The sequence below is a fragment of the Oncorhynchus mykiss genome, unplaced genomic scaffold (assembly GCF_057628025.1).
Source record: "Oncorhynchus mykiss isolate SJ-2025 unplaced genomic scaffold, ASM5762802v1 scaffold103, whole genome shotgun sequence".
Taxonomy (NCBI): Eukaryota; Metazoa; Chordata; class Actinopteri; order Salmoniformes; family Salmonidae; genus Oncorhynchus; species Oncorhynchus mykiss.
In genome coordinates, this window is record NW_028322102.1 from 2,545,573 (window position 1) to 2,663,693 (window position 118,121).

At 46.2% G+C, this 118,121-nt stretch overlaps 2 protein-coding genes across 7 annotated transcripts; one reads left to right on the forward strand and one right to left on the reverse strand.

The window, feature by feature from the left end:
• Positions 1-4,957: 4,957 nt before the first annotated feature.
• On the reverse strand, positions 4,958-63,014 carry LOC110506972 (ubiquitin thioesterase ZRANB1). Of its 3 annotated transcripts, none has more exons than XM_036972616.2 (10): positions 61,594-63,014; positions 60,360-61,398; positions 28,787-28,974; positions 26,553-26,706; positions 24,743-24,814; positions 21,079-21,277; positions 17,679-17,799; positions 16,745-16,874; positions 10,566-10,795; positions 4,958-6,500 (listed from the first exon to the last, which is right to left on the reverse strand). In XM_036972616.2, exons 2-10 carry the CDS (start codon positions 61,333-61,335, stop codon positions 6,279-6,281), a joined length of 2,292 nt encoding a protein of 763 aa, XP_036828511.1. In that variant the 5' UTR covers positions 61,336-61,398; positions 61,594-63,014; the 3' UTR covers positions 4,958-6,278. The 3 variants fall into 3 exon arrangements, with proteins under 3 accessions (XP_036828511.1, XP_090085034.1, XP_036828510.1); XM_090228908.1 differs by having other exon boundaries at positions 62,634-62,942; XM_036972615.2 differs by having other exon boundaries at positions 62,197-62,559.
• Positions 63,015-63,456: 442 nt separating this feature from the next.
• On the forward strand, positions 63,457-114,648 carry LOC118947673 (4-hydroxyphenylpyruvate dioxygenase-like protein). 4 transcript variants are annotated; one of them, XM_090228912.1, is made up of 5 exons: positions 63,457-63,776; positions 104,961-105,127; positions 111,691-111,842; positions 113,131-113,267; positions 114,189-114,648. In XM_090228912.1, exons 1-5 carry the CDS (start codon positions 63,679-63,681, stop codon positions 114,379-114,381), a joined length of 747 nt encoding a protein of 248 aa, XP_090085038.1. In that variant the 5' UTR covers positions 63,457-63,678; the 3' UTR covers positions 114,382-114,648. The 4 variants fall into 4 exon arrangements, with proteins under 4 accessions (XP_090085038.1, XP_090085037.1, XP_090085036.1 ...); XM_090228911.1 differs by lacking the exon at positions 114,189-114,648 and adding an exon at positions 113,649-114,051 and having other exon boundaries at positions 63,580-63,776; XM_090228910.1 differs by lacking the exon at positions 63,457-63,776 and adding an exon at positions 103,442-104,553.
• Positions 114,649-118,121: the final 3,473 nt, after the last annotated feature.

Genomic DNA, 118,121 nt, shown 5'->3' on the forward strand with positions numbered 1-118,121 from the left:
ATCCTCTATGAGGCTGTGGAGGGATTCTAATTCTATAAGTATCTAGATCCTCTATGAGGCTGTGGAGGGATTCTAATTCTATAAGTATCTAGATCCTCTATGAGGCTGTGGAGGGATTCTAATTGTGGTTTTAAAAGAAAACATGAATCATCAGCGTACAATGACACCTTTGTTTTTAACCCCCGGATTTCTAATCCCTTAATAGTGTTGTTGGATCTGATTTTAACAGCTAACATTTCGATGGCCATAATAAATAGATATGCTGATAGTGGACAACCTGGACAACCTTGTTTTACTCCTCTTGACAGTTTAAAACTTTGAGAAGTAGCCATTATTTGTTATTTTACACCGAGGTGTTACTATACGTAACTTTTATAACCATTTTATAAGAGATTCTCCAAAATTGAAATTTTCCAGGCATTTATATATAAACTCCAGTCATACTTTATCAAAAGTCTTTTCAAAGTCAGCCAGGCCAAAAGTCAGCCAAGTTTCCCCGATATTTCATAGTATTCTATTGTTTCCAGTTCTTGTCTTATATCATCTCCAATGTATCGTCCATGTAAAAAAAAAACTTGTCTGATTAGGATGAATACTATCTGACAAAACCTTTTTAATTTTATGCGCCAAGCATTTTAGCATCACAACACTGAAGTGTAAGAGTCCTCCAATTTTTTTTAAACGGACTAGAGTTTACAATTGACTCATTCATCCCCCTCCTTTCCCCTGTAACTATTCCCCAGGTCGTTGCTGTAAATGAGAACGCGTTCTCTGTCAACTTACCTGGTAAAATAACGGATAAATAAATAAAAGGATCTTTATATATACACCACTTGGATCCCGGTTCAGTAATAATGAAATCGGACCTTGTGTCCGATAATCTACCATTCATATAGGAGTGGTTAAAACATGCTAATAACGGACCTCCTCAGTATATCATATAGGAGTGGTTAAAACATGCTAATAACGGACCTCCTCAGTATATCATATAGGAGTGGTTAAAACATGCTAATAACGGACCTCCTCAGTATATCATATAGGAGTGGTTAAAACATGCTAATAACGGACCTCCTCAGTATATCATATAGGAGTGGTTAAAACATGCTAATAACGGACCTCCTCAGTATATCATATAGGAGTGGTTAAAACATGCTAATAACAGACCTCCTCAGTATATCAAAAACAGTGTGGTATACCTCCACTGGTATGACATCCAGCCCTGGAGTTTGGTATACCTCCACTGGTATGTCATCCAGCCCTGGAGTGTGGTATACCTCCACTGGTATGTCATCCAGCCCTGGAGTTTGGTATTCCTCCACTGGTATGTCATCCAGCCCTGGAGTTTGGTATACCTCCACTGGTATGACATCCAGCCCTGGAGTTTGGTATACCTCCACTGGTATGACATCCAGCCCTGGAGTTTGGTATACCTCTACTGGTATGACATCCAGCCCTGGAGTTTGGTATACTTCCACTGGTATGTCATCCAGCCCTGGAGTTTGGTATACCTCCACTGGTATGACATCCAGCCCTGGAGTTTGGTATACCTCCACTGGTATGACATCCAGCCCTGGAGTTTGGTATACTTCCACTGGTATGTCATCCAGCCCTGGAGTTTGGTATACCTCCACTGGTATGTCATCCAGCCCTGGAGTTTGGTATACCTCCACTGGTATGTCATCCAGCCCTGGAGTTTGGTATAACTCCACTGGTATGTCATCCAGCCCTGGAGTTTGGTATACCTCCACTGGTATGTCATCCAGCCCTGGAGTTTGGTATACCTCCACTGGTATGTCATCTAGCCATGGAGTTTGGTATACCTCCACTGGTATGTCATCCAGGCCTGGAGTTTGGTATACCTCCACTGGTATGTCATCCAGGCCTGGAGTTTGGTATACCTCCACTGGTATGTCATCCAGGCCTGGAGTTTGGTATACCTCCACTGGTATGTCATCCAGGCCTGGAGTTTGGTATACTTCCACTGGTATGTCATCCAGCCCTGGAGTTTGGTATACCTCCACTGGTATGTCATCCAGCCCTGGAGTTTGGTATACCTCCACTGGTATGTCATCCAGCCCTGGAGTTTGGTATAACTCCACTGGTATGTCATCCAGCCCTGGAGTTTGGTATACCTCCACTGGTATGTCATCCAGCCCTGGAGTTTGGTATACCTCCACTGGTATGTCATCCAGGCCTGGAGTTTGGTATACTTCCACTGGTATGACATCCAGCCCTGGAGTTTGGTATACCTCCACTGGTATGTCATCCAGCCCTGGAGTTTTCCCAGACTGAAAGGCTTTAATTGCATCAAGAAGTTCCTCAGTAATTTGGCTTCACATGAGTCTTTCTGTACAGATGTTAATTTCACATTATTAATAGTAAAAAATCCATACAATTAACTTCGATTAGTGGAGATGGAGGAAACTAAAACGAAAACATATTCTTAAAGTACTTTACTTCCTCTTTCAAAATATCGTTTGGTGAATCACGGGCAATTACATCATTTGTAGTTTCAGTAAATTATTTTTGGTAGCATTTCTATGTTGAAGATTAAAAAAGGAATTTGGTGCATTTTTTGCCCCATATTCCATTCAGTTCGCTTTATTTTTAATAATATATTACACTGGATCTTTCTTCAATAAGTTCCTCCGTTTCTTTGACTGTTTCCCAATGCTGACGTTTTAGCATTTGTGGCACACATCTCATTCGAGTCATGGTACCGATGTTAGCATTACGGCATGTGCCTATCATCTAGCAGAAGAGAAGAGGTAAAAACGAGAGGGTTTTACTTCGCCCCGAAATCTCTCAATAAGTGTCGGAATTGTAAAACTAAAAGAAAAGTGAACTGCTAATTTGCTACGTGAGGTTTATATGCAGACTAGGGCGTGAACCATCCGCCCGCTTGTTGATTTGGTACATCCACACCAGACGCAAATCTGGACTCGTAGGTTGAAATACCAAAACAAACTCTGAACCAACTAACACAGTAATGTACATTTGACTAGCTAGCTCACTGTTGCTAGCTAATTTGTCCTGGGATATAAACATTGGGTTGTTATTTTACCTGAAATGCACAAGCACCTTTTTTTTCCCCCCTGGATCTTTCTAGAATTTTGACCCATTTTGAGTCACGCTACATCGTGCGTTCTCTACTCGGACAATTAATCCACAGATAAAAGGGGAAACCGAGTTGGTTTATAGTGTTCATTATCTTCTTCTTCTGTGGACTTTATATGGCGGTTGGTAACCAACTTTAAGGTGCATTACCACCACCAACTGGACTGGAGTGTGGACTTCAGTTCATCTTTCAATCATGGGTATATGCTCCTAAAAAAACAATGAGTAGATGGGAGTGGCGGGACTTGCAGCACGTCATCTAAACCACTCGCGCACATCAACGAGCGTCTGTTTGGCTACTTGGCTCTATTTCCAAACTGCCAACGCGCATCTGCATCGGTCTAGTCAGCATGTGAGGTATGTTACAAATGCACTGTTATGGATGGACGCCGTGGCAACTGTGAAAAAAAAAAAAAACTTTATATGAGAGTTGTGCCTGTTGTTTACACGCATATCTGCCCTCTCATTGGCTAGAATGGTCCCACTCAATTATCTTGTCAATATAATAGAACATCTTTGCTGTAAAGTGACTTTGTTGAGCTTCACAATCCATTTGAGATACTTTCCAGATGATTTGGACACGATGCCGGAAAATGCTAATAACGTGAATGGGATTTGTGCCAAAAAAATGCTAATAACGTGAATGGGATTTGTGCCAAAAAAATGCTAATAACGTGAACGGGATTTGTGCCAAAAAAATGCTAACAACGTGAATGGGATTTGTGCCAAAAAAATGCTAACAACGTGAATGGGATTTGTGCCAAAAAAATGCTAACAACGTGAATGGGATTTGTGCCAAAAAAATGCTAAAACAGTGTCAGGAAATTAAAACCAAATCATGGATTGCCGTCATACCGTTTTCCATTAGACTGCTTACAGGGTAAAGCAAATCAATTGTGTGATTTTGTAATTTGGGTGAACTGTCCCTTTTAATGGACTCCTGTTAGAAAATCAGCTGAGTTATTTAAGGCCCATCTCTTCTCCCACCATGATATCGATCCTCCGCTGGAACATCAATGACTTAATACATCACACTAACAAATGGCACCCAACAGGTTTTCTCCTCACAGAATGATGGAAATAATCAAACAAAAACACAGGAAAAACCAAGAGCAGAATAAAGTATAAAACTGCCCTCTCTCTGCCCCCCCCCTCGCCCTCTCTCTGCCCCCCCACGCCCTCTCTCTGGCCCCCCGCCCTCTCTCTGCCCCCCCAGCCCTCTCGCTGCCTCTCTCTCGTTAAAAAATAAATAGTTTTACCATCCAACTTCTCTCGCTCTCCCTGTGCCCCTCTCTCTCTCTCTCGCTCTCCCTGAGCCCCTCTCTCTCTCGCTCTCCCTGAGCCCCTCTCTCTCTCGCTCTCCCTGTGCCCCTCTCTCTCTCTCGCTCTCCTTGTGCCCCTCTCTCGCTCTCCCTGTGCCCCTCTCTCTCTCTCTCGCTCTCCCTGTGCCCCTCTCTCTCTCTCTCTCTCTCTCTCGCTCGCTCTCCCTGTGCCCCTCTCTTTCGCTCTCCATGTGCCCCCCTCTCTCTCTCCCTGTGCCCCTCTCTCTCGCTCTCCCTGTGCCCCTCTCTCTCGCTCTCCCTGTGCCCCTCTCTCTCTATCCCTGTGCCTCTCTCGCTCTCTCCCTGTGCCCCCCTCTCTCTCTCACTCTCCCTGTGCCCCTCTCTCCCTCTCTCCCTGTGCCTCTCTCTCTCTCCCCCGCTCTCCCTGTGCCCCTCTCTCTCCCTCGCTCTCCTAAACACAGTTTTAACCATCCAACTTTTTTAAAGGATTTTTTTGCAGAAGGGATAAACGATCCAGAAAAAAACTGATGCTCTTCCCGGTTAACCTTGTAGACACATTTGTGGGATGAGAAGTCTCTTTAATAGCTCTGCTTTAGCTTTAAGCTAAATTCTGTTCGCATTTACAATCTTCTAAATAGAACAGTTTAATTTCATGAGTGCGTCGTCCTTTTAAGTTTCTTTAAATATAACTACGGCTTCCTAAATATAGCGCTTACTTCTCTCCGGTGGATTGAAAACAGGCAAGTATTCTCAATAACAAAATAGTAAGTAATGTGGTTTCGTAGGTAGATGTCCGTAGTAGTGATAGTCAATGAGGATTCCTGTCTTCCACTTTGATGCTGGTAAGTTACTTTGTTTCCTAGTACATCATTTATACAACTCGTGCATTATTAACAATGATGGATAAATAATTACACTGGGGGAAATGGGGAGAACTCAAACTCAAACTAAATATTTTAAAAGACGATTAACATTTCACAAACTATAGTTCTTTATTTGAAATAATATGGGTGGCTACTTGGTGGTAGTTGTTTGTCCTTGGGTGCGTTCGTAAAGTCCCTCTGGCTGTCTACTCCCATTTCAGAACAGAATGTCGTCCGTGTGAGAGAATAACTGATTCATTTATAAACGCGCAACACACCCGTTGAATATGACCGGTGTCAGTAAACCTCTGTAAAAAGAAAAACGTAATTCAATTGTTGCCAGCAGCACAGTTACAGTCACCAACGCTCTGGATAACATGCAAACAGCCTAACCAGCTCTGCTTGGGGGAGTAAAATGGTCAGTGAGTGAGGTGTTCTCTCATTATGTGTCTGGAAGTAGCTAGCAAGCTTTATTTACGAACTGACAACGCACTCCAGAGTGAATTTACGAACTGACAACACACTCCAGAGTGAATTTCCGAACTGACAACGCACTCCAGAGTGAATTTACGAACTGACAACGCACTCCAGAGTGAATTTACGAACTGACAACGCACTCCAGAGTGAATTTACGAACGCACCCATTGTTGTTGCCATGGTTTGTTGAGGAGATTCTAGAATGTGTTCCAAGAGTTCTTTCAGAACCAGAGCAGGTCTCCTCTCTTCAGTGCTTCTGAGACGGCAGAGTGAAAGACCATTGATCGCTCCGCCCGCGTTCCAAATGTCAACCTATTCTCCTATATAGTGCGCACTACTTTTTTGACCAGAACCCTATGTGCTTTGGGATACAGCCTCAGACGGCAGCGCAGAAGACCGTGGATCCTCTCTCTCTTGAGGTGAGGAGGCGTATGGTACCGTACGAAGGATGCTAGTGGTCTCGAGTCCCATCCAGTGACGCCACATCCTCCTCTTGGTCACCCTCTCCTGTGTCTGTGTCACTGTGTCCTTCCCTCCTTCACTCATCTTCCTCCTCCTCCTCCTCCTCCTCCCCGTCGGAGAGAGAGGCGCAGGGACAGATCTGTCGGTATCCATCCAGCCAGTTCTCCACCATTTGTGTGACCAGTGGGTGGTTGCGTCGCCGGGACGACTTCTGCATTGCGGCCAACATGCCTCCCTCCGTTACACAGCAGTCCAGCCACTCCCTCAACAACTTCTCCTGCTGCTCCTCGTTACCCATCTAGACAGACAGAGAGAGAGAGAGAGAGAGAGAGAGAGAGAGAGAGAGAGAGACACACATTGGAAAGAATTACAATCTTTGTCTTGCCCATAAACCCTCTGAATGTCACACATACACAATCCACGTCTCAAGGTCTAACAATCCTTCTTTAACCCCGTCTCCTCCCCTTCATCTACACTGATTGAAGTGGATTCAACAAGTGACATCAATAAGGGATCATAGCTTTCACCTGGATCCACCTGGTTAGTCTGTGTCATGGAAAGATCAGGTGTTCCTAATGTTTAATACATTTAGTGGATTTTTACCTTGTGATCGCTGGAGACCAATAAGAAACCAGCCACATGGCAGCGAACTGAAGCACATCACCTTTTCCACAGGGACGTTTATGAAATGCCTTTATAACCTTGCAGGAATGAAATGTGGAGAGCCAAGCTGTAGGCTTCTGGAGCCATGCCCAAATGACAGTACAGCACCAAACCTACCGAGTTGATTTGTGATTTCTAGAATGTTCTCATTATATGTCCGGACTTCACTGTAACTCATTTTTTAATAATTTATATCGTGTTAAATATGATCCACTATCGGTAGCCACCGTCAGTAATACCCACATACATTAATAACTGTCTCTTTACTGTCAGTTATACCCACATACATTAATAACTGTCACTTTACTGTCAGTTATACCCACATACATTAATAACTGTCACTTTACTGTCAGTTATACCCACATACATTAATAACTGTCACTTTACTGTCAGTTATACCCACATACATTAATAACTGTCACTTTACTGTCAGTTATACCCACATACATTAATAACTGTCACTTTACTGTCAGTTATACCCACATACATTAATAACTGTCAGTTATACCCACATACATTAATAACTGTCTCTTTACTATCAGTTATACCCACATACATTAATAACTGTCACTTTACTGTCAGTTATACCCACATACATTAATAACTGTCTCTTTACTGTCAGTTATACCCACATACATTAATAACTGTCACTTTACTGTCAGTTATACCCACATACATTAATAACTGTCAGTTATACCCACATACATTAATAACTGTCACTTTACTGTCAGTTATACCCACATACATTAATAACTGTCACTTTACTGTCAGTTATACCCACATACATTAATATCTGTCAGTTATACCCATATACATTAATAACTGTCACTTTACTGTCAGTTATACCCACATACATTAATAACTGTCAGTTATACCCACATACATTAATAACTGTCTCTTTACTGTCAGTTATACCCACATACATTAATAACTGTCAGTTATACCCACATACATTAATAACTGTCACTTTACTGTCAGTTATACCCACATACATTAATAACTGTCACTTTACTGTCAGTTATACCCACATACATCAATAACTGTCACTTTACTGTCAGTTATACCCACATACATTAATAACTGTCTCTTTACTGTCAGTTATACCCACATACATTAATAACTGTCAGTTATACCCACATACATTAATAACTGTCACTTTACTGTCAGTTATACCCACATACATTAATATCTGTCAGTTATACCCACATACATTAATAACTGTCACTTTACTGTCAGTTATACCCACATACATTAATATCTGTCAGTTATACCCACATACATTAATAACTGTCACTTTACTGTCAGTTATACCCACATACATTAATAACTGTCAGTTATACCCACATACATTAATAACTGTCTCTTTACTGTCAGTTATACCCACATACATTAATAACTGTCAGTTATACCCACATACATTAATAACTGTCACTTTACTGTCAGTTATACCCACATACATTAATAACTGTCAGTTATACCCACATACATTAATAACTGTCAGTTATACCCACATACATTAATAACTGTCACTTTACTGTCAGTTATACCCACATACATTAATATCTGTCAGTTATACCCACATACATTAATAACTGTCACTTTACTGTCAGTTATACCCACATACATTAATAACTGTCAGTTATACCCACATACATTAATAACTGTCTCTTTACTGTCAGTTATACCCACATACATTAATAACTGTCAGTTATACCCACATACATTAATAACTGTCACTTTACTGTCAGTTATACCCACATACATTAATAACTGTCACTTTACTGTCAGTTATACCCACATACATCAATAACTGTCACTTTACTGTCAGTTATACCCACATACATTAATAACTGTCTCTTTACTGTCAGTTATACCCACATACATTAATAACTGTCTCTTTACTGTCAGTTATACCCACATACATTAATAACTCTCTTTACTGTCAGTTATACCCACATACATTAATAACTGTCACTTTACTGTCAGTTATACCCACATACATTAATATCTGTCATTTATACCCACATATATTAATAACTGTCTCTTTACTGTCAGTTATACCCACATACATTAATAACTGTCACTTTACTGTCAGTTATACCCACATACATTAATATCTGTCAGTTATACCCACATACATTAATAACTGTCACTTTACTGTCAGTTATACCCACATACATTAATATCTGTCAGTTATGCCCACATACATTAATAACTGTCAGTTATACCCACATACATTAATAACTGTCACTTTACTGTCAGTTATACCCACATACATTAATATCTGTCAGTTATGCCCACATACATTAATATCTGTCAGTTATACCCACATACATTAATAACTGTCACTTTACTGTCAGTTATACCCACATACATTAATAACTGTCCGTTATACCCACATACATTAATAACTGTCTCTTTACTATCAGTTATACCCACATACATTAATAACTCAGTTATACCCACATACATTAATAACTGTCTCTTTACTGTCAGTTATACCCACATACATTAATAACTGTCACTTTACTGTCAGTTATACCCACATACATTAATAACTGTCACTTTACTGTCAGTTATACCCACATACATTAATAACTGTCAGTTATACCCACATACATTAATAACTGTCAGTTATACCCACATACATTAATAACTGTCTCTTTACTGTCAGTTATACCCACATACATTAATAACTGTCACTTTACTGTCAGTTATACCCACATACATTAATAACTGTCACTTTACTGTCAGTTATACCCACATACATTAATAACTGTCACTTTACTGTCAGTTATACCCACATACATTAATAACTGTCTCTTTACTGTCAGTTATACCCACATACATTAATAACTGTCAGTTATACCCACATATATTAATAACTGTCACTTTACTGTCAGTTATACCCACATACATTAATAACTGTCAGTTATACCCACATACATTAATAACTGTCAGTTATACCCACATACATTAATAACTGTCAGTTATACCCACATACATTAATAACTGTCTCTTTACTGTCAGTTATACCCACATACATTAATAACTGTCACTTTACTGTCAGTTATACCCACATACATTAATAACTGTCAGTTATACCCACATATATTAATAACTGTCAGTTATACCCACATACATTAATAACTGTCACTTTACTGTCAGTTATACCCACATACATTAATATCTGTCAGTTATACCCACATTTATAACTGTCACTTTACTGTCAGTTTCCTTCCATTCTGCATCATTCCATTACATAGTTAGTTCCCCATGGTGTTGGTGAGAGTCTCAGCTGTCCACAGAGGGGTTATACTAGTGTGTAGCCCAAACCGGTCGGACGTTACAGACGGAAGAGGCTGTACCGACTTCAGACGAGTCTAGTGGGCGTCCCAACGGAGAACGCCATGGTGTTGGTGAGAGTGATCTTAATACATATCTAGGCCAACCCGTTCAGACGCTACAGATGTTCTTCGTGAGAAGACAGATTTTCAGGATGTCTCCTGGTCTGACAAACGGTGCTCTAGCTCTCCCACTTTTCACTGTAGACGCGGAAGGGCGATATCGGCGGGTTGAGACGCCCCCCCAAAAAGTTTAAACAGATGGATTTTAATATTTATGTAATTAGATTTACTCTGGGGGGGCATGGAAAATGTAGGCTAAGAGTTCATGTTAATGTGATAAGAATTAATGTTACCTCTTGTGCAGACAGGAAATGTACGTGCAGCAGTTTTCTCTCGCTGTCCACCAGCGGCAGGAAGGTTACGGTGACGTCATCGTCAGTGTTGAGGTTGGCGCCCGCGCCGCGATTGTCGTAGCCGTCGTTCTCCATGGCGACCAGGGCAGAGAAGTGTCCGCGTGTGTAACCCAGGGCGATGGGACTCTTCCAACAGAAGCTCTGCTCCCACAACAGGGGCAGGTACACACCTGTACAGGTAGAGAGACAGGTCAGTGTCAGACAGGTACACACTTGTACAGGTAGAGAGACAGGTCAGTGTCTCTATCAGTTAATCAAATGGCTACCCGGACTTTATGCCTTTCTCTCCAACTATGTACATCGTACTAAAAATATATCACCTAACCAAACCTACACGTACATATTACCTCAATCAATCTCCCAACTACCTTGTACCCCACTACGCCGACTCACTGCTACCTCGTACCCCAGTACGCCGACTCACTGCTACCTCGTACCCCAGTACGCCGACTCACTGCTACCTCGTACCCCAGTACGCCGACTCACTGCTACCTCGTACCCCAGTACACCGACTCACTGCTACCTCGTACCCCAGTACGCCGACTCACTACTACCTCGTACCCCAGTACGCCGACTCACTGCTACCTCGTACCCCAGTACGCCGACTCACTGCTACCTCGTACCCCAGTACGCCGACTCACTGCTACCTCGTACCCCAGTACGCCAACTCACTACTACCTCGTATCCCAGTACCCCGACTCACTACTACCTCGTACCCCAGTACCCCGACTCACTACTACCTCGTACCCCAGTACGCCGACTCACTACTACCTCGTACCCCAGTACCCCGACTCACTACTACCTCGTACCCCAGTACCCCGACTCACTACTACCTCGTACCCCAGTACGCCGACTCACTACTACTTCGTACCCCAGTACGCCGACTCACTACTACCTCGTACCCCAGTACCCCGACTCACTGCTACCTCGTACCCCAGTACCCCGACTCACTACTACGTCGTAGCCCAGTACCCTGACTCACTACTACCTCGTACCCCAGTACACCGACGCACTACTACCTTGTACCCCAGTACCCCGACTCACTACTACCTCGTACCCCAGTACGCCGACTCACTACTACCTCGTACCCCAGTACCCCAAGTCACCAACACCATGGCGTTCTCCGTTGTGACGCCCACTAGACTCATCTGAAGTCGGTACAGCCTCTTCCGTCTGTAACGTCCGATCGGTTTGGGCTACACACTAGTATAACCCCTCTGTGGACAGCTGAGACTCTCACCAACACCATGGGGAACTAACTATGGAATGGAATGATGCAGAATGGAAGGAAACTGACAGTAAAGTGACAGTTATAAATGTGGGTATAACTGATAGTAAAGAGACAGTTATTAATGTATGTGGGTATAACTGACAGTAAAGAGACAGTTATTAATGTATGTGGGTATAACTGATAGTAAAGAGACAGTTATTAATGTATGTGGGTATAACTGATAGTAAAGAGACAGTTATTAATGTATGTGGGTATAACTGACAGTAAAGAGACAGTTATTAATGTATGTGGGTATAACTGATAGTAAAGAGACAGTTATTAATGTATGTGGGTATAACTGATAGTAAAGAGACAGTTATTAATGTATGTGAGTATAACTGACAGTAAAGTGACAGTTATATATGTGGGTATAACTGATAGTAAAGAGACAGTTATTAATGTATGTGGGTATAACTGACAGTAAAGTGACAGTTATTAATGTATGTGGGTATAACTGACAGTAAAGAGACAGTTATTAATGTATGTGGGTATAACTGATAGTAAAGAGACAGTTATTAATGTATGTGGGTTTTCTTACTTTTTAACTGCAATGTTGGGAGAGAACTCATAAGTAAGCTTTCCACGGTGAAGTCTACATATAAAATTAGATTTTATTAAGATTTTATTAGATCCAAAAATAATAACAAATGAAAACACTTATTCCCCCAACGAGGTCCTTGAGTGGTCCTTTCATGATCTAGTGTTGCCTGCATTGGTTGCTAGGGCCTTTCTATTAACTGTAGTCTATTTTGAACATGAAAGGAAAGGATTTACATGGAGAGCTATGTTGTTTTAATGTTACCCAGCAACCATGCATGGCAACCCCACTCCTGGGCCCCTCGCGCCCACAACGCACATACAACTCTGCTATGGGCTAATATGTTGTTCCTATAAGGTTTCATATGTAGGCTCAGTTTAGACAGAGACAGAGACACACACACACCTCATGATACAGCTTCCTCTGGTCTAATAACAACACAGTCTCTATCTACAGCTTCCTCTGGTCTGATAACAACACACACAGTCTCTATCTACAGCTTCCTCTGGTCTAATAACACACAGTCTCTATCTACAGCTTCCTCTGGTCTGATAACAACACACACAGTCTCTATCTACAGCTTCCTCTGGTCTAATAACACACAGTCTCTATCTACAGCTTCCTCTGGTCTGATAACAACACACAGTCTCTATCTACAGCTTCCTCTGGTCTAATAACAACACAGTCTCTATCTACAGCTTCCTCTGGTCTGATAACAACACACACAGTCTCTATCTACAGCTTCCTCTGGTCTAATAACACACAGTCTCTATCTACAGCTTCCTCTGGTCTGATAACAACACACACAGTCTCTATCTACAGCTTCCTCTGGTCTAATAACACACAGTCTCTATCTACAGCTTCCTCTGGTCTAATAACACAATGTCTCTATCTACAGCTTCCTCTGGTCTAATAACAACACACACAGTCTCTATCTACAGCTTCCTCTGGTCTAATAACAACACACACAGTCTCTATCTACAGCTTCCTCTGGTCTAATAACAATACACAGTCTCTATCTACAGCTTCCTCTGGTCTAATAACAACACACACAGTCTCTATCTACAGCTTCCTCCGGTCTAATAACACACAGTCTCTATCTACAGCTTCCTCCGGTCTGATAACACACAGTCTCTATCTACAGCTTCCTCTGGTCTAATAACACACAGTCTCTATCTACAGCTTCCTCCGGTCTAATAACACACAGTCTCTATCTACAGCTTCCTCTGGTCTAATAACACACAGTCTCTATCTACAGCTTCCTCCGGTCTAATAACACACAGTCTCTATCTACAGCTTCCTCCGGTCTGATAACACACAGTCTCTATCTATAGCTTCCTCTGGTCTAATAACACACAGTCTCTATCTACAGCTTCCTCTGGTCTAATAACACACAGTCTCTATCTACAGCTTCCTCCGGTCTGATAACACACAGTCTCTATCTATAGCTTCCTCTGGTCTAATAACACACAGTCTCTATCTACAGCTTCCTCTGGTCTAATAACACACAGTCTCTATCTACAGCTTCCTCTGGTCTGATAACAGAGTCTCTATCTACAGCTTCCTCTGGTCTAATAACACACAGTCTCTATCTACAGCTTCCTCCGGTCTAATAACACACAGTCTCTATCTACAGCTTCCTCTGGTCTAATAACACACAGTCTCTATCTACAGCTTCCTCTGGTCTGATAACAACACACAGTCTCTATCTACAGCTTCTTCTGGTCTAATAACAACACACAGTCTCTATCTACAGCTTCCTCTGGTCTAATAACACACAGTCTCTATCTACAGCTTCCTCTGGTCTAATAACACACAGTCTCTATCTACAGCTTCCTCTGGTCTAATAACACACAGTCTCTATCTACAGCTTCCTCCGGTCTAATAACACACAGTCTCTATCTACAGCTTCCTCTGGTCTAATAACACACAGTCTCTATCTACAGCTTCCTCTGGTCTAATAACAACACACACAGTCTCTATCTACAGCTTCCTCCGGTCTAATAACACACAGTCTCTATCTACAGCTTCCTCCGGTCTGATAACACACAGTCTCTATCTACAGCTTCCTCTGGTCTGATAACAACACACAGTCTCTATCTACAGCTTCTTCTGGTCTAATAACAACACACAGTCTCTATCTACAGCTTCCTCTGGTCTAATAACACACAGTCTCTATCTACAGCTTCCTCTGGTCTAATAACACACAGTCTCTATCTACAGCTTCCTCTGGTCTAATAACACACAGTCTCTATCTACAGCCTCCTCTGGTCTGATAACACACAGTCTCTATCTACAGCTTCCTCTGGTCTAATAACACACAGTCTCTATCTACAGCTTCCTCTGGTCTAATAACACACAGTCTCTATCTACAGCTTCCTCTGGTCTAATAACACACAGTCTCTATCTACAGCTTCCTCTGGTCTAATAACACACAGTCTCTATCTACAGCTTCCTCTGGTCTAATAACACACAGTCTCTATCTACAGCTTCCTCTGGTCTAATAACACACAGTCTCTAACTACAGCTTCCTCTGGTCTAATAACACACAGTCTCTATCTACAGCTTCCTCTGGTCTAATAACAACACACTATTTCACATGCAGGGTCCAGGTTGTTAAAATCCTGCCACCCACTCGATAATGACATGAAGTGTGTGTCTCTATCGCTCTATCTCTACAGGTCTGGGGTCAGACTGACTGGTCTACTTATATAGATGTGAGTTATAGATGGAACCCGTTACGCAGCTGCCCATTAGTCTCTCTCTCTCTCTCTACAGGTCTGGGGTCAGACTGACTGGTCTACTTATATAGATGTGAGTTATAGCTAGAACCGTTACCTAGCTGCCCATTAGTCTCTATCTCTCTCTCTACAGGTCTGGGGTCAGACTGACTGGTCTACTTACATAGATGTGAGTTATAGCTAGAACCGTTACCTAGCTGCCCATTAGTCTCTATCTCTCTCTCTACAGGTCTGGGGTCAGACTGACTGGTCTACTTATATAGATGTGAGTTATAGCTAGAACCGTTACCTAGCTGCCCATTAGTCTCTATCTCTCTCTCTACAGGTCTGGGGTCAGACTGACTGGTCTACTTATATAGATGTGAGTTATAGCTAGAACCCGTTACGCAGCTGCCCATTATGTTTGGAAGACTAAAGTGTTTGGGTCCTCGTTAAACCTGCCTATTATCACAATAGACTCCCGAGATAATAATTCTGCCGTTCCACTCACCTTGGAAACGAGTGTAGCCTAACGTTTTCTCCACTCACCTTGGAAACGAGTGTAGCCTAACGTCTCTCCACTCACCTTGGAAACGAGTGTAGCCTAACGTCTCTCCACTCACCTTGGAAACGAGTGTAGCCTAACGTTTTCTCCACTCACCTTGGAAACGAGTGTAGCCTAACGTCTCTCCACTCACCTTGGAAACGAGTGTAGCCTAACGTTTCTCCACTCACCTTGGAAACGAGTGTAGCCTAACGTTTATACACTCACCTTGGAAACGAGTGTAGCCTAACGTCTCTCCACTCACCTTGGAAACGAGTGTAGCCTAACGTTTATACACTCACCTTGGAAACGAGCGTAGCCTAACGTCTCTCCACTCACCTTGGAAACGAGTGTAGCCTAACGTTTATACACTCACCTTGGAAACGAGTGTAGCCTAACGTTTATACACTCACCTTGGAAACGAGCGTAGCCTAACGTCTCTCCACTCACCTTGGAAACGAGTGTAGCCTAACGTCTCTCCACTCACCTTGGAAACGAGTGTAGCCTAACGTCTCTCCACTCACCTTGGAAACGAGTGTAGCCTAACGTTTATACACTCACCTTGGAAACGAGTGTAGCCTAACGTCTCTCCACTCACCTTGGAAACGAGTGTAGCCTAACGTTTTCTCCACTCACCTTGGAAACGAGTGTAGCCTAACGTTTCTCCACTCACCTTGGAAACGAGTGTAGCCTAACGTTTTCTCCACTCACCTTGGAAACGAGCGTAGCCTAACGTCTCTCCACTCACCTTGGAAACGAGTGTAGCCTAACGTCTCTCCACTCACCTTGGAAACGAGTGTAGCCTAACGTTTTCTCCACTCACCTTGGAAACGAGTGTAGCCTAACGTCTCTCCACTCACCTTGGAAACGAGTGTAGCCTAACGTGTCTCCACTCACCTTGGAAACGAGTGTAGCCTAACGTTTTCTCCACTCACCTTGGAAACGAGTGTAGCCTAACGTCTCTCCACTCACCTTGGAAACGAGTGTAGCCTAACGTTTTCTCCACTCACCTTGGAAACGAGTGTAGCCTAACGTCTCTCCACTCACCTTGGAAACGAGTGTAGCCTAACGTCTCTCCACGGAAACTCTTGTAATACTTCACTCCGTACACGATGATTGGTCGACGAAGAATGTGTGCTAGAACAAAGATGTGAGTCTGTTCCAGGCTGGCACCAGGCTGTGGGGAAGACAGCCAGACAGGAAAACAGGCAGGCAGACAGACAGGCAGGCAGACAAACAGACAGACAGGCAGGCAGACAGACAGACAGACAGACAGACAGACAGACAGACAGACAGACAGGTAGACAGGTAGACAGAAAAACAGACAGGAAAACAGGCAGACAGGCAGGCAGACAGGTAGACAGGCAGGCAGACAGACAGGCAGGCAGAGACAGACAGGCAAACAGGCAGACAGGCATGAGATTGGCGATTAGGAGATATTCAATGTACTACAGTACTACAGTCTCCTCACAATGGAAGGCTTAAAGGGATAGTCTACCCAAATTACACTGGTTTCCTCATCCTGTCAGCAGTCCATGGACAAGGTACGACAGCAATCCGTGCTGCGCTTTAGTTTCCATGGCACTTTTCACACATGCTAATGTTTTTAGCATTGGTGGCACAAATCCCATTCAAGTCACTGGACTGCCATTAGCATTTCAATCCATTTGAGGTGCTTTCACGTGATTTGGTCATGATAGTGACAGCTGCATATTGTATAACTCTGATCAGATAAACCAAGTACCTCCAATAATAATATTGCATTTTATAACACAGGGGATAGAAAGGCTGGTCTGTGTGTGTGTGTGTGTGTGTGTGTGTGTGTGTGTGAGTGTGAGTGTGTGTGAGTGTGAGTGTGTGTGAGTGTGTGTGTGTGTGAGTCTGTCTGTCTGTCTGTCTATGAGTCAGTCTGTGTCTGTCTGTCTGTCTGTCTGTCTGTCTGTGTGTGTGTTAGTTAGTTAGTTGTTAGTTAGTTAGTTACCTGGCTGGCCAGAGAGAGTATGAAGGCCCAGTCCTCCTGCCACTGTTCTTCTCGGAGGGAGAAGTGGAGACCAAAGCTCTGAGAATACCACGACTCCCACTCCTTCCACCGTGTGTAGAACCTGGAACACAGACCAAACATCTCAATACCACGACTCCCACCGTGTGTAGAACCTGGAACACAGAACAAACATCTCAATACCACGACTCCCACTCCTTCCACCGTGTGTAGAACCTGGAACACAGACCAAACATCTCAATACCACGACTCCCACCGTGTGTAGAACCTGGAACACAGAACAAACATCTCAATACCACGACTCCCACTCCTTCCACCGTGTGTAGAACCTGGAACACAGAACAAACACCTCAATACCACGACTCCCACTCCTTCCACCGTGTGTAGAACCTGGAACACAGAACAAACATCTCAATACCACGACTCCCACCGTGTGTAGAACCTGGAACACAGAACAAACATCTCAATACCACGACTCCCACTCCTTCCACCGTGTGTAGAACCTGGAACACAGAACAAACATCTCAATACCACGACTCCCACTCCTTCCACCATGTGTAGAACCTGGAACACAGAACAAACATCTCAATACCACGACTCCCACTCCTTCCACCGTGTGTAGAACCTGGAACACAGAACAAACATCTCAATACCACGACTCCCACTCCTTCCACCGTGTGTAGAACCTGGAACACAGAACAAACATCTCAATACCACGACTCCCACTCCTTCCACCATGTGTAGAACCTGGAACACAGAACAAACATCTCAATACCACGACTCCCACCGTGTGTAGAACCTGGAACACAGAACAAACACCTCAATACCACTCCTTCCACCGTGTGTAGAACCTGGAACACAGAACAAACACCTCAATACCACTCCTTCCACCGTGTGTAGAACCTGGAACACAGAACAAACACCTCAATACCACGACTCCCACTCCTTCCACCATGTGTAGAACCTGGAACACAGAACAAACATCTCAATACCACGACTCCCACTCCTTCCACCGTGTGTAGAACCTGGAACACAGAACAAACATCTCAATACCACGACTCCCACCGTGTGTAGAACCTGGAACACAGAACAAACATCTCAATACCACGACTCCCACTCCTTCCACCGTGTGTAGAACCTGGAACACAGAACAAACACCTCAATACCACGACTCCCACCGTGTGTAGAACCTGGAACACAGAACAAACACCTCAATACCACGACTCCCACTCCTTCCACCGTGTGTAGAACCTGGAACACAGAACAAACATCTCAATACCACGACTCCCACTCCTTCCACCGTGTGTAGAACCTGGAACACAGAACAAACATCTCAATACCACGACTCCCACTCCTTCCACCATGTGTAGAACCTGGAACACAGAACAAACATCTCAATACCACGACTCCCACTCCTTCCACCGTGTGTAGAACCTGGAACACAGAACAAACATCTCAATACCACGACTCCCACTCCTTCCACCGTGTGTAGAACCTGGAACACAGAACAAACATCTCAATACCACGACTCCCACTCCTTCCACCATGTGTAGAACCTGGAACACAGAACAAACATCTCAATACCACGACTCCCACTCCTTCCACCGTGTGTAGAACCTGGAACACAGAACAAACATCTCAATACCACGACTCCCACTCCTTCCACCGTGTGTAGAACCTGGAACACAGAACAAACATCTCAATACCACGACTCCCACCGTGTGTAGAACCTGGAACACAGAACAAACACCTCAATACCACTCCTTCCACCGTGTGTAGAACCTGGAACACAGAACAAACACCTCAATACCACTCCTTCCACCGTGTGTAGAACCTGGAACACAGAACAAACACCTCAATACCACGACTCCCACTCCTTCCACCATGTGTAGAACCTGGAACACAGAACAAACATCTCAATACCACGACTCCCACTCCTTCCACCGTGTGTAGAACCTGGAACACAGAACAAACATCTCAATACCACGACTCCCACCGTGTGTAGAACCTGGAACACAGAACAAACATCTCAATACCACGACTCCCACTCCTTCCACCGTGTGTAGAACCTGGAACACAGAACAAACATCTCAATACCACGACTCCCACCGTGTGTAGAACCTGGAACACAGAACAAACATCTCAATACCACGACTCCCACTCCTTCCACCGTGTGTAGAACCTGGAACACAGAACAAACACCTCAATACCACGACTCCCACTCCTTCCACCGTGTGTAGAACCTGGAACACAGAACAAACACCTCAATACCACGACTCCCACCGTGTGTAGAACCTGGAACACAGAACAAACATCTCATTAGCTTTGCCTGCCAGGGATCCAATACAACCCAAAGAACCACAGCGATACAGCAGTAGCCATCATCTCATCTCCTACGGATGTAACAGCCTACCAGGGATCCAATACAACCCAAAGAACCAGCGATACAGCAGTAGCCATCATCTCATCTCCTACAGATGTAACTGCCTACCAGGGATCCAATACAACCCAATGTAACAACCTACCAGGGATCCAATACAACCCAATGTAACAGCCTACCAGGGATCCAATACAACCCAATGTAACAGCCTACCAGGGATCCAATACAGCAGTAGCCATCATCTCATCTCCTACAGATGTAACAGCCTACCAGGGATCCAATACAACCCAATGTAACAGCCTACCAGGGATCCAATACAACCCAATGTAACAGCCTACCAGGGATCCAATACAACCCAAAGAACCAGCTAAATTCCAGACATGTTTCCATCTGTAGCTTGTTTTCCATCTTCGTTTAGAATAGTGAGCCAACGTGCTTTCAGCTCTTTAACTTCCCTGACTGATCAGAACTCATGTTCTCCTGCTCCCTGTCTCTCTGTAGTAGACATGTAGCGAGCCGTATGTTTGGAACTTCGAATCGAAATATTGAGGGGGGGGGGGGGGTCACTGTAACATATGAACAATAAAGGTATATTGTATTGGCCACAGTGTGTGGAGACGGGGGCCAGAGCCCAGCCACAGTGTGTGGATAGGGGGCCAGAGCCCAGCCAGTGTGTGGATATGGGGCCAGAGCCCAGCCACAGTGTGTGGAGACGGGGCCAGAGCCCAGCCACAGTGTGTGGATAGGGGGGGCCAGAGCCCAGCCACAGTGTGTGGATGGGGGGGGCCAGAGCCGGCCACAGTGTGTGGATAGGGGGCCAGAGCCCAGCCACAGTGTGTGGATAGGGGGGGCCAGAGCTGGCCACAGTGTGTGTGATTCTCAACAGGGAGCGCAGTCGTGCAGTCTGTCCTGTAAATCTTTGCAGGGGACAGTGTGTGTGTGTGTGTGTGTGTGTGTGTGTGTGTGTGTGTGTTTGTGTGTGTGTGTGTGTGTGTTTCTTACCAGTGAGAGCAGTCATGCAGGCTGTCATGGAGGGTCTTGCGGAGGACTGAGTCCTTGTCATATATCCCCCAGGTAGCCTGCAGTACTGAGTCTAACAGGCAGTCTCCCTGTGTACGGTTCCACAGGGCATACAGTCTGCTGTCCAGCCTGGTACCCAGCTCCAAGGACCAGTTGATGATGGGAGACTCCTCCTCTAGCTCTGTAGAGACACACACACACACACACACACACACACACACACACACACACACACACACACACACACACACACACACACACACACACACACACACACACACACACACACACACACACACACACACACACACACACACACAGACAGAGAGAAAGGACACACACACACACACAAAGAGAGAGAGAGAAAAGACACACACAGACACACACACACACACTCACAAAGGGAGAGAGAGAAAAGACACACACAGACACACACACACACACACACACACAAAGAGAGAGAGAGAAAAGACACACACAGACACACACACACACACACACAAAGAGAGAGAGAGAAAGGACACACACAGACACAGAGAGGACACATACATTGTTAGCCATTTAGAGAGAGAGGACACAGCAACTCAATTACGTAATTCTTCCCTCGTCTCCCCTTGGCCCTGCAACAACCAACTGGAGCATCCTATTTCTCCCATGTAACCCAATTACACTACTAGCTGAAATAGGTCACAAGACACCTCCGAGACCTAGACACACCTGGGAGAATCATTGGAGTAAGTGAACACTCAATAAGGATGTAGAGCTGAAACGTCTGTGTAGTTAACCCTGATGGTAACTAGCTAGCTGGGGAGAGGAGAGGGAGGTGAGGTAACTAGCTAGCTGGGGAGAGGAGAGGGCGGTGAGGTAACTAGCTAGCTGGGGAGAGGAGAGGGCGGTGAGGTAACTAGCTAGCTGCTGAGAGGAGAGGGAGGTGAGGTAACTAGCTAGCTGAGGAGAGGGCGGTGAGGTAACTAGCTAGCTGGTGAGAGGAGAGGGAGGTGAGGTAACTAGCTAGCTGAGGAGAGGAGAGGGCGGTGAGGTAACTAGCTAGCTGGTGAGAGGAGGGAGTGGTGAGGTAACTAGCTAGCTGGTGAGAGGGCGGTGAGGTAACTAGCTAGCTGGGGAGAGGGCGGTGAGGTAACTAGCTAGCTGAGGAGAGGAGAGGGCGGTGAGGTAACTAGCTAGCTGGTGAGAGGAGAGGGAGGTGAGGTAACTAGCTAGCTGAGGAGAGGAGAGGGCGGTGAGGTAACTAGCTAGCTGGTGAGAGGAGGGAGTGGTGAGGTAACTAGCTAGCTGGTGAGAGGGCGGTGAGGTAACTAGCTAGCTGGGGAGAGGGCGGTGAGGTAACTAGCTAGCTGAGGAGAGGAGAGGGCGGTGAGGTAACTAGCTAGCTGGGGAGAGGAGGGAGTGGTGAGGTAACTAGCTAGCTGGTGAGAGGGCGGTGAGGTAACTAGCTAGCTGGGGAGAGGGCGGTGAGGTAACTAGCTAGCTGAGGAGAGGAGAGGGCGGTGAGGTAACTAGCTAGCTGGTGAGAGGAGGGAGTGGTGAGGTAACTAGCTAGCTGGTGAGAGGGCGGTGAGGTAACTAGCTAGCTGGTGAGAGGAGAGGGAGGTGAGGTAACTAGCTAGCTGAGGAGAGGAGAGGGCGGTGAGGTAACTAGCTAGCTGGTGAGAGGAGGGAGTGGTGAGGTAACTAGCTAGCTGGTGAGAGGGCGGTGAGGTAACTAGCTAGCTGGGGAGAGGGCGGTGAGGTAACTAGCTAGCTGAGGAGAGGAGAGGGCGGTGAGGTAACTAGCTAGCTGGTGAGAGGAGAGGGAGGTGAGGTAACTAGCTAGCTGAGGAGAGGAGAGGGCGGTGAGGTAACTAGCTAGCTGGTGAGAGGAGGGAGTGGTGAGGTAACTAGCTAGCTGGTGAGAGGGCGGTGAGGTAACTAGCTAGCTGGGGAGAGGGCGGTGAGGTAACTAGCTAGCTGAGGAGAGGAGAGGGCGGTGAGGTAACTAGCTAGCTGGGGAGAGGAGGGAGTGGTGAGGTAACTAGCTAGCTGGTGAGAGGGCGGTGAGGTAACTAGCTAGCTGGGGAGAGGGCGGTGAGGTAACTAGCTAGCTGAGGAGAGGAGAGGGCGGTGAGGTAACTAGCTAGCTGGTGAGAGGAGGGAGTGGTGAGGTAACTAGCTAGCTGGTGAGAGGGCGGTGAGGTAACTAGCTAGCTGGGGAGAGGGCGGTGAGGTAACTAGCTAGCTGAGGAGAGGAGAGGACGGTGAGGTAACTAGCTAGCTGAGGAGAGGGCGGTGAGGTAACTAGCTAGCTGAGGAGAGGGCGGTGAGGTAACTAGCTAGCTGAGGAGAGGGCGGTGAGATAACTAGCTAGCTGAGGAGAGGTAAATAGCTAGCTGAGGAGAGGAGCAGATTGGGCTCCTAAAAGGAGGACTCTTCGCTTTTCTACCTGCTCATCTGAAAGACTGACTGACGCAGAATTACCACCCACAAAATTCACCCCTAACATACACTGAGTGCACAAAACTTTAGGAACACCTGCTCTTTCAATAACAGACTGACCAGGTGAATCCAGGTGAACGCTATGATCCCTTATTGATGTCACTTGTTAAATCCACTTCAATCAGTGTAGATGAAGGAGTGGATTTAAATTGAATTGAAGTGGATTTAACAAGTGACATCAATAAGGGATCATAGCTTTCACCTGGATCCACCTGGTCAGAGACAGGTTAAAGAAGGATTTATAAGACTGGAGACAATTGAGGCATGGATTGTGTATGTGAGTCCTTCAGAGGGTGAATGAGCAAGACTAAAGATTTAAGTGCCTTTGAACAGGGTATGGTAGTAGGGTCCAGGGGCACCGGTTTGTGTCAAGAACTGCAACGCTGCTGGGTTTTTCCACACTCAACAGTTTCCTGTGTGAATCAAGAACGGTCCACCACCCAAAGGACATCCAGCCAACATGAGGACATCCAGCCAACGTGAGGACATCCAGCCAACATGAGGACATCCAGCCAACGTGAGGACATCCAGCCAACATGAGGACATCCAGCCAACATGAGGACATCCAGCCAATGTGAGGACATCCAGCCAACGTGAGGACATCCAGCCAACGTGAGGACATCCAGCCAACATGAGGACATCCAGCCAACGTGAGGACATCCAGCCAACGTGACACAACAGTGGGACGCATTAGAGTCAACATCCTCCAGCAGCCCTGTGGAACGCTTTCAATACTTTGTGTCGAGTCCGTGACCCAATGAATTGAGGCTGTTCTGAGGGGCGCAACTCAATATTGGGAAGGTGTTCCTAATGTTCTGTACACTCAGTGTATATTTGGCACAGAGTTGACTGTCATGGAACAGCGTGTGCTCTTAAAGGAGCTTCTCTCTTTCATCACTTTACAACTGGTCATCTGAGACGGACGCAAAAGGATCAAACCACACACACACACACACACACACACACAGACACACAGACACACACACACACACACACACACACACACACTGACAGACACACACACACACGCACACACACACACTTGATTCTAATGGTAAATATTCAACATGCAGTTCGCATCCCTGACATGGGGTGGATGGGAGGTATTGAGAAAATATCCAGAGATATCAAGAATCCTCTGAGATCGTTTTACCTTTCTGTACATCTCGATCTAACACCTCGTCAAACAGCTTCTCCTGGACTGCAGTGGGCAGGTCTTCGATGTCTGCAGAAACACACAACGAGAGAGAGAGCGGGAGAGAGAGAGAGAGAGAGAGAGAGAGAGAGAGAGAGAGAGAGAGAGAGAGAGAGAGAGAGAGAGAGAGCGAGAGAGAGAGAGAGAGAGGGAGTGGAATTAGGTGACTTAAAAATTAAAAAAAAGCTAATATTATTATCAGCTAGATTACAAAATTCCCCCTGTTCACATTTACCTATATTGACTGCCTAACACCCCCCCCCCTCCCCCCCACACCCCCCCACAAATCAAAACGGTCATAGTGAACACAGAAAACAACACTGAGAAAAGATGCTTGTAAAAAACCTTCATAAAATTATCTACATTTTGCCAATTGGTGACTGAACAGTAAACATGCTGTTCTTGCCCGGTAGCTCAGTTTGGTCAGACAGCTCTAGGCAGAGTGTGGGTAGTTCAATATGTTTTCCATTTCCCAATGATGGAAACTTTCAAGACTCTAGTAATTGTTTTATACCCTTCCCCAGATATAGGCCTCGTCACATATCTCGGGGATCTACGGAGAGTTCCTTGGACTTCCCGGTATAGGTTCTACACGAACATGCGCTGTCACCTGTGGGACCCTATATAGACAGGTGTGTTTCTTCCTAAATCATGTCCAAACCATTTAAAATTGGCCACAGGTGGACTCCAAATAAAGGTGCAGTGACGTCAAGAACGACGAAAGGAAATTGGAAGAACCCGAGCTCGATTTGGAGTGTTATAGCAAAGGGGTGTGAATCCATTCTGAATTCAGGCTGTAACAACAACAGGTGTAATAAATCAAGGGGGTGTGAATACATTCTGAAGGCACAGTAGCTGCACGGCTAACGGCATACACAGAAGAGAACACTGGTGACCATTCTCTGGCTCAATAGTGAATACACTGGGGGGGGAGGGGGGGGGGAGACAGAGAGAGAGAGAGAGAGAGAGAGAGAGAGAGAGACACAGAGAGAGAGAGAGAGAGACACAGAGAGAGAGAGAGAGAGAGAGAGAGAGAGAGAGAGAGAGAGAGAGACCGAGAGAGAGAGAGAGACAGAGAGAGAGAGAGCGAGAGAGAGCGAGAGAGAGCGAGAGAGAGAGAGAGACCTCTCACTGTAATGGCCTGAAGCCAAGCTCTGCCTGCACAGAAATACTAGCCTGTTCTGTGTGTACAGTTAAGTGCACATCTCTGAAATCTCAATGACGATATTATGCAGGCGGGAAAAGACTGGATACAGTCTCTCTCTCCCTCACTAAGACTAGCTACTGTTCTACAAGACTGGATACAGTCTCTCTCTCCCTCACTAAGACTAGCTACTGTACTACAAGACTGGATACAGTCTCTCTCTCCCTCACTAAGACTAGATACTGTTCTACAAGACTGGATACAGTCTCTCCCTCACCAAGACTAGCTACTGTTCTACAAGACTGGATACAGTCTCTCCCTCACCAAGACTAGCTACTGTTCTACAAGGATGGATGCAGTCTCTCTCACCCTCACTAAGACTAGCTACTGTACTACAAGGATAACCTACATTGTTAATTCATACACTTAAACATACTTCCTAAATGTATTTTATATACAGAACAACTTGAAATTGGATGAAACATTTCAGTCATTTTGCTAATTTTAATCACGATGAACAAATCTCCCTCGGACATTTAGCTTGTTACCCATCAATTCATCATCCCTGAGGGACACTGAGGACAAACAGCAAGATGTACAGTAAGGACAGGGAAGGTCGGTCACCTGCGGGCAGTGTGAAGGTCACCAGGTCAGAGAGGAAGTAACAGTTGAAGTCTCCTTTACGTTGGTGCAGAGAGGCAGCGATCTCCCTGCGGATCTGTTCCGTCAGCTCACCACACACCATGGCAGGGATACACTTAGCCGCCTGCTGGGACACCTGCACGGGGATGGAGGGAGGACAGACTCATTACGACAAGACAGCTTTTCATTTCAGTCATTTCAGTCGCTGTAGTGGCTGAAGTGTATAGTGTTGAGTCATTACTCAAAGCCAGTGGCATGTCATTAGTAAAGATTGAAAAAGGTAAGGGGCCTAGACAGCTGCCCTGGGGAATTCCTGATTCTACCTGGATTATGTTGAGAGGCTTCCATTAAAGAACACCCCCACTGTACACACACTTACACAAGGGTTTTGTGTTGTAGATATGCGGTAGTAGGGTAGGGGCTTGAGGGCACACACTTACACAAGGGTTTTGTGTTGTAGATATGCGGTAGTAGAGTAGGGGCTTGAGGGCACACACTTACACAAGGGTTTTGTGTTGTAGATATGCGGTAGTAGAGTAGGGGCTTGAGGGCACACACTTACACAAGGGTTTTGTGTTGTAGATATGCGGTAGTAGAGTAGGGGCTTGAGGGCACACACTTACACAAGGGTTTTGTGTTGTTGATATGCGGTAGTAGGGTAGGGGCTTGAGGGCACACACTTACACAAGGGTTTTGTGTTGTAGATATGCGGTAGTAGAGTAGGGGCTTGAGGGCACACACTTACACAAGGGTTTTGTGTTGTAGATATGCGGTAGTAGAGTAGGGGCTTGAGGGCACACACTTACACAAGGGTTTTGTGTTGTAGATATGCGGTAGTAGAGTAGGGGCTTGAGGGCACACACTTACACAAGGGTTTTGTGTTGTAGATATGTGGTAGTGGAGTAGGGGCTTGAGGGCAAACACTTAATGCGTTTAGAAATATGTTGTGAATGTATTGTAATGTTTTTAAAATTGTATAACCGCATTAATTTTGCTACACCCCAGGATGAGTAGCTGCTGCTTTTGGCAGGAACTAATGGGGATCCATAATAAACCCCAGGAAGAGTAGCTGCTGCCTTGGCAGGAACTAATGGGGATCCATAATAAACCCCAGGATGAGTAGCTGCGGGGGATCCATAATGAGTAGCTATGGGGATGAGTAGTGGGGATGAGTAGCTATGGGGATCCATAATAAACCCCAGGAAGAGTAGCTGCTGCCTTGGCAGGAACTAATGGGGATCCATGATAAACCCCAGGAAGAGTAGCTGCTGCCTTGGCAGGAACTAATGGGGATCCATAATAAACCCCAGGAAGAGTAGCTGCTGCCTTGGCAGGAACTAATGGGGATCCATAATAAACCCCAGGAAGAATAGCTGCTGCCTTGGCAGGAAGTAATGGGGATCCATAATAAACCCCAGGAAGAGTAGCTGCTGCCTTGACAGGAACTAATGGGGATCCATAATAAACCCCAGGAAGAGTAGCTGCTGCCTTGACAGGAACTAATGGGGATCCATAATAAACCCTAGGAAGAGTAGCTGCTGCCTTGGCAGGAACTAATGGAGATCCATAATAAATACAAACCAAAATGTTTCTCATATTCTAAGCTAGTTGTACCCATGCTAGCATCTTCAGATCTCCCCTTCCTTAATTTCTAACAGATATTTTGATCTCTGTCACATGAAACCGCTCACACATGCGGTGCGCTTTTGAGAACAATGTTTCCCCGCTAAATGCAATTTGAAAGATTTGGGCCACGTGCGTATTGTTGAGCTTATAATATGAATAAATAAAACTCGATCAACATTTTAAGCTAAACGATCTGATATGTTGCATCAGCATCATTGCTTTAAAAAAAAATATATATATATAAGAGTACTTGGATTAGTAAAAAATAATAATAAATCTGTCCTACTTGCAAAAACGTTTCAGGAAACTTGTGTTGGATTTCAAGATGTCTGATTCGGGAAACGAATGAGTACAGTTGCTTGCTTATATGTGAATTACAGTTGTGATAAGTCTGACTGTGAGTCAGACGCCATTTTGTGTTTTTCCCCCTTCTGGATTCTTTGTCTCCCTGACTCGAACTTTACGTTCGAGCCATTCTGATAATTGGTACTGTTCCAAATAGCTAGTCGGTCCATGCGAGGGACAAAATTGATTCGAATCTGGACATTCACCCTGACTCTTATGTATTTCAAAAACAAATGTAACTTTACCTCAGTGAGAAGGATAGCCAACATGTCTTGTCTCTGGAAGCGGATGGCCAGGTGAACTAGCGTAAAGCCATCGTTGAAGGCAGTGGCACGGTTCAGGAGACGGACCTCGTCTGAAGTCAGCTGACGGGCGATGTCACCGCCGGACTCCTTGTAGGCCTCGACAGCAGCCATGTTCCCCTCCACCACACCTGCAGCACACACATTTAGTGTTTTACCATTTAGGCTACATTTTTTAAATCATAAGCTGACACCTAGGCTACATTTAGACAGAATTCTGATTTAAAATATATATATATATATACAGTGGGGCAAAAACATATTTTTTTGCAAATAAATTCATAAAAAATCCTACAATGTGATTTTCTGGATTTTTTTCTTCTCATTTTGTCTGTCATATTTGAAGTGTACCTATGATAAAAAAATGACAAGCCTCTCTCATCTTTTTAAGTGGGAGAACTTGCACAATTGGTGGCTGACTAAATACTTTTTTTGCCCCACTGTATGTTTTGCTTTGAAAAGAGCTGACGTGATTGGTCAAAAGAAGATCAGAATTGGGCTGCCTGTCTAAAGGTAGCCAGATAGACAGGGACAGGGAAAGTGGAGGGAGGAACTCATTACTGGGGATGACCCCGGAACAAGTTATATTAAATTGAAACTTTACTTGTCTCTGCAGAGAAATTTATTGTGCAGCCAGGAGAAGGCTACACAAAACAACAAATAGTACTAAAGTTTACACGTTTAAAACAAAAACAAAAAACATAAAAACAAATCCACTGACTTCACTGAACACAACACACTGTGTATCTGCCACTGTGAGACTGTCAAGATAAATAAAGATTCTGTACAGACATTGTGTTCCTCCCTCGCTTCTACAAACACTGTTCTACTGTCAGATCCTGACTGTCATCTCTCCCTACTCTTGTCATCCACAGAAAGGGAAATATTAGAGCTGGCAGTGAACAGTCAAGCTGTCAGGCTGGTCATTGTTAAGAGATATACCGTAGGTCGAGGCCTGTAGAGCTGGCAGTGAACAGTCAGGCTGGTCATTGTTAGGAGATATACCGTAGGTCGAGGCCTGTAGAGCTGGCAGTGGACAGTCAGGCTGGTCATTGTTCAGAGATATACCGTAGGTCGAGGCCTGTAGAGCTGGCAGTGGACAGTCAGGCTGGTCATTGTTCAGAGATATACCGTAGGTCGAGGCCTGTAGAGCTGGCAGTGGACAGTCAGGCTGGTCATTGTTCAGAGATATACCGTAGGTCGAGGCCTGTAGAGCTGGCAATGGACAGTCAGGCTGGTCATTGTTCAGAGATATACTGTAGGTCGAGGCCTGTATGCTTGCTTCGCTTTGTGTAGGTAGGCCTTTAGCCTAGATAACGTCCCTCAATGTACTTTGACGTACATCCGACCCGTGAACCAAGTTTCTATCAACAACATTCACGTCATTGCAGACAGATACATGAGCTTTCCATTTTAAATATGATGTCTAACGTGACCATTAAAAGAACCGATATTATACATGGACATTGTCAAGAGGTATAGTCCTACTACCTTGCTTTGTGTGTAGCCTAGGTAATAAAAAATATATATATATATCCCTTGATGTTGAAATACCGTCTGTAAGGAAAGTTTAAAATCGTCAAACATTCATATCATTGCAGACAGATGTCGAAGCGTTCCCATTTGAAATATCATATCCCAAATGTCCTGCTTCTGCAACCGTATCTGAATGGATTAAAGCTCGGATCGGCTCCAGAGGTGCGTCCCCATACAGACAGCTGGTTATAAAACGCTAGACGTAATTGGCCGGCTGTGGTGTTCATTAATAAATGACCTCCACATCATTATCCATCACATACTGAATGGGCTCCATGCTGTTCCTAGTCACTGCCAATTCATCTACAGCCCCCACGGGGCTTTGGGTAGGTTAGTATGCATTATGAAGCCTTTATGTAGGTTATAAGGCATTATGAAGACATTATGTAGGTTTGTATGTATTATGAAACCTTTACGTAGGTTAGTATGCATTATGAAGTCATTAAGTAGGTTATAAGGCATTATGAAGTCATTATGTAGGTTTGTATGTATTATGAAACCTTTACGTAGGTTAGTATGCATTATGAAGTCATTAAGTAGGCTATAAGGCATTATGAAGACATTATGTAGGTTTGTATGTATTATGAAACCTTTACGTAGGTTAGTATGCATTATGAAGTCATTAAGTAGGCTATAAGGCATTATGAAGCCATTATGTAGGTTAGTATGCATTATGAAGTCATTAAGTAGGTTATAAGGCATTATGAAGCCATTATGTAGGTTAGTAGGCATTATGAAGACATTATGTAGGTTAGTAGGCATTATGAAGCCATTATGTAGGTTAGTATGCATTATGAAGTCATTATGTAGGTTAGTAGGCATTATGAAGCCATTATGTAGGTTAGTATGCATTATGAAGCCATTATGTAGGTTAGTATGCATTATGAAGTCATTAAGTAGGTTAGTGTTCCTAGTCCCCCGTGGGGCTTTTGTCGTAAGTCATTATGTAGTTTAGTAGGCTTTATGAAGCCATTATGTAGGTTACTGTTCCTAGTCCCCCCCATAGGGCTTTGGTCAAGAGTAGTGCACTATATAGGGAGTCGTTTGGGAGGTATCCTTAATCTCATTTGAGTAAGGAGGAAGAGGAGGAGGAGGAGGAAGATAACTCTGATATGACAGCAGGGGTGGAAAAGGAACTCAATCGTCATACTTGAGTAAAATTAAAAAGAGACCTTAATAGAAAATGACTCAAGTAAAAATGAAAGTCACCCAGTAAAACACTACTTAAGTAAAAGTCTAAAAAGTATTTGGTTTAAAATATACTTAAGGGGCCACACTCCAACACTCAGACATAATTTACAAACAAAGCATTGGTGTTTAGTGAGTCCTCCAGATCAGAGGCAGTAGAGATGACCAGGGATGTTCTCTGTTTAGTGAGTCCTCCAGATCAGAGGCAGTAGGGATGGACCAGGGATGTTCTCTGTTTAGTGAGTCCTCCAGATCAGAGGCAGTAGGGATGGACCAGGGATGTTCTCTGTTTAGTGAGTCCTCCAGATCAGAGGCAGTAGGGATGACCAGGGATGTTCTCTGTTTAGTGAGTCCTCCAGATCAGAGGCAGTAGGGATGGACCAGGGATGTTCTCTGTTTAGTGAGTCCTCCAGATCAGAGGCAGTAGGGATGGACCAGGGATGTTCTCTGTTTAGTGAGTCCTCCAGATCAGAGGCAGTAGGGATGGACCAGGGATGTTCTCTGTTTAGTGAGTCCTCCAGATCAGAGGCAGTAGGGATGACCAGGGATGTTCTCTGTTTAGTGAGTCCTCCAGATCAGAGGCAGTAGGGACGACCAGGGATGTTCTCTGTTTAGTGAGTCCTCCAGATCAGAGGCAGTAGGGATGACCAGGGATGTTCTCCGTTTAGTGAGTCCTCCAGATCAGAGGCAGTAGGGATGGACCAGGGATGTTCTCTGTTTAGTGAGTCCTCCAGATCAGAGGCAGTAGGGATGACCAGGGATGTTCTCTGTTTAGTGAGTCCTCCAGATCAGAGGCAGTAGGGATGACCAGGGATGTTCTCTGTTTAGTGAGTCCTCCAGATCAGAGGCAGTAGGGACGACCAGGGATGTTCTCTGTTTAGTGAGTCCTCCAGATCAGAGGCAGTAGGGACGACCAGGGATGTTCTCTGTTTAGTGAGTCCTCCAGATCAGAGGCAGTAGAGATGACCAGGGATGTTCTCTGTTTAGTGAGTCCTCCAGATCAGAGGCTGTAGGGATGACCAGGGATGTTCTCTGTTTAGTGAGTCCTCCAGATCAGAGGCAGTAGGGATGACGAGGGATGTTCTCTGTTTAGTGAGTCCTCCAGATCAGAGGCAGTAGGGATGACCAGGGATGTTATCTGTTTAGTGAGTCCTCCAGATCAGAGGTAGTAGGGATGACCAGGGATGTTCTTTTGATAAGTGTGTGAATTGGACCATTTTCATGTCGAAATGTCAAGAAAGGCCGTTGTGAGGTCAGGACGCTCAGATCAACCCTACTCCTCGGCCAAAGCGTCCAGTGTGCACTCTGAATGCCCCGATCAGACAACGCCCTGAATTTAAGAACGCCCAGAGCGCACTCTGGCACTCCAAATTGAATCTACAAACACACCCGAAGTCTAGCTAGAAATGTTTTATGCTAACAAGTTAGCGAGAGGTTGCATAGCAACAGCATCAACTTCCGGTAGACAGGCGAAGCGCCAGTACGCTCAGCTGAAAGGATAGCGTTCGTTTACAGTCCACAAAAAGTAACTAATAGTATATACTCATTAAGTAAGTGGTATACAGTATGTTAATGTGGGGTATTCAAACACAGCTAATGTGTTTTTAGGTGTGGATGTAGTTTGTTGATTAGAACGACGTTGAAGTATGTAAAAAAAAATCAACCAAGCATATCCCAAATGTTTATAGAACGATAAAAAAAATGTTTTTAAATAAACTACAGCCGTTGTCAGGTTATGAGTAAAATAGGTGATTTAACATGGGAGTAAAGGGTGTACCCTACTCGGGGGTGTGGTCACGTTAAGCCACGCCTCACCGTGTACATCCCATCGGTTCAGTATGAATAAATGTATCACGCTCAGTGCCATGGTGAATCCTATTTCCCCCATCCTCTCTATTCAGTTGACAAACAGGCTAATAGCATTGTCATTGGTTATACCCTCTCTATTCAGTTGACAAACAGGCTAATAGTATTGTCATTGGTTACACCCTCTCTATTCAGTTGACAAACAGGCTAATAGTATTGTCATTGGTTATACCCTCTCTATTCAGTTGACAAACAGGCTAATAGTATTGTCATTGGTTACACCCTCTCTATTCAGTTGACAAACAGGCTAATAGTATTGTCATTGGTTACACCCTCTCTATTCAGTTGACAAACAGGCTAATAGTATTGTCATTGGTTATACCCTCTCTATTCAGTTGACAAACAGGCTAATAGTATTGTCATTGGTTACACCCTCTCTATTCAGTTGACAAACAGGCTAATAGTATTGTCATTGGTTACACCCTCTCTATTCAGTTGACAAACAGGCTAATAGTATTGTCATTGGTTACACCCTCTCTATTCAGTTGACAAACAGGCTAATAGTATTGTCATTGGTTACACCCTCTCTATTCAGTTGACAAACAGGCTAATAGTATTGTCATTGGTTATACCCTCTCTATTCAGTTGACAAACAGGCTAATAGTATTGTCATTGGTTACACCCTCTCTATTCAGTTGACAAACAGGCTAATAGTATTGTCATTGGTTACACCCTCTCTATTCAGTTGACAAACAGGCTAATAGTATTGTCATTGGTTATACCCTCTCTATTCAGTTGACAAACAGGCTAATAGCATTGTCATTGGTTACACCCTCTCTATTCAGTTGACAAACAGGCTAATAGTATTGTCATTGGTTATACCCTCTCTATTCAGTTGACAAACAGGCTAATAGTATTGTCATTGGTTACACCCTCTCTAGTCAGTTGACAAACAGGCTAATAGTATTGTCATTGGTTACACCCTCTCTATTCAGTTGACAAACAGGCTAATAGTATTGTCATTGGTTACACCCTCTCTATTCAGTTGACAAACAGGCTAATAGTATTGTCATTGGTTACACCCTCTCTATTCAGTTGACAAACAGGCTAATAGTATTGTCATTGGTTACACCCTCTCTATTCAGTTGACAAACAGGCTAATAGTATTGTCATTGGTTACACCCTCTCTATTCAGTTGACAAACAGGCTAATAGTATTGTCATTGGTTATACCCTCTCTATTCAGTTGACAAACAGGCTAATAGTATTGTCATTGGTTACACCCTCTCTATTCAGTTGACAAACAGGCTAATAGTATTGTCATTGGTTACACCCTCTCTATTCAGTTGACAAACAGGCTAATAGTATTGTCATTGGTTACACCCTCTCTATTCAGTTGACAAACAGGCTAATAGTATTGTCATTGGTTATACCCTCTCTATTCAGTTGACAAACAGGCTAATAGTATTGTCATTGGTTACACCCTCTCTATTCAGTTGACAAACAGGCTAATAGTATTGTCATTGGTTACACCCTCTCTATTCAGTTGACAAACAGGATAATAGCATTGTCATTGGTTATACCCTCTCTATTCAGTTGACAAACAGGCTAATAGTATTGTCATTGGTTACACCCTCTCTATTCAGTTGACAAACAGGCTAATAGTATTGTCATTGGTTATACCCTCTCTATTCAGTTGACAAACAGGCTAATAGTATTGTCATTGGTTACACCCTCTCTATTCAGTTGACAAACAGGATAATAGCATTGTCATTGGTTATACCCTCTCTATTCAGTTGACAAACAGGCTAATAGTATTGTCATTGGTTACACCCTCTCTATTCAGTTGACAAACAGGCTAATAGTATTGTCATTGGTTACACCCTCTCTATTCAGTTGACAAACAGGCTAATAGTATTGTCATTGGTTATACCCTCTCTATTCAGTTGACAAACAGGCTAATAGTATTGTCATTGGTTACACCCTCTCTATTCAGTTGACAAACAGGCTAATAGTATTGTCATTGGTTACACCCTCTCTATTCAGTTGACAAACAGGATAATAGCATTGTCATTGGTTATACCCTCTCTATTCAGTTGACAAACAGGCTAATAGTATTGTCATTGGTTATACCCTCTCTATTCAGTTGACAAACAGGCTAATAGCATTTTGTCACAACACTGCATTGTATATCATTGTTTTCCCAACTTCACTCAATTCAACACATCAACGTGTTAAAACGTAATGACTCGACACAACGGACTCGTTCTTTCCAACAGGAAAACATGAACAAACGTTACTGTCGTTGGCTTGACTGAAACGGAGCAATATTACATATTATATTATATCACACATAGCTTCCTGCTATGGAAAACCAATGAGATCCTCCGATCAGCTTCCTTCAGAATAACCAGTACTGAAACTAAAACCAATGAGATCCTCCGATCAGCTTCCTTCAGAATAACCAGTACTGAAACTAAAACCAATGAGATCCTCCGATCAGCTTCCTTCAGAATAACCAGTACTGAAACTAAAACCAATGAGATCCTCCGATCAGCTTCCTTCAGAACAACCAGTACTGAAACTAAAACCAATGAGATTCTCCGATCAGCTTTCTTCAGAATAACCAGTACTGAAACTAAAACCAATGAGATCCTCCGATCAGCTTCCTTCAGAATAACCAGTACTGAAACTAAAACCAATGAGATCCTCCGATCAGCTTCCTTCAGAATAACCAGTACTGAAACTAAAACCAATGAGATCCTCCGATCAGCTTCCTTCAGAATAACCAGTACTGAAACTAAAACCAATGAGATCCTCCGATCAGCTTCCTTCAGAATAACCAGTACTGAAACTAAAACCAATGACATCATCTGATCAGAGTTCTCCTTCAGAATAACCAATGAGATCATCTGATCAGAGTTCTCCTTCAGAATAACGAATGAGATCATCTGATCAGAGTTTTCCTTCAGAATAACCAGTACTGAAACTGAAACCAATGAGATCATCTGATCATAGTTTTTCTTCAGAATAACCAATGACATCATCTGATCAGAGTTCTCCTTCAGAATAACCAGTACTGAAACTAAAACCAATGAGATCCTCCGATCAGCTTCCTTCAGAATAACCAGTACTGAAACTAAAACCAATGACATCATCTGATCAGAGTTTTTCTTCAGAATAACCAATGACATCATCTGATCAGAGTTCTCCTTCAGAATAACCAATGACATCATCTGATCAGAGTTCTCCTTCAGAATAACCAATGATATCATCTGATCAGAGTTCTCCTTCAGAATAACCAATGACATCATCTGATCAGAGTTCTTCTTCAGAATAACCAATGATATCATCTGATCAGAGTTCTCCTTCAGAACAACCAATGACATCATCTGATCAGAGTTCTCCTTCAGAATAACCAATGACATCATCTGATCAGAGTTCTCCTTCAGAATAACCAATGACATCATCTGATCAGAGTTCTTCTTCAGAATAACCAATGATATCATCTGATCAGAGTTCTCCTTCAGAACAACCAATGACATCATCTGATCAGAGTTCTCCTTCAGAATAACCAATGACATCATCTGATCAGAGTTCTCCTTCAGAATAACCAATGACATCATCTGATCAGAGTTCTCCTTCAGAATAACCAATGACATCATCTGATCAGAGTTCTCCTTCAGAATAACCAATGACATCATCTGATCAGAGTTTTCCTTCAGAATAACCAGTACTGAAACTAAAACCAATGAAATCATCTGATCAGCTTCCTTCAGAATAACCAATGAGATCATCTGATCAGAGTTCTCCTTCAGAATAACCAATGAGATCATCTGATCAGAGTTCTCCTTCAGAATAACCAGTACTGAAACTAAAACCAATGAGATCCTCCGATCAGCTTCCTTCAGAATAACCAGTACTGAAACTAAAACCAATGACATCATCTGATCAGAGTTTTTCTTCAGAATAACCAATGACATCATCTGATCAGAGTTCTCCTTCAGAATAACCAATGACATCATCTGATCAGAGTTCTCCTTCAGAATAACCAATGATATCATCTGATCAGAGTTCTCCTTCAGAATAACCAATGACATCATCTGATCAGAGTTCTTCTTCAGAATAACCAATGATATCATCTGATCAGAGTTCTCCTTCAGAACAACCAATGACATCATCTGATCAGAGTTCTCCTTCAGAATAACCAATGACATCATCTGATCAGAGTTCTCCTTCAGAATAACCAATGACATCATCTGATCAGAGTTCTCCTTCAGAATAACCAATGACATCATCTGATCAGAGTTCTCCTTCAGAATAACCAATGACATCATCTGATCAGAGTTTTCCTTCAGAATAACCAATGAGATCATTGGAATCAGAGTTTTTCTTCAACCTGTGCTCTAATATTAGTCACTAAGTCAGATAATAAACTGTAAGGTGATGTCTGGTGTCTGGTTGGCCTCATTTGCACCTGAGAGGCGCAGAGGTCTAAGACACTACATCTCAGTGCAGGACTCGTCACTGCAGTACCTGGTTCGAATCCAGGCTGCATCACACCCGGCCGTAGTTGGGAGTCCCCGCACAAACGGCTCAGGTTTGGGTAGGCCGTCATCGTAAAAAAATAATTTGTTCTTAACTGACTTGCCTAGTTTAGTAAATACAAAAAAGAAAGCCTAACCTAATAACCCAGACAATATCACATTCATTGGTCAATATGCATGTCCCAAGACAATATTGTGTCTCAACACACTCTCTAGCCAGACTTATTGTATCTCAACAACAAACTCTCTAGCCAGACTTATGACAGTATTGTATCTCAACAAACTCTCTAGCCAGACTTATGACAGTATTGTATCTCAACAACAGACTCCCTGGCCAGACATTATGTAGGCTATTATGAAGTCATTATGTAGGTTAGTAGGTGTTATGAAGTCATTATGTAGGTTAGTAGGTGGTATGAAGTCATTTTGTAGGTTAGTAGGTGGTATGAAGTCATTATGTAGGTTAGTAGGTGGTATGAAGTCATTATGTAGGTTAGTAGGTGGTATGAAGTCATTATGTAGGTTAGTAGGTGGTATGAAGTCATTATGTAGGTTAGTAGGTGGTATGAAGTCATTATGTAGGTTAGTAGGTGGTATGAAGTCATTATGTAGGTTAGTAGGTGGTATGAAGTCATAATGTAGGTTAGTAGGTGGTATGAAGTCATTATGTAGGTTAGTAGGTGTTATGAAGTCATTATGTAGGTTAGTAGGTGGTATGAAGTCATTATGTAGGTTAGTAGGTGTTATGAAGTCATTATGTAGGTTAGTAGGTGGTATGAAGTCATTATGTAGGTTAGTAGGCGGTATGAAGTCATTATGTAGGTTAGTAGGTGGTATGAAGTCATTATGTAGGTTAGTAGGTGGTATGAAGTCATTATGTAGGTTAGTAGGTGGTATGAAGTCATTATGTAGGTTAGTAGGTGGTATGAAGTCATTATGTAGGTTAGTAGGTGGTATGAAGTCATTATGTAGGTTAGTAGGTGGTATGAAGTCATTATGTAGGTTAGTAGGTGGTATGAAGTCATAATGTAGGTTAGTAGGTGGTATGAAGTCATTATGTAGGTTAGTAGGTGGTATGAAGTCATTATGTAGGTTAGTAGGTGGTATGAAGTCATTATGTAGGTTAGTAGGTGGTATGAAGTCATTATGTAGGTTAGTAGGTGGTATGAAGTCATTATGTAGGTTAGTAGGTGGTATGAAGTCATTATGTAGGTTAGTAGGTGGTATGAAGTCATTATGTAGGTTAGTAGGTGGTATGAAGCCATTATGTAGGTTAGTAGGTGGTATGAAGTCATTATGTAGGTTAGTAGGTGGTATGAAGTCATTATGTAGGTTAGTAGGTGGTATGAAGTCATTATGTAGGTTAGTAGGTGGTATGAAGTCATTATGTAGGTTAGTAGGTGGTATGAAGTCATTATGTAGGTTAGTAGGTGTTATGAAGTCATTATGTAGGTTAGTAGGTGGTATGAAGTCATTATGTAGGTTAGTAGGTGGTATGAAGTCATTATGTAGGTTAGTAGGTGGTATGAAGTCATTATGTAGGTTAGTAGGTGGTATGAAGTCATTATGTAGGTTAGTAGGTGGTATGAAGTCATTATGTAGGTTAGTAGGTGGTATGAAGTCATTATGTAGGTTAGTAGGTGGTATGAAGTCATTATGTAGGTTAGTAGGTGGTATGAAGTCATTATGTAGGTTAGTAGGTGGTATGATAGGGCAGTCAAATGATTGTGGTCACCATAATAGCTGTTCGAATAGCATTTTATTGTATAAAAAAAATGTTTTTTTGACGTACATTTTCTCCAATCCTACGCCTCCTCTCATTTTATTGACGTACATTTTCTCCAATCCCCCGCCTCCTCTCATTTTATTGATGCACATTTTCTCCAATCCCCCGCCTCCTCTCATTTTATTGATGTCCATTTTCTCCAATCCCCCGCCTCCTCTCATTTTATTGATGCACATTTTCTCCAATCCCCCGCCTCCTCTCATTTTATTGATGTCCATTTTCTCCAATCCCCCGCCTCTGACTGCATGTGCTGCCATAGAAATATAATGAATAGAATGGGAATCCTCATTCAGGAGCAAAAAGCAGGAAGTAAAATACGAGCCATGTGATTTGTTGATTCAACTCAACTGACATTACCAAAAAAACTCCATAAGGGTGGTATGAGGGCCCGACGTCCACAGGTGGGGGTTGTGACAACACTGTGCAGGACGTTTGGCATTTGCCAGAGAACACCAAGATTGGCAAATTCACCACTGGCGCCCTGTGCTCTTCACAGATGAAAGCAGGTTCACACTGAGCACATGTGACAGACGTGACAGAGTCTGGAGACGCCGTGGAGAACGTTCTGCTGCCTGCAACATCCTCCAGCATGACCGGTTTGGCGGAGGGTCAGTTATGGTGTGGGGTGGCATTTCTTTGGGGGGCCGCACAGCCCTCCATGTGCTTGCCAGAGGTTGCCTGACTGCCATTAGGTACCGAGATGAGATCCTCAGACGCCTTGTGAGACCATATGCTGGTGCGGTTGGCCCTGGGTTCCTCCTAATGCAAGACAATGGTAGACCTCATGTGGCTGGAGTGTGTCAGCAGTTCCTGCAAGAGGAAGTTAGTAGGTAATAGTACCAGCCCCTGGTCATGAAGTCATTAGGTCAGTTAGTAGGTAATTGTATAGGTCAGTTAGTAGGTAATTGAACCCCTAGTCATGAAGTCATTAGGTCAGTTAGTAGGTAATAGTACCAGCCCCTGGTCATGAAGTCATTAGGTCAGTTAGTAGGTAATTGTATAGGTCAGTTAGTAGGTAATTGAACCAGCCCCTAGTCATGAAGTCATTAGGTCAGTTAGTAGGTAATTGTACCAGCCCCTAGTCATGAAGTCATTAGGTCAGTTAGTAGGTAATTGTACCAGCCCCTAGTCATGAAGTCATTAGGTCAGTTAGTAGGTAACTGTACCAGCCCCTAGTCATTAGGTCAGTTAGTAGGTAATAGTACCAGCCCCTGGTCATGAAGTCATTAGGTCAGTTAGTAGGTAATTGTATAGGTCAGTTAGTAGGTAATTGAACCCCTAGTCATGAAGTCATTAGGTCAGTTAGTAGGTAATTGTATAGGTCAGTTAGTAGGTAATTGAACCAGCCCCTAGTCATGAAGTCATTAGGTCAGTTAGTAGGTAATTGTACCAGCCCCTAGTCATGAAGTCATTAGGTCAGTTAGTAGGTAATTGTACCAGCCCCTAGTCATGAAGTCATTAGGTCAGTTAGTAGGTAACTGTACCAGCCCCTAGTCATTAGGTCAGTTAGTAGGTAATTGAACCAGCCCCTAGTCATGAAGTCATTAGGTCAGTTAGTAGGTAATAGTACCAGCCCCTAGTCATGAAGTCATTAGGTCAGTTAGTAGGTAATTGTACCAGCCCCTGGTCATGAAGTCATTAGGTCAGTTAGTAGGTAATTGTACCAGCCCCTAGTCATGAAGTCATTAGGTCAGTTAGTAGGTAATTGTACCAGCCCCTAGTCATGAAGTCATTAGGTCAGTTAGTAGGTAATTGTACCAGCCCCTAGTCATGAAGTCATTAGGTCAGTTAGTAGGTAATAGAACCAGCCCCTAGTCATGAAGTCATTAGGTCAGTTAGTAGGTAATTGTACCAGCCCCTAGTCATGAAGTCATTAGGTCAGTTAGTAGGTAATTGTACCAGCCCCTAGTCATGAAGTCATTAGGTCAGTTAGTAGGTAATTGTACCAGCCCCTAGTCATGAAGTCATTAGGTCAGTTAGTAGGTAATTGTACCAGCCCCTAGTCATGAAGTCATTAGGTCAGTTAGTGGGTAATTGTACCAGCCCCTAGTCATGAAGTCATTAGGTCAGTTAGTAGGTAACTGTACCAGCCCCTAGTCATTAGGTCAGTTATACCCCCTAGTCATGAAGTCATTAGGTCAGTTAGTAGGTAATAGTACCAGCCCCTAGTCATTAGGTCAGTTAGTAGGTAATTGTATAGGTCAGTTAGTAGGTAATTGAACCACCCCCTAGTCATGAAGTCATTAGGTCAGTTAGTAGGTAATTGTACCAGCCCCTAGTCATGAAGTCATTAGGTCAGTTAGTAGGTAATTGAACCACCCCCTAGTCATGAAGTCATTAGGTCAGTTAGTAGGTAATTGTACCAGCCCCTAGTCATGAAGTCATTAGGTCAGTTAGTAGGTAATTGAACCAGCCCCTAGTCATGAAGTCATTAGGTCAGGTATACCCCCTAGTCATGAAGTCATTAGGTCAGTTAGTAGGTAATTGTACCAGCCCCTGGTCATGAAGTCATTAGGTCAGTTAGTAGGTAATTGTATAGGTCAGTTAGTAGGTAATTGAACCAGCCCCTAGTCATGAAGTCATTAGGTCAGTTAGTAGGTAACTGTACCAGCCCCTGGTCATGAAGTCATTAGGTCAGTTAGTAGGTAATTGTACCAGCCCCTAGTCATGAAGTCATTAGGTCAGTTAGTAGGTAACAGTACCAGCCCCTAGTCATGAAGTCATTAGGTCAGTTAGTAGGTAACTGTACCAGCCCCTAGTCATGAAGTCATTAGGTCAGTTAGTAGGTAATAGTACCAGCCCCTAGTCATGAAGTCATTAGGTCAGTTAGTAGGTAATTGTACCAGCCCCTAGTCATGAAGTCATTAGGTCAGTTAGTAGGTAATTGTACCAGCCCCTAGTCATGAAGTCATTAGGTCAGTTAGTAGGTAATAGTACCAGCCCCTAGTCATGAAGTCATTAGGTCAGTTAGTAGGTAATTGTACCAGCCCCTAGTCATGAAGTCATTAGGTCAGTTAGTAGGTAATTGAACCAGCCCCTAGTCATGAAGTCATTAGGTCAGTTATACCCCCTGGTCATGAAGTCATTAGGTCAGTTAGTAGGTAATAGTACCAGCCCCTAGTCATGAAGTCATTAGGTCAGTTAGTAGGTAATTGTATAGGTCAGTTAGTAGGTAATTGAACCAGCCCCTAGTCATGAAGTCATTAGGTCAGTTAGTAGGTAATTGAACCAGCCCCTAGTCATGAAGTCATTAGGTCAGTTAGTAGGTAATTGAACCAGCCCCTAGTCATGAAGTCATTAGGTCAGTTAGTAGGTAATAGTACCAGCCCCTAGTCATTAGGTCAGTTAGTAGGTAATTGAACCAGCCCCTAGTCATGAAGTCATTAGGTCAGTTAGTAGGTAACTGTACCAGCCCCTAGTCATGAAGTCATTAGGTCAGTTAGTAGGTAATTGAACCAGCCCCTAGTCATGAAGTCATTAGGTCAGTTATAGCCCCTAGTCATGAAGTCATTAGGTCAGTTATACCCCCTAGTCATGAAGTCATTAGGTCAGTTAGTAGGTAATTGTACCAGCCCCTAGTCATGAAGTCATTAGGTCAGTTAGTAGGTAATAGTACCAGCCCCTAGTCATGAAGTCATTAGGTCAGTTATACCCCCTAGTCATGAAGTCATTAGGTCAGTTATACCCCCTAGTCATGAAGTCATTAGGTCAGTTATACCCCCTAGTCATGAAGTCATTAGGTCAGTTATACCCCCTAGTCATGAAGTCATTAGGTCAGTTAGTAGGTAATTGTACCAGCCCCTAGTCATGAAGTCATTAGGTCAGTTAGTAGGTAATTGTACCAGCCCCTAGTCATGAAGTCATTAGGTCAGTTAGTAGGTAATTGTATAGGTCAGTTAGTAGGTAATTGAACCAGCCCCTAGTCATGAAGTCATTAGGTCAGTTAGTAGGTAACTGTACCAGCCCCTAGTCATGAAGTCATTAGGTCAGTTAGTAGGTAATTGTACCAGCCCCTAGTCATGAAGTCATTAGGTCAGTTAGTAGGTAATTGTATAGGTCAGTTAGTAGGTAATTGAACCAGCCCCTAGTCATGAAGTCATTAGGTCAGTTAGTAGGTAACTGTACCAGCCCCTAGTCATGAAGTCATTAGGTCAGTTAGTAGGTAATTGAACCAGCCCCTAGTCATGAAGTCATTAGGTCAGTTAGTAGGTAATTGAACCAGCCCCTAGTCATGAAGTCATTAGGTCAGTTAGTAGGTAATTGTATAGGTCAGTTAGTAGGTAATTGAACCAGCCCCTAGTCATGAAGTCATTAGGTCAGTTAGTAGGTAATTGAACCAGCCCCTAGTCATGAAGTCATTAGGTCAGTTAGTAGGTAATAGAACCAGCCCCTAGTCATGAAGTCATTAGGTCAGTTAGTAGGTAATTGTACCAGCCCCTAGTCATGAAGTCATTAGGTCAGTTAGTAGGTAATTGAACCAGCCCCTAGTCATGAAGTCATTAGGTCAGTTAGTAGGTAATTGTATAGGTCAGTTAGTAGGTAATTGTATAGGTCAGTTAGTAGGTAATTGAACCAGCCCCTAGTCATGAAGTCATTAGGTCAGTTAGTAGGTAATTGTATAGGTCAGTTAGTAGGTAATTGAACCAGCCCCTAGTCATGAAGTCATTAGGTCAGTTAGTAGGTAATTGTACCAGCCCCTAGTCATGAAGTCATTAGGTCAGTTAGTAGGTAATTGAACCAGCCCCTAGTCATGAAGTCATTAGGTCAGTTAGTAGGTAATTGTATAGGTCAGTTAGTAGGTAATTGAACCAGCCCCTAGTCATGAAGTCATTAGGTCAGTTATACCCCCTAGTCATGAAGTCATTAGGTCAGTTATACCCCCTAGTCATGAAGTCATTAGGTCAGTTAGTAGGTAACTGTACCAGCCCCTAGTCATGAAGTCATTAGGTCAGTTAGTAGGTAATTGTATAGGTCAGTTAGTAGGTAATTGAACCAGCCCCTAGTCATGAAGTCATTAGGTCAGTTAGTAGGTAACTGTACCAGCCCCTAGTCATGAAGTCATTAGGTCAGTTAGTAGGTAATTGAACCAGCCCCTAGTCATGAAGTCATTAGGTCAGTTAGTAGGTAATTGAACCAGCCCCTAGTCATGAAGTCATTAGGTCAGTTAGTAGGTAATTGTATAGGTCAGTTAGTAGGTAATTGAACCAGCCCCTAGTCATGAAGTCATTAGGTCAGTTAGTAGGTAATTGAACCAGCCCCTAGTCATGAAGTCATTAGGTCAGTTAGTAGGTAATAGAACCAGCCCCTAGTCATGAAGTCATTAGGTCAGTTAGTAGGTAATTGTACCAGCCCCTAGTCATGAAGTCATTAGGTCAGTTAGTAGGTAATTGAACCAGCCCCTAGTCATGAAGTCATTAGGTCAGTTAGTAGGTAATTGTATAGGTCAGTTAGTAGGTAATTGTATAGGTCAGTTAGTAGGTAATTGAACCAGCCCCTAGTCATGAAGTCATTAGGTCAGTTAGTAGGTAATTGTATAGGTCAGTTAGTAGGTAATTGAACCAGCCCCTAGTCATGAAGTCATTAGGTCAGTTAGTAGGTAATTGTACCAGCCCCTAGTCATGAAGTCATTAGGTCAGTTAGTAGGTAATTGAACCAGCCCCTAGTCATGAAGTCATTAGGTCAGTTAGTAGGTAATTGTATAGGTCAGTTAGTAGGTAATTGAACCAGCCCCTAGTCATGAAGTCATTAGGTCAGTTATACCCCCTAGTCATGAAGTCATTAGGTCAGTTATACCCCCTAGTCATGAAGTCATTAGGTCAGTTAGTAGGTAACTGTACCAGCCCCTAGTCATGAAGTCATTAGGTCAGTTAGTAGGTAATTGAACCAGCCCCTAGTCATGAAGTCATTAGGTCAGTTAGTAGGTAATTGTACCAGCCCCTAGTCATGAAGTCATTAGGTCAGTTAGTAGGTAATTGTACCAGCCCCTAGTCATGAAGTCATTAGGTCAGTTAGTAGGTAACTGTACCAGCCCCTAGTCATGAAGTCATTAGGTCAGTTAGTAGGTAACTGTACCAGCCCCTAGTCATTAGGTCAGTTAGTAGGTAATTGTACCAGCCCCTAGTCATGAAGTCATTAGGTCAGTTAGTAGGTAATAGTACCAGCCCCTAGTCATGAAGTCATTAGGTCAGTTAGTAGGTAATTGTATAGGTCAGTTAGTAGGTAATTGAACCAGCCCCTAGTCATGAAGTCATTAGGTCAGTTAGTAGGTAATTGAACCAGCCCCTAGTCATGAAGTCATTAGGTCAGTTAGTAGGTAATAGTACCAGCCCCTAGTCATGAAGTCATTAGGTCAGTTAGTAGGTAATTGTACCAGCCCCTAGTCATGAAGTCATTAGGTCAGTTAGTAGGTAACTGTACCAGCCCCTAGTCATGAAGTCATTAGGTCAGTTAGTAGGTAATTGTACCAGCCCCTAGTCATGAAGTCATTAGGTCAGTTAGTAGGTAATTGTATAGGTCAGTTAGTAGGTAATTGTACCAGCCCCTAGTCATGAAGTCATTAGGTCAGTTAGTAGGTAATTGAACCAGCCCCTAGTCATGAAGTCATTAGGTCAGTTAGTAGGTAATTGTATAGGTCAGTTAGTAGGTAATTGAACCAGCCCCTAGTCATGAAGTCATTAGGTCAGTTAGTAGGTAATTGAACCAGCCCCTAGTCATGAAGTCATTAGGTCAGTTAGTAGGTAATAGAACCAGCCCCTAGTCATGAAGTCATTAGGTCAGTTAGTAGGTAACTGAACCAGCCCCTAGTCATGAAGTCATTAGGTCAGTTAGTAGGTAATTGTACCAGCCCCTAGTCATGAAGTCATTATGTCAGTTAGTAGGTAATTGTACCAGCCCCTAGTCATGAAGTCATTATGTCAGTTAGTAGGTAATTGTACCAGCCCCTGGTCATGAAGTCATTAGGTCAGTTAGTAGGTAATTGTACCAGCCCCTAGTCATGAAGTCATTAGGTCAGTTAGTAGGTAATTGAACCAGCCCCTAGTCATGAAGTCATTAGGTCAGTTAGTAGGTAACTGTACCAGCCCCTAGTCATGAAGTCATTAGGTCAGTTAGTAGGTAATTGTACCAGCCCCTAGTCATGAAGTCATTAGGTCAGTTAGTAGGTAACTGTACCAGCCCCTAGTCATGAAGTCATTAGGTCAGTTAGTAGGTAATTGAACCAGCCCCTAGTCATTAGGTCAGTTAGTAGGTAATTGAACCAGCCCCTAGTCATGAAGTCATTAGGTCAGTTAGTAGGTAATTGTACCAGCCCCTAGTCATTAGGTCAGTTAGTAGGTAATTGTACCAGCCCCTAGTCATGAAGTCATTAGGTCAGTTAGTAGGTAATTGAACCAGCCCCTAGTCATGAAGTCATTAGGTCAGTTATACCCCCTAGTCATGAAGTCATTAGGTCAGTTAGTAGGTAATTGTACCACCCCCTAGTCATGAAGTCATTAGGTCAGTTAGTAGGTAATTGTACCAGCCCCTAGTCATGAAGTCATTAGGTCAGTTAGTAGGTAACTGTACCAGCCCCTAGTCATGAAGTCATTAGGTCAGTTAGTAGGTAACTGTACCAGCCCCTAGTCATGAAGTCATTAGGTCAGTTAGTAGGTAATTGAACCAGCCCCTAGTCATGAAGTCATTAGGTCAGTTAGTAGGTAACTGTACCAGCCCCTAGTCATGAAGTCATTAGGTCAGTTAGTAGGTAATTGAACCAGCCCCTAGTCATGAAGTCATTAGGTCAGTTAGTAGGTAATAGTACCAGCCCCTAGTCATTAGGTCAGTTAGTAGGTAATAGTACCAGCCCCTAGTCATTAGGTCAGTTAGTAGGTAATTGAACCAGCCCCTAGTCATGAAGTCATTAGGTCAGTTAGTAGGTAACTGTACCAGCCACTAGTCATGAAGTCATTAGGTCAGTTAGTAGGTAACTGTACCAGCCCCTAGTCATGAAGTCATTAGGTCAGTTAGTAGGTAATTGTACCAGCCCCTAGTCATGAAGTCATTAGGTCAGTTATACCCCCTAGTCATGAAGTCATTAGGTCAGTTAGTAGGTAACTGTACCAGCCCCTAGTCATTAGGTCAGTTAGTAGGTAATAGTACCAGCCCCTGGTCATGAAGTCATTAGGTCAGTTAGTAGGTAACAGTACCAGCCCCTAGTCATGAAGTCATTAGGTCAGTTAGTAGGTAACTGTACCAGCCCCTAGTCATTAGGTCAGTTATACCCCCTAGTCATGAAGTCATTAGGTCAGTTAGTAGGTAATTGTACCAGCCCCTAGTCATGAAGTCATTAGGTCAGTTAGTAGGTAACTGTACCAGCCCCTAGTCATGAAGTCATTAGGTCAGTTAGTAGGTAATTGTATAGGTCAGTTAGTAGGTAATTGTATAGGTCAGTTAGTAGGTAATTGTATAGGTCAGTTAGTAGGTAATTGTATAGGTCAGTTAGTAGGTAATTGTACCAGCCCCTAGTCATGAAGTCATTAGGTCAGTTAGTAGGTAATTGAACCAGCCCCTAGTCATGAAGTCATTAGGTCAGTTAGTAGGTAATAGTACCAGCCCCTAGTCATTAGGTCAGTTAGTAGGTAATAGTACCAGCCCCTAGTCATTAGGTCAGTTAGTAGGTAATTGAACCAGCCCCTAGTCATGAAGTCATTAGGTCAGTTAGTAGGTAACTGTACCAGCCCCTAGTCATGAAGTCATTAGGTCAGTTAGTAGGTAACTGTACCAGCCCCTAGTCATGAAGTCATTAGGTCAGTTAGTAGGTAATTGTACCAGCCCCTAGTCATGAAGTCATTAGGTCAGTTATACCCCCTAGTCATGAAGTCATTAGGTCAGTTAGTAGGTAATAGTACCAGCCCCTGGTCATGAAGTCATTAGGTCAGTTAGTAGGTAATAGTACCAGCCCCTAGTCATGAAGTCATTAGGTCAGTTAGTAGGTAACTGTACCAGCCCCTAGTCATGAAGTCATTAGGTCAGTTAGTAGGTAATTGTACCAGCCCCTGGTCATGAAGTCATTAGGTCAGTTAGTAGGTAATTGTACCAGCCCCTGGTCATGAAGTCATTAGGTCAGTTAGTAGGTAACTGTACCAGCCCCTGGTCATGAAGTCATTAGGTCAGTTAGTAGGTAACTGTACCAGCCCCTGGTCATGAAGTCATTAGGTCAGTTAGTAGGTAACTGTACCAGCCCCTAGTCATTAGGTCAGTTAGTAGGTAATTGTACCAGCCCCTAGTCATGAAGTCATTAGGTCAGTTAGTAGGTAATTGAACCAGCCCCTAGTCATGAAGTCATTAGGTCAGTTAGTAGGTAATTGTATAGGTCAGTTAGTAGGTAATTGAACCAGCCCCTAGTCATGAAGTCATTAGGTCAGTTAGTAGGTAATTGAACCAGCACCTAGTCATGAAGTCATTAGGTCAGTTATACCCCCTAGTCATGAAGCCAGTAAGGTCAGTTAGTAGGTAATTGTATAGGTCAGTTAGTAGGTAATTGAACCAGCCCCTAGTCATGAAGTCATTAGGTCAGTTAGTAGGTAATTGAACCAGCCCCTAGTCATGAAGTCATTAGGTCAGTTAGTAGGTAATTGTATAGGTCAGTTAGTAGGTAATTGAACCAGCCCCTAGTCATGAAGTCATTAGGTCAGTTAGTAGGTAATTGAACCAGCCCCTAGTCATGAAGTCATTAGGTCAGTTAGTAGGTAACTGTACCAGCCCCTAGTCATGAAGTCATTAGGTCAGTTAGTAGGTAACTGTACCAGCCCCTAGTCATGAAGTCATTAGGTCAGTTAGTAGGTAATTGTACCAGCCCCTAGTCATGAAGTCATTAGGTCAGTTAGTAGGTAATTGTATAGGTCAGTTAGTAGGTAATTGTACCAGCCCCTAGTCATGAAGTCATTAGGTCAGTTATACCCCCTAGTCATGAAGTCATTAGGTCAGTTAGTAGGTAATTGTATAGGTCAGTTAGTAGGTAATTGAACCACCCCCTAGTCATGAAGTCATTAGGTCAGTTAGTAGGTAATTGAACCAGCCCCTAGTCATGAAGTCATTAGGTCAGTTAGTAGGTAATTGAACCAGCCCCTAGTCATGAAGTCATTAGGTCAGTTAGTAGGTAATAGTACCAGCCCCTAGTCATGAAGTCATTAGGTCAGTTAGTAGGTAATTGTATAGGTCAGTTAGTAGGTAACTGTACCAGCCCCTAGTCATGAAGTCATTAGGTCAGTTAGTAGGTAATTGTACCAGCCCCTAGTCATGAAGTCATTAGGTCAGTTAGTAGGTAACTGTACCAGCCCCTAGTCATTAGGTCAGTTAGTAGGTAACTGTACCAGCCCCTGGTCATGAAGTCATTAGGTCAGTTAGTAGGTAATTGTACCAGCCCCTGGTCATGAAGTCATTAGGTCAGTTAGTAGGTAACTGTACCAGCCCCTGGTCATGAAGTCATTAGGTCAGTTAGTAGGTAACTGTACCAGCCCCTGGTCATGAAGTCATTAGGTCAGTTAGTAGGTAACTGTACCAGCCCCTAGTCATTAGGTCAGTTAGTAGGTAATTGTACCAGCCACTAGTCATGAAGTCATTAGGTCAGTTAGTAGGTAACTGTACCAGCCCCTGGTCATGAAGTCATTAGGTCAGTTAGTAGGTAATTGTACCAGCCCCTAGTCATGAAGTCATTAGGTCAGTTAGTAGGTAATTGAACCAGCCCCTAGTCATGAAGTCATTAGGTCAGTTAGTAGGTAATTGAACCAGCCCCTAGTCATGAAGTCATTAGGTCAGTTATACCCCCTAGTCATGAAGTCATTAGGTCAGTTAGTAGGTAATTGTATAGGTCAGTTAGTAGGTAATTGAACCAGCCCCTAGTCATGAAGTCATTAGGTCAGTTAGTAGGTAATTGAACCAGCCCCTAGTCATGAAGTCATTAGGTCAGTTAGTAGGTAATTGTATAGGTCAGTTAGTAGGTAATTGAACCAGCCCCTAGTCATGAAGTCATTAGGTCAGTTAGTAGGTAATTGAACCAGCCCCTAGTCATGAAGTCATTAGGTCAGTTAGTAGGTAACTGTACCAGCCCCTAGTCATGAAGTCATTAGGTCAGTTAGTAGGTAACTGTACCAGCCCCTAGTCATGAAGTCATTAGGTCAGTTAGTAGGTAATTGTACCAGCCCCTAGTCATGAAGTCATTAGGTCAGTTAGTAGGTAATTGTATAGGTCAGTTAGTAGGTAATTGTACCAGCCCCTAGTCATGAAGTCATTAGGTCAGTTATACCCCCTAGTCATGAAGTCATTAGGTCAGTTAGTAGGTAATTGTATAGGTCAGTTAGTAGGTAATTGAACCACCCCCTAGTCATGAAGTCATTAGGTCAGTTAGTAGGTAATTGAACCAGCCCCTAGTCATGAAGTCATTAGGTCAGTTAGTAGGTAATTGAACCAGCCCCTAGTCATGAAGTCATTAGGTCAGTTAGTAGGTAATAGTACCAGCCCCTAGTCATGAAGTCATTAGGTCAGTTAGTAGGTAATTGTATAGGTCAGTTAGTAGGTAACTGTACCAGCCCCTAGTCATGAAGTCATTAGGTCAGTTAGTAGGTAATTGTACCAGCCCCTAGTCATGAAGTCATTAGGTCAGTTAGTAGGTAACTGTACCAGCCCCTAGTCATTAGGTCAGTTAGTAGGTAACTGTACCAGCCCCTAGTCATGAAGTCATTAGGTCAGTTAGTAGGTAACTGTACCAGCCCCTAGTCATGAAGTCATTAGGTCAGTTAGTAGGTAACTGTACCAGCCCCTAGTCATTAGGTCAGTTAGTAGGTAACTGTACCAGCCCCTAGTCATTAGGTCAGTTAGTAGGTAATAGAACCAGCCCCTGGTCATGAAGTCATTAGGTCAGTTAGTAGGTAATTGAACCAGCCCCTAGTCATGAAGTCATTAGGTCAGTTAGTAGGTAATAGTACCAGCCCCTAGTCATGAAGTCATTAGGTCAGTTAGTAGGTAATAGTACCAGCCCCTAGTCATTAGGTCAGTTAGTAGGTAATAGTACCAGCCCCTAGTCATGAAGTCATTAGGTCAGTTAGTAGGTAATTGTACCAGCCCCTAGTCATGAAGTCATTAGGTCAGTTAGTAGGTAATAGTACCAGCCCCTAGTCATTAGGTCAGTTAGTAGGTAATTGAACCAGCCCCTAGTCATGAAGTCATTAGGTCAGTTAGTAGGTAATTGTATAGGTCAGTTAGTAGGTAATTGAACCAGCCCCTAGTCATGAAGTCATTAGGTCAGTTAGTAGGTAATAGTACCAGCCCCTAGTCATGAAGTCATTAGGTCAGTTAGTAGGTAATAGTACCAGCCCCTAGTCATTAGGTCAGTTAGTAGGTAATAGTACCAGCCCCTAGTCATTAGGTCAGTTAGTAGGTAATTGAACCAGCCCCTAGTCATGAAGTCATTAGGTCAGTTAGTAGGTAATTGTACCAGCCCCTAGTCATGAAGTCATTAGGTCAGTTAGTAGGTAATTGTACCAGCCCCTAGTCATGAAGTCATTAGGTCAGTTAGTAGGTACCCCTTCAAGGTGTTAGCCAACTTTGTCTCAACAACGACTCAAGACATTATTGTATCTGAACAACAACAAACTCCCTAGCCGGATAGAGACAGACATCGGACCATAGAGGGGGAGGGGAGAGGTTAGCCGACCTAATGTTCACCAGCAAGGTCAAATAATAAACTGTGATCTGATGCCTGATTAATATTTTCTTTTGATATATATTGACTGTGCCTCAGAGAGGACAGTAAATGTGTTTATCACAGAGCCCTCACCCAGTCAACATCAGTCATTGGTCAATATGCACGTCCCAAGGCATTATTATTTGTGTCTCAATAACAAACTCCATAATCGGACAGAGACATCTGCCGTAGAGAGAGAGAGACATCAGAGAGAGAGAGACATCAGAGAGAGAGAGACATCAGAGAGAGAGAGAGAGAGAGAGAGAGAGAGGACAATAAATGTATTCATCACTAAGTTAGATGAGCTGTGAGGTGGTGAGAGAGTTGACAGCCCTCACAGAGCCCTCACCCAGTCAACATCAGTCATTGGTCAATATGCAAGTCCCAAGACAATATTATTTGTGTCTCAACAACAGACCGTCTGACTGTGGACAGAGGGGAGAAGAAATCAGAGCCAAGGTCAGACTGTCACAGTGTTGTGCTCATGTTATGTCAAGGCTATTTTTAACTTCCTGCTAGGATGGATGGGTGGCTGCTTGGTCCAGCAGAGCAGTCAGCACTAACCAGGTTTAAAGAAGCATCAGTGAGTTATGTTTACATGAATATTAATAATTTATTTTATTTAAAAAAAGTTTTTGTTCCTAACTGACTTATTTTCAATGACGGCCTATCGGGGAACAGTGGGTTCAGGGGCAGAATGACAGATTTATACCTTGTCAGCTCGGGGATTTGAACTTGCAACCTTCCGGTTACTAGTCCAACGCTCTAACCACTAGGCTACCCTGCCGCCTCTACACTCTAACCACTAGGCTACCCTGCCGCCTCTACACTCTAACCACTAGGCTACCCTGCCGCCCCGGATATGAAACTGATTAAAATGGCAGAAGGCCGAGTGTGCCAGTCACGTAGACACCTTTCTCTGCTGATCTTAAACGTGTGAACGGGTCATATTTGAAGTAAGCGATACGCTGATTAAAAACACCTGGTTTTCTGAGCAATGTTTTTGAATTATTAGGACATAAAGTGGCAAGGAAAAGTATGTGAACCTTTCGGAAATACCTGGATTTCTGCATAAATTGGGTCATAAAATTTGATCTGATCTTCATCTAGGTCACAATAATAGACAAACACAGTCTGCTTTAAACTAATAACACACAAACAATTATACGTGTTCATGTCTTTATGGAACACAGCGTGTCAACATTCACAGTACAGGGTGGGAAAAGTAGGTGAACCCTTGGGTTTAATAACTGGTTGACCCTCCTTTGGCAGCAATAACCTCAACCAAACGTTTTCTCTAGTTGTGGATCAGACCTGCACAACGGTCAGGAGGAATTTTGGACCATTCCTCTTTACAAAACTGTTTCAGTTCTGCAATATTCTTGGGATGTCTGGTGTGAACTGCTCTCTTGAGGTCATGCCACAGCATCTCAATCGGGTTGAGGTCAGGAGTCCTACTGGGCCACTCCAGAAGGCATATTTTTCTTCTGTTGAAGCCACTCTGTTGTTGATTTACTTCTGTGTTTTGGGTCGTTGTCCTGTTGCGTCACCCAACTTCTGTTGCGCTTAAACTGGCGGATAGATAGCCTAACATTCTCCTGCAAAATATCTTGATAAACTTGGGAATTCATTTCTCCGTTGATGATAGCAAGCAGTCCAGGCCCTGAAGCAGTCCCAAACCATGATGCTCCCTCCACCATACTTTACAGTTGGGATGAGGTTGCTGTTGGTGTACTGTGACTTTTTTTCTCCCCCATGTGTGTTCCTTCCAAAAGACTCATCTGTAGTTCCATCTGTCCACGGAATATTCTGCCAGTAGCGCTGTGGAACATCCAGGTGCTCTTCTGCAAACTTCAGACGTGCAGCAATGGGTTTTTTGGACAGCAATGTCTTCTTCCGTGGTCCTCCCATGAACACCGTTCTTGTTTAGTGTTTTAGTCATCAACAGAGATGTTAGCATGTTCCAGAGATTTCTGTAAGTCTTTAGTTGACACTCTAGGATTCTTCTTAACCTCATTGAGCATTCTGCTCCTGTGCTCTTGCAGTCATCTTTTCAGCACGGCCACTCCTAGGGAGAGTAGCAACAGTGCTGAGCTTTCTCCATTTATAGACAATTTGTCTTAGCGTGGACTGATGAACGTCGAGGCTTTTAGAGATACTTTTGTAACCCTTTCCAGCTTTATGCAAGTTGACAATTCTTCATCTTAGGTCTTCTGAGATCTCTTCTGTTCGAGGCATGGGTCACATCAGGCAATGCTTCTTGTGAACAGCAAACTAACATTTTGTGAGTGTTTTTTTATAGGGCAAGGCAGCTCTAACCAACATCTCCAATCTCATCTCATTGATTGGGCTCCATGTTAACTGACTCCTGACTCCAATTAGCTTTTGGAGAAATCATTAGCCTAGGGGGGTTCACATACTTTTCCCAGCCTACACTGAATGTTTAAATGTTGTATTCAATATAGACAAGAAGGAGACCGTCCCCAAGGAGAGCCAGCTAGAGGAGGCTGTCCCTCTAGATCACACTCTGTCCCCAAGGAGAGAGAGGAGTTTCTGGACACACAGCCAGGGGAGGGAGGGAGACAGCCTCTCTGCTTCTCCCCGTCCGTCTCTTTCTCCCCGTCCGTCTCTTTCTCTTCGTCCGTCTCTTTCTCCCCGTCCGTCTCTTTCTCCCCGCCCGTCTCTTTCTCCCCGCCCGTCTCTTTCTCTTCGTCCGTCTCTTTCTCCCCGTCCGTCTCTTTCTCTTTCTCCCCGTCTCTTTCTCCCCGTCCGTCTCTTTCTTTCTCTCCGTCCGTCTCTCTTCTTTCTCCCCGTCCGTCTCTTTCTCTTTCTCTCCGTCCGTCTCTTTCTCTTCGTCCGTCTCTTTCTCTCCGTCCGTCTCTTTCTCTCCGTCCGTCTCTTTCTCTCCGTCCGTCCCTTTCTCTTCGTCCGTCCGTCTCTTTCTCTCCGTCCGTCTCCGTCTCTTTCTCCGTCCGTCTCCGTCTCTTTCTCCGTCCGTCTCCGTCTCTTTCTCCGTCCGTCTCCGTCTCTTTCTCCGTCCGTCTCCGTCTCTTTCTCCGTCCGTCTCCGTCTCTTTCTCCGTCCGTCTCCGTCTCTTTCTCCGTCCGTCTCCGTCTCTTTCTCCCCGTCCGTCTCCGTCTCTTTCTCCCCGTCCGTCTCCGTCTCTTTCTCCCCGTCCGTCTCTTTCTCCCCGTCCGTCTCTTTCTCCCCGTCCGTCTCTTTCTCCCCGTCCGTCTCTTTCTCCCCGTCCGTCTCTTTCTCCCCGTCCGTCTCTTTCTCTCCGTCCGTCTCTTTCTCTCCGTCCGTCTCCTGCTCACTCTGTCCCTCCCTCGGTCGCCACTCTCCCACTGGACCCAGACAGAGAGCAGACCTCTCCTCCTCTCTGTCACAGTCTGCTCCCCAGCCTTCCTCCTCTCTGTCACAGTCTGCTCCCCAGCCTAGCCAAAGTAGCTTTTCATCCTTACAGGCCTGAGGGAATACTTTCACTATCAGAGACTCTCCCAGAACAGCAAAGACAAACAGTCAGGGATTCAATGGGTCCAAGATTCCCTTCTAACTAAGCCCTTTCTTAATAATACTGTAGTTATGTGTGTGTTCATTATGTAACAATGCAGCTGCTGAGCCACTAACCGCAACACATCTATTTTCATTCTAGATAGTCATAAAACATATATATCTCTACTCAAGTGCATTCAATCTAGCCAAGACCTAGTAGTGCTTAGAGATAAACGCTCACAGCTTATATATCAAATGGTAGACCTATTGGCTACCTGGCTCTCTCCTCTGGCAACAGCCTGATTCATACTGGCACATGCACATGACGTGAACACAGGGACCCATGTGGGTCGCTCTCCAGGCGTGCGACCAGACATGACGTGAATACAGAGGCCCATGTGGGTCGCTCTCCAGGTGTACGGCCAGACATGAGGTGTACACAGAGGCAGATGTGGGTCGCTCTCCGGCGTGCAACCAGACGTGAGGTGTACACAGAGGCAGATGTGGGTCGCTCTCCGGCGTGCAACCAGATGTGTACACAGAGGCAGATGTGGGTCGCTCTCCGGCGTGCAACCAGACGTGTACACAGAGGCAGATGTGGGTCGCTCTCCAGGCGTACGACCAGACGTGAGGTGTACACAGAGGCCCATGTGGGTCGCTCTCCAGGCGTGCGACCAGACATGAACACAGAGGCCCATGTGGGTCGCTCTCCAGGCGTGCGACCAGACATGAACACAGAGGCCCATGTGGATCGCTCTCCAGGCGTGTGACCAGACATGACGTGAACACAGAGGCCCATGTGGGTCGCTCTCCAGGCGTGCGACCAGACATGAACACAGAGGCCCATGTGGGTCGCTCTCCAGGCGTGCGACCAGACATAAACACAGAGGCCCATGTGGGTCGCTCTCCAGGCGTGCGACCAGACATGACATAAACACAGAGGCCCATGTGGGTCGCTCTCCAGGCGTGCGACCAGACATGACGTGAACACAGAGGCCCATGTGGGTCGCTCTCCAGGCGTGCGACCAGACATGACGTGAACACAGAGGCCCATGTGGGTCGCTCTCCAGGCGTGCGACCAGACATGAACACAGAGGCCCATGTGGGTCGCTCTCCAGGCGTGCGACCAGACATGACGTGAACACAGAGGCCCATGTGGGTCGCTCTCCAGGCGTGCGACCAGACGTGTACACAGAGGCCCATGTGGGTCGCTCTCCAGGTGTGCGACCAGACATGACGTGAACACAGAGGCCCATGTGGGTCGCTCTCCAGGCGTGCAACCAGACGTGTACACAGAGGCCCATGTGGGTCGCTCTCCAGGCGTGCGACCAGACGTGAACACAGAGGCCCATGTGGGTCGCTCTCCAGGCGTGCGACCAGACATGACGTGAACACAGAGGCCCATGTGGGTCGCTCTCCAGGCGTGCGACCAGACATGACGTGAACACAGAGGCCCATGTGGGCCGCTCTCCAGGCGTGTGACCAGACATGAACACAGAGGCCCATGTGGGTCGCTCTCCAGGCGTGTGACCAGACATGAACACAGAGGCCCATGTGGGCCGCTCTCCAGGCGTGCGACCAGACATGACATGAACACAGAGGCCCATGTGGGTCGCTCTCCAGGCGTGCGACCAGACATGAACACAGAGGCCCATGTGGGCCGCTCTCCAGGCGTGCGACCAGACGTGTACACAGAGGCCCATGTGGGCCGCTCTCCAGGCGTGCGACCAGACATGACATGAACACAGAGGCCCATGTGGGTCTCTCTCCAGGCGTACGACCAGACATGAACACAGAGGCCCATGTGGGTCTCTCTCCAGGCGTACGACCAGACATGAACACAGAGGCCCATGTGGGTCTCTCTCCAGGCGTACGACCAGACATGAACACAGAGGCCCATGTGGGTCTCTCTCCAGGCGTACGACCAGACATGAACACAGAGGCCCATGTGGGTCTCTCTCCAGGCGTACGACCAGACATGAACACAGAGGCCCGTGTGGGTCTCTCTCCAGGCGTACGACCAGACATGAACACAGAGGCCCATGTGGGTCTCTCTCCAGGCGTACGACCAGACATGAACACAGAGGCCCATGTGGGTCTCTCTCCAGGCGTACGACCAGACATGAACACAGAGGCCCATGTGGGTCTCTCTCCAGGCGTACGACCAGACATGAACACAGAGGCCCATGTGGGTCTCTCTCCAGGCGTACGACCAGACATGAACACAGAGGCCCATGTGGGTCTCTCTCCAGGCGTACGACCAGACATGAACACAGAGGCCCATGTGGGTCTCTCTCCAGGCGTACGACCAGACATGAACACAGAGGCCCATGTGGGTCTCTCTCCAGGCGTACGACCAGACATGAACACAGAGGCCCATGTGGGTCTCTCTCCAGGCGTACGACCAGACATGAACACAGAGGCCCATGTGGGTCTCTCTCCAGGCGTACGACCAGACATGAACACAGAGGCCCGTGTGGGTCGCTCTCCAGGCGTACGACCAGACATGAACACAGAGGCCCATGTGGGTCTCTCTCCAGGCGTACGACCAGACATGAACACAGAGGCCCATGTGGGTCTCTCTCCAGGCGTACGACCAGACATGAACACAGAGGCCCGTGTGGGTCTCTCTCCAGGCGTACGACCAGACATGAACACAGAGGCCCGTGTGGGTCTCTCTCCAGGCGTACGACCAGACATGAACACAGAGGCCCGTGTGGGTCTCTCTCCAGGCGTACGACCAGACATGAACACAGAGGCCCATGTGGGTCTCTCTCCAGGCGTACGACCAGACATGAACACAGAGGCCCATGTGGGTCTCTCTCCAGGCGTACGACCAGACATGAACACAGAGGCCCATGTGGGTCTCTCTCCAGCATCATATTCAGAGTATTATTTGAGTATTTTTTTTTATGTTCAATAATATTTTATTTTTCTCCTCACGTAGCATCAATTAAGCATCGGCACAATATAACAGAACCACGGTAGTCACTCCGTCACATTTAAGACCCGAGAAAACTGAATTTAAGACATTTTGAGCCTAAGGACCCACGGACACCCTGAAAACCATGAGAACACCATCGTGAGAGTCTCATCTTTCCATAGAGTTTGTAGACGAAAACAATTGGGGACGCTACAAATGTTTTCCTGAGAAAAATCTAATTTTCTGGATGTCTCGTGTCTGACAAACACCGCTGTAGCTCGGCCGCCTCCCACCTCAGAGGCGGAGGGCAGTCATTGGTGGATGCTGTGGATTGAGAGACAGCCCATACAACAACAACAAAACCACTTAACACACAGACAGATGTTTGTATTATGCTAATGAGATTTCCCCAGGGGCGTAGACACCGACTATACGAGGGGTACAAAGAATAACCTATAGGATTAAAAATACCAGAGTTTGGTGCAGGTACAGACGACTAGCGCTAGCTAACAACACAAAATGGATACACGAGAGTCAAAGTATCGATATAATATCTTACTAAATAATATTGTGATATCTAACTATAGATCCCCCCCCCCCCCTTCATAACTTTGTAACTTGGCCAGTTAGTGACAACCAGGGTGAACTCCTGCAGCTTGGCCAGTTAGTGACAACCAGGGTGAACTCCTGCAGCTTGGCCAGTTAGTGACAACCAGGGTGAACTCCTGCAGCGTGGCCAGTTAGTGACAACCAGGGTGAACTACTGCAGCTTGGCCAGTTAGTGACAACCAGGGTGAACTACTGCAGCTTGGCCAGTTAGTGACAACCAGGGTGAACTACTGCAGCTTGGCCAGTTAGTCACAACCAGGGTGAACTCCTGCAGCGTGGCCAGTTAGTGACAACCAGGGTGAACTACTGCAGCTTGGCCAGTTAGTGACAACCAGGGTGAACTCCTGCAGCTTGGCCAGTTAGTGACAACCAGGGTGAACTCCTGCAGCGTGGCCAGTTAGTGACAACCAGGGTGAACTACTGCAGCTTGGCCAGTTAGTGACAACCAGGGTGAACTACTGCAGCTTGGCCAGTTAGTGACAACCAGGGTGAACTCCTGCAGCTTGGCCAGTTAGTGACAACCAGGGTGAACTCCTGCAGCTTGGCCAGTTAGTGACAACCAGGGTGAACTCCTGCAGCTTGGCCAGTTAGTGACAACCAGGGTGAACTACTGCAGCTTGGCCAGTTAGTGACAACCAGGGTGAACTACTGCAGCTTGGCCAGTTAGTGACAACCAGGGTGAACTACTGCAGCTTGGCCAGTTAGTGACAACCAGGGTGAACTACTGCAGCTTGGCCAGTTAGTGACAACCAGGGTGAACTACTGCAGCTTGGCCAGTTAGTGACAACCAGGGTGAACTCCTGCAGCTTGGCCAGTTAGTGATCTTGTGTCTGTAATGTCCATTCACAGACAGGAAGACTTTATGTACAGTAAACACTAACTTAGATCCTATAATAGCCACTCACTCACCTGCACAAGCATTAAGGAACAGCCAGTCAGTTTTCCTCATCCTGTTCTTAATCTGTTTGGTCTTCTTGAAATCAATGTTCTCCGGGCGGCGATGCTGCTCCTCTTCGCTGCCCATCGCCCCGGCCGCCAGCTCAATCCTCTGGAAGTCCATCTTTACCTCCGCCTCCTTCTTAGAGGTGGGTGGAGAAGTCATCCTCTGTCCCAGTCCCTGTCTCTGTCCCCCGCTCAGCCCTCTACTGCAGCTCCCCCCACTCCCTCTCCACCTGGCCCCGTCTCTGTCCTGTTCATTGATGATTGAGGATGTGGAGGAGGGAGACTCCACGGACTGCCCAGCCAGCTCTATAGGAATAGCCTCCCGGTTGTTAGGTTGAGGCTGTGGGTGGTCGCAGACAATGCACTTCCGGGTCTTGGGATAGTTCTGGTAAGTACAGGCCGTGCAAGTCCAGTGCTGCCCACTGCTACTGCCGCCACCACCACCACCACCTCGGGTGTTGAGTCTGTTGAGTCTGTTCCGGTCGTTGTACTCCTCTGTACAAGGGTCCATGGGGGGAGGGGCTGGGCGGTGGCCCACATTGGAGCCTGATGTCTGGGGGGCCTCTGTGGGGCTGCATGGGGTCCTCTGGTGGCGCTGACACAGACACTGGGTACAGCGGATGGCACGGGGCCAGTTCAAGTAGGTGCACATCTGACAGGACCATTTGGAGCTATTCTCAGCCATGCTGGGGGGCTTGACACGGGGCCTGGCACTGGAGTCTGGGTAGATGAGGAGGCTACCACAGCTTCCCTCGGGGCTTGGAGGGTCCTGCCAGCCACAACTAGGCTCCGTACTAAGACTGCTGGGGCTGCTATTGTAGGTCTCCTTTGTGATTATGGGACTGCTGGGGCACTGTGCACGACACATGGTGCACTTCACAGCGGACGGCCAGTTCTCATAGGTGCAGTAGTCGCAGGCCCACTTCACTCCCACCTCGGTCATCACGGACGAGGTAGAAAGAAAACGGTTCTGATCCCGTTACCAAGGGGATCAGTATGGCACTGTCTGCGGAGACATAAATGCACAGAAATGTTTTTTAGCAAAAAATGGTTTGCATACCATAAAAAAATATATATAAAATAACAAATATGGATAGGGTAAACCTTTTTAGCTGAACAGACAATAAGATAATAATACTAAATGTTTGGAAAGACGACACATTTATCTGCATTTCATTCCGTTTTTTTTTTTAAAGCTTACCGAGGACAATTTCATGTTCCGTACACTCCCAACTCAGGACATACTGTCTAGCTAGTAGCTAAGGGGCCCACCACAGACTTCAGTACCAGGACTAAACACTGTAGCTTTGCCAAGCAACTCAAACCCCCCCCACCACCATTAACGTTAGCTAGCGCGAAATGCTAACTAGTTCGCTTTTTGTTACGGAGACACCACCTGTCGGGGTTTGAAACACGGACAGCCATGTTGTTGTTGTTTTACCGTCTGTGTCGGGGGTGAAATATTGAAATAAACACCCCCCCCCCCCCCCCTCAACGTCCCCGGTTTTTTAAAAGGATATTGTTCGATGTTAACTAACTAGTTAGCTACGCTAGCTAGTTAGCGGACGGTTAGCTTGCTAGCTAGCTTTGCCAATCTATTAACATTAGCTAACGTTAGCTACTAGCTAGCTAATCCTATTATACTCAATAATGAACAACATTGTCTTTTGTCGTCGATCAATTGATCGTTGTCATTAGCTACTAAAACTATGGTCACCTAGTTACCTAGCTACCTAACTCATTGATGAATCGTATCTTTCCCTGTGTACTTTTCCTCCTCCTCGGTCCAGACAACATAACAAACCTGAATCGTTCAGTCCTGCCTTTCTAGTCCGTTCTTCCAGTGGATTTCTTGACCCTCCTTTTTCTCTCTCACATGTTTATCTTTGCCCACTGTAAACTATATGGGAGAAAAATAAATAAAAAGGGGACTGTGTTATAGTGTAAAGCTCCCTTCCGTTTCGCTCTTTATATCATGTTGTGAATCCGGACTCCATGGTTAGTGGGGATGAATCGTTCGCGAACAGCAACGATCGGTTCTTTTTTTTTTTTCTTGTGAACGGATCCTTTTTTGATGAACGACGGGAACCGAATTGCATTTGTGAAAGGTCGGTTCATTTGACTCTCTCATTTGCTTACTGTTACGACGATTTTTAACTGCAGATAAATTATAAAACAAAAAAAAGTATCTGAAGATAGTAATTCTTCACCACAAGAACAATCGTTTGTGAGGATACTCACATTCTGTTCCACACCACACGCATTTTTTTGCAGTGCTTGTTTCTCCATTTATTTTGCAGGGCATCTACATCATTTGGTCAGGTGAAATGTATTTGAAGTCATATGTCAGGATCTGACATGACGTCGGGCAACTTTTTGGGCTTTACATTGAAGATGTGTACTTTTTTTAACGGTTTTAGGTAGCTTCATTTTTAAGCAATATACCTACTGAACGAAGTGCCGTTTATGAGCCAAATTAACGGTCATTTTAGCTGAACGTAGCCAAATGAACGGTTATTTTAGTTGAACGTAGCCAAATGAACCGCATCTCGGAAAAGACCCCTAGGTAATATCACAATTGCAATTCCTTTGGAGAGTCTCAATAGCATTCTCCTTGTAATCCTCCCTCTCCTCGCCTCCTTCTCAAAACCCATTGGAGGACAAGGTCAGAGGGGCGGGACCTCTGGTTTTGTCATCCAATGGGTTTCGAGAAGGGGGTGAGAAGTGAAGGTCCCGTGTGCAGTTGGTAGAGCATGGCGCTTGAAACCTCAGGGTTGTGGGTTCAATTGCCACGGGGCCCAGTACGAAAAAATAAAAAATGAAAATGTATGCACTCACTACTGTAAGTCGGTCTGGAAAAGAGCGTCTGCTAACTGACATAAATGTAGAAGAGAGAGGACGCGAGATGTTCTCCCCTTGCGTCATTTCTCCTCGCCACCTCAAAAACCATTGGCTGAGAAGCTCAGAGGTCTCTCCTCTCGGAATGCCGAGCCATAAAAAAAATCGCCTGTGTTTTTATTGGCTGCGACGAAGATAGAGGGGAAAGACGTTTTAATCTGACGGAAGGAGTAGTACCACAGATTCTTTGGTAGTACATAGATATTTTGAGGATGTGTTTCACCTTTCCCCCAGTCCTCATTCTGCGTTAAAGTGTTTGTTTTCACCCCACCCAATAGGTGGCGGCAATACACCTTTTTTTGGTTGTAGTCAGGCAGAGATGAAGAAGAAGATTGAGGGGGGGGGAAATGCAAAGATCATATAAGATAGTTAAGTGACCGCTCTAACGATGGAAATACATGTCCTCAAAGAAGGAAGGAAGGAAGGCAGGCAGGAGGCGAGATCAGGTGGGACGATTCTCGCCAATGAGAGGGCAGATTCACAAAGGTGTGTAAAGTAATTAAGTAAATCAACTTTAAAGTAGTACTTAAGTATTTTTTGGGTGTATCTGTAATTTAATTTACTATTTATATTTTTTACAACTTTTACTTTCACTCCACTACATTCCTAAAGAAAATAATGTACTTTTTACTCCATACATTTTCCCTGACACTTAAAAAGGTACTTGTTACATTTCAAACGCTCAGGCAGGACAGCAATATGGTCCAATTCACACACCTATCAATATAACATTGTCATCCCTACTGCCTCTGATCTGGCAGACTCACTAAATACAAAATACTGCGTTAGTAAATTATGTTTGGAGTGTTGGAGTGCCTGTCTGTCTAGTTTTCTTAATATCAGGAATTTGATGTGTAGCATTTACATTATCTGTGTACTTTTACTCCAATATAGAGTACTTTTACTCCAATATAGAGTACTTTTACTCCAATATAGAGTACTTTTACTCCAATATAGAGTACTTTTACTCCAATATAGAGTACTTTTACTCCAATATAGAGTACTTTTGCTCCAATATAGAGTACTTTTACTCCAATATAGAGTACTTTTACTCCAATATAGAGTACTTTTACTCCAATATAGAGTACCAAGGTTGCCAGGGGCACGGTGTAGCCTCCGACACATTGGTGCGGCTGGCTTCCGGGTTGGATGCGTGCTGTGTTAAGAAGCAGTACGGCTGGTTGGGTTGTGTATCGGAGGACGCATGACGTTCAGCCTTCGTCTCTCCCGAGCCCGTACGGGAGTTGTAGCAATGAGACAAGATAGTAGGTACTACAACAATTGGATACCACGAAATTGGGGGGAAAAAGGGGTACAATTAAAAAAAAAAAAATAATTTTAAAAACAGATACTTTTTAAAAAACTTTTACTCAAGTAGTATTTTACTGGGTGACTTTCACTTTTACTTGAGTCATTTGTTTTTATTAAGGTATCTTTACTTTTACTCAAGTATGACAGCTGGGTACTTTTTCCACCACTGGGTACATGTGTGAACGACGGTCACAACCAAGGCCTTTTATCAATTAGATCTGCTCACCTCCTGCTGGATACACATCGAGTATCCTCGATGAAAGGTGGCTACCGAGAAGGGGAGGACAATTTTCCATTTACAAACTCCTCGACCACTTAAACACTTATCGGTTTCAGGGTCACAGAGGAGAGAGGACGGAGGACGGTCTTTTGCCCAAACTAGATAACCCCTAAATCATTTTTCTCAAAGTTCCCAAGTCACGTGCAACCTAAACATTACAAAACTTTAATTAGATCGTATAATCCTCATGTAATTCGACCCTCTCTTCTAGACCTCCATATAAAAAAGGGACTTAACTGGCACGGGCAGACAAATCTTCTCGCTTCGCCACTTCCTCTCTGGGAAATGTCCATATTCTTGCAAGTTACATTTTTTCTAAAAGAACCACTGTGACACTTCAAAATGCTCCGCTGTTTAGCTAAAAAAAAATATATATATATATATATACAGTGCCTTGCGAAAGTATTCGGCCCCCTTGAACTTTGCGACCTTTTGCCACATTTCAGGCTTCAAACATAAAGATATAAAACTGTATTTTTTTGTGAAGAATCAACAACAAGTGGGACACAATCATGAAGTGGAACGACATTTATTGGATATTTCAAACTTTTTTAACAAATCAAAAACTGAAAAATTGGGCGTGCAAAATTATTCAGCCCCTTTACTTTCAGTGCAGCAAACTCTCTCCAGAAGTTCAGTGAGGATCTCTGAATGATCCAATGTTGACCTAAATGACTAATGATGATAAATACAATCCACCTGTGTGTAATCAAGTCTCCGTATAAATGCACCTGCACTGTGATAGTCTCAGAGGTCCGTCAAAAGCGCAGAGAGCATCATGAAGAACAAGGAACCCACCAGGCAGGTCCGAGATACTGTTGTGAAGAAGTTTAAAGCCGGATTTGGATACAAAAAGATTTCCCAAGCTTTAAACATCCCAAGGAGCACTGTCCATTCAAAGGTTTTTCTTTTTTAAAATCTATTTTCTACATTGTAGAATAATAGTGAAGACATCAAAACTATGAAATAACACATATGGAATCATGTAGTAACCAAAAAAAGTGTTAATCAAATCAAAATAATTTTTTTTATTTGAGATTCTTCAAAGTAGCCTCCCCTTTGTCTTGATGACAGCTTTGCACACTCTTGACATTCTCTCAACTAGCTTCAGGAGGTAATCACCTGGAATGTATTTCAATTAACAGGTGTGCCTTGTTAAACGTTCATTTGTGGACTTTCTTTCCTTCTTAAAGTGTTTGAGCCAATCAGTTATGTTGTGACAAGCTAGGGGTGGTATACAGAAGATATCCCTATTTGGTAAAAGAGTTACCTCTGCTGTGGAGGATAAGTTCATTAGAGTTACCAGCCTCTGTAATTGCAGCCCAAATAAATGCTTCAGAGTTCAAGTAACAGACACATCTCAACGTCAACTGTTCACAGGGGACTGCATGAATCAGGCCTTTATGGTCCAATTGCTGGAAAGAAAGCACTACTAAAGGATACCAATAAGAAGAAGAGACTTGCTTGGGCCAAGAAACACACACAATGAACATTAGAACGGTGGAAATCTGTCTTTTCGTCTGATGAGTCCAAATGTGAGATTTTTTGTTCCAACCGCCGTGTCTTTGTGAGACACAGAGTAGGTGAACGGATGATCTCTGCATGTGTGGTTCCCACCATGAAGCATGGAGGAGGAGGTGTGATGGTGTGGGGGTGCTTTGCTGGTGACACTGTCTGTGATTTATTTAGAATTCAAGGCACACTTAACCAGCATGGCTACTACAGCATTCTGCAGCGATACGCCATCCCATCTGGTTTGCATTGTTTTGCATGTTATTTTGGAATTAATACGTGTCATTTTTGCAAACAATGTGAAAATAAAAAAAATGCATCATTGAGTTAATAAAGCCACATATGAACATGGTCTCTTGTTTGCTTTCTTGAGGAAGGCAGCTCCAAAATGCAGATGTTTCAGCCAAGCTCAGTGCTTTCTGTGGTGGTGGGGCAGCGGGTGGAACATACAGAGCAAAGGGGTTGGTAATGTTCTCTAGTTGCGCCGTGATTGGCTCAGTGTTCTGTCACTCATGGGGACACTACGTCACCGCCAAATCCACAGGGAGAGCTCAAAAATTCAAGCCCCTTTGATGCTGCTGAGTTACATTAGTAGTGCCCATCCAAGAAGGCTCAAGGTCATTGGCCACAGATAAAATGATGTCAAATCACGTTATATCTACAGTAGCTTTGATTGGACTGATCACATCAACATCATACTTTCAAAATCTTTGCTAGCAGCCATGATCATGAATCAAGTCAACTATATACTGGCACATCCTTTTCAATCTTTGTCATATGAAGAGAAAGTCTAGATAAAACCTAATCGGTGCTCATCGGACATTGGACATAAATATTACACAACAAGTTGGAAATCGCAAATTCAACATTGAGTGGTTTGGAAGGAATTTGTGGTTAACTGCAAGCATTACAAAGCAATCACTAGCCTGCTATTCAGTGGAGAGGGTGTGTGGTCTAAGTCTGGGTTTAAGAGTCTCTTTTCCAATCTTAAAAGGATAAACATTCACGTGCAACACCCATGGGCCAGAAAAGGTTGACTACATTGGCCACGCTGTCAATCCAGCATGACTTCTGACGCATTCAAAACAATTGGAAACTCTGAACTGGGAAATCTCAGACTTTAGTGAGTTCAAGACAACTGGGAACTCTGAAAAAAAAACAAGCTCCCACTGTGAAAATACGTTGTGAACGGTCATTCAAATCGGAATTCCAAGTCGAGAACTCAAGCCTCCTTCTAGAACTCCGACCTGAAGATCACTGACGTCATAATAGAGTTCCCAGTTGTCTTGAAAGCACTATAAATCCAGAGAATGCCAGACTTCGATGACAAGGTCCGATGGCAAAAAGAAGGGCCGCCGCGACCACCTTCCTGTAAAAGTGAACACAGCACAACAAGGTGAGTCCAAAATGTTTTTGTATGCTGCTGCATAAATGTAATATGCCGGGAGATATGCCACGCTCATCATAATAACTGGACCAAAGTGCAGCCTAGGAACAGTGGGTTAACTGCCTGTTCAGGGGCAGAACTACTGATTTGTACCTTGTCAGCTCGGGGGTTTTTGTAAGGGTTTTCTTCTGGTGAAAGAGAGGCGGACCAAAATGCAGCGTGGTGGTTATTCATGTTTTTAATAAAGACGACTATACATGAACAGACTAAACAAAAGTGAAAACCTAAACAGTCCTATCTGGTGCAAACACAGAGACAGGAACAATCACCCACAAACACACAGTGAAACCCAGGCTACCTAAGTATGATTCTCAATCAGAGACAACTAATGACACCTGCCTCTGATTGAGAACCATACTAGGCCGAAACATAGAAATAGCCAAATCATAGAAAAACAAACATAGACTGCCCACCCAACTCACGCCCTGACCATACTAAATAATGACAAAACCAAGGAAATAAAGGTCAGAACGTGACATCGGGGATTCGAACTTGCAACCTTTCGGTAACTAGTCCAACACTCTAACCACTAGACTACCCTGTCGTCGCTCGCTCATTAATGTCAAAATCAAAATTACGGATTGATTCTTATCCGCTCATTGTTCCCTTATGCCATTGTTTGTTCATCTCAATTGTCAGTAGAAACCACATTTGTTTAACTTCTTTGGGGACATATATGATGGACACCTAGACATATATCTGTTTATTTACATATACAGGGCTCATACGTGAAAGTATTGTTACTGATTTTTTTAAATCTTTCACAGTGATTCTGATTATGACATCTGCAAATACTGGAGTTTTTCAGGAATTTTGAAAATAATTAATGGGAAAATATTTCAGAATAAAGGTGTCTAAAGCTTTTATGAGACGCAACCTAAAAGACTCACAGCTGTAATCACTGAAACTGTCACGACTTCCGCCGAAGTCGGTCCCTCTCTCTCCTTGTTTGGGCGGCGCTCGGCAGGTCGACGTCACCGGTCTTCTAGCCATCGCCGCTCCACGATTGTGTCCGGCTCATTTTCTCTGTCTTAATAAAGTGCGCCTGTTGTCACCCATCTCTGCTCTCCTGCACCCTTCAACCAGTTTCCACACGCTGACAGAAACAGGTGTTTAACATGTATTGACTCAGGGTTGGTGATACTTATCTAATCAAGGTATATCAGTATTTGATTTTTCATTCATCTATTATTTTATTTTTTTCACTTTGACATTAGGGACAAAAAAAAATACAATTAAATCAATAACTCCACTTTGTAACATAATCAAATGTGAAGAAATCCATGAACGGGTGTTGACAGTCTTCAAACAAGGCATATTACAAAACGCATATTACAAAAAATACTTATTTTCTTATTTTGTGCTTCATTTTATCATTTTATGTATTCTTTTCAACACCATGTGTTCGGGCAGAATCAATCTGCCTTACAGTTTCCTTTTTTCTCTGTGAACAATACTGAAAAAATACTTTTTTTTTTCTGACAAACATTGCATAATGTATGCTGACAACTTGTACACCACCTGGACAGACATACAACAAATGAAACAAGTTTTATCATAACAAACCAGCAATACATCAAATATTGTGAAGATGTCCCTTCCACAAAAAGTGGTTGGTCCTTCAATAGTTTTAACATCCATTGGAAAATGTCAATACCATCTTAATTTTCCATAGGAAACAGCAGAATCAACAGTGCTGATACCTTTTACTCTGTCCACTGCTATTTGTGTTCATTGCTTTTTTGCAGTTCCTACTCCAGTTGCGACTGCTGCTCCACTTTCTACTGTCATTCCAGGTCCTAAAACTGGAGCCTGTTGCTCCCAATAATCCTACATGAATATGCAGCCACTCTTTCTCTCCTCCTCACGTCTTTTTCTCTCCTCCTCAAAAAGTATTTTTCTCTCCTCCTCAATCCAAAAGCTCATCTTCATTGAGATGTACAATGCCAACTCTGTTTTAAAGCAAAGATACATTATTGTATAGTTATTGACACTTCATCCAGCTGTTTTTGAGGGAACTTGTCAGTAGGACTAGATTGTATTTTCTTTCTTTTTTATATCATAAAGGAATTTATTTCATATTTTTATTTAACCGTGCAGGCAAGTCAGACGATTTGATTAATTGGATCACCATTCTAAGTTGTTATTGACCAGCAAGTTAAATCTAAATCTAAATCAGACAGAGCACTAACTTACCACTCTTCATTGCTCCGGATGAACAAAAGTAGTACGATCTGTTACGTATCACAGTCTGCGTTCTGTTGATCTTCTCAAACAGTGCTGTCACCTGGAGGACCAGCCTCATTGTTGAACACATGATATCTCTGACCATATCTCTGAACAACTTGCCCCAGTGGTTCACCTGCTTTTTGGATAAAGTCTTCTATCGATGTACGTTTCAACTTGTCTCCATGTGTGAAGAGTATCATGGTGAACTCTCTTATTAATATAATTAGGCCGATAGTATTGTCTATTCTTGCTGAGTGTTGTGGATTCCATATACCAGAATGGGTAAATAACTTAAAATTGGCTTTCTTGACCCCGATGGCCACACCTTGATTCAGACAACACGCCATTTTGACTATGAAAACTGTAGCCTCCTGTGCTACTCATGTTGATTATGTTCTACTTCACATATCTTATTTCGGAATCCACACAAAATGGAAATAATATGTTTATACATTTTTTTAAGATAACTAAATCTATGATGATGCATGAACTCTACTGCTGCTCTGTAGAATACTGCAACCACTTGACATTGAAATAAGGATACACTGAGTTGAATCGTTGACTGATTTACTCAATGAATCCTATCTGAAATGGGAATTTTTTTTTATGATGATTTCTTTAGGGATATTTTAATACATTGTTGTTCTTCTATTACAGAAAGCTCAGGGGTACGACAAGAGAAAAAAAGAAACAGCATGGTCCCCCCTATAGAATGTAAGCTTAACACACACACACACTGTTATACAATGCTTATACAATATTTGTGGGTGCGGGGTACATTAACAACAGTGTGTAACGTTAGACAGACACTCTGAGATTTAACTTGTTTTTTTTTATTGTGGGCTTGAACTGAAGTTATAATTTTGTGTTGTTTTTAGTTTCCGAGCTGAGGATTGTCATAGTGGGAAAGACAGGAGCAGGGAAGAGTGCATCAGGAAACACCATCCTGGGAAGTACAGAGTTGGCCTTTATCCAAGTGGCAGGTGCGGGTCTGAAGCAGCTCATTGATACATGTGGAAACAGATACCACGTCTTCAACAACGAGAACACAGACAACCGTGAGCAAGTAAAGCAGCTGATGGACAAAGTTACAACCATGGTGAAAGCTAATGACGGGGAATTCTACACCAATGACATGTACCACCAAGTGGAGAGAGCCGTCCAGAGGAGAGAGGAAGAACTGAAACGGGGGTAAAAGAGCTGGAAGAGAAGGAAGACCTGGAGTCAGAATTCGAGCGAGAAATGAAGGCACTGGATCTGAAAGACTCTGATATACAAGAAAAACAGAAACAGATAGATGACCTACAGGGACAAGTGAAACGGATTAGAGAGGAGAAAGACCTGCTAAAAAAAGAAGAAACAGAGAGTCAGAGATAAGGCAGAAAAAGACTTTAACAAGAAAAATATTGTTGTTGAATTCACTAGAAAATCTACTGAACTCTGTACCCAACAATAATGTTCTACACAAAAAAAAATGTTATAGAAGAGCGGAGAAGTGACAGAACCTGTTGTCATTATGAACGTTGACTTGACTTCATAACTATCACTGCTTGGTGTAGGCAGCCATTTTACTGTAAGTGATTATGCATGGACTCTGCAAATACAACTGCAGCCAGCATCTGAGCACTAATGTTGCACATTAACCCAGTTCAAACACCTGTATTATCAGCCAGACAAAGACAATGATTTGAATAATGATTCTGTTGATGGCTTCTTTGCATAATGCTTACATAATGCAACATTAATCTCATGTTAATGTATATTATATTCTATGATTCATATATTTCCTCTAGAATGCTAGAGGAGTTTGTCAACCATATGAACTTAGTAAAGTTTGTATTTGGCTTTATTCAAATTAGTTGTTTAATAGAATGACTGTTCATGTAATCTTTGATCTTAGATTCTGTCATGTATTGTCATGTTGTGTCTTTCTGTCCTTTCCTTTCACCCTGTCTCCCTCTGCTGGTCGTATTAGGTTACCTTTTCTCCCCCGCTTTCCCCCAGCTGTTCCTTGTCTCCTCCTGACTACCTCGTCACCCCGTTTCCCACCTGTTCCCTTTTTCCCTCTGATTAGTCCCCTATATCTCTCTCTGTTTTTGTTCCTGTCCTTGTCGGATTCTTGTTTGTTGTGTTTCATGCCTGAGCCAGACTATCGTCATGTTTGCTGTAACCTTGTCCTGTCCTGTCGGAATCTGCCGGTCTATCTGAGCCTACCTATGTTTGGTTATTAAAGAAGCTCTGTTTAAGTTAGTTCGCTTTTGGGTCCTCATTCACTCACCGTAACAGAAGAATCCGACCAAGAATGGACCCAGCGACTTCGGATCCTCTCCACTCAGCCGTCGAGATCCAGGGAGCGATGCTAGGCAGACACGAGCAGGAATTGTCTGCTGCTCGACATGCCGTTGAGACCCTGGCCACCCAAGTCTCCAACCTCACAGAACAGGTTCACCATCTCCGCCTCGATCCACCGGCCACTTCCAGGGCTTTCGAATCTCCGGAGCCCAGAATCAATAACCCGCCGTGTTACTCTGGGGAGCCCACTGAATGCCGCTCGTTCCTCACCCAGTGTGATATTGTGTTTTCTCTCCAGCCCAACACTTACGCCAGGAGCACTGCTCGTGTCGCCTACGTCATATCTCTCCTTACTGGACGGGCTCGTGAGTGGGGCACGGCAATCTGGGAGGCAAGGGCTGAGTGTACTAACCAGTATCAGGACTTTAAGGAGGAGATGATACGGGTTTTTGATCGATCTGTTTTTGGGGAGGAGGCTTCCAGGGCCCTGGCTTCCCTATGTCAAGGCAATCGATCCATAACAGACTACTCTATTGAGTTTCGCACTCTTGCTGCCTCCAGTGGCTGGAACGAGCCGGCTTTGCTCGCTCGTCTTCTGGAGGGTCTCCGCGCAGAGGTAAAGGATGAGATTCTCTCCCGGGAGGTTCCTTCCAGCGTGGATTCCTTGATTGAACTCGCTATTCGCATTGAGCGACGGGTTGATCTTCGTCACCGAGCTCGTGGAAAGGAGCTCGCGTTCTCCGTTGCCCCCCTCTCCGCATCACTACCATCTTCCTCTGCCGGCTCGGGAGCTGAGCCTATGCAGCTGGGAGGTATCCGCATCTCGACTAAGGAGAGGGAACGGAGAATCACCAACCGCCTCTGTCTCTATTGCGGTTCTGCTGGTCATTTTGTCACTTCATGTCCAGTAAAAGCCAGAGCTCATCAGTAAGCGGAGGGCTACTGGTGAGCGCTACTACTCCTGTCTCTCCTTCAAGATCCTGCACTACCTTGTCGGTCCATCTACGCTGGACCGGTTCGTCAGCTTCCTGCAGTGCCTTAATAGACTCTGGGGCGGAGGGCTGTTTTATGGACGAGACCTGGGCTCGGGAACATGACATTCCTCTCAGACAGTTAAGGGAGTCCACGGCCTTGTTCGCCCTGGATGGTAGTCCTCTCCCCAGGATTCAGCGTGAGACGCTACCTTTAACCCTCACTGTTTCTGGTAATCATAGCGAAACCATTTCTTTTTTGATTTTTCGTTCACCTTTTACACCTGTTGTTTTGGGCCATCCCTGGCTAGTTTGTCATAATCCTTCCATTAATTGGTCTAGTAATTCTATCCTCTCCTGGAACGTCTCTTGTCATGTGAAATGTTTAATGTCTGCTATCCCTCCTGTTTCCTCTGTCTCTTCTTCACAGGAGGAGCCTGGTGATTTGACAGGGGTGCCGGAGGAATATCACGATCTGCGCACGGTGTTCAGTCGGTCCAGGGCCACCTCTCTTCCTCCACACCGGTCGTATGATTGTAGTATTGATCTCCTTCTGGGAACCACTCCCCCCCGGGGTAGACTATACTCTCTGTCGGCTCCCGAACGTAAGGCTCTCGAGGATTATTTGTCTGTAGCTCTTGACGCCGGTACCATAGTCCCCTCCTCCTCTCCCGCCGGAGCGGGGGTTTTTTTTGTCAAGAAGAAGGACGGGTCTCTGCGCCCCTGCATAGATTATCGAGGGCTGAATGACATAACAGTTAAGAATCGTTATCCGCTTCCTCTTATGTCTTCAGCCTTCGAGATCCTGCAGGGAGCCAGGTTTTTCACTAAGTTGGACCTTCGTAATGCTTACCATCTCGTGCGCATCAGGGAGGGGGACGAGTGGAAGACGGCGTTTAACACTCCGTTAGGGCACTTTGAATACCGGGTTCTTCCTTTCGGCCTCGCTAACGCTCCAGCTGTCTTTCAGGCATTAGTCAATGATGTCCTGAGAGACATGCTGAACATCTTTGTTTTCGTTTACCTTGACGATATCCTGATTTTTTTCACCGTCACTCCAGATTCATCTTCAGCACGTTCGACGTGTCCTCCAGCGCCTTTTAGAGAATTGTCTTTTTGTGAAGGCTGAGAAGTGCACTTTTCATGCCTCCTCCGTCACATTTCTCGGTTCTGTTATTTCCGCTGAAGGCATTAAGATGGATCCCGCTAAGGTCCAAGCTGTCATTGATTGGCCCGCCCCTAAGTCACGCGTCGAGCTGCAGCGCTTTCTCGGCTTCGCGAACTTCTATCGTCGTTTCATCCGTAATTTCGGTCAGGTGGCAGCTCCTCTCACAGCCCTTACTTCTGTCAAGACGTGCTTTAAGTGGTCCGTTTCCGCCCAGGGAGCTTTTGATCTCCTCAAGAATCGTTTTACATCCGCTCCTATCCTTGTTACACCTGACGTCTCTAGACAGTTCGTTGTCGAGGTTGACGCGTCAGAGGTGGGCGTGGGAGCCATTCTTTCTCAGCGCTCCCTCTCTGACGACAAGGTCCACCCATGCGCGTATTTTTCTCATCGCCTGTCCCCGTCGGAACGTAACTATGATGTGGGAAACCGCGAACTGCTCGCCATCCGGTTAGCCCTAGGCGAATGGCGACAGTGGTTGGAGGGGGCGACCGTTCCTTTTGTCGTTTGGACTGACCATAGGAACCTTGAGTACATCCGTTCTGCCAAACGACTTAATGCGCGTCAGGCGCGTTGGGCGCTGTTTTTCGCTCGTTTCGAGTTCGTGATTTCTTATCGTCCGGGCTCTAAGAACACCAAGCCTGATGCTTTATCTCGTCTCTTCAGTTCTTCAGTAGCCTCCACTGACCCCGAGGGGATTCTCCCTGAGGGGCGTGTTGTCGGGTTGACTGTCTGGGGAATTGAGAGGCAGGTAAAGCAAGCGCTCACTCACACTCCGTCGCCGCGCGCTTGTCCTAGGAACCTTCTTTTCGTTCCCGTTCCTACTCGTCTGGCCGTTCTTCAGTGGGCTCACTCTGCCAAGTTAGCCGGCCACCCTGGCGTTCGGGGTACGCTTGCTTCCATTCGCCAGCGTTTTTGGTGGCCCACCCGGGAGCATGACACGCGTCGTTTCGTGGCTGCTTGTTCGGTCTGCGCGCAGACTAAGTCCGGTAACTCCCCTCCTGCCGGCCGTCTCAGGCCGCTTCCCATTCCCTCTCGACCGTGGTCTCACATCGCCTTAGATTTTGTCACCGGACTGCCTTCGTCAGCGGGGAAGACTGTTATTCTTACGGTTGTCGATAGGTTCTCTAAGGCGGCTCATTTCATTCCCCTTGCTAAGCTTCCTTCTGCTAAAGAGACGGCACAAATCATCATCGAGAATGTTTTCAGAATTCATGGCCTTCCGTCAGACGTCGTTTCGGACAGAGGTCCGCAATTCACGTCTCAATTTTGGAGGGAGTTTTGCCGTTTGATTGGGGCTTCCGTCAGTCTCTCTTCCGGCTTTCACCCCCAGTCTAACGGTCAAGCAGAACGGGCCAATCAGACTATTGGTCGCATCTTACGCAGTCTTTCTTTTCGCAACCCTGCGTCTTGGTCAGAGCAGCTCCCCTGGGCAGAATACGCCCACAACTCGCTTCCTTCGTCTGCGACCGGGCTATCTCCTTTTCAGAGTAGCCTCGGGTACCAGCCTCCGCTGTTCTCATCTCAGTTCGCCGAGTCCAGCGTCCCCTCCGCTCAGGCTTTTGTCCAACGTTGCGAGCGCACCTGGAAGAGGGTCAGGTCTGCACTTTGCCGTTATAGGACGCAGACTGTGAGGGCTGCTAATAAGCGTAGAACTAAGAGTCCTAGATATTGTCGCGGTCAGAGAGTTTGGCTCTCCACTCAGAACCTTCCCCTTAAGACGGCTTCTCGCAAGTTGACCCCGCGGTTCATTGGTCCGTTCCGTATTTCTCGGGTCATTAATCCTGTCGCAGTTCGACTTCTTCTTCTGCGATACCTTCGTCGCGTCCACCCGGTCTTCCATGTCTCCTGTATTAAGCCCGTTCTTCGCGCCCCCGCTCGTCTTCCCCCCCCCCCCCATCCTTGTCGAGGGCGCACCCATCTACAGGGTCCGCAGGATTTTGGACATGCGTCCTCGGGGCCGTGGTCACCAGTACCTCGTTGATTGGGAGGGGTACGGTCCTGAGGAGAGGAGTTGGGTTCCCTCTCGGGACGTGCTGGACCGTGCGCTGATCGAGGATTTCCTCCGTTGCCGCCAGGTTTCCTCCTCGAGTGCGCCAGGAGGCGCTCGGTGAGTGGGGGGGTACTGTCATGTATTGTCATGTTGTGTCTTTCTGTCCTTTCCTTTCACCCTGTCTCCCTCTGCTGGTCGTATTAGGTTACCTTTTCTCCCCCGCTTTCCCCCAGCTGTTCCTTGTCTCCTCCTGACTACCTCGTCACCCCGTTTCCCACCTGTTCCCTTTTTCCCTCTGATTAGTCCCCTATATCTCTCTCTGTTTTTGTTCCTGTCCTTGTCGGATTCTTGTTTGTTGTGTTTCATGCCTGAGCCAGACTATCGTCATGTTTGCTGTAACCTTGTCCTGTCCTGTCGGAATCTGCCGGTCTATCTGAGCCTACCTATGTTTGGTTATTAAATAAGCTCTGTTTAAGTTAGTTCGCTTTTGGGTCCTCATTCACTCACCGTAACAGAAGAATCCGACCAAGAATGGACCCAGCGACTTCGGATCCTCTCCACTCAGCCGTCGAGATCCAGGGAGCGATGCTAGGCAGACACGAGCAGGAATTGTCTGCTGCTCGACATGCCGTTGAGACCCTGGCCACCCAAGTCTCCAACCTCACAGAACAGGTTCACCATCTCCGCCTCGATCCACCGGCCACTTCCAGGGCTTTCGAATCTCCGGAGCCCAGAATCAATAACCCGCCGTGTTACTCTGGGGAGCCCACTGAATGCCGCTCGTTCCTCACCCAGTGTGATATTGTGTTTTCTCTCCAGCCCAACACTTACGCCAGGAGCACTGCTCGTGTCGCCTACGTCATATCTCTCCTTACTGGACGGGCTCGTGAGTGGGGCACGGCAATCTGGGAGGCAAGGGCTGAGTGTACTAACCAGTATCAGGACTTTAAGGAGGAGATGATACGGGTTTTTGATCGATCTGTTTTTGGGGAGGAGGCTTCCAGGGCCCTGGCTTCCCTATGTCAAGGCAATCGATCCATAACAGACTACTCTATTGAGTTTCGCACTCTTGCTGCCTCCAGTGGCTGGAACGAGCCGGCTTTGCTCGCTCGTCTTCTGGAGGGTCTCCGCGCAGAGGTAAAGGATGAGATTCTCTCCCGGGAGGTTCCTTCCAGCGTGGATTCCTTGATTGAACTCGCTATTCGCATTGAGCGACGGGTTGATCTTCGTCACCGAGCTCGTGGAAAGGAGCTCGCGTTCTCCGTTGCCCCCCTCTCCGCATCACTACCATCTTCCTCTGCCGGCTCGGGAGCTGAGCCTATGCAGCTGGGAGGTATCCGCATCTCGACTAAGGAGAGGGAACGGAGAATCACCAACCGCCTCTGTCTCTATTGCGGTTCTGCTGGTCATTTTGTCACTTCATGTCCAGTAAAAGCCAGAGCTCATCAGTAAGCGGAGGGCTACTGGTGAGCGCTACTACTCCTGTCTCTCCTTCAAGATCCTGCACTACCTTGTCGGTCCATCTACGCTGGACCGGTTCGTCAGCTTCCTGCAGTGCCTTAATAGACTCTGGGGCGGAGGGCTGTTTTATGGACGAGACCTGGGCTCGGGAACATGACATTCCTCTCAGACAGTTAAGGGAGTCCACGGCCTTGTTCGCCCTGGATGGTAGTCCTCTCCCCAGGATTCAGCGTGAGACGCTACCTTTAACCCTCACTGTTTCTGGTAATCATAGCGAAACCATTTCTTTTTTGATTTTTCGTTCACCTTTTACACCTGTTGTTTTGGGCCATCCCTGGCTAGTTTGTCATAATCCTTCCATTAATTGGTCTAGTAATTCTATCCTCTCCTGGAACGTCTCTTGTCATGTGAAATGTTTAATGTCTGCTATCCCTCCTGTTTCCTCTGTCTCTTCTTCACAGGAGGAGCCTGGTGATTTGACAGGGGTGCCGGAGGAATATCACGATCTGCGCACGGTGTTCAGTCGGTCCAGGGCCACCTCTCTTCCTCCACACCGGTCGTATGATTGTAGTATTGATCTCCTTCTGGGAACCACTCCCCCCCGGGGTAGACTATACTCTCTGTCGGCTCCCGAACGTAAGGCTCTCGAGGATTATTTGTCTGTAGCTCTTGACGCCGGTACCATAGTCCCCTCCTCCTCTCCCGCCGGAGCGGGGGTTTTTTTTGTCAAGAAGAAGGACGGGTCTCTGCGCCCCTGCATAGATTATCGAGGGCTGAATGACATAACAGTTAAGAATCGTTATCCGCTTCCTCTTATGTCTTCAGCCTTCGAGATCCTGCAGGGAGCCAGGTTTTTCACTAAGTTGGACCTTCGTAATGCTTACCATCTCGTGCGCATCAGGGAGGGGGACGAGTGGAAGACGGCGTTTAACACTCCGTTAGGGCACTTTGAATACCGGGTTCTTCCTTTCGGCCTCGCTAACGCTCCAGCTGTCTTTCAGGCATTAGTCAATGATGTCCTGAGAGACATGCTGAACATCTTTGTTTTCGTTTACCTTGACGATATCCTGATTTTTTTCACCGTCACTCCAGATTCATCTTCAGCACGTTCGACGTGTCCTCCAGCGCCTTTTAGAGAATTGTCTTTTTGTGAAGGCTGAGAAGTGCACTTTTCATGCCTCCTCCGTCACATTTCTCGGTTCTGTTATTTCCGCTGAAGGCATTAAGATGGATCCCGCTAAGGTCCAAGCTGTCATTGATTGGCCCGCCCCTAAGTCACGCGTCGAGCTGCAGCGCTTTCTCGGCTTCGCGAACTTCTATCGTCGTTTCATCCGTAATTTCGGTCAGGTGGCAGCTCCTCTCACAGCCCTTACTTCTGTCAAGACGTGCTTTAAGTGGTCCGTTTCCGCCCAGGGAGCTTTTGATCTCCTCAAGAATCGTTTTACATCCGCTCCTATCCTTGTTACACCTGACGTCTCTAGACAGTTCGTTGTCGAGGTTGACGCGTCAGAGGTGGGCGTGGGAGCCATTCTTTCTCAGCGCTCCCTCTCTGACGACAAGGTCCACCCATGCGCGTATTTTTCTCATCGCCTGTCCCCGTCGGAACGTAACTATGATGTGGGAAACCGCGAACTGCTCGCCATCCGGTTAGCCCTAGGCGAATGGCGACAGTGGTTGGAGGGGGCGACCGTTCCTTTTGTCGTTTGGACTGACCATAGGAACCTTGAGTACATCCGTTCTGCCAAACGACTTAATGCGCGTCAGGCGCGTTGGGCGCTGTTTTTCGCTCGTTTCGAGTTCGTGATTTCTTATCGTCCGGGCTCTAAGAACACCAAGCCTGATGCTTTATCTCGTCTCTTCAGTTCTTCAGTAGCCTCCACTGACCCCGAGGGGATTCTCCCTGAGGGGCGTGTTGTCGGGTTGACTGTCTGGGGAATTGAGAGGCAGGTAAAGCAAGCGCTCACTCACACTCCGTCGCCGCGCGCTTGTCCTAGGAACCTTCTTTTCGTTCCCGTTCCTACTCGTCTGGCCGTTCTTCAGTGGGCTCACTCTGCCAAGTTAGCCGGCCACCCTGGCGTTCGGGGTACGCTTGCTTCCATTCGCCAGCGTTTTTGGTGGCCCACCCGGGAGCATGACACGCGTCGTTTCGTGGCTGCTTGTTCGGTCTGCGCGCAGACTAAGTCCGGTAACTCCCCTCCTGCCGGCCGTCTCAGGCCGCTTCCCATTCCCTCTCGACCGTGGTCTCACATCGCCTTAGATTTTGTCACCGGACTGCCTTCGTCAGCGGGGAAGACTGTTATTCTTACGGTTGTCGATAGGTTCTCTAAGGCGGCTCATTTCATTCCCCTTGCTAAGCTTCCTTCTGCTAAAGAGACGGCACAAATCATCATCGAGAATGTTTTCAGAATTCATGGCCTTCCGTCAGACGTCGTTTCGGACAGAGGTCCGCAATTCACGTCTCAATTTTGGAGGGAGTTTTGCCGTTTGATTGGGGCTTCCGTCAGTCTCTCTTCCGGCTTTCACCCCCAGTCTAACGGTCAAGCAGAACGGGCCAATCAGACTATTGGTCGCATCTTACGCAGTCTTTCTTTTCGCAACCCTGCGTCTTGGTCAGAGCAGCTCCCCTGGGCAGAATACGCCCACAACTCGCTTCCTTCGTCTGCGACCGGGCTATCTCCTTTTCAGAGTAGCCTCGGGTACCAGCCTCCGCTGTTCTCATCTCAGTTCGCCGAGTCCAGCGTCCCCTCCGCTCAGGCTTTTGTCCAACGTTGCGAGCGCACCTGGAAGAGGGTCAGGTCTGCACTTTGCCGTTATAGGACGCAGACTGTGAGGGCTGCTAATAAGCGTAGAACTAAGAGTCCTAGATATTGTCGCGGTCAGAGAGTTTGGCTCTCCACTCAGAACCTTCCCCTTAAGACGGCTTCTCGCAAGTTGACCCCGCGGTTCATTGGTCCGTTCCGTATTTCTCGGGTCATTAATCCTGTCGCAGTTCGACTTCTTCTTCCGCGATACCTTCGTCGCGTCCACCCGGTCTTCCATGTCTCCTGTATTAAGCCCGTTCTTCGCGCCCCCGCTCGTCTTCCCCCCCCCCCCCATCCTTGTCGAGGGCGCACCCATCTACAGGGTCCGCAGGATTTTGGACATGCGTCCTCGGGGCCGTGGTCACCAGTACCTCGTTGATTGGGAGGGGTACGGTCCTGAGGAGAGGAGTTGGGTTCCCTCTCGGGACGTGCTGGACCGTGCGCTGATCGAGGATTTCCTCCGTTGCCGCCAGGTTTCCTCCTCGAGTGCGCCAGGAGGCGCTCGGTGAGTGGGGGGGTACTGTCATGTATTGTCATGTTGTGTCTTTCTGTCCTTTCCTTTCACCCTGTCTCCCTCTGCTGGTCGTATTAGGTTACCTTTTCTCCCCCGCTTTCCCCCAGCTGTTCCTTGTCTCCTCCTGACTACCTCGTCACCCCGTTTCCCACCTGTTCCCTTTTTCCCTCTGATTAGTCCCCTATATCTCTCTCTGTTTTTGTTCCTGTCCTTGTCGGATTCTTGTTTGTTGTGTTTCATGCCTGAGCCAGACTATCGTCATGTTTGCTGTAACCTTGTCCTGTCCTGTCGGAATCTGCCGGTCTATCTGAGCCTACCTATGTTTGGTTATTAAAGAAGCTCTGTTTAAGTTAGTTCGCTTTTGGGTCCTCATTCACTCACCGTAACAGATTCATGGTACAGTGACTTTAGAATGTAAAATTTGGACTTCACATTGCAGCATCTTTAATAAACCTTCCCTTTTGTAATACAGTGTCAATGTCCTTTGTTTTCACTCTTCATCCGTGTGTGTTGGGTTTGCACAGAAAGGCACTGAGCAGTGTAATAGTTTTAAAAAATAGTGTTGGTTTAAAAAATACCAAATGAAGTTCATTTTAATATTTGTTCCTGTTTGCTCAAGAAAAGACACAAACTACGAAAGCAATATTTTTACAGTCTCAATACAATGTCCATGAAAATTAGCAGCCATGGTACACTTAAACAATAAGGCTCCTTGGGGGTGTGGTATATGGCCAAAACACCAGGCTAAAGGCTGTTCTTAAGCACGACGCAACACGGAGTGCCTAGATACAGCTCTTGGCCGTGGTATGTTGACCATATACCACAAACTCCCGGGGTGTCTTATTTCTAGGATTAACTGGTTACCAACATAATTAGAGCAGTAAAAATCAATGTTTTGTCATACCCTTGGTATATGGTCTGATATACCACGGCTGTCAGCATTCAAGGCTCAAATCACCCAGTTTATAATGTTTATTTGTCAATTCCTGATGGATTCAACAAAAACAAGTGGTATTTTCAGTGGCCCTTTATTTTAAAGTGCCATGAAATAACTTAATATTAACTATTTATGCTTAGTCATTCATCATTCAGCCTGCTCCTGATGAGGAATGGTAGCTGTCTTATACCAACTATAAAGGAGAGGGATATATAGCTAGCTTATGCTGCCTGACAGGCAGGAATAAACCTAAACCCTAATTCAGGTAAATATTAAATGATTGACTCTCATATGTGCATTACATGTATTTATGGTCGTCACCGAGGGTAACAAGCAAAACCTATGTTCATGCTGTTAGTAGTAATGCTAAAGGACATTTCTTGAACATCCTATCCTGTAAATTGTGAGAGGAGAAATTAGTTCATGTGTGGTGTTCTCTTTCTTGGCTGCCCTGAAGATTTCCAGTTAGAATTGTCTTTAGGCCGATAGGAAATACATTTCTATCCGATGCCTTTCAATTAGGAGAATTACTGAATTGGAATTTGGTTGACTTTCTGAATTGACTGGAATTCAGGATGCAGGCAACCTAATGCATCCAGTCCCATCCTTCAGCTCCACTCAACCCCTCTCATCACAGCACAGTTGAAACATATATGCCAATAGAAATCAAAGCTGTTCAGAGACAGATGAGAGGGGTTGAGTGGAGCTGAAGGGTGGGACAAAAAATAACAAGATTGTCAAATATACTGTGTCCGTAAAATGTATATAGTATAAGTTGGAAGCCTAAGTGTTGTAAGTAGAAGCCTAAGTGTTGTTGTCCATTAGTTTACTTCAATTAGGGGAGGGGTGGAAGGGTCAGGGGAAAATAACAAAGGAAAAATATATATATTATATATATTTACCAAAAAATACATGGGGGACTTGAAATTACGCAGACAATTACATTGATGGAAGCTACAATATTAGAGCTCATCTACCAGAAACAAGAAGAAAAAAAGACGGAGGCCACGTGTTAGCTTGGAGTTTGCCAAAACAATATTGAATGCCAAGCGTCATGTCTGGAGGGAACCTGTCACCGTCCCTACATTGAAGCATGGTAGTGTCACCATCATGTTGTGAGGATGTTTTTCAGCGGCAGGGACTGGGAGACTAGTCAGGATCCAAGAAAAGATTAACGGAACAAAGTACATGGAGATACTTGATGAAAACCTGCTCCAGAGCGCTCAGGACCTCAGACTGGGGTGAAGGTTCACCTTCCAACAGGACAACGACCCCAAGGACACAGCCAAGGCAGAAGTGGCTTCGGGACAAGACTCTGAATGTCCTTGAGTGTCCCAGCCAGAGCCGGGACATGAATCTGATCGAACATCTCTGGAAAATAGCTGTGGGGCATTGCTCCCCATCCAACCTGACAGAGCTTGAGAGAATCCGCAGAGAAGAATTGAAGAACCTCCCCAAGCTTGTAGCATCATTCCCTAAGAAGCCGCAAGGCTGTAATTGCTGCCAAAGGCGCCTCAACATAGTAATGGGTCTGAATATTTACAGTGGCAAGGAAAAGTATGTGAACCCTTTCGGAAATACCTGGATTTCTGCATAAATTGGGTCATAAAATTTGATCTGATCTTCATCTAGGTCACAACAATAGAAAATCACAGTCTGCTTAAACTAATAACACACAAACAATGATACGTTGTCATGTCTTTATTGAACACACCGTGTAAACATTCACAGTGCAGGGTGGGAAAAGTATGTGAACCCCTGGATTTAATAACTGGTTGACCCTTCTTCGGCAGCAATAACCTCAACCAAACGTTTTCTGTAGTTGCGGATCAGACCTGCACAACGGTCAGGAGGAATTTTGGCCAATTCCTCTTTACAAAACTGTTTCAGTTCAGCAATATTCTTGGGATGTCTGGTGTGAACCACTCTCTTGAGGTCATGCCACAGCATTTTAAATCATTTTGAGGTCAGGACTCTTGACTGGGCCACTCCAGAAGGCATATTTTCTTCTGTTGAAGCCATTCTGTTGCTTTAGTTCGGTGTTTTGGGTCGTTGTCCTGTTGCATCACCCAACTTCTGTTGCGCTTAAACTGGCGGATAGATAGCCTAACATTCTCCTGCAATTTGTCTTGATAAACTTGGGAATTAATTTTTCCGTCGATGATAGCAGGCAGTCCAGGCCCTGAGGCAGCAAAGCAGCTCCAAACCACGATGCCCCCTCCACCATACTTTACAGCTGGGATGAGGTTTTGATGTTGGTGTGCTGTGCCTTTTTTTCTCCACACATAGTGTTGTGTGTTCCTTCCAAACAACTCAACTGTAGTTTCATCTGTCCCACAGAATATTTTGCCAGTAGCGCTGTGGAACATCCAGGTGCTCTTTTGCAAACTTCAGACGTGCAGCAATGTTTTTTTTTCGACAGCAGTGGTTTCTTCCGTGGTGTCCCATGAACACCATTCTCGTTTAGTCTTTTAAGTATCGTAGTCTCATCAGCAGAGATGTTAGCATGTTCCAGAGATTTCTGTAAGTCTTTAGCTGACACTCTAGGATTCTTCTTAACCTCATTGAGGATTCTGCTTCTGTGCTCTTGCAGTCATCTTTGCAGGACGGCCACTCCTAGGGAGAGTAGCAACAGTGCTGAACTTTCTCCATTTATAGACAATTTGTCTTAACGTGGACTGATGAACGTCAAGGCTTTTAGGGATACTTTTATAACCCTTTCCTCTAGACAGAATGTGATTTGATTTGGACAAAATACAGGAAGGATATATAATTTGTTAACACCATCTGCTCTAATTTGCTGAAGAAACAGTAATTCAAGAAAATCTTAATGCATATACAGCCAAATATTTTTTTTTATGTAGGCTAGACTGTCCCACTAATGTCCCACAAAAGCAATCTATTGCCCTGCATTTGGGTATTTTAAATGTGGTCACCCTAGGCATGTGTCTGTACCAGTGGCGACCTGTCATTCAGGGCAGAGCCCCACTTGTTTTGAGACCTACATTTTTAGCAAAAATAAAATGGTTGTATTTTTTGGGGCTTGCCTGTTTTGCATGTTATTTTGGCATTAATACGTGTCACATGTGAGTTTGCAAACAAGGTGAAATTAAAATAATCATTGAGTTAATAAAGCTGCATACAAACATGGTCTCTTTTTTGCTTTCTTGCGTAAAGCAGCTCCAACATGCAGGTGTTTCAGCCTAGCTCAACCTTGCTTTCTGTGGTGGTGGGGCAGCCAGCGGAAAATACCAGAGCGTAGGAGTTGGTAATGTTCTCTAGTTGCACCATGATTGGCTCAGTGTTCTGTCACTCATGGGGACACTACGTTACCACCAAATCGAAGGGTAGAGCTTGAAATTCAAGCACAATGGGTGCTGCCATAAGAGTTACATTAGAAGTGCCCATCCAAGAAGGCTCAAGGTCATTGGCCACAGATAAAATGATGTCAAATCATGTTATATCTACAGTAGCTTTGATTGGACTGATCATGTCAACATCGTACTTTCAAAATCTTAGCTAGCAGTCATCATCATGAATCAAGTTGACAATCTACTGGCAAATCCTTTTTAATCCTTGTCATATGAAGAGAAATAAGAAATTATAGGCATTTCGGTGCTCATCGTCCATTGGACATAAACATTACACAAGTTGGAAATCGCAAATTCAACAAGGTTTTGAAGGAATCAGTGACTAACTGAAAGCATTGCAAAGCAATCACTAGCCTGCTATTCAGTGGAGTGGCTGTCTTGTCTCAATTCTGGGATTAAGGGTCTCTTTTCCAAGCTGAAAATGATAAAAAATTCAACATTGGCCATGCTGTTATTGAAGCATGATTTATGTCACACCCAATACAACTTCACTCGGACCTGCAATATCTGACTTCAGTGAGTTCAAGACAACTGGGAACTCGTGAAGAAACTCCATCTGGGAAAATACGTTCTGACCATCCGATCTGGGGCCTCTATCTAGAGTTATCTAGTGAAGATCAATGTTGTCATTAAACAAAAAATTATTTTTGGCCAAAAATAATCTTATAAATTGTTCAAGTAAGAATGAAAACATAATTGTAAGCGTATGAGAACCCCCAAAAAAACGTTATTTTGTTTATTAGTAATACAGGTGCAGATGATGATGGCCTTCCAACTGCCGTCAGTGTGCTGGAAAATAGTCTATAAAGTAGATGACTCAACTGTTGACTCATTTATACTGTGTGTCCTCTTGTAGTAATTTATACCCACGTGTGAATCCTCTATCTTGTAACTTTTTGACAACCAAGACAACAATGACCCCTTGGAAAGGAAACATTTAGCCTACAACAAATGTAATATTTCAGTCTGGTAGAAGATTCTGTCAGTGAGATATGATACAGCTGGCAGGCTCCTGTGTGGGTGGGTCTGGGACAAGGGGTGTACAGCAGGGGTGGAAAAGGTACTCAATTGTCATACTTGAGTAAAAGTATAGATACCTTACTAGAAAATTACTCAAGTAAAAGTGAAAGTCACCCAGTAAAACACTACTTGAGTAAAATTCTAAAAGTAGTGTGAAGTATTTGTGTTTAGCGAGTCCTCCAGATCAGAGGCAGTAGGGATGACCAGGGATGTTCTCTGTTTAGTGAGTCCTCCAGATCAGAGGCAGTAGGGATGACCAGGTATGTTCTCTGTTTAGTGAGTCCTCCAGATCAGAGGCAGTAGGGCTGACGAGGGATGTTCTCTGTTTAGTGCGTCCGCCAGATCAGAGGCAGTAGGGATGACCAGGGATGTTCTCTGTTTAGTGGGTCCGCCAGATCAGAGGCAGTAGGGATGACCAGGGATGTTCTCTGTTTAGTGAGTCCTCCAGATCAGAGGCAGTAGGGATGACGAGGGATGTTCTCTGTTTAGTGGGTCCGCCAGATCAGAGGCAGTAGGGATGACCAGGGATGTTCTCTGTTTAGTGGGTCCGCCAGATCAGAGGCAGTAGGGAGGACCAGGGATGTTCTCTGTTTAGTGGGTCCGCCAGATCAGAGGTAGTAGGGATGACCAGGGATGTTCTCTGTTTAGTGGGTCCGCCAGATCAGAGGCAGTAGGGATGACCAGGGATGTTCTCTGTTTAGTGAGTCCTCCAAATCAGAGGCAGTAGGGATGACCAGGGATGTTCTCTGTTTAGTGAGTCTTCCAGATCAGAGGCAGTAGGGATGACCAGGGATGTTCTCTGTTTAGTGAGTCCTCCAGATCAGAGGCAGTAGGGATGACCAGGGATGCTCTCTGTTTAGTGAGTCCTCCAGATCAGAGGCAGTAGGGATGACCAGGGATGTTCTCTGTTTAGTGAGTCCTCCAGACCAGAGGCAGTAGGGATGACCAGGGTTGTTCTCTGTTTAGTGAGTCCTCCAGATCAGAGGCAGTAGGGATGACCAGGGATGTTCTCTGTTTAGTGAGTCCTCCAGATCAGAGGCAGTAGGGATGACGAGGGATGTTCTCTGTTTAGTGGGTCCGCCAGATCAGAGGCAGTAGGGATGACCAGGGATGTTCTCTGTTTAGTGAGTCCTCCAGATCAGAGGCAGTAGGGATGACCAGGGATGCTCTCTGTTTAGTGAGTCCTCCAGATCAGAGGCAGTAGGGATGACCAGGGTTGTTCTCTGTTTAGTGAGTCCTCCAGATCAGAGGCAGTAGGGATGACCAGGTATGTTCTCTGTTTAGTGATTCCTCCAGATCAGAGGCAGTAGGGATGACCAGGGATGTTCTCTGTTTAGTGGGTCCGCCAGATCAGAGGCAGTAGGGATGACCAGGGATGTTCTCTGTTTAGTGGGTCCGCCAGATCAGAGGCAGTAGGGAGGACCAGGGATGTTCTCTGTTTAGTGGGTCCGCCAGATCAGAGGTAGTAGGGATGACCAGGGATGTTCTCTGTTTAGTGGGTCCGCCAGATCAGAGGCAGTAGGGATGACCAGGGATGTTCTCTGTTTAGTGATTCCTCCAGATCAGAGGCAGTAGGGATGACCAGGGATGTTCTCTGTTTAGTGGGTCCGCCAGATCAGAGGCAGTAGGGATGACCAGGGATGTTCTCTGTTTAGTGGGTCCGCCAGATCAGAGGCAGTAGGGAGGACCAGGGATGTTCTCTGTTTAGTGGGTCCGCCAGATCAGAGGTAGTAGGGATGACCAGGGATGTTCTCTGTTTAGTGGGTCCGCCAGATCAGAGGCAGTAGGGATGACCAGGGATGTTCTCTGTTTAGTGAGTCCTCCAAATCAGAGGCAGTAGGGATGACGAGGGATGTTCTCTGTTTAGTGGGTCCGCCAGATCAGAGGCAGTAGGGATGACCAGGGATGTTCTCTGTTTAGTGAATCCTCCAGATCAGAGGCAGTAGGGATGACCAGGGATGTTCTCTGTTTAGTGGGTCCGCCAGATCAGAGGCAGTAGGGAGGACCAGGGATGTTCTCTGTTTAGTGGGTCCGCCAGATCAGAGGCAGTAGGGATGACCAGGGATGTTCTCTGTTTAGTGGGTCCGCCAGATCAGAGGCAGTAGGGATGACCAGGGATGTTCTCTGTTTAGTGGGTCCTCCAGATCAGAGGCAGTAGGGATGACAAGGGTTGTTCTCTGTTTAGTGAGTCCTCCAGATCAGAGGCAGTAGGGATGACGAGGGATGTTCTCTGTTTAGTGGGTCCGCCAGATCAGAGGCAGTAGGGATGACCAGGGATGTTCTCTGTTTAGTGAGTCCTCCAGATCAGAGGCAGTAGGGATGACGAGGGATATTCTCTGTTTAGTGAGTCCTCCAGATCAGAGTCAGTAGGGGTGACCAGGGATGCTCTCTGTTTAGTGAGTCCTCCAGATCAGAGGCAGTAGGGATGACCAGGGATGTTCTCTGTTTAGTGGGTCCGCCAGATCAGAGGCAGTAGGGAGGACCAGGGATGTTCTCTGTTTAGTGGGTCCGCCAGATCAGAGGTAGTAGGGATGACCAGGGATGTTCTCTGTTTAGTGGGTCCGCCAGATCAGAGGCAGTAGGGATGACCAGGGATGTTCTCTGTTTAGTGAGTCCTCCAAATCAGAGGCAGTAGGGATGACGAGGGATGTTCTCTGTTTAGTGGGTCCGCCAGATCAGAGGCAGTAGGGATGACCAGGGATGTTCTCTGTTTAGTGAATCCTCCAGATCAGAGGCAGTAGGGATGACCAGGGATGTTCTCTGTTTAGTGGGTCCGCCAGATCAGAGGCAGTAGGGAGGACCAGGGATGTTCTCTGTTTAGTGGTCCGCCAGATCAGAGGCAGTAGGGATGACCAGGGATGTTCTCTGTTTAGTGGGTCCGCCAGATCAGAGGCAGTAGGGATGACCAGGGATGTTCTCTGTTTAGTGGGTCCTCCAGATCAGAGGCAGTAGGGATGACCAGGGATGTTCTCTGTTTAGTGAGTCCTCCAGATCAGAGGCAGTAGGGATGACGAGGGATGTTCTCTGTTTAGTGGGTCCGCCAGATCAGAGGCAGTAGGGATGACCAGGGATGTTCTCTGTTTAGTGAGTCCTCCAGATCAGAGGCAGTAGGGATGACGAGGGATATTCTCTGTTTAGTGAGTCCTCCAGATCAGAGTCAGTAGGGGTGACCAGGGATGCTCTCTGTTTAGTGAGTCCTCCAGATCAGAGGCAGTAGGGATGACCAGGGATGTTCTCTGTTTAGTGAGTCCTCCAGACCAGAGGCAGTAGGGATGACCAGGGATGTTCTCTGTTTAGTGAGTCCTCCAGATCAGAGGCAGTAGGGATGACCAGGGATGTTCTCTGTTTAGTGAGTCCTCCAGATCAGAGGCAGTAGGGATGACCAGGGTTGTTCTCTGTTTAGTGAGTCCTCCAGATCAGAGGCAGTAGGGATGACGAGGGATGTTCTCTGTTTAGTGAGTCCTCCAGATCAGAGGCAGTAGGGATGACCAGGGATGTTCTCTGTTTAGTGAGTCTTCCAGATCAGAGGTAGTAGGGATGACCAGGGATGTTCTCTGTTTAGTGAGTCTTCCAGACCAGAGGCAGTAGGGATGACCAGGGATGTTCTCTGTTTAGTGAGTCCTACAGATCAGAGGCAGTAGGGATGACCAGGGTTGTTCTCTGTTTAGTGAGTCCAACAGATCAGAGGCAGTAGGGATGACCAGGGATGTTCTCTGTTTAGTGAGTCCTCCAGATCAGAGGCAGTAGGGATGACCAGGGATGTTCTCTGTTTAGTGAGTCTTCCAGATCAGAGGCAGTAGGGATGACCAGGGATGTTCTCTGTTTAGTGAGTCCTCCAGATCAGAGGCAGTAGGGATGACCAGGGATGTTCTCTGTTTAGTGAGTCCTCCAGATCAGAGGCAGTAGGGATGACCAGGTATGTTCTCTGTTTAGTGAGTCCTCCAGATCAGAGGCAGTAGGGATGACGAGGGATGTTCTCTGTTTAGTGGGTCCGCCAGATCAGAGGCAGTAGGGATGACCAGGGATGTTCTCTGTTTAGTGGGTCCGCCAGATCAGAGGCAGTAGGGAGGACCAGGGATGTTCTCTGTTTAGTGGGTCCGCCAGATCAGAGGCAGTAGGGATGACCAGGGATGTTCTCTGTTTAGTGAGTCTTCCAGATCAGAGGCAGTAGGGATGACCAGGGATGTTCTCTGTTTAGTGAGTCCTCCAGATCAGAGGCAGTAGGGATGACCAGGGATGCTCTCTGTTTAGTGAGTCCTCCAGATCAGAGGCAGTAGGGATGACCAGGGATGTTCTCTGTTTAGTGAGTCCTCCAGACCAGAGGCAGTAGGGATGACCAGGGATGTTCTCTGTTTAGTGAGTCTTCCAGATCAGAGGCAGTAGGGATGACCAGGGATGTTCTCTGTTTAGTGAGTCCTCCAGATCAGAGGCAGTAGGGATGACCAGGGATGCTCTCTGTTTAGTGAGTCCTCCAGATCAGAGGCAGTAGGGATGACCAGGGATGTTCTCTGTTTAGTGAGTCCTCCAGATCAGAGGCAGTAGGGATGACCAGGGATGTTCTCTGTTTAGTGAGTCCTCCAGACCAGAGGCAGTAGGGATGACCAGGGATGTTCTCTGTTTAGTGAGTCTTCCAGATCAGAGGTAGTAGGGATGACCAAGGATGCTCTCTGTTTAGTGAGTCCTCCAGATCAGAGGCAGTAGGGATGACCAGGGATGTTCTCTGTTTAGTGAGTCCTCCAGATCAGAGGCAGTAGGGATGACGAGGGATGTTCTCTGTTTAGTGGGTCCTCCAGATCAGAGGCAGTAGGGATGACGAGGGATGTTCTCTGTTTAGTGCGTCCGCCAGATCAGAGGCAGTAGGGATGACCAGGGATGTTCTCTGTTTAGTGAGTCCTCCAGATCAGAGGCAGTAGGGATGACCAGGGATGCTCTCTGTTTAGTGAGTCCTCCAGATCAGAGGCAGTAGGGATGACCAGGGTTGTTCTCTGTTTAGTGAGTCCTCCAGATCAGAGGCAGTAGGGATGACCAGGGATGTTCTCTGTTTAGTGAGTCCTCCAGATCAGAGGCAGTAGGGATGACGAGGGATGTTCTCTGTTTAGTGGGTCCGCCAGATCAGAGGCAGTAGGGATGACCAGGGATGTTCACTGTTTAGTGAGTCCTCCAGATCAGAGGCAGTAGGGATGACGAGGGATGTTCTCTGTTTAGTGGGTCCGCCAGATCAGAGGCAGTAGGGATGACGAGGGATGTTCTCTGTTTAGTGAGTCCTCCAGATCAGAGGCAGTAGGGATGACCAGGGATGCTCTCTGTTTAGTGAGTCCTCCAGATCAGAGGCAGTAGGGATGACCAGGGATGTTCTCTGTTTAGTGAGTCCTCCAGACCAGAGGCAGTAGGGATGACCAGGGATGTTCTCTGTTTAGTGAGTCCTCCAGATCAGAGGCAGTAGGGATGACGAGGGATGTTCTCTGTTTAGTGGGTCCGCCAGATCAGAGGCAGTAGGGATGACCAGGGATGTTCTCTGTTTAGTGAGTCCTCCAGATCAGAGGCAGTAGGGATGACGAGGGATGTTCTCTGTTTAGTGGGTCCGCCAGATCAGAGGCAGTAGGGATGACCAGGGATGTTCTCTGTTTAGTGGGTCCGCCAGATCAGAGGCAGTAGGGATGACCAGGGATGTTCTCTGTTTAGTGGGTCCGCCAGATCAGAGGCAGTAGGGAGGACCAGGGATGTTCTCTGTTTAGTGGGTCCGCCAGATCAGAGGCAGTAGGGATGACCAGGGATGTTCTCTGTTTAGTGAGTCCTCCAGATCAGAGGCAGTAGGGATGACGAGGGATGTTCTCTGTTTAGTGCGTCCGCCAGATCAGAGGCAGTAGGGATGACCAGGGATGTTCTCTGTTTAGTGAGTCCTCCAGATCAGAGGCAGTAGGGATGACGAGGGATGTTCTCTGTTTAGTGGGTCCGCCAGATCAGAGGCAGTAGGGATGACCAGGGATGTTCTCTGTTTAGTGGGTCCGCCAGATCAGAGGCAGTAGGGAGGACCAGGGATGTTCTCTGTTTAGTGGGTCCGCCAGATCAGAGGTAGTAGGGATGACCAGGGATGTTCTCTGTTTAGTGGGTCCGCCAGATCAGAGGCAGTAGGGATGACCAGGGATGTTCTCTGTTTAGTGAGTCCGCCAGATCAGAGGCAGTAGGGATGACGAGGGATGTTCTCTGTTTAGTGGGTCCGCCAGATCAGAGGCAGTAGGGATGACCAGGGATGTTCTCTGTTTAGTGAATCCTCCAGATCAGAGGCAGTAGGGATGACCAGGGATGTTCTCTGTTTAGTGGGTCCGCCAGATCAGAGGCAGTAGGGAGGACCAGGGATGTTCTCTGTTTAGTGGGTCCGCCAGATCAGAGGCAGTAGGGATGACCAGGGATGTTCTCTGTTTAGTGGGTCCGCCAGATCAGAGGCAGTAGGGATGACCAGGGATGTTCTCTGTTTAGTGGGTCCGCCAGATCAGAGGCAGTAGGGAGGACCAGGGATGTTCTCTGTTTAGTGGGTCCGCCAGATCAGAGGCAGTAGGGATGACCAGGGATGTTCTCTGTTTAGTGGGTCCGCCAGATCAGAGGCAGTAGGGAGGACCAGGGATGTTCTCTGTTTAGTGAGTCTTCCAGATCAGAGGCAGTAGGGATGACCAGGGATGTTCTCTGTTTAGTGAGTCCTCCAGATCAGAGGCAGTAGGGATGACCAGGGATGTTCTCTGTTTAGTGAGTCCTCCAGATCAGAGGCAGTAGGGATGACCAGGGATGCTCTCTGTTTAGTGAGTCCTCCAGATCAGAGGCAGTAGGGATGACCAGGGTTGTTCTCTGTTTAGTGAGTCCTCCAGATCAGAGGCAGTAGGGATGACCAGGGATGTTCTCTGTTTAGTGAGTCCTCCAGATCAGAGGCAGTAGGGATGACGAGGGATGTTCTCTGTTTAGTGGGTCCGCCAGATCAGAGGCAGTAGGGATGACCAGGGATGTTCTCTGTTTAGTGAGTCCTCCAGATCAGAGGCAGTAGGGATGACGAGGGATGTTCTCTGTTTAGTGGGTCCGCCAGATCAGAGGCAGTAGGGATGACCAGGGATGTTCTCTGTTTAGTGAGTCCTCCAGATCAGAGGCAGTAGGGATGACGAGGGATGTTCTCTGTTTAGTGGGTCCGCCAGATCAGAGGCAGTAGGGATGACCAGGGATGTTCTCTGTTTAGTGGGTCCGCCAGATCAGAGGTAGTAGGGATGACAAGGGATGTTCTCTGTTTAGTGGGTCCGCCAGATCAGAGGCAGTAGGGATGACCAGGGATGTTCTCTGTTTAGTGAGTCCTCCAAATCAGAGGCAGTAGGGATGATGAGGGATGTTCTCTGTTTAGTGGGTCCGCCAGATCAGAGGCAGTAGGGATGACCAGGGATGTTCTCTGTTTAGTGAATCCTCCAGATCAGAGGCAGTAGGGATGACCAGGGATGTTCTCTGTTTAGTGGGTCCGCCAGATCAGAGGCAGTAGGGAGGACCAGGGATGTTCTCTGTTTAGTGGGTCCGCCAGATCAGAGGCAGTAGGGATGACCAGGGATGTTCTCTGTTTAGTGGGTCCGCCAGATCAGAGGCAGTAAGGATGACCAGGGATGTTCTCTGTTTAGTGGGTCCGCCAGATCAGAGGCAGTAGGGAGGACCAGGGATGTTCTCTGTTTAGTGGGTCCGCCAGATCAGAGGCAGTAGGGATGACCAGGGATGTTCTCTGTTTAGTGGGTCCGCCAGATCAGAGGCAGTAGGGAGGACCAGGGATGTTCTCTGTTTAGTGAGTCTTCCAGATAAGAGGCAGTAGGGATGACCAGGGATGTTCTCTGTTTAGTGAGTCCTCCAGATCAGAGGCAGTAGGGATGACCAGGGATGTTCTCTGTTTAGTGAGTCCTCCAGATCAGAGGCAGTAGGGATGACCAGGGATGTTCTCTGTTTAGTGAGTCCTCCAGATCAGAGGCAGTAGGGATGACCAGGGATGTTCTCTCTTAAGTGAATCCTCCGGATCAGAGGCAGTAGGGATGACCAGGGATGTTCTCTGTTTAGTGGGTCCGCCAGATCAGAGGCAGTAGGGATGACCAGGGATGTTCTCTGTTTAGTGAGTCCTCCAGATCAGAGGCAGTAGGGATGACGAGGGATGTTCTCTGTTTAGTGGGTCCGCCAGATCAGAGGCAGTAGGGAGGACCAGGGATGTTCTCTGTTTAGTGAATCCTACAGATCAGAGGCAGTAGGGATGACCAGGGATGTTCTCTGTTTAGTGGGTCCGCCAGATCAGAGGCAGTAGGGAGGACCAGGGATGTTCTCTGTTTAGTGGGTCCGCCAGATCAGAGGTAGTAGGGATGACCAGGGATGTTCTCTGTTTAGTGGGTCCGCCAGATCAGAGGCAGTAGGGATGACCAGGGATGTTCTCTGTTTAGTGGGTCCGCCAGATCAGAGGCAGTAGGGAGGACCAGGGATGTTCTCTGTTTAGTGAGTCCTCCAGATCAGAGGCAGTAGGGATGACCAGGGATGTTCTCTGTTTAGTGAGTCCTCCAGACCAGAGGCAGTAGGGATGACCAGGGATGTTCTCTGTTTAGTGAGTCCTCCAGATCAGAGGCAGTAGGGATGACCAGGGTTGTTCTCTGTTTAGTGAGTCCTCCAGATCAGAGGCAGTAGGGATGACCAGGGATGTTCTCTGTTTAGTGAGTCCTCCAGATCAGAGGCAGTAGGGATGACCAGGGATGTTCTCTGTTTAGTGGGTCCGCCAGATCAGAGGCAGTAGGGATGACCAGGGATGTTCTCTGTTTAGTGGGTCCGCCAGATCAGAGGCAGTAGGGAGGACCAGGGATGTTCTCTGTTTAGTGGGTCCGCCAGATCAGAGGCAGTAGGGATGACCAGGGATGTTCTCTGTTTAGTGGGTCCGCCAGATCAGAGGCAGTAGGGAGGACCAGGGATGTTCTCTGTTTAGTGAGTCTTCCAGATCAGAGGCAGTAGGGATGACCAGGGATGTTCTCTGTTTAGTGAGTCCTCCAGATCAGAGGCAGTAGGGATGACCAGGGATGTTCTCTGTTTAGTGAGTCCTCCAGATCAGAGGCAGTAGGAATGACCAGGGTTGTTCTCTGTTTAGTGAGTCCTCCAGATCAGAGGTAGTAGGGATGACCAGGGATGTTCTCTGTTTAGTGGGTCCGCCAGATCAGAGGCAGTAGGGAGGACCAGGGATGTTCTCTGTTTAGTGGGTCCGCCAGATCAGAGGCAGTAGGGATGACCAGGGATGTTCTCTGTTTAGTGAGTCCTCCAGATCAGAGGCAGTAGGGATGACGAGGGATGTTCTCTGTTTAGTGGGTCCGCCAGATCAGAGGCAGTAGGGAGGACCAGGGATGTTCTTTGTTTAGTGGGTCCGCCAGATCAGAGGCAGTAGGGATGACCAGGGATGTTCTCTGTTTAGTGGGTCCGCCAGATCAGAGGCAGTAGGGAGGACCAGGGATGTTCTCTGTTTAGTGGGTCCGCCAGATCAGAGGCAGTAGGGAGGACCAGGGATGTTCTCTGTTTAGTGAGTCTTCCAGATCAGAGGCAGTAGGGATGACCAGGGATGTTCTCTGTTTAGTGAGTCCTCCAGATAAGAGGCAGTAGGGATGACCAGGGATGTTCTCTGTTTAGTGAGTCCTCCAGATCAGAGGCAGTAGGGATGACCAGGGATGTTCTCTGTTTAGTGAGTCCTCCAGATCAGAGGCAGTAGGGATGACCAGGGATGTTCTCTGTTTAGTGAGTCCTCCAGATCAGAGGCAGTAGGGATGACCAGGGATGTTCTCTCTTAAGTGAATCCTCCGGATCAGAGGCAGTAGGGATGACCAGGGATGTTCTCTGTTTAGTGGGTCCGCCAGATCAGAGGCAGTAGGGATGACCAGGGATGTTCTCTGTTTAGTGAGTCCTCCAGATCAGAGGCAGTAGGGATGACGAGGGATGTTCTCTGTTTAGTGGGTCCGCCAGATCAGAGGCAGTAGGGAGGACCAGGGATGTTCTCTGTTTAGTGAATCCTACAGATCAGAGGCAGTAGGGATGACCAGGGATGTTCTCTGTTTAGTGGGTCCGCCAGATCAGAGGCAGTAGGGAGGACCAGGGATGTTCTCTGTTTAGTGGGTCCGCCAGATCAGAGGTAGTAGGGATGACCAGGGATGTTCTCTGTTTAGTGGGTCCGCCAGATCAGAGGCAGTAGGGATGACCAGGGATGTTCTCTGTTTAGTGGGTCCGCCAGATAAGAGGCAGTAGGGAGGACCAGGGATGTTCTCTGTTTAGTGAGTCCTCCAGATCAGAGGCAGTAGGGATGACCAGGGATGTTCTCTGTTTAGTGAGTCCTCCAGACCAGAGGCAGTAGGGATGACCAGGGATGTTCTCTGTTTAGTGAGTCCTCCAGATCAGAGGCAGTAGGGATGACCAGGGTTGTTCTCTGTTTAGTGAGTCCTCCAGATCAGAGGCAGTAGGGATGACCAGGGATGTTCTCTGTTTAGTGAGTCCTCCAGATCAGAGGCAGTAGGGATGACCAGGGATGTTCTCTGTTTAGTGGGTCCGCCAGATCAGAGGCAGTAGGGATGACCAGGGATGTTCTCTGTTTAGTGGGTCCGCCAGATCAGAGGCAGTAGGGAGGACCAGGGATGTTCTCTGTTTAGTGGGTCCGCCAGATCAGAGGCAGTAGGGATGACCAGGGATGTTCTCTGTTTAGTGGGTCCGCCAGATCAGAGGCAGTAGGGAGGACCAGGGATGTTCTCTGTTTAGTGAGTCTTCCAGATCAGAGGCAGTAGGGATGACCAGGGATGTTCTCTGTTTAGTGAGTCCTCCAGATCAGAGGCAGTAGGGATGACCAGGGATGTTCTCTGTTTAGTGAGTCCTCCAGATCAGAGGCAGTAGGAATGACCAGGGTTGTTCTCTGTTTAGTGAGTCCTCCAGATCAGAGGTAGTAGGGATGACCAGGGATGTTCTCTGTTTAGTGGGTCCGCCAGATCAGAGGCAGTAGGGAGGACCAGGGATGTTCTCTGTTTAGTGGGTCCGCCAGATCAGAGGCAGTAGGGATGACCAGGGATGTTCTCTGTTTAGTGAGTCCTCCAGATCAGAGGCAGTAGGGATGACGAGGGATGTTCTCTGTTTAGTGGGTCCGCCAGATCAGAGGCAGTAGGGAGGACCAGGGATGTTCTTTGTTTAGTGGGTCCGCCAGATCAGAGGCAGTAGGGATGACCAGGGATGTTCTCTGTTTAGTGGGTCCGCCAGATCAGAGGCAGTAGGGAGGACCAGGGATGTTCTCTGTTTAGTGGGTCCGCCAGATCAGAGGCAGTAGGGAGGACCAGGGATGTTCTCTGTTTAGTGAGTCTTCCAGATCAGAGGCAGTAGGGATGACCAGGGATGTTCTCTGTTTAGTGAGTCCTCCAGATCAGAGGCAGTAGGGATGACGAGGGATGTTCTCTGTTTAGTGAGTCCTCCAGATCAGAGGCAGTAGGGATGACCAGGGATGCTCTCTGTTTAGTGAGTCCTCCAGATCAGAGGCAGTAGGGATGACCAGGGATGTTCTCTGTTTAGTGAGTCCTCCAGACCAGAGGCAGTAGGGATGACCAGGGATGTTCTCTGTTTAGTGAGTCCTCCAGATCAGAGGCAGTAGGGATGACCAGGGTTGTTCTCTGTTTAGTGAGTCCTCCAGATCAGAGGCAGTAGGGATGACCAGGGATGTTCTCTGTTTAGTGAGTCCTCCAGATCAGAGGCAGTAGGTATGACCAGGGATGTTCTCTGTTTAGTGGGTCCGCCAGATCAGAGGCAGTAGGGAGGACCAGGGATGTTCTCTGTTTAGTGGGTCCGCCAGATCAGAGGCAGTAGGGATGACCAGGGATGTTCTCTGTTTAGTGGGTCCGCCAGATCAGAGGCAGTAGGGATGACCAGGGATGTTCTCTGTTTAGTGAATCCTCCGGATCAGAGGCAGTAGGGATGACCAGGGATGTTCTCTGTTTAGTGGGTCCGCCAGATCAGAGGCAGTAGGGAGGACCAGGGATGTTCTCTGTTTAGTGGGTCCGCCAGATCAGAGGCAGTAGGGATGACCAGGGATGTTCTCTGTTTAGTGGGTCCGCCAGATCAGAGGCAGTAGGGATGACCAGGGATGTTCTCTGTTTAGTGGGTCCGCCAGATCAGAGGCAGTAGGGATGACCAGGGATGTTCTCTGTTTAGTGGGTCCGCCAGATCAGAGGCAGTAGGGAGGACAAGGGATGTTCTCTGTTTAGTGAGTCTTCCAGATCAGAGGCAGTAGGGATGACCAGGGATGTTCTCTGTTTAGTGAGTCCGCCAGATCAGAGGCAGTAGGGAGGACCAGGGATGTTCTCTGTTTAGTGGGTCCGCCAGATCAGAGGCAGTAGGGATGACCAGGGATGTTCTCTGTTTAGTGGGTCCGCCAGATCAGAGGCAGTAGGGAGGACCAGGGATGTTCTCTGTTTAGTGGGTCCGCCAGATCAGAGGCAGTAGGGATGACCAGGGATGTTCTCTGTTTAGTGAGTCCTCCAGATCAGAGGCAGTAGGGATGACCAGGGATGTTCTCTGTTTAGTGAGTCCTCCAGATCAGAGGCAGTAGGGATGACCAGGGATGTTCTCTGTTTAGTGGGTCCGCCAGATCAGAGGCAGTAGGGAGGACCAGGGATGTTCTCTGTTTAGTGGGTCCGCCAGATCAGAGGCAGTAGGGAGGACCAGGGATGTTCTCTGTTTAGTGGGTCCGCCAGATCAGAGGCAGTAGGGAGGACCAGGGATGTTCTCTGTTTAGTGGGTCCGCCAGATCAGAGGCAGTAGGGAGGACCAGGGATGTTCTCTGTTTAGTGGGTCCGCCAGATCAGAGGCAGTAGGGAGGACCAGGGATGTTCTCTGTTTAGTGAGTCTTCCAGATCAGAGGCAGTAGGGATGACCAGGGATGTTCTCTGTTTAGTGAGTCCTCCAGATCAGAGGCAGTAGGGATGACCAGGGATGTTCTCTGTTTAGTGAGTCCTCCAGATCAGAGGCAGTAGGGATGACCAGGGATGTTCTCTGTTTAGTGAGTCCTCCAGATCAGAGGCAGTAGGGATGACCAGGGATGTTCTCTGTTTAGTGAGTCCTCCAGATCAGAGGCAGTAGGGATGACCAGGGATGTTCTCTGTTTAGTGAGTCCTCCAGATCAGAGGCAGTAGGGATGACCAGGGATGTTCTCTGTTTAGTGAGTCCTCCAGATCAGAGGTAGTAGGGATGACCAGGGATGTATGTGCTTTTGATAAGTTCCTTTCAAAATTTTAAATGTTCCTTTCAAAATGTAAGTACTTTTTGGGGTCAGGGAAAATGTATGGAGTAAAAAGTGCATTATTTTCTTTAGGAATGTAGTGAAGTAAATGTAGGCAGAAAATATAAATAGGTATAGTGGCTTTGCATACATAAAAATGCCATGATAAAATCCCCAATGCATCTGCCATACACCATGCTGGATCTAGAGTAATGTGCCTGAAGTAGAACTGCACTTTCTAGAAAAACTAACTCTGAATTTTGTCCAAGCAAGTACATATGTCTCAACAGATCTCATATAGTGAGTGTCTTGGCCTTCTCTGCTCCTGTTGTAGTATGTCATTCTCTGTCAGTATTTACATGAGACGTGTTGAAGCTCTGTGTTTGAAGGACCTTGTCCAGTCAAGCACACAGAGGACTGGAACCTCATGGAACCGCATTCTTCAACTCCCAACTGGCTCAACTTATTCACATCAGCGAAGAACAAGGTTGGTTTAGCAGATGCCACTAAAGGTCATGAATACAATACGGGTGGGCCCTCGGAATCGAACCCACAATCGAGGAGTTGCAAGAGCCAAGCTCTACCAACTGACCAATACAGGACTGCTGGTTGGTTGTCTGTCTGTCTGTCTGTCTGTCTGTCTGTCTGTCTGTCTGTCTGTCTGTCTCTTGCGTACGAAAGACAGTTTATCACTCTCTCCTACAGTAGCAGGAATTGTCACAGATGTATCTGTGCAACCGGTGTGAAATGGCTAGCTAGTTAGTGGTACGCTAGTCAGCTACCTATCAGCAGGGGGCAGCATAGAGACACTGAGAGATGACCTATCAGTAGGGGGCAGCATAGAGACCCTGAGAGATGACCTATCAGCAGGGGGCAGCATAGAGACCCTGAGAGATGACCTAACAGCAGGGGGCAGCATAGAGACCCTGAGAGATGACCTATCAGCAGGGAGCAGCATAGAGACCCTGAGAGATGACCTATCAGTAGGGGGCAGTATAGAGACACTGAGAGATGACCTATCAGCAGGGGGCAGCATAGAGACACTGAGAGATGACCTATCAGTAGGGAGCAGCATAGAGACACTGAGAGATGACCTATCAGCAGGGGGCAGCATAGAGACACTGAGAGACGACTGCTCTGAGCAGGGAGCAGCATAGAGACCCTGAGAGATGACCTATCAGCAGGGGGCAGCATAGAGACACTGAGAGACGACTGCTCTGAGCAGGGAGCAGCATAGAGACCCTGAGAGATGACCTATCAGCAGGGAGCAGCATAGAGACCCTGAGAGATGACCTATCAGTAGGGGGCAGCATAGAGACCCTGAGAGACTACTACTCTTAGCAGGGGGCAGCATAGAGACCCTGAGAGACTACTGCTCTTAGCAGGGGGCAGCATAGAGACACTGAGAGACTACTGCTTTGAGCAGGGGGCAGCATAGAGACCCTGAGAGACTACTGCTCTTAGCAGGGGGCAGCATAGAGACCCTGAGAGACTACTGCTCTGAGCAGGGGGCAGCATAGAGACCCTGAGAGACTACTGCTCTTAGCAGGGGGCAGCATAGAGACCCTGAGAGATGACCTATCAGTAGGGGGCAGCATAGAGACCCTGAGAGATGACTGCTCTGAGCAGGGGGCAGCATAGAGACCCTGAGAGATTACCTATCAGCAGGGGGCAGCATAGAGACACTGAGAGACTACTGCTCTGAGCAGGGGGCAGCATAGAGACCCTGAGAGATGACCTATCAGCAGGGGGCAGCATAGAGACACTGAGAGACTACTGCTCTGAGCAGGGGGCAGCATAGAGACCCTGAGAGACTACTGCTCTGAGCAGGGGGCAGCATAGAGATCCTGAGAGATGACTGCTCTGAGCAGGGGGCAGCATAGAGACACTGAGAGACTACTGCTCTGAGCAGGGAGCAGCATAGAGACCCTGAGAGATGACTGCTCTGAGCAGGGGGCAGCATAGAGACACTGAGAGACGACTGCTCTGAGCAGGGAGCAGCATAGAGACCCTGAGAGACGACCTATCAGTAGGGGGCAGTATGGAGACCCTGAGAGACAACCTATCAGTAGGGGGCAGCATAGAGACCCTAAGAGACAACCTATCAGTAGGGGGCAGCATAGAGACCCTGAGAGATGACCTATCAGTAGGGGGCAGCATAGAGACCCTGAGAGATGACCTATCAGTAGGGGGCAGTATAGAGACACTGAGCGATGCCCTATCAGTAGGGGGCAGCATAGAGACCCTGAGAGATGACCTATCAGCAGGGGGCAGCATAGAGACACTGAGAGACGACTGCTCTGAGCAGGGAGCAGCATAGAGACCCTGAGAGATGACCTATCAGCAGGGAGCAGCATAGAGACCCTGAGAGACGACCTATCAGTAGGGAGCAGCATAGAGACCCTGAGAGACGACTGCTCTGAGCAGGGAGCAGCATAGAGACCCTGAGAGACGACTGCTCTGAGCAGGGAGCAGCATAGAGACCCTGAGAGACGACTGCTCTGAGCAGGGAGCAGCATAGAGACCTTGAGAGACTACTGCTCTGAGCAGGGAGCAGCATAGAGACCCTGAGAGACGACTGCTCTGAGTAGGGACGGACTGGGAATGAAAAATGGCCCTGGACTTTTGGCCCTGGACTTTTGGCCCTGGACCCCCCCCCCCCCCCCCCCCCCCCCCCACCAGCAATACACCAGCCACCCACACAACCCACGCCACACTTTATGTAAACAAGTTTACTGAACAAAATTTATAACAATACCTTTTAGTAAAATAGAAGGAGGAGGCTGGCAAGAAGGAGGACATATTGGCGCAATGTCACTGGTAGCAAGAATCTCTGGAACCATCTGACCAGTAGAATACAGGAAGAAATGTGTCCTCTTAAAATAATACAACAATTGGGGTGGCATCCTGACTCAGTTTACATCTGTCTACTGCAGATGCACTATTTATTTTTGTACCTTTATTTAACGAGGCAAGTCAGTTAATAACAAATTCTTATTTACAATGACGGCCTAGTGGTTTAACTGCCTTGTTCAGGGGCAGAACAACTTGTCAGCTCAGGGATTTGAACTTGCAACCTTCCAGTTACTAGTCCAACACTCTAACCACTAGGCTACTATCCTCACCCTGGACGAGTAATTCATATAAATGAGTAATTCATATCAATGAGTATAATATTATAACATTAAATACAAAGTATAATGTTAATATAATAGTATAATGTTAGTGTAATATTCATGTAGTAGTTATATAATGTTAGTATAATATTAATTTATTAATTATATGTTAGTATGTTCATATAATAGGATACCATACACCATTAGAATGATATTAATATATTAATTATATAATGTTAGTATAATATTAATATATTCATTATATAATGTTAGTATGTTCATATAATAGGACACCACTAGAATGATATGAATTATATTAATTATATAATGTTAGTATGTTCATATAATAGGACACCACTAGAATGATATTAATATTAATTCCAATTGGACAATGCAGCAGTTTAAGAAATACACAACCAACATTTTTAATTTTTCGTAGGTTTTGTTTCCGTCATTAAATCCTTGCGCAAGACAAATGGTGGTTCGTCTCCAGTTTGTTAATGCTAAGTACTAACTAGTCAGTTATCATAACCATTCATGCATAACAATGAGTTCAACGTTTGAATAATTTGTTATTTTTATATACATCCAGATGTCACCACGAAACAGAGATGGGAAGCTGGGGGCCCCAGCGGAAGTTAGAACGGACTGGACCAAATGTCATTGGCTGGGAGAGAGACTGACAGATGTAATGCCCAACGGCAGCGACACTCGCCTGGCCCAGTCAGACACACAGTGATTGGTTATTTTTATTTAAGCGGGGGTTATTTATATTTAGCATTGTATTAGCATTAATTGTCAAACTGGATCCTATATAAAGTATTTTTCTTTTCGGTGACACACACGCGCCAGCCTACCATCATAACAAGATGGCAGCCTCCTTGAGCCGGTTACACCACATTTCACTTCACGTTACAAACGTGGATAAAATAGCGTATGAACTTGTTTCTAAATTTAAGTTTAATTTATTTGTTGCGAGGTTGACGGAGAAGTCAAAACAGTTGGCTTTCAGGAAAGGAGCGGCAGTTTTCGTCGTCAATGAAAGACCATTGAATGGAGTAACACTATCGAGCAAGAGAGGTATTTCTCCTTCAGAATCGGAACCGGGATGGACGAACAACATTCAAACCGGGATAAAGAACGACAAGGATCCGAAATGTCTCTACGATGTCAACCCACACTATTCCGTCGACACCGCGTCTAACGTCTGTTTCGAAGTAGAAGACGTGGAAAGGTCATTCAAGTCCCTTCGCAACCTTGGCTGCGATTTCTTGGTGCCTCCGACAGAGGTGTGTGACGAGAAAGGGATTGTCACCTATTCAGTCGTCAAATCAATCATGGGAAATGTGAACCACACGCTCATTGACACGAGTAAATACAAGGGGAGTTTCTTACCTGGGTTTCAGGATGTTGAAAACGTAACGGAAAACGGCACACCGTTGTCTAAGAGTACAGAGTCTTCCTGTCCAGTCACTCATTTTGATCACATCACCTATGCTTGTCCGAGACGGTGCACACCGCAAGTGATGAGCTGGTATGAGAGGCACTTTGGCTTCCAGAGGTTCTTCATTAACAGGTTAAGTGGCTTTTTATTTATTTTTATGTAATGATTCTGCAATTTGAAAATAATGAATTGTTAGATGATTATTGATCATTATTGATCATGTGATATGAAAGTTATTGTGAGTATAGAAATTTTTTTTTTGTTTGGGTTGGGCACCAGACCTGTTAGTGCTGTCACGCCACTCTGTGTCATAAGCCAAACATGTGGAATGATAGCACAAACTGGGTTTGGTACCCAGGCTACGCTATTAGGATAAACCATGTAATTAGGCATTTTAAAACCAATTAAATAGCATGTCTATGAGATCAACAATGAAGACAAATAGATGCTCTTTCTGTAAGTGTTGTTTTTTTCCCCCATCTTTTTACAAATGTCCCACCTGGGACAATAAATAAATGTACTCTGTCTGTTTCCCTTAGTAATGAGGATGTGGACGAGGGCTATGTTCTGAACACGGAGGGCATTGGACTGCGTCTCACAGCCATGGAGTACTGGAAATGCAGCCAGACCGGAATCAAGCTTCCCTTCACAGATGACCAACAACCGGACTGCAAGTTTGTCATTGCGGAGTCGCTGCCTGACCAAGGTCGTCACTTTCAGAGAGTCATACCGCTCATTTCTTAAAATGTTTTTCCGTGCTTCCTCAAATCCTATCTTCTCCTCTTTCTCACCTATTTTGGAAGGTCAAAGGTCCCTCATCATTTTTTTTTTTTTTTTTTTTTTTTGATTTACCCCTTTTTCTCCCCAATTTCGTGGTATCCAATTGTTGTAGTAGCTACTATCTTGTCTCATCGCTACAACTCCCGTACGGGCTCGGGAGAGACGAAGGTTGAAAGTCATGCATCCTCCGATACACAACCCAACCAGCCGTACTGCTTCTTAACACAGCGCGCGTCCAACCCGGAAGCCAGCCACACCAATGTGTCGGAGGAAACACTGTGTACCTGGCGACCCCGGCCCCCCACAGGAGTCGCTGGTGCACGATGAGACAAGGACATCCCTACCGACCAAGCCCTCCCTAACCCGGACGACGCTAGGCCAATTGTGCGTCGCCCCACGGACCTCCCGGTCGCGGCCGGTTACGACAGAGCCTAGGCGCGAACCCAGAGTCTCTGATGGCACAGCTGGCGCTGCAGTACAGCGCCCTTAACCACTGGTCCCTCATCTTTAATAGGATTTGAGGAGGTTAGGAGTAGAGGTTGACACGGGAATGAACATTCAGTCCTGTCAACAAAAAATTTCCCCCTGTACTGTCCTGATCCGGCAACAGTTCTATAACCCCAGAACTGTCCTGTCCCTTCCTGATAAAAGTCCGTCCGGTCCCGTGCGCAGAAATATGTAGGTTATTATGTTTAAGAACTATTACAAATAATGTAATATTGCGACTGTGATATGTGGTTGTATTGTCTAATTGTAGTTAAATGTTCTGACTGTAGGTGTAACAGTTTTCGCTTCCGTCCCACTCGTCGTCCCTACCTGGACTCGAACCAGGGACCCTCTGCACACATCGACAACTGACACCCACAAAGCATCGTTACCTGTCGCACCACAAAACCCGCGGCCCTTGCCGAGCAAAGGGGAAACAACTACTTCAAGGCCTCTCAAAGCGAGTGATGTCACAGATTGAAACGATATATATATATATATATATATATATATATATATATATATATATTTTTTAGCTTTATTTAACTAGGCAAGTCAGTTAAGAACAAATTCTTATTTTCAATGACGGCCTAGGAACAGTGGGTTAACTGCCTTGTTCAGGGGCAGAACGACAGATACCTTGTCAGCTCGGGGGTTTGAACTTGCAACCTTCCATTTACTAGTCCAACGCTCTAACCACTAGGCTACCCTGCTATTAGCGCCGCACCATCGCTAACTAGCTAGCCATTTCACATCGGTTACACAGGCCTATATCTCTCTGGATGAGAAGTATTCTAAAGGACTTAAATAGGTGGCTGGAGGATGAGGACAGCGCCCCCTGCAGGATGATCTGTTCACTACTAGTGTAAATCTGTGGCCTACACCCTGAGCACTGCGCACATGTTAACATTTTCAACAGATTAACATTTACAACGTCAACCTAAATAAATACAAGAACACCTAAAGCGGCAGCACAAGTCAATCTATTTTTGTTTCATTTGGGCTTGATGGTAAGGTTGTTGGGGGGTTTAGCTATGCTGCTTCAGGCTGCTTGGGCTTGATGGTAAGGTTGTTGGGGGGTTTAGCTATGCTGCTTCAGGCTGCTTGGGCTTGATGGTAAGGTTGTTGGGGGGTTTAGCTATGCTGCTTCAGGCTGCTTGGGCTTGACGGTAAAGTTGTTGGAGGGTTTAGCTATGCTGCTTCAGGCTGCTTGGGCTTGATGGTAAAGTTGTTGGGGGGTTTAGCTATGAGGCTTCAGGCTGCTTGGGCTTGATGGTAAGGTTGTTGGGGGGTTTAGCTATGAGGCTTCAGGCTGCTTGGGCTTGATGGTAAAGTAGTTGGAGGGTTTAGCTATGCTGCTTCAGGCTGCTTGGGCTTGATGGTAAGGTTGTTGGAGGGTTTAGCTATGCTGCTTCAGGCTGCTTGGGCTTGATGGTAAAGTAGTTGGGGGGTTTAGCTATGTTGCTTCAGGCTGCTTGGGCTTGATGGTAAAGTAGTTGGGGGGTTTAGCTATGCTGCTTCAGGCTGCTTGGGCTTGATGGTAAAGTAGTTGGGGTGTTCAGCTATGAGGCTGCTTGGGCTTGATGGTAAGGTAGTTGGGGGTTTAGCTATGCTGCTTGGGATTGATGGTAAAGTAGTTGGGGGGTTTAGCTATGCTGCTTCAGGCTGCTTGGGCTTGATGGTAAAGTAGTTGGAGGGTTTAGCTATGCTGCTTCAGGCTGCTTGGGCTTGATGGTAAAGTAGTTGGGGGGTTTAGCTATGAGGCTGCTTGGGCTTGATGGTAAAGTTGTTGGGGGGTTAGCTATGCTGCTTCAGGCTGCTTGGGCTTGATGGTAAGGTTGTTGGGGGGTTTAGCTAGGCTGCTTGGGCTTGATGGTAAAGTAGTTGGGGGTTTAGCTAGGCTGCTTGGGCTTGATGGTAAAGTAGTTGGGGGTTTAGCTATGCTGCTTCAGGCTGCTTGGGCTTGATGGTAAGGTTGTTGGGGGGTTTAGCTATGCTGCTTCAGGCTGCTTGGGCTTGATGGTAAAGTAGTTGGGGGGTTTAGCTATGCTGCTTCAGGCTGCTTGGGCTTGATGGTAAGGTTGTTGGGGGGTTTAGCTATGCTGCTTCAGGCTGCTTGGGCTTGATGGTAAAGTAGTTGGGGGGTTTAGCTATGTTGCTTCAGGCTGCTTGGGCTTGATGGTAAAGTAGTTGGGGGGTTTAGCTATGCTGCTTCAGGCTGCTTGGGCTTGATGGTAAAGTTGTTGGGGGGTTTAGCTATGAGGCTGCTTGGGCTTGATGGTAAAGTAGTTGGGGGGTTTAGCTATGTTGCTTCAGGCTGCTTGGGCTTGATGGTAAAGTAGTTGGGGGGTTTAGCTATGCTGCTTCAGGCTGCTTGGGCTTGATGGTAAAGTAGTTGGGGGGTTTAGCTATGAGGCTGCTTGGGCTTGATGGTAAAGTTGTTGGGGGGTTTAGCTATGAGGCTGCTTGGGCTTGATGGTAAAGTAGTTGGGGGGTTTAGCTATGAGGCTGCTTGGGCTTGATGGTAAAGTTGTTGGGGGGTTTAGCTATGCTGCTTGGGCTTGATGGTAAGGTAGTTGGGGGTTTAGCTAGGCTGCTTGGGCTTGATGGTAAAGTAGTTGGGGGGTTTAGCTATGTTGCTTGGGCTTGATGGTAAAGTAGTTGGGGGGTTTAGCTATGCTGCTTGGGCTTGATGGTAAAGTAGTTGGGGGGTTTAGCTATGCTGCTTGGGCTTGATGGTAAAGTAGTTGGGGGGTTTAGCTATGCTGCTTGGGCTTGATGGTAAAGTAGTTGGGGGGGTTTAGCTATGCTGCTTCAGGCTGCTTGGGCTTGATGGTAAGGTTGTTGTGGGTTTAGCTAGGCTGCTTCAGGCTGCTTGGGCTTGATGGTAAAGTAGTTGGGGGGTTTAGCTATGCTGCTTGGGCTTGATGGTAAAGTTGTTGGGGGGGGTTTAGCTATGCTGCTTGGGCTTGATGGTAAAGTAGTTGGGGGGTTTAGCTATGCTGCTTCAGGCTGCTTGGGCTTGATGGTAAGGTTGTTGGGGGTTTAGCTAGGCTGCTTCAGGCTGCTTGGGCTTGATGGTAAAGTAGTTGGGGGGTTTAGCTATGCTGCTTCAGGCTGCTTGGGCTTGATGGTAAGGTTGTTGGGGGTTTAGCTATGCTGCTTCAGGCTGCTTGGGCTTGATGGTAAGGTTGTTGGGGGTTTGGCTAGGCTGCTTCAGGCTGCTTGGGCTTGATGGTAAAGTAGTTGGGGGGTTTAGCTATGCTGCTTGGGCTTGATGGTAAAGTCGTTGGGGGGTTTAGCTATGCTGCTTCAGGCTGCTTGGGCTTGATGGTAAGGTTGTTGGGGGTTTAGCTATGCTGCTTGGGCTTGATGGTAAAGTTGTTGGGGGTTTAGCTATGCTGCTTCAGGCTGCTTGGGCTTGATGGTAAAGTAGTTGGGGGTTTAGCTATGCTGCTTCAGGCTGCTTGGGCTTGATGGTAAAGTAGTTGGGGGTTTAGCTATGCTGCTTCAGGCTGATTGGGCTTGATGGTAAAGTAGTTGGGGGTTTAGCTATGTCGCTTGTCCAGCTCTTCTGTTGGTAGACTATTTGATTAAACCTCAGCATTACATTTTTTTTTTTTTTTTACAAGTCGTGTACTGGGAGTTGTCTTTGACAACAAAGAAACCAATCAAATTTAGCTTAAACGTTGTTCTTTCCTTGGCTGTAATGTTAGTGATGGGTCCTTGGCTGTAATGTTAGTGATGGGACCTTGGCTGTAATGTTAGTGATGGGTCCTTGGCTGTGATGGGTCCTTGGCTGTGATGTTAGTGATGGGTCCTTGGCTGTAATGTTAGTGATGGGTCCTTGGCTGTAATGTTAGTGATGGGTCCTTGGCTGTAATGTTAGTGATGGGTCCTTGGCTGTAATGTTAGTGATGGGTCCTTGGCTGTAATGTTAGTGATGGGTCCTTGGCTGTAATGTTAGTGATGGGTCCTTGGCTGTAATGTTAGTGATGGGTCCTTGGCTGTAATGTTAGTGATGGGTCCTTGGCTGTGATGGGTCCTTGGCTGTAATGTTAGTGATGGGTCCTTGGCTGTAATGTTAGTGATGGGTCCTTGGCTGTAATGTTAGTGATGGGTCCTTGGCTGTGATGGGTCCTTGGCTGTGATGTTGGTGATGGGTCCTTGGCTGTAATGTTAGTGATGGGTCCTTGGCTGTAATGTTAGTGATGGGACCTTGGCTGTCATGTTAGTGATGGGACCTTGGCTGTAATGTTAGTGATGGGACCTTGGCTGTAATGTTAGTGATGGGTCCTTGGCTGTAATGTTAGTAATGGGTCCTTGGCTGTAATGTTAGTGATGGGACCTTGGCTGTAATGTTAGTGATGGGACCTTGACTGTAATGTTAGTGATGGGTCCTTGGCTGTAATGTTAGTGATGGGTCCTTGGCTGTAATGTTAGTGATGGGTCCTTGGCTGTAATGTTAGTGATGGGTCCTTGGCTGTGATGGGTCCTTGGCTGTTATGTTGGTGATGGGTCCTTGGCTGTAATGTTAGTGATGGGTCCTTGGCTGTGATGGGTCCTTGGCTGTGATGTTAGTGATGGGTCCTTGGCTGGAATGTTAGTGATGGGTCCTTGGCTGGAATGTTAGTGATGGGTCCTTGGCTGTAATGTTAGTGATGGGTCCTTGGCTGTAATGTTAGTGATGGGTCCTTGGCTGTAATGTTAGTAATGGGTCCTTGGCTGTAATGTTAGTAATGGGTCCTTGGCTGTAATGTTAGTGATGGGTCCTTGGCTGTAATGTTAGTGATGGGTCCTTGGCTGTAATGTTAGTGATGGGTCCTTGGCTGTAATGTTAGTGATGGGTCCTTGGCTGTGATGGGTCCTTGGCTGTAATGTTAGTGATGGGTCCTTGGCTGTAATGTTAGTGATGGGTCCTTGGCTGTAATGTTAGTGATGGGTCCTTGGCTGTGATGGGTCCTTGGCTGTGATGTTGGTGATGGGTCCTTGGCTGTAATGTTAGTGATGGGTCCTTGGCTGTGATGGGACCTTGGCTGTAATGTTAGTGATGGGACCTTGGCTGTAATGTTAGTGATGGGACCTTGGCTGTAATGTTAGTGATGGGTCCTTGGCTGTAATGTTAGTAATGGGTCCTTGGCTGTAATGTTAGTGATGGGACCTTGGCTGTAATGTTAGTGATGGGACCTTGACTGTAATGTTAGTGATGGGTCCTTGGCTGTAATGTTAGTGATGGGTCCTTGGCTGTAATGTTAGTGATGGGTCCTTGGCTGTGATGGGTCCTTGGCTGTTATGTTGGTGATGGGTCCTTGGCTGTAATGTTAGTGATGGGTCCTTGGCTGTGATGGGTCCTTGGCTGTGATGTTAGTGATGGGTCCTTGGCTGGAATGTTAGTGATGGGTCCTTGGCTGGAATGTTAGTGATGGGTCCTTGGCTGTAATGTTAGTGATGGGTCCTTGGCTGTAATGTTAGTGATGGGTCCTTGGCTGTAATGTTAGTAATGGGTCCTTGGCTGTAATGTTAGTGATGGGTCCTTGGCTGTAATGTTAGTGATGGGTCCTTGGCTGTAATGTTAGTGATGGGACCTTGGCTGTAATGTTAGTGATGGGTCCTTGGCTGTAATGTTAGTGATGGGTCCTTGGCTGTAATGTTAGTAATGGGTCCTTGGCTGTAATGTTAGTGATGGGTCCTTGGCTGTAATGTTAGTGATGGGTCCTTGGCTGTAATGTTAGTGATGGGACCTTGGCTGTAATGTTAGTGATGGGTCCTTGGCTGTAATGTTAGTGATGGGTCCTTGGCTGTGATGTTGGGTAACATCCTGCGGGTGTCCTGTTTCCGGTGTCAACCTCTAGTTAGGAGAGACGATGTGAGGAAATGATGGATTGAGAGAAAGAGCCAATGCATTTACCCGTGACCAATTTGAATTCTAATTAATTACCACCTGCCGAGACCTGAATGGTGTCTATCTCGGTCTGAATGGTGTCTGAATGGTGTCTGTTTCAGGCAGTAACCAGGTGGACACCTTTCTGGAGCAGCACGGAGGCCCAGGGATCCAGCACATTGGATTGTACACACAGGACATAGTCTCCACAGCACAGACCATGGGCCAGGCAGGAGTCCACTTCTTCTCTCCTCCGCCTGCCTACTACACGGAGGTTTGTCTCACTCGGTCACCATGGCACTCAATGGCTCATCCCAAATGGAACCCCTAGAGGATTTGATTGGGATAAGCAATATGGTGAAACTTCCCCTTAGCCAATCAGAGAGCAGATTGTAGCTACTACCATATTGATTGCACCTAATAATTATACATTTATTTAACTTTTTATCGCACTTTTTATAATCTACAATCTCCTTCACTCATGTCCGTCCGTCTCTCACGCGCGTCCGTCCTTCCGTCTCTCTCGCTCGTCCGTCCTTCCGTCTCTCACGCGCGTCCGTCCTTCCGTCTCTCGCGCGTCCGTCCGTCCGTCCGTCCGTCTCTCTCGCGCGTCCGTCCGTCCGTCTCTCTCGCGCGTCCGTCCGTCCGTCTCTCACGCGCGTCCGTCCGTCTCTCACGCGTGTCCGTCAGTCCGTCTCTCACGCGCGTCCGTCCTTCCGTCTCTCACGCGCGTCCGTCCTTCCGTCTCTCACGCGCGTCCGTCCTTCCGTCTCTCACGCGCGTCCGTCCTTCCGTCTCTCACGCGTGTCCGTCCTTCCGTCTCTCACGCGTGTCCGTCCTTCCGTCTCTCACGCGTGTCCGTCCTTCCGTCTCTCACGCGTGTCCGTCCTTCCGTCTCTCACGCGCGTCCGTCTCTCACGCGCGTCCGTCCTTCCGTCTCTCACGCGCGTCCGTCCTTCCGTCTCTCACGCGCGTCCGTCCTTCCGTCTCTCACGCGCGTCCGTCCTTCCGTCTCTCACGCGCGTCCGTCCTTCCGTCTCTCACGCGCGTCCGTCCGTCTCTCACGCGCGTCCGTCCGTCTCTCACGCGCGTCCGTCCGTCTCTCACGCGCGTCCGTCCTTCCGTCTCTCACGCGCGTCCGTCCTTCCGTCTCTCACGCGCGTCCGTCCTTCCGTCTCTCACGCGCGTCCGTCCGTCCGTCTCTCACGCGCGTCCGTCCGTCCCTCACGCGCGTCCGTCCTTCCGTCTCTCACGCGCGTCCGTCCTTCCGTCTCTTACGCGCGTCTGTCCTTCCGTCTCTTACGCGCGTCCGTCCGTCTCTTACGCGCTTCCGTCCGTCTCTCACGCGCGCAACCATTGGTTAATGAAACGCCTGCGCGTCTAGTCAGGCAGGAAGTCGAACTTTGCGTCTACTACCACTGTGCTCGTTGACCCCTGTGTCTGTCCTGTGGCAGGAAGTCGAACGTTATGTCTACTACCACTGTGTCTGTCCTGTGGCAGGAAGTCGAAAGTTACGTCTACTACCACTGTGCTCGTTGACCCCCGTGTCTGTCCTGTGGCAGGTGGGTAAGCAGCAAGAGATGGAGGACGCAGGTTACGACCCCCAGATGCTGTCTCAGCACAGCATCCTCCTGGACACAGACCTGTGCCAGGTCCAGACTGACCCGTCCTGTCAGACTACGGACACGCAGAAGAAAAGGTATCAGATTCATTAGCCTGTAGGTATCAAATGCTAGTGTTCTTTAAAGACTGTCGTGGGTTTTCAATATAGTACTTTATGTCAGCTCTGGTGAGACCGCAGTATGTCTACTGCTCTGCTTCATCACAACACAGAGTGTAGAGGTCAGAGTGTAGAGGTCAGAGTGTAGAGGTCAGAGTGTAGAGGTCAGAGTGTAGAGGTCAGAGTGTAGAGGTCAGAGTGTAGAGACCGGTCAGTCAGAGTATAAATGTTTTCTAATGATGATCAGAAACCACCTTCAAGGAAGTGAGACACCCAGTGTCCTTTTACTGACTGACTGAGGTCGAAGCTACCCAATATATCTAACCTATGTTTTCCTCTCTTCTCATTCCCTCCAAACAGATACCTGCTCCAGGCGTTCACCAAGCCCATCTTCTCATTCCCTCTAAACAGATACCTGCTCCAGGCGTTCACCAAGCCCATCTTCTCATTCCCTCTAAACAGATACCTGCTCCAGGCGTTCACCAAGTCCATCTTCTCATTCCCTCTAAACAGATACCTGCTCCAGGCGTTCACCAAGCCCATCTTCTCATTCCCTCTAAACAGATACCTGCTCCAGGCGTTCACCAAGCCCATCTTCTATTTCCCAGATACCTGCTCCAGGCGTTCACCAAGCCCATCTTCTCATTCCCTCTAAACAGATACCTGCTCCAGGCGTTCACCAAGCCCATCTTCTATTTCCCAGATACCTGCTCCAGGCGTTCACCAAGCCCATCTTCTCATTCACTCTAAACAGATACCTGCTCCAGGTGTTCACCAAGCCCATCTTCTCATTCTCAGATACCTGCTCCAGGCGTTCACCAAGCCCATCTTCTCATTCCCTCTAAACAGATACCTGCTCCAGGCGTTCACCAAGCCCATCTTCTCATTCCCTCTAAACAGATACCTGCTCCAGGCGTTCACCCAGCCCATCTTCTCAGAGGACACCTTCTTCCTGGAGCTAATCGAGAGGAGAGGTGCGTCAGGGTTCGGAGAGGGGAACATCCAAGCCCTGTGGAGGTCTGTCCAGGCATACATGGACACAGAGAGGGCAGAGACTGAGGCACAAGGAGAGAACACGACTCACAGAACATAACCCCAGAGCCGAAGCACTGCCACAGCGCGTAACGTTTTACAGCGAACTCCTTCCTCCGCTACTCTTTCATCTGTGTGAGGCTAAAATACACGGAGTTTCCCGGGGAAGCTGTGGAGCGCCGGGGAAGCTGTGGAGCGCCGGGGAAGCTGTGGAGCGCCGGGGAAGCTGTGGAGCGCCGGGGAAGCATGATTTAATTATTGTGTTTATGAGTCTGTTATTAAATATGTATGTTTAATGATTTTTCATTAAATCATGTATGACTACAAATGAATTCATGTGGGCAGAATATTATACCTCGGGGCTACAGTTCCGGTCTCAAGTTGAGTTTTCTTTATTTGTACTATTTTCTACGTTGTAGTATAATAGTGAAGACATCACAACTATAAAATAACACATGAAATCATATAGTAAACAAAAAAAAAAAGTGTTAAACAACATGAAAATATATTTTAGATTCTTCAAAGTAGCCTCTTATTTGCTTTTACAGTTTTCCACACTCTTGGCGTTCACTCAACCAGCTTCATGAGGATCTCTTGTCAAATCGTCTTGAAGGAGGTCTTGTATTTTAATTTCTAATTTCACATGATCATGGATCACATCAACACCATCACGCCGGAAACCCGAGCCCCATTCCAATTCGCATACCGCCACGACAGATCCACACGGATGACGCAATCTCAAACGCACTCCACACTGCCCTTGCTTCAGGTCCTACATTTAGATTTGGGTATGTCATTTTAGGCAAAAAATTTAATCCAAAAGGGTACGATCCTTGGGTAAGCACACCTAATACCTGTTGTATTTGGCGCATGTGACAAATAACATTTGATTTGAGAGTGCAGACACAACAGGGACATGTTACAAGGCAAATTAGTTAATATTAACTATATCTGCAAAGTCTTTTAACTTAAAAAATTATACTAGCATTTTATCTAGTTACCCAGAGTCCGATGAACTCATGGATTCCATTTTTATGTCTTTACACGAAGGAAGCTACAGGTAGTTTCGCTCTCCAATGTTCACAAGCCTTACAACAATGACAGGAAGTCTACCGGTACAGAGACACAACAAGGACAGGAAGTCTACCGGTACAGAGAAGGCAGAGACACAACAAGGACAGGAAGTCTACCGGTACAGAGACACAACAAGGACAGGAAGTCGACAAGGACAGGAAGGATCTGGACACAGTTCCTGGATGCTGAAAATGTCCCAGTTCTTCCATGGCCTGCATGCCCACCAGACATGTTACCCATTGAGCATGTTTGGGATGCTCTGTATCGACGTGTATGACAGCGTCTTCCAGTATCCAGCAACTTCGGACAGCCGTTAAAGAGGACTGGGACAACATTCTGTACATTCTGGGACACTACACTTCTGTACCACACATTGAATATTACTGTCAAGCATAGACACTACACTTCTGGACAACACACTGAATATTACTATCAAGCTTAGACACTACACTTCTGGACAACACACTGAATATTACTGTCAAGCATAGACACTACACTTCTGGACAACACACTGAATATTACTATCAAGCATAGACACTACACTTCTGGACAACACACTGAATATTACTGTCAAGCATAGACACTACACTTCTGGACAACACACTGAATATTACTGTCAAGCATAGACACTACACTTCTGGACAACACACTGAATATTACTGTCAAGCATAGACACTACACTTCTGGACAACACACTGAATATTACTGTCAAGCATAGACACTACACTTCTGGACAACACACTGAATATTACTATCAAGCATAGACACTACACTTCTGGACAACACACTGAATATTACTGTCAAGCATAGATACTACACTTCTGGACAACACACTGAATATTACTATCAAGCATAGACACTACACTTCTGGACAACACACTGAATATTACTGTCAAGCATAGACACTGATTGGAAGTCCCGGCCAAACCCAGTGTTGTCCGGGTTTGGCTGAGGTAAGCCGTCATTGTAAATAAGAATTTGTTTCTTAGTTAAATAAAAAAAATCACCTGCTTGGATTTGGTCAACTGTTTCCATGACAACAGTCGGATGCTAGTACATTTCCCATTTGATCAATCGTCTAAACTACTAATCGGTGATTCCACTTAGCGTAAAGAGTTGCTCAACAGAAGTGATATGGATGTAGTTCTGCAACTCTGTCAGTTGGTGTCCCTGTTTTCCTTTCACGTAAATGTTGTCTTGTCTGTAGTAACCTGCCTTGTCTCGATCGGTAATAAAAGAGATTATACTTAGCTTTGATGGTCTACTACGGGAAAGGGCCCTTTATTGGTAGGTGGCTAACTGCAGCACACAATAGCACCTCTACACCTGGCTACGGTAGTGAACATTAGTGACAGTTTGTGCATTTCAAAGTTCGTAACTTGGATCTCAAATTACTTACAGTGCAATAAAATGTTTGTTACAAGCAAAGACAGACATGAAATGGCTTGAATGACCATGAAATAAATTGTGTAGAAATGTATGAATTTATTTTAAATTGTTGTTTTTTTTGCTTTTGTTTTATTGATGAGAGGTGGGTTGTCTTTTTTTGAGAGCTTTTAGATTTAAAAAAATAAGGCTACTGTATGTTTCAATTAATGATCATTTTAATTAGAAACACAGATGGCATGCATACAGTCTCCTGGCTGCAGACATCCCCTGCATGTGGTTCTGGAGCTAGGAACATTACTTCCTGCATGGGGTTCTGGAACTAGGAACATTACTTCCTTCATGAGGTTCTGGAGCTAGGACCATTACTTCCTGCATGAGGTTCTGGAGCTAGGACCATTACTTCCTTTATTCCTGCATGGGGTTCTGGAACTAGGACCATTGCTTCCTACAAGGGGTTCTGGAACTAGGACCATTACTTCCTTTATTCCTGCATGAGGTTCTGGAACTAGGACCATTGCTTCCTGCATGGGGTTCTGGAACTAGGACCATTGCTTCCTGCATGGGGTTCTGGAGCTAGGACCATTACTTCCTACAAGGGGTTCTGGAGCTAGGACCATTACTTCCTGCATGGGGTTCTGGAACTAGGACCATTGCTTCCTGCATGGGGTTCTGGAGCTAGGACCATTACTTCCTGCATGGGTTCTGGAGCTAGGACCATTACTTCCTGCTTGAGGTTCTGGAGCTAGGACCATTACTTCCTTCATGGGGTTCTGGAACTAGGACCATTGCTTCCTGCATGGGGTTCTGGAACTAGGACCATTACTTCCTACAAGGGGTTCTGGAACTAGGACCATTGCTTCCTGCATGGGGTTCTGGAACTAGGACCATTACTTCCTACAAGGGGTTCTGAAACTAGGACCATTGCTTCCTGCATGGGGTTCTGGAACTAGGACCATTGCTTCCTACAAGGGGTTCTGGAACTAGGACCATTGCTTCCTGCATGGGGTTCTGGAACTAGGACCATTGCTTCCTACAAGGGGTTCTGGAACTAGGACCATTGCTTCCTACAAGGGGTTCTGGAACTAGGACCATTACTTCCTGCATGGGGTTCTGGAACTAGGACCATTACTTCCTTTATTCCTGCATGGGGTTCTGGAACTAGGACCATTGCTTCCTACAAGGGGTTCTGGAGCTAGGACCATTACTTCCTTTATTCCTGCATGAGGTTCTGGAACTAGGACCATTGCTTCCTACAAGGGGTTCTGGAACTAGGACCATTGCTTCCTACAAGGGGTTCTGGAACTAGGACCATTACTTCCTGCATGGGGTTCTGGAACT

Coding starts and splice junctions, on each gene's coding strand:
- LOC110506972 (XM_036972616.2), bottom strand. CDS start 61,335: ATGACCGAGGTGGGAGTGAAGTGGGCCTGCGACTACTGCACCTATGAG. Junction 28,975..60,359: donor GTTCCTTAATGCTTGTGCAG/GTGAGTGAGTGG, acceptor TGTGTGCTGCAG/GTGTGGTGGAGGGGAACATG. Junction 21,278..24,742: donor AGATCGAGATGTACAGAAAG/GTAAAACGATCT, acceptor GTGTCTCTACAG/AGCTAGAGGAGGAGTCTCCC.
- LOC118947673 (XM_090228909.1), top strand. CDS start 103,847: ATGGCAGCCTCCTTGAGCCGGTTACACCACATTTCACTTCACGTTACA. Junction 104,554..104,960: donor CAGAGGTTCTTCATTAACAG/GTTAAGTGGCTT, acceptor TGTTTCCCTTAG/TAATGAGGATGTGGACGAGG. Junction 113,268..113,648: donor ACGGACACGCAGAAGAAAAG/GTATCAGATTCA, acceptor CCCTCCAAACAG/ATACCTGCTCCAGGCGTTCA.